The sequence below is a fragment of the Prionailurus viverrinus genome, unplaced genomic scaffold, assembly GCF_022837055.1.
Source record: "Prionailurus viverrinus isolate Anna unplaced genomic scaffold, UM_Priviv_1.0 scaffold_42, whole genome shotgun sequence".
Taxonomy (NCBI): domain Eukaryota; kingdom Metazoa; phylum Chordata; class Mammalia; order Carnivora; family Felidae; genus Prionailurus; species Prionailurus viverrinus.
This window is the reverse complement of record NW_025927609.1, coordinates 3,759,162-3,899,204: the sequence shown is the minus strand read 5'-3', so window position 1 is coordinate 3,899,204 and position 140,043 is coordinate 3,759,162. Positions and strand designations below refer to the sequence as shown.

General features: G+C 54.5%; 3 protein-coding genes across 8 annotated transcripts in view; 2 read left to right on the top strand and 1 right to left on the bottom strand.

Annotated features, from left to right (window-relative positions):
- The window catches only part of UMODL1 (uromodulin like 1), a 62,872-nt gene extending 59,780 nt beyond the window's left edge, over nucleotides 1-3,092 (top strand). Inside the window, exon 21 of the mRNA XM_047847090.1 lies at nucleotides 1,919-3,092. The gene's annotated coding sequence lies outside the window, so the exon portion shown is untranslated. The remainder of the gene's footprint in view (nucleotides 1-1,918) is intronic.
- A 37,222-nt stretch (nucleotides 3,093-40,314) lies between these two features.
- On the top strand, nucleotides 40,315-116,473 carry ABCG1 (ATP binding cassette subfamily G member 1). Of its 6 annotated transcripts, none has more exons than XM_047846876.1 (15): nucleotides 40,315-40,362; nucleotides 58,813-59,056; nucleotides 91,154-91,271; nucleotides 93,193-93,325; nucleotides 95,177-95,227; nucleotides 99,582-99,727; nucleotides 100,011-100,134; nucleotides 101,429-101,543; nucleotides 103,371-103,555; nucleotides 103,702-103,803; nucleotides 104,654-104,822; nucleotides 105,634-105,734; nucleotides 105,848-106,006; nucleotides 107,084-107,202; nucleotides 108,841-116,473. In XM_047846876.1, the coding sequence occupies exons 1-15, from the start codon at nucleotides 40,360-40,362 to the stop codon at nucleotides 109,067-109,069; spliced, it is 1,998 nt and encodes a 665-aa protein (XP_047702832.1). In that variant the 5' UTR covers nucleotides 40,315-40,359; the 3' UTR covers nucleotides 109,070-116,473. The 6 variants fall into 6 exon arrangements, with proteins under 6 accessions (XP_047702832.1, XP_047702831.1, XP_047702830.1 ...); XM_047846875.1 differs by lacking the exon at nucleotides 40,315-40,362 and adding an exon at nucleotides 52,061-52,208 and having other exon boundaries at nucleotides 103,371-103,519; XM_047846874.1 differs by lacking the exon at nucleotides 40,315-40,362 and adding an exon at nucleotides 52,061-52,208.
- An 11,081-nt stretch (nucleotides 116,474-127,554) lies between these two features.
- Nucleotides 127,555-130,584, bottom strand: TFF3 (trefoil factor 3). The gene is made up of 3 exons (XM_047847097.1): nucleotides 130,485-130,584; nucleotides 128,759-128,905; nucleotides 127,555-127,598 (listed from the first exon to the last, which is right to left on the bottom strand). Exons 1-3 carry the CDS (start codon nucleotides 130,564-130,566, stop codon nucleotides 127,585-127,587), a joined length of 243 nt encoding a protein of 80 aa, XP_047703053.1. The 5' UTR covers nucleotides 130,567-130,584; the 3' UTR covers nucleotides 127,555-127,584.
- Between the last annotated feature and the right edge of the window lie 9,459 nt (nucleotides 130,585-140,043).

Sequence of the window (140,043 nt, the reverse complement as noted above, 5' to 3'; positions counted from 1 at the left end):
AGACAGCTTCCCCCCAGACTCAGTGGGGTTTTCTGTCCACACACTCCCCAGACTTGAGCTGCGTTCTCCCCACGCCCTTAGCAACCCCATAGCTCATTGGGGTTTCTTTCTCTCCCCTCTCAAGCAGGCTCTTGGGGAAGGACCCTGTTTCTTACCGATATTGGCAAATACCCAGGAGTGCTGAGCGTGTGGGTGCATGAGAACCCTTCCTAAACACTGTAAACAAGTTAACTCCCTCAGGTTCCCGACAACCACGTGAGGCTGTGTTATTACCACTTTTACTGCTGGGGACCTGGGGCAGGCAGGTGAAGGAATGTCCTGGGAACGTAACTAGGAAGGGTCAGAGCTGGGATTCGGGTCTGGGGTCCATTCTTTTAGCCGCGGAGCTCCAGTAACTTAGACTAGCGTGCACGTGACTGGCAGGTGTTTAGAATGAAGCCCCTTGGCTTTTCCTTTCGTTGGAGACCCGGAGACATTGTATTTTAGCAATTATCTGAGAAATCCACAATTCTCTCCCTGGGGCTCCATGGTGCCCAGCAGTGGAGGGAGCAGTGTTGTGGTCTGAAGGAAGAACCCTCCTGGGGCCCTGAAGCCCCTGGGGACGTAGGTGCTGCCCCCACTGGTCAGGGTTCTCTGCCACCCCGAGGGCCCCAGCATGTGGGTGACTGGCAGTGGTTCAGGTTCAACGACACTCGATTATAACTAAGACTCCTTAGCACGGCACCTTCTAGTCTCTCTCTGGTTTGGGGCCCACGCAGTTTGAGTCATGGAGACCCTTCTGCTTACTGACCCATTGTGTCCTGTCCCCCATCAGGGGACACTGTTGTGTGGACATGCCCCTGTCTCCTCAGGCTCTTCCCCAGCCAAGGCCGCCTTCCCCACATTCAGCTCTTTATTCTCTTGAGATAAGACTTTGAACCAACCCAGCAAAGTGTGGTTGATAGGAGCTCCATCCTTGAAATGAGGAAATGGGGCCCAGAGAGCTCAAGTGAACCCTCTGAGTCACACAGCGGAGGCCAGATTAGCACACGTCCCCCACGGGGCGACGTTCCTTTCCGCGTGACTTCGTCTTCGTTAGGGGAGCTCCAGGAGCTGGTTTTGCAGGGATCACGCCTCTGCTTTGCCGCGGCCCCTTTGCTCCAGGACCTGATAGCATATGTGCACATTATCTAAGTTCTAGGAGCCACTGCAGTTCAGATGGGCAGAGTAAGACCGGGGCCAGCACACGAGGCCAGTCACCTCCCCGGATAGAGTTCCAAGGGAATTTCAGTGAATCTTACTGAATACTTAGCACGTGAATCCCAACAAGGATGCCAACGTTTGTCCTGCTCAGTTTCTGAGGACATCTGGTATGTGGGGGCAAGGTGACTCTGGATGTCCTCCCCACCTAAAATGAAAAAACACCGGAGGGAAAATTGGCCTCTCATCCTTTCTTGTTCTCCCGTGGCTTCTGTTTCCCAAGTGAAGGACATCTCTAACTGGGTCTCGAGTTCCTGCAAAAATGTGCTCTTTGAAAAACATCAAACAAACCGTCCCCACCAGGCTGGCACTCGGCGCGGCCCTCGGCACCGGGAGCCCCGAGTCTCAGTGTGTCCTCCGCAGACAGGACAATGGCACAAAGGCCCCGAGGGTGTGGTCGTCCGGCTCAGGTGTCCGGGCCAGGCGCACCTATGTGCTGACATTCACCGGAGCCCCATTCACCGGAGACCAGTCCAGCCGCCGTGGTCCCCGTTCCTCTGTGCCTTCTGGGAGCCGCTGCCCTTTTATTCGGGCACAATCTCTCACCATCCAGTGAGCATAGAAGTCCTGTCCTCGGGGTGATGGTCACCCTACACTACCCAGGCTCGGGGGGTATTCCTGCATGAACCTCTCCTTTCCGGCGTGCGCACTGACCCTGGTCACCTCCTTCTCCATGCAGGTGGCTGTGAATCAACCTCGGTTCTTAATCCATGAAGCATCGACGGAAACCTGCTCTGTCCCACATCCAGAGCTTGGATGAGTCCCGGGGGTGGTGAAAACACAGCCTCTGACTGACCCAGGAGACCCATCGTCTGTGTAGGTCCCAGATAAGCAATGCCCACCAGGCGGATATAAGAGCTTTTGGAGTAGGAAGTGGGGTGAGGGGTATGCCCCAGGCATGGGGATCTCCAAACAAGCTTGGATCCAGCCTTGCCATCACCCAGATCACCTCCACAGCCCCCAGAGCCCCCAGACTCTTTACCCTCCTAACTGGCTCAAGTGGTCCTTTCTGGTTTTGCTCACCACTGACATCTGTCACCTGCCACCCATCCCCCCATCCACTCAGTCACGTAGCTACCCATCCATTCAGCCATCCATTCATCCAATGCTCTGTCATATATATATTTCACATTTTCAAAGATATTTGACGGTGCACTTGGAGTTCTTTTAACAATAGGTCAGTCATAAATGCACTGCTAATGTTATTTTTAGTGGACATATATGCTCTTTAGCGTCTGCCTTTCCAGGACATTGTTTTTATTTACACAACAGAGACTCAAAAGACACTCCACTAATATGAAAATCTTTATAAGTAGAAATAACATTATATACATACACATACTCACTATTTTATATTTTTTCCAAGTATTTTCACAGCCATTTAAAAATACAATTTTACCCCAGGAGAGGTACTGTTTATCCATTGCACAATGGGAAAGCAGAGAAGAAATGGGTGAGTCACTTTCATATGGCCACAAAATGAATTAATAAGGAACTGGGTGTAGAATCTAAATTTTTACCTTAGAATGTTCTCCATTACACCATACTGATGGATCATGCTTTTTTACTTTATGTGAAACAAATTGGATTGTATTCGGTAGCTAATACCTGAAAGCGTCGCGTTTTTCCTCGATGAACTTAGAATTACAAGGTGGTCATGGTCTTTAATTCATGAGATTACTTTTGTTGAATGTAACTAATTGGAGATTAATTTTGCTGAGTGTAACTAACAGCGATTCGTATCTGGAGAATGCGAGTGTTTTGATTTAGTGGATAGTCTCAAGGGTCAGTAAAGCATTACAATATGTGGCTAACATTACAACATGTGGCTAAACTGATTTTGCACAAGTAGAATAAATCGCATGTGACATTGAACTGTGACCGTGCCGTTTGCTCTGTTCGGTTCAGTCGCCTCCCGGGCTTACCCGGAATCACTGAGTCCACGGTGCTGTGCTGGGCACTCTGGGGACACCGGGAACGTGTCTGCACCCATTTGTTGTGATATGGACTCGGTACCTGTCACTCGCCTGCCTTGAAAAGAGGCAATAAACGTTTCAGTCAACCCAGGTTTCAAGACCCGTGACTGGGTGGCTCACAAGCCTCCCACATGACTATGTTCACTTTACAGCGAAGGAAATGGAGACATCACGTGACCCTCCCGCAGTCAGCTAGGAAGTGGGGTCCTGGCGTTAGACCCAAGCCTGTCTGGTTGAAAGGTCGCCGCTCCTGCTCTGCTCCTGCCGCGGGCTGCGGTGGGACCTAAGCGTGACCGCGAACGTTCTCCCCTTGTCCATCTGATTGTTGCAACAAGCCTACGAGTTACGAGTCCCCGGTCCTGTTTTACGGACAAGCAAACTGAGGCTAAAATTTTAAACCACCGCTCCAGGCAGCTCACAGTGGAAACCCAGATCTTCTCCCTCCTAGTTCAGGCTCTTTCTGCTGCCCCGGAGAAGACTTAGTTGGTTCACTGGTGAGGCATGGGAGCCTTCGAGGACCTGAGAACTGAGTCCCTCCGAGCCGTGGAGAGAGCACCCAGGAGCTCGGCAAGGTGGGGGGCTTCGATTGGCTCAGGCTCTGGGTCCCTAGCAGTTCTCACATCGAGACACCACCTGCAGCCCCGCGTCCTTCCCAGCCCGGGATCCAGGCTGTGATGCCCTCTCTGCGCTCAAGGGTCAGGCGAGGTGAGAACCACCTGTATTTCCTGTGCACCCTCTACCCGGCCTGCACTGCCTCATACCGGCCACTAGATGGCGCTGCAGACCAGGGCGGGAGGTCCCTTTGTGTCTCCTGCAACCAGAGCCCTAGTTCACGTTCTGTTCTTGCTGGATTTGAGCCTTTTGCCTGCAAAGGGGAATCTGAAATCGTTCTGCAGGGCTTCGGGGTCCTAGGACACGATTCTGCTGGGGTGGGGCCGGGGGGGGGTCCCGGAAACAGCTCGGGAAACGGCGCCGGTCTTTCAGGATGGACGCGGCCGCCTGGAGAACGGTTATTTCCATGCGCTGGCCCTGCGCCTGTGTGGCCCCGGCCCGAGGGGACCCTGCTTTCCACCAGGACCGGCTGAGGGAGGGGACGCCTCCTCTCCTCTCTCTCTCTCTGTGTCTGGGAGGGAAAAGACAGCCACACCAGGAAACAGTCTGTGCAATGGAGCCCCCAGGGAATGAGCCAGTGGACCAGGCTTCCCTGGAGACTCCCGGGTGGGGACCGGTGGGGACCACAGTGGCCGCTTCCCGCAGGTTCCCGGGGCTCCAGCAAAGCCGGAGAAATGGCCGAATGGGGGAGGAAAGCCTTTGTGCCACAGGGTAGAAGTGCTTCCGGCCTGAACGTAGCCTGGACATCTTTCCAAGTCTAAGTGCTGGGGAGGTTATGGCCAGGCAGGGCTGGGGGCCTGTGGAGCGTGGAGGAGAACCGGGGTGCCCCAGGCTGGCCCCACAACTCAGGATGCCGGGTGTCTGCTGGGTGGGGGAGGGTCATTCCCAACTCCAGGGGCTGCAGATTCTTACTCTGTGAGACCCCGGACACCAGAGTGATTCTGATGGAAAGAAATAGATTAGGGACTTAGCGGGGAGCTCTTCAATGCAAGGACTACCTAGAGTTTGCACCCCACAAGGTAGCGTGTAATCGTGGGAGTCAGGGTGCTGCTGAGGTTACCGGCGCTGGCTCTCCCGCATGGGGCATGCCATCTAGCGTTGGTCGGGGAGTTTTGGGCTCCGAGTAGGGAAACATCAACTCCAACAGGCTTCCACGATAAAGACGATTCCTGGCCTCTTGCAAATGGCAAGTCCAAGGCAGGGTGGGCTTCAGGTGAGGCTTGCTCCCGCAGCTCTCAAGGACCCAGGTTTGGTTCATCTTTTTTGCGTTCCTTTCCTGGTTTCAGCTTCAGCCAACAGGTCCCTCTTAGTCCCCGGGTAGCTGTGAGGGGTGATCAGGATCAGGTGCTCCTTCATTCACGTATGGCCAAAGGATGACAGTGTCTCCCCTATTGACGAAAGGAGCTGGGATTACGTCCGGGTTGAAACATCCTGGGTCCTGTCCCCACCCTGAGCCAGTCACTCTGGCTAGGAGGGTGTCCCATTCTGCCTGCTGAGACCCGGGCACAGGCCACTTCCATCAAGGGGGTGGCCTCCCGCTGGTCAGTTTCAGCCAGCCAGAGACTCCCAGTGCACACGGGAGAGACACGGGGCCCACGTCGTGATTCTCACCACCAGGGCCTGGCCCCCAGGGCATCAGTCACCCCGATGGCTGAGGGTGGACACACGTGGCGTGACACACACATGGACACACGCTACCTTGGGAGGCCCGTGTCAGCACCCGAAACCGTAGGAAGAGAACAGAGACCCCGAGACATTAGGGACCTGCCCCTGTTCGAGCAGTCGGTGCAGGAGCTGGGCCAGATTTCCCAGAGTGTGGACTGCAGAGCATGAGTCCCACGGGTGTCACCAGGTGCTCCGAAGTTGGGAGGAGGGGCTTATGTTCCAGCACATGTGAGAACGCCTGGCTACGACTCCGGTGGTTTGTGACAGGGCCTCTTAGCTTGCTCGAGTACGTGCTGGCCCCGCAGGCATCCCAGGCCTGGCCACGCCGTGCCCTTGACCTTCACACTCCTTCTCGAACCCCCCAGGGGAGCAGCGGAGAATATTAAAGACACGACACGGGGTGGGGGAGCACTGTGCCTGGCCCCCGAGGTGGGCTTGGGTAAACACTAGCCCCATGCCCGCCCTTGCTCCAGAACTTTCCTCCTTAAGGTGGACCTGGGCTCACCATCTGCCATGACCAAAGGGGCTGGGACCATGGGGCAGAACCTTGAAACAACAATGCCCTCAGTCTCCCTTCGCGGGCTGTGTCAGAGGCCCCGAGACTTTGCCTTCCCGGGACCCCTCGTCACCTGGCTGCAGAGGAGGGCGGCCACGGAGCCCTGGTGGCTGGGGGGAGGGGGCACCTCAGCGCTCACACGGTGCAGGAAGCTGTGTCGCCGTCGTGGCCTGTATGGCCTCTGACCCCCGTGGGCTGGCCGGCCCGCCCTCCGTCTGGGGAAGATCGGCTCACCCCGATGCCCATGAGCACGGGGGTCTTAGAGCCGTCAGCCCTTTGCTCGAGGCAGTCCTCCCTCACACTCCTCCCCCACTTGACCAAGGAGGGCCACGCCGATGTCCTCTGGTGGGTCCCCTACCTGCAGCCCGAGCTTCAGCTGACATAATCCGGCCCCTTCAGGGCCCTGGATGCTCGGGACAGGAAGGCACATCCCCCGCACCCCTTCTCCCCCCCGGGCCAGCTGGTGTGATTCCTCACCCTCTCGGGGCAGACGGGCCCTGCACCCGGCAGGAGCCTTCTCACCAGCCTGTCCGTTCACAGAGGCTGCTGGCCACTTATATTCCCTCCTCGGGGAAGTGTCCCCCCTCCCACGTCCTGGGGCGACCCAGCTCTCGGGGGCCACAGAGAGCTCCCCACCCCCCACCTCACCCCCAGACGGAGACGATGCCAGGGGCTGCAGAGACCTCTCCTCCGGAAGCCTCCCTTACCTGCAGTCAGGTGGGCTCCCCAGGGGGAGGGGCAGGAACGATGTGGGGGTCGGCGGGAGGAGGTGCCTCGGGATCAAGTGTACTGTCCCCGGGCGTGCCCGCCGTCCCGCTGCGGCTTCCTGGCCCTCGGCTCCCAGGACTTCCTGGCTGCGCCCACCGGGTGCTGACCAGGGCCCATCAGGGGGCTACTCTGCACAGGGAAAGGGGGGTCGGGGAGACGGAGACCCAGTCTGGCATGCCCCTCCCCCATCCCGGCTTTGCTGGGGGAAGGCTGACAGGCAAATCCCTCTCTCCCATAAAGGGCAGGCGTCATCTGAATCCTGTTCCAATGGAGCCACGGGTCAGGGACATTTTGGGGGGAAGGAGGATGTGCCAGGGGTCCCCCAAGGCCATCTTCATGTTCGGTGACCTTTCCAAGGACTCACAGGACACCCGGGCTTCGTTTGTTGTAACACAAGGGTGCAGATGACAGTCGGCAAAGGAGGAGACGCCCAGGGAGGAGGCCCAGAGAGACCGGAGCAGGAGGCTCACCCGAAACCCAGAGCTGGCCTCCGGGGATGGGTGGGGGCTTGGCCCAGGGCCGCCTGCCCCGGAGCGGGGAAGCTTCCCTCGGTCGTTCTGGCCGCCTCGTATTTTACTCATCCCTCAAGTGTTTATAAATCCTCTCTTTAGAGTAGAAGAAGTTGCCATCAGCTCAGCAAAATAAACATGTTGGTAACCATGGTGATTTGGATATTTCCGTACTAGGCAGAAACGACCTCGGTTTTTTTTTTTTTTAATTTTTTTTTTTTCAACGTTTATTTATTTTTGGGACAGAGACAGACAGAGCATGAACGGGGGAGGGGCAGAGAGAGAGGGAGACACAGAATCGGAAACAGGCTCCAGGCTCCGAGCCATCAGCCCAGAGCCCGACGCGGGGCTCGAACTCACGGACCGCGAGATCGTGACCTGAGCCGAAGTCGGACGCTTAACCGACTGCGCCACCCAGGCGCCCCACGACCTCGGTTTAATACGTTTATCCAAGAGTTTGGTTCAAGGCAGAATTGATGCGACTGAAAAACTTTAGCCTCGGGGGACCAGTATTTCTTTTCTCTTTCTCTCTTCTTCCTTCCTTTCTTCCTTCCTTCCTATCTTCCTTCCTTCCTTCCTTTTTTCTTTCTTTCTTTTTCTTTTTCTTTCTTCCTTCCTTTCTTCCTCTTTCTTTCTTTCGTCCTCTTTCTTTCTTCCTTCCCTTTTTCTTTCTTTCTTTCTTTCTTTCTTCCCTTTTTCTTTCTTCCTTTCCTCCTTCCTTCCTTCCTTTCTTCCTTCCTTTCTCTTTCTTCTTTCTTTCTTTCTTTCTTTCTTCTCCAGTTAGCTATCATACACTGTAGTCTTGGCCTCAGGAGTAGAACCCAGTGATCCATCACGTACATAGAACACCCAGTGCCCGTCCCAACAGGTGCCCTCCTAATGCCCATCCCCCATTTAGCCCATCCCCCACCCACCTCCCCTCCAGCAGCCCTCAGTTTATTCTCTGTATTTAAGAGTGTCTTACAGTTTGCCTCCCTCTCTGTTTTTATCTTATTTTTCCTTCCCTTCCCCTATGGTCATATGTTAAGTTTCTCAAACCCCACCTATGAGTGAAATCATATATTTGTCTTTCTCTGACTCATTTCGCTTAGCATACTACACTCTAGTTCCATCCACATTGTTGCAAACGTCAAGTTTCATTCTTTTTCGTCGCTGCGTGGCTCACCTTTGTATATAAACCACATCTTCCCTACCCTTTCACCAGTTAATGCACATTTGGGCTCTTTCCATAATTTGGCTATTGAGGAAGGCACTGCTATAGACTTTGGGGTGCAGTTCATAGCACTGCGGGGACCAGCATTTCTCACCTTCCTGTATGTGTCCACCCTCATTTCACAGCCTTCGGAGCCCCAACAAGCTGTAGCTGCCGGTGCCCCGGCCCGGCCCCCGAGGCCACCCCCGGCGCCCCAGGCCTGCAGGCTCTTCCACTGTGGCTGATGTCCTGCGCATGGCACTCTGGGCCCCCTTCCCCAGGGCCCGGCCCCGCCGGGTGTGGGGTTTCTTTCTCACGAAGCTGGTGCCCAGAAGCCCAAGTATTGCAAAGGTCACAGGCTAACTCCAGTCTTATCCCTGTGGATTTTGTGACTGAAGGAAAGAGAGAGGAGCGGGAGAGAGAGAGAGAGAGGAACAACAGAACCCCAAGGAACTAAAAGTAAGATAAAACGTAGTCAGCTTGCCGAACTTTCAGCGGAAAATTATCCCCAAGTCACCGACCGCACACATCTCGAGTTTGGAGCTGCGTCTACAAGCATCTGTGAAAGTGAGGAATAGACCCCGCCCGTGTCGCATCGTCGTGGGTTCGGGGAAGGCCTCCGAGGAGCAATTCCAAGCACGGAGCCATGTCTGTATTAAGATGCAAGGTTGAGTCCTTGGCCCTGTAACGGGACATGGGTGAGGAGTGCGGAGACGCCTTGGGAGTGAACCTCCCATCCCCCCCCATCCCCCCCACCCCCCTCCGCCCGTTCGGATAGAGAGCCCTCACCGCCCCCTCCCCACAGAGGAGGGGTTCTGCCAGTGGCTGCTCCAAGGGATCCGGTCCCTGTGCGGGCACACTGTTGGAAGCATTAGGAGTGTTTTGTGACAACCACGTTAGAATATTTAAAAAATTCACAAAACACCGTACGGCTCCCTTCCTGTGGCTTTTCTCTCCTCGTCCAGCAGAGTCCAGAAGGTTCTGTGGTCTCAAATGCACGGATAAGGGAGGGCGAGGCTGGGTGCCCGGAGGCTGGACACACCGGGGCTGAGCCTGACAGGGCCAGCCTGTTGGGTGCTCCTAGGGGTCAGTGACCCTCGCGGGTCACCAGGGGCTGGGATCAGGGCAGGCGTGAGGGAGGAGGGCCTGGAGAAAAGTCCCAGACGCTGGTGCACCCTTCCACTGTGAAGTGTGGTCACAGGCTCCGTGGGGACTGTGACCTTGGACCTCAGTGCCCAGCAGGGAGCTTGGCTTTCCTGGAGGCCCCTGGCAGGTGGGCAGCGGGCAGAAGACTTTGCTGGGTCTGGGGTCTGGGTCTGGAGTCCCGGGGAGGCACACAGGTTGCACCTGAGTCAGGGCCCCACAGGGCCAGCTTTCTGGCCTGGGAAATGGCCGGAATGTGCCGGGATGCCATCGGAGCGCCCTGAGCACGAGTGACGGGAGAAGGGTTTTCCCCAGGCTTCCGGCATCAGCATCCAGGGGGTGGGGGAGGGGTCTGCCTCGCGGGTTCCCAGGCCCCCCCTGCAGAGGTTCTGATTCAATAAACCAGGGGTAGCCTCATCTTTCGCGCATGTTTCTTCAAGCTTCAGCCTACCCGCCCCGCTTAACCGATGGCCCCGCTGCTCCCTGCCCATCTGACCCAGAACCCTCGAGCCCCTGGACTTTCTCCCTGGGCAGCCCACGAGCACGCAGGACCCCCAGAGAAATGGCAGTTTTGGGTCTCCCCCGCTGCCTGTGACCACCTGCTCCATGGCTGACCGTCTGTATCGTCTGCAGGACTGAAGAAATGAGCGACCTCAAGCGGCCCTGTGATTCTGGACACTGCGGACACTTCATGGGGCCCCGTGAGCGCACCTCAAACCCCGTCCTCAGGGTCATACAGCCCAGCACGCGGGCGGCACTGCCGGGTCCTCGGCCGCCAGGGTCTGACTTCCCGGGAAGCACACACTAGAGCTTTGCCCTCTGTGGACCTGCCCCTGCCCCCGGCCCCGGCCCCCAGCCCCTCACACCGGGGTCTTGAGCTTTTCTGCTCGCCCCAGGGGCCCCATCTGGGGTGCTGATAGGGGGACGGGGAGAGGCAGCAGCTGGCACCACCAGGCCAGCGCGGTGGGAGGATGGCGGGGGGCCTGGCACCCCAAAGGCACCCCGCCCCCCTCCTTGTGCCCTTGCTCTGCTCCCCGGGCAATGAGTCAACTGGCCTTGGAGGCCAAAACCCTTGAGGCTGGAAGGGCTCGGGGACCCTCGGGTGCGGGATGAGACGGCGAAAGACAAAGTCTGCGGGGACCTGGGGTGTCGGGGAGCCTCTACAGCAGGTGTCCCCTCCTCTCAGCAGGTGCTTGGGTAAACCTGCGGTCTGCGTCCAGGTCCCAGCCCCGCCTCCCCGCACCTGCTCTCAGGTGAGACGCAGCTGGAGCAGCTGGGCAGCTGGAAACCTGACCCTTGGGCTCCGGAGGTGGGGGTGGGGGTGGGGCGATGGGGGGAGGGGGAGGGCCCTCCTCCCCCCGGCCCAGCTGTGCCCGAGAAAAGAGGCATTTTCTGCTCTGCTGATCCGTCTGAAGGACACAACGCCCAAAGATGGCTTTCTCCCAAGTCATTAAAGGACAAAGGCAAACAAAAACACCAGTGGCCTTGCTGGCCCGGGGCCACGCCGCGGTCAGGAATTAGGCATTTTCTGCAGCTGCAACTATTGGGAAACAATGCACAGCGGTCGTTGTCCCCGGGACGTGGGCTAGTTCCCAACCACCGCTGTTTCTGGGGGAAAGAGCACCCAGTCTTCCCAGGGAAGCTGGTTTCGTCAGGACTCAACCCTCCCCGCGCCCTGTTTTCGCAGCGGTTCAAGGGGACCCGCGCAGAGCGTCACATTCATAATCCTGATTAATCCTCATAAAGGCCTGATGTCATCAATCCCGCTGCCCTCCTGCCTCTTTTAGTGAGGCTCGGTGACCCCCACGGTTGCTCCCCGGAGTCGGGGGCCGGGGGAGAGAAACATGGCAGGTGTAACAGGCTTCCACAAGCTTGGTGGCTTAAACCCCCGTGAATTTATTACCTTGCACTTCTGGAGGCTAGAAGCCTGGCACAAGTCTCGCTGGGCTGATTCCGGGTGTGGGCAGGGCAGGCTCTTCTGGGAGGCTCGTGGGGGAGGTGGCCAGCTTCCAGAGGCCACCCGGTTTCCTGGCTCGGAGCCTGCCCTCTACCTCCACGGCAGGTCGTCGGGGCCAGGCTCTGGGCTCACATCGCTCTGAGCTGCCCCTTGCCTCCTCTGCCACACTGAAGGATCCTGGGGACTCCTTTGGACCTTTGGGTAACCCAGAATAATCTCCCTATTTTTTTAAACAAATTTTTAAAAATGTTCATTTAGGGGCGCCTGGGTGGCGCAGTCGGTTAAGCGTCCGACTTCAGCCAGGTCGCGATCTCGCGGTCCGTGAGTTCGAGCCCCGCGTCGGGCTCTGGGCTGATGGCTCAGAGCCTGGAGCCTGTTTCCGGTTCTGTGTCTCCCTCTCTCTCTCCCCCTCCCCCGTCATGCTCTGTCTCTCTCTGTCCCAAAAATAAATAAAAAATGTTGAAAAAAAATTAAAAAAAATAAAAAATAAAAAAAAATAAAAATGTTCATTTATTTTTGAGAGAGAGAGAGACAGAGGGAGCACTAACGGGGGAGGGGCAGAGAGAGAGGGAGACACAGAATCCGAAGCAGGCTCCAGGCTCTGAGCCATCAGCACAGAGCCTGACGCGGGGCTCAAACTCACGAACCGTGAGATCATGACCTGAAGGGAAGTCAGACGCTCAAGCAACTGAGCAACCCAGGCGCCCCTGGAATAATCTCCCTATTTTAAGGCCGGCTGATTAACATCTTCAGTTCTGTCTGTTACCTTAATCCCTTTTGCCCAGTAAGAAATAGCTTCACAGGGTCTGGGGTTGGGACCCAGGAGCTGCACATTCATATCTGTGTTCTCCATGCAGCCTTTTACACATCACTCGGACTGGCCATTCCTACCTCTGAGGTCCGTCTGTCCCTATAGGGTGTGCTGGTGCCCAGCATGAGCTGGTATTAATAAGCCACATAAATGCACAGTTAAATAAATTATGTATTAGGGGCACCTGGGGGCTCAGTCGGTTGAGCATGACCTCCGACTTCGGCTCAGGTCGTGATCTCACGGTTCGTGGGTTCGAGCCCCGTGTCAGGCTCTGTGCTGACAGCTCGGGGTCTGGAGCCCGCTTCGGAGTCTGTGTCTCCCTTTCTCTCTGCCCCTCCCCCGCTCGTGCTCTGTCTCATAAATAAACATTTAAAAAAATGAATTATGTATTAAGACACAGATAACGAATGCTCAAAATTCATCACTTTCCATTATTTTATTACGTGTTACCGTCGCCTGCGTTCTGTGGTTATTTGTGTCTACTGGCCCAGAATGGTGGAAATGCTGGCTCTTTGCCGACCGCACATCTCGCCCCGGCCCTGCGTTCCGTGCTATCGTGGTGATGGCTTGTGATTGTCCACAACTGGGCAGTGAGCGCCGTGGACACGAAGAAACACTGTGCATGACAGTGCGGGCAGCACTGACATTTTTTGCTGATTATTTAGACTTGAGAAACGTGATGGAGAACGTATTAATGCAGATGAACTGAATGTGCCTTGTCTGTAACGGCTGCATCGTGAAAAGCACAAAAAGTCGTCCAATCGAAATCGAACCGAAACCAATACCAGAGTTAGGCACCGTCATCGAGAGCGTTCTGCGTAAAGCCATTGGCTCTGTGGAATTTGCAACAAAAAGTGCTATTTTGTTATTATTGGCAAACGGCACGCTGAGCTCCCTTTATGCCAATGGAATGGAGAGGAAACGGACGTACGCGGCTGTGGGCTGTGGGCTCACCCTCTTCACCGCTCAGTCTTTCCAGACGCTTCTCTGCTCGTACACATGCTGTTTGCTCAGTGTGGCGTAACCCACCCCACCCCACCCGTCCAACGTCCGGCTGACCCTGCTGTTCCCATGGGCACAGCCCGGGAGCCGTCTTGCCCAGGAGACTGCCTTGGCCCTGGGGGGGTTCAGTGGCCCTTCTGTGCTCTCATCACCCGCAAGTCCCCTATCTCAGCTCACACCACACCCCACAGAATCAGACTCACTTCTCCGTTTTTATCCCCGGGCCTGGCTGTGCACAGAGTCTGACAAGCCCTACGTGGCAGGTGCTCAACGAAACCCACCCCAGGACTGTTCCTGACTCGGGGAGGCCTCCTGGTCTCTCCCGGGACAGAAGGAAACAGGAGAGGGAGGACCCAGACTGATGCAGACGTAATTCTGAAGGCAGAGGAGGGGGCTTCTGGGCACATGGTGGGGTGGGGGGGTGTCTGGAGGGAGGACCCCAGCCACCCCTTCGAACGCCTGCCACCCCTGACAAATTGTGGATTATGCGGATCCACGGGGACAGGAGCCCAGGACTCCGGGCAGATTAGCCGCCTCCCCAGGGAGGGGATCCTGGGAACCGAGATCCTCCCCAGGTGCGCTAGGAAGATAAACAAAGGGAAGTGAGGCAGTTAGTAGGGATGGAGCTCCCAGGGGAGCCCCTGGCACAGTCGGCCCAGATGTGGGGGCCATCCACATGGCCCCCTTCCTCCACCCGCGTCCGGGCTCAGTGGCAAATGGTGGGAGGCCCTCACAGGAGGCGATGCGAGCCTCACGGACGGCTCGCTGCTTCCCACGGCTAGGACGACGGGGCGGGGGTGCAGGGGAGACCAGACGGGACCCAGGAGGGACGCCAGGTCAGGTGGTTGTAACGGTGGCCGCGACGGTGGGACCCTGCCTTGCCAGACGCCGGGCCAGGCCCGTCCACTACGAACAAGGCGGCATCACCCCGTTTTGCGGACGGGAGATGGAGGTTTGCACCTGGTGAACGTCAGGGCCAGGACAGCTTCTTAGACCCGAGCCCCGAGACCACACAAAACGCCTGCCAGCTGTGGCCTTAAAATACTTGGTGCCAGGGCACCTGGGCGGCTCAGTCGGTTAAACATCCGACCTGGGCTCAGGTCATGACCTTGAAGTTCATGGGTTTGAGCCCCCCCCCCCCCCCCCCCCCCCGCCCCGCAGGATCTCTGCTGTCAGCACAGAGCCCGCTTTGGATCCTCGGCCCCCCTCTCTCTGCTCCTCCCGCACCCTCTCTTTTCTCTAAAACAAATAAACATTAAAAAACTCTTAAAAAAAAATACCCGGTGCCGTCTGCAAATTCCTCACCCGGCCTGAGGTTGCCGAACCCCCCCAGGGGCACCTGTCCAGCCCTCTGGCCTCACCCGCTAGGGGCTCCTCGCCTGCTCTGGCCCAACCCCAGCTGGAGGCACCTATCCCGGTGCCTCCTCTCCTTGGACTTGGAGTTTGGAGAGAGCGGACGCCACCGGGAACCCCCCGGGGAAAACTTGGCCTGGGCAGGTAGGAAGGAGAGGCAAGGAGACGCGGCCTGGCCACAGAAGGACGGGGCAGCTGGGGGCAGGGCGGCGGAGCTCGTGGCCTCGGCACCAGCCGTCTCCCACGGCTGCGGGGTCTGCCTGGACTCTTTCTACGTCTCCCGGGCGTGGCCAGGTTACTGTGGCCCACAAGGAGCTACGTTCTCCTCCAGGCCGCAGAATGTCCGGACGATACGGGAGGGCCGGGAAGCGTTCCTGGGGCGGCTCCAGCTGGGAACGTGGCCAGAGTCTTCAATGACTTTGTGGCGAGAGAACTGCTCCCGATCAGGCAGGTGGTGGGGGGTGGGCTTCACGGTGCTGACGAGGCACGGGCAAAGGTCCCCTGGGTTGCTCGTTTGTCTTACCCCAGCTGCTCACACCCCCACAGGGGCACACGCACACTCACACACGGGACACGCGAGGGCGCACAGAGCGCCCCCAGTGGCCACGGGAGGGATGTGCTGCCCCGAGTTGCTCCCGTCTGCACACTTTCAAGCATAACGTCTTCCAACGTTCCTAATCCCTGTTGCCACCATAGCCTCCCTCCAACAGTCTCCCGAGGAAGGCTTCGTTCTTCCCCGTTCACGTTCTGCAGGGGGCCCGGGCGAGGAAGGGTGGGGTGAGGAGGGAGGGAGGTGAGGGGGTGAGGGCTGGGGCTGCGGCAGGACGGCAAGTGGCCTGAGCCTGGACAGCAAATGCGGGTGGGCCAGGAGTGAGCGGGCGAGCCCAGGTGAGAAAGTTCCATTGACCAGGCTTGTGTCCAAGCCCCACCCTCGGCCAAGGGGGAGGAGCCCCACGGCTGACGGTCCCCTAAGCCTGCCCACGGTGGCCAGCGGTCAAGGGCCGCCTCCGAAGTCAGGGATCTGGGACTAATCTGACTCCCCAGCCCTTGGTTTAGTGTTGCACAGAATTGGTAGGTGGAATCGGAGGCCACATGTTGCAACGAGATTCAAATGACAACCTCGGGGTAAAGAGCCTGTGGACACAGGTGTGTTTGAGGATGTCCCACGCTGGGGCCCGTCCGATGTCGTGTAGACAAGCTCACGGTGCTGAAAACGTGTGACTCTGAGAGCGGAAAGAACTTCAGCTCCCTGGGATTGTACTTAAAGTCAAACTGACATTCGGTCCGTGTCTTACTGTCGTAAAACCGAGTCACTACCAGCAAAGCAGCTTCCCTGTGAGATTCTACTTACATTATGATGGTTTATTTTATATGACTCTGGGCCTGGAGACTGCGATGCCCGTTGTGCTTATCTGTGCTGAGAAATTCTGTATCGTCACATTTTGTTCGTTATGGGAAATTGGATTTGCTCATCGACCTCATTGTATTTAACCCACGGACTACTTTGTTTTAATAACCCCAGCAGCGAAATAAAAGAATGGCCTTGGATTTTCTCTGAGTAAGGACAGCATCTGGTTTCGCCCTCATGTGGAAAATGATGCAGTGAAAATGTAAATGGCGCTTAGAGCGCATACACCAGTAAAATGCCCTGCAAGTCTTCCCGTCTAAAGAACAACGGTGGTCTACGGGTGCCTGTTGGCTCAGTTGGTTGACTGTCTTGACTCCTTTTTTAAAAATTTTATTTATTTTGAGGCGGGGGGGGGGACAAGAGACAGGGGGAGAGAGAGAATCCCAAGCAGGCTCCATGAGGTCCGCACAGAGCCTGACGTGGGGCTCGATCCCACAAACTGTGAGATCATGATCTGAGCCAAGATAAAGAGTTGGACGCTTAACTGACTGAGCCACCCAGGCATCCCTGAGCATCTGACTCTTGATTTTGGCTCAGGTCATGATCTCATGGTCTTGAGATCATACATACAGGGTTGTTGTTGTTTTTTTCTTTTCAAAAATTTTTCAAAGTTTATTTACTTATTTATTTTGAAAGAGAGAGACAGAGAGGGAGATGGGCAGAGAGAGAGAGAGACACAGAGAGAGAATCCCAAGCAGGCTCCACGCTGTCGGTGCAGAGCCTGATGCAGGGCCTGAACTCATGAACCATGAAATCATGACCTGAGCCCAAATCAGGAGTTGGACCCTTAACCATCTGAGCCACCAGGCACCCCATACATACAGGCCTTGAAGGCGAGCATAAGAAAAGGTTTGGGGTGGGGTCCTCCATATATCAAGGCACAAGAAATGTCCTCAGACTCTCTGGATCCCTGCAGGCATAGCCCACACACCTAGCATCTGACGATTAAACTTTTGCCACGTGTACATGTTCTAGAACGACTGGATCAGTAGAGCCAAGCAAGCCTACAAAGAGAACAGATGTTAACTGCAAGCAATTCTATTTGCTAAACTATTTGCGCGATTTGATTCATATCTGATTCTTTCCAGCAGGTGGCAAATTCGGAGGACAGAAGTGACCTTTTATGCTTTTATCTTAGGGCGGTCGTCCCTCAAATATTTCTTCAATTAACAGTTCAGATCCTCACAGTAATCCTTGCCCTTAAGTAGCTTAGCATAATAAATGAGCAAATGAGCCTGCTTAGGATTCTCTGTCACCTCCCCCCCACCACCTCCAGGGCCCGCACTTTCTCTCTCTCTCAAAAACAAAAACAAAAGCCAGTGGTCTAAGTCAGCACTCCCCTCTCCCTCGAGGAAGAAGAAGGAGGACAGTGGCATCAAGTCTCTGTGATGGGGCGAGGCCACCCACGAGACCTCCGCCAGAAGACGGGCGGGAGGGATAGGAGAGCAGTGGCGTAGGAGGGACAGAGAGAGGACCCCGGCCAAGGGAGGGTCTCTCGAATGGACGGGACAGGCGAGGCTGGTGCGCGGGCACCGGGAGCTCCCCAAGTCCGCGTTGGTTCTGGGAAGCAGAGCACGTGGGGCGGGAGGAGGAATTACCCGGAAGCGTTGTGTGGACGCGGCACCTTATCACAAAAAGAGAAAGTGGAATCTACAGAAATCCGAGGGAACTATGGTCAAGGGCACGTCAGGTCATGTACGTCAACGGGATGAACTTAACAACGAAAAGCCCCATTCTCTGCCCTATCTAGGAGGCACTCCTCGTCCCGGAGACAGAGAAAGGCTGAAAATCCGAAGGAGGAGCGAAGGCACAGGTGGTTGATGTTGGCCGAGGCGGAGATGAGGTGCAGACGCGTGGAGGAGCAGGGCCAAGATGGGCTCCTTAGAATAAAGAATGCAGTTCGTAACAACTCAGCCCAGCTGTGGATGCTTACATACCAAATATGCTCCAGCACGGACGGTGCAAAAACTAGAGAGGGGGTGATGTGTACACAGGGTCACGGTACTAACAGGAGGCTTTTACATATGTTTTTTAAACATTTATTTATTTATTTTTGAGAGAGAGAGAGAGACAGAGTGTGAGCTGGGGAGGGGAAGAGAGAGGGGGAGACACAGAATCCAAAGCAGGCTCCAGGCTCCGAGCTGTCAGCACAGAGACCGATGCGGGACTCGAACCCACAAACCGCGAGATGGTGACCTGAGCTGAAGCTGGATGCTTAACCAACTGAGCCACCCAGGCACCCCAGGTGCTGGTCTTTCTACCAAAGAATAGGACTCCGCTGTTAGGTGAATGCCACGGTTTGTTATTCTCCTGATGACAGTCTCCCAAGCTGATTCCAGTGTTTGGTTGGTGTGGATTAAGCCGCTGTTTCTGGTACAATCTTCTGATGCTTTTTACTTCCCTTGGGTAAGCACCGACGAGTGGAAGGCTGGCCCAGGGGGCGGGTGTATGTTCAGTTTTATAAGGCCCTGCCAGGCATTTCTCCAAAATGGTTGCACCGCTGTCCCGTGCCCACCCACCCCCCCCCCCCCCCGCCTCCTGCCGCCAACCAGTGGATGAGACTTGAGCTGGACCACGTCTTTCCCAACATTTGGTGCTGCCATTCTTTTTAATTTTAGCCACGCTGGTGGGTGTGGAATAATATCTTGTGACTTATTTAGGTTTTCCTGATTACTAATGATGTTGAACATTTTTGGGGGTGCTGTTTAGACATTTATCTGTCCTCCTTTGTCAAGTAAAATAATAGATGAATGTCTACCAGGTAAGTATTTGTGTATCAACATTTATTTGCTCACAGATGAACATTATAAGACTAAAGATTCTATTTTTTTATGTTTATTTATCTTTTGAGAGAGAGAGAGAGAGAGCATGAGTGGGGGAGGAGCAGAGAGAGAGAGGGAAACAGAGACTCTGAAGCAGGCTCCAGGCTCCGACCTGCCAGCACAGAGCCGGATGTGGGGCTTGAGCTCATGTGAGATCATGACCTGAGCAGAAGTCAGGCGCTTAACCCACTGAGCCACCCAGCTGTCCCTAAAGATTCTATTTTCTGACGCTGGGACAGTCAGTTAAAGGTGTCATTCATTCATTTTCCAAAAAAGTGTGGCTGTGTCCCCGTCCCCTTCATTGCCTGCCGAAGCTTCATAATCAGCTGGTCAATTTCTACAAAAAGAGGCTGCCGGGATTTGGGGGACGAATTTATACAGGGTCAAAATTACTTCTTCCTAAAATGTTTAGTAGAATTCTCCAGTGAAGCCACCTGGGTTTAGAGTTTTCTTTGAGGAATGTTCTTAAGTACAAATTCAATGGCTTTAGTAGATACAGGGATAGTCAGGTTGTTATTTGTTCTTGAGTGAGTTTTGGGATCATTTGCATGTTTTAAGATACTTGTTGATTTCAAGTAACTTGTCAAATGTATTGGCGTAAGTTGCTTGTAATATTCCCTGGTTATTTAAAAATTTTTATAGTATCCATAGTCATGTCCTCTTTGTAATCTCTAGTATTGATGTAGGCCTTGACTTTTTTTAATTTCTGATTTTTCTGGCTAGAGGTTTATCAGGCACGTTGATCTCTTCAAAGAACTTAGTTTCACTTTCACTGAATTTTCTGTTCTTTTTCTATGTTCCATTTCACTGATTTCCACCTATTATTTCCTTCCTTCTTAATCTGGACTTGATTCACTGCCGTCTTTTTCGTTTCTGAACTTGCGAAATGAGATCATTGCTTTGAGGGCTTTATTCTTTTCTTACCTGAGTATCGCAAGCTATAAATACCCTTTTAAGCACTATTGTATGGCACCTCACCAATTTTCATATGTTGTGATTTCATTTTCATTCAGTTCGCAATATTTTCTCATTTCTTTCGTGATTTCTTCCTTGGCTTATGGGTTATCTAAAAGTGTGTTATTTAATTTCCAAATATCCGGGAGATTTCCCACCTACTTTGCTGTCAACTGATTTCTAGTTTAATTCTTTTATGCTCCAAGAACAGACATTACATAATTTGAGCCAGTTGACATTTATTACGACTTGGTTTGTGGCCTGGCACCTGGTCTCCCTTGGCCAATGTCCCCGTGCCGTTGGCAAGAGTGGGTCCTGCAGTTGTTGGTGGAGGGTCCACAACTGTAAATCAGGCCCGCTGGCTGATGCTGTGTTCCTGAGCAAAGGTGATACTGTTACTAATTTTGTCTGCTTGTCCCGCCAATTACTGAGAGAGGAACACGGAAATCTCCAACCAAAGTTGTTGATTTGTCTGTTCCTCCTTTTAGGTCTGTTAGCTTTTCCTTTAGGCGCTTTTGAAGCTCTGTAATCAGGCGTGTACACATTTAGGACTGTCCTATATCTTCTCCCATTCCTGTCCCTTTCATCAACCTGTGTCACTATATTTAGAACAGGTTCCTTGCAGAAAACATACATTGATGTTCTGCTCTTTGGTCCCCCTTGATCATCTCTGCCCTTTAATTGGAGTGTTTAGCCCATCTGTGTTTGAGATGATTTGGGGTATAGTCGGGTTTATACTGTTACATTGTTCCTTTTTCCATTTTTTCATCCCACGTTTTAATCAGCTGGGCATCGGGTATTTTTACTGTCGTGGTGATTATAACATACAGAACACGCATCTGAAACTGAGTACTTTTTAAATTTTTTTTTTCAACGTTTATTTATTTTTGGGACAGAGAGAGACAGAGCATGAATGGGGGAGGGGCAGAGAGAGAGGGAGACACAGAATCAGAAACAGGCTCCAGGCTCCGAGCCATCAGCCCAGAGCCTGACGCGGGGCTCGAACTCACGGACCGCGAGATCGTGACCTGGCTGAAGTCGGATGCTTAACCGACTACGCCACCCAGGCGCCCCTGAAACTGAGTACATTTTAGCGCTTGGTGTCGTCTCCGCAGTGGACATCACCACTTTGAACACGTACTAGCTGTTGTGCATTGCTTTGTCCCTCAGCCGCTCCTTTGTTTTTCGTGTGATGCTCTGTTGCATCTCTAAGGTGCCACTGTCCACCGTCAGTAACACCCAGCACTGGGCCACTTCACCTGAAGAGCTTGAGACCTCGCAACTGAAAGTGGGGACTTCCGTTTGCCCATTCCTTCCTCTGGGGGATTGTTTTCACACATTCCACTTTTGCACACCGTAGGAATCCCATAATACGTGCTGATTGCTTTTTAAAGCGGGTCTTTTAAACCACAGTGTGATGGGGCGGGGGGGGGGGGCAGAATTTCAAATAACAACATCATTAACATGAGACGCCGAAAAGACACAGCAAGCGATTGCTTCTTCCTCTTGCGTGCAGAGCGGACTGTCTGTACTGCGGTTGCAGCATTTTCGAGCTGTTGTTATTTATTTGTCTTTCCCCCACATTAGACAATAAAGTCCTTGAGAGCCAAAACAGAGTCTATTCATCTTACAGGCTTAGCCTAGTGCCTGGGGCTTCCAACAAACGTTGGACGACTCACTGATTTCCTCACTGGCTTACTCAGCGAAGGATGCCCAGACGGCTGCAATAGAAATACTAGACACAGGTGGAATCCCTCCAGCAGGCAAGAGACATATACACCAGCTCCTAATCACTTTTATATATATTTTGGCCACCTTTGTCCCCGCTGTCACCGTCAGCCTCCCGGCCACAACCTGGCAGGCGAGAAGAGGAACACAGGGACCTCAAAGAGATAAGAGCTGAAAAGGTCACCGATCAGGACTCAGGGTGGAATCCGACGTTGGCCACCTTCCAGGAGCTGCCAGGCGTGGCCCCGTTGGGTACGTCATTGTGTCTGAGGCCTCAGATGTGCTCATGTTGTGAACAAATGTGACCCTGGGTGGGGTCTGGGAATGGAGTGGGCCACCGGATCGTGCTCTGGCTGGCCTGGAAAGGGGCCCAGGCATCCAATGCAAAGGGTTCTCTGCAGCTGCACGAGGGCATTGACCGCTTAATAATGCAGATGGCATTAATCACCTGAGGTGTGGACATTTCGTGCCTACGGCTTCGAAGTTATATACTGACTCTTTGCTAGAATGGTTGAGTGGCTCAGGAAGAGTTAAAGCCAACTCACAATGGGCAACAGTGAGTCCTGAAAATGTGGATGTGGAAATATTTCTCTTCCAGCATTTTGAATTCGGAACAATCAGAGCATTATGGATTTTACTCCGCTTTGCTGATCTTTCTCTCATTTCCTAATCCTTGAAATGTTGAGAGGATTATAAAAATGCTCACAATGTGCTTTAAAGAAAATTCTACGTTAATAAATAGCAAACCAAAAATACTATTTCCCCCTTCCAGCTAGTTTTAACCTGCTGTTATAGGGGAAAACTTATTTCAAAGAGGGATCGTTAATATATACATAATTTTTTTAAAAAGAAAAACTAAAGAATTTTCTTTCAAATGTAAAATTCAGCTTTAAGTTCAACAATCTTCTTGTTTCATATTTTATTTACTTAGCAGTACATACTGAGCATTTATTGATGGGGTGAGGAAGGTACCGTGTGCCCACTCCTCAGAGGGGCTGTTCCCCACAAATGACCTCCGATTCTCTCCAGACTTATTTTTGTCTCTCTGATGCATTTGTGGATTAGCCATTGGGCTCCCTGTTCACTGCATCTCAGAACTGGAAAGGCCTTAAGGATAATGGACTGAGGTGGATTTTACACCTTTTTTTAAAAATTTTTTTTAATGGTTTTTTTTTGTTAATTTATTTTTGAGACAGAGAGAGAGACAGAGCATGAACGGGGGAGGGTCAGAGAGAGGGAGACACAGAATCCGAAACAGGCTCCAGGCTCTGAGCTGTCAGCACAGAGCCCCACGCGGGGCTCGAACCCACGGACCGTGAGATCATGACCTGAGCCTAAATCAGTCTCTTAACCGACTGAGCCACCCAGGCGCGCCCCCCCCCCTTTTTTTTTTGCCAAGGAGCCCCACTGCCCAGTGATTCAGATAGAGCTGGGACTGACTGCCTGGCTGCGGGAGGGGTGGGGGGTGGCAGACTGGCCGCTCTGCCCCCTCCCCACCAGCCCTCCCACCCCACCTGAGGCTTGGGCCGTGGACAGTTGGAAACCACTGTCCTAGTTCAGTCTGTCCACTTACACACAGGGAAGTTGCCATCCAGGGAGGCTCGGTGACTTGTCCAAGGCCCCACAACCCCTTGTCAGAACCGTCCTGGATTATGGGGTCTAGTGACTCCTGGGCGGGTGTCGCCAGGTTCTCAGAGCTTTGTCCCTCTGTGGTGGCCAGGGGAGTGGGTGAGGAGATGAGGGGCTGCTCTGGGAGGTGGCTGGCACCTCCGGGCGCCCAATGGCTGCAGCAGGGGTGCCTGGCTGAGTCAGTGGCTGGACCTCTGGCATCCAGGTGGCCTTGGAAGCAGGAGCCTCTCTGAGCCTGAAGGCTAGTCCAGGATCTCACGAAAAGCCCATTTTGGGTCGATTTGGGCCCTGGCGGGTGTAGAGGGCTGCTTATGTGTGGTTGGCAGGGTTATGGGGACCTCTAACCTAGACACTGGATGGAGAGGTCAGTGAATCCCCAAGGGGAATCGAGGTAGGGCTTTTTCCTCAGGAAGCATTCTGTGTGGCCCATGGGGGAGCTCCAGAAGAACTTTCCAGAATGTCATCTAAGGCCCCAAGGGCTCCACACACACTCCCAGTGGCACCACAAAAGACTGTGCCCATATCTGCTTTGCATTTAAAATGGCCTTCTACGGCTGGAGCTCAGAATTTTCTGGAACCAGCCAGCCTGGTTCAACTATTCAAAAACTGCTCCAAGAAAGTGAGCCAGATGTTTCAGAAGTTCCACTAACTTTCTAAAATGATAAGGTGCCCTTCGGTAAATTACTACTCTCTAGTACATAAAGACATCCTAGCAACTAGGAAAATTGATTTCATCTCATAACACCCTCTGAAAGGTGTGTGTGTGTGTGTGTGTGTGTGTGTGTGTGTGAGAGAGAGAGAGAAGGAGGGGAGAGGGAGGGGAGGGAGAGGAAGGGAGGGAAAGAGGTGAAGGAGGAGGGAGGGAGCGGGAGGGAAGGAGTGAGAGAGAGGGAAGGGGAGGGAAGGGGAGGGAGAGGGAGTTTGGGGAAAATACTATATAAACACAAAGGTTTATCAGTACTGCTAAAATGTAGATCATTTCTCAGTGGCCTCAACTAACAGGCAGTTCTATTTCTATTCTGGGCAATTATTAGCTGTAATTTCCTTAAAATGCCACTTTAAAAACCATCATCATAAAAGGCTGGATTAGCCAGGAGTCTTTCTGAGCTGCAACCACCCCAAACCAGCCTGATCAGGGCAGGGCGCTTACTGGTTCAGACGGGTGAGGGGGGGTCCAGGCGCACAACACGGGCCCCTGACGGCACTCGGATAAGACACCTCTCCGGGATGCTCTGCAGCCCTGGCTGGCGGAGCCTTGGCTCGGTATCAGTGCACCCGGACCGCGTTCCCACCAGCTCCAGGAGCAGAGGCCAGGAAGGACTCTGATTGGTCCAGCCCAAGTCACATGAGCACGTCCAAACCAATCCCTGAGGCTGGGAAGTAGGGGGCTCTGATTGGTCAGAGCGAGATCACATGGTCGACAAGATGTCCGTCCTTTCTGGGTCAAGTGGAAACGCAGGGGTTGGTCCGCTGTAGAAAGACAGGAAGGGTCCTGGCCACACAAACCCCACCAGAGTTGGACCCTGTTTTTCAGACCCCAGTTTGTCCCTTAAATTAGCTTTAATCTTGATAGGCCCACAGACAACACCTGTTCTACCCCCAGAGTGTTCCTGGAGCGAGGCTGGGTGTCAGTACATACGTGTGCAACCACACATCGTGGTTCATTTTAAAACTTTGCTGCCTGCTGTGCCTGTTGCTAGGGCTTTAATTGTAGCTGGCTTCCTGGGTTCGTTTTCTCACATAGAGCCCGTTGGTTCTGGCAACGCATTTCCACCTCGACTTCAAGAACTCAGAGATTTAGCAACATCCCTAAGCTGAGAGCTTTTAGCACAGGAACGTCTTTGCAATTTGTGCTTTTCCACCTGCTGTCCTTGGCCGCTTGAATTCCCAGGTGCACAGACCTTCAACCTGCCAGGAAGGCCTCCCCTGGGGAAGGAGGATATTCCTGCTCTCTCTGGCAATGTTCTTAAAAATGTCGGTATGTTTTCCTGATGGCCTTGATGGCCTTTCTAGCGTTTGCTTGCACACCTTCACCCTGGGCCGTCCGCATGCTGCGTGGACCTTGTGATCAGCTCACGTCCCCTCACAGCTTCCGGGCTCCGCGTGCCTTCTCTTAGCTGCCATGTAGATATTTTGATCTGTTGGATTACCGTGACAAATGACCTCGAATTGCAGGCTTGAAGTTGGCTTTATAAAGCAGTGAAGAAATGCTGTAGATCCTCAAGGCGAGGGCCCCCGTCCTTGGCCAATTGGCAATAGGCCTCAAGGACTTCTTCCCTGCACCTGATGGGCCTGTAACTAATCCTGGTAAATTTAATTCCAATACACGCCTGACACATCTCTACCTCTTTCTAGAAGCCATCCAGCTGCCCCCTTTCACGGGAAATACGTTTCTCTTTGGGCTTCTACAAATCACTGATGCTTAATCAAATGCTGGTTAAAGATTTGTTATGTTTTGGATGCATGTGGGCGTGGGTGTGTGGGTGGGTGGGTGTGTTCATATGTGCATTCAGGCACTCACAGAATTTAATTTGTGAGCTTGAGTTGGGGACCGAGTGTCCCACAGCTCCGGACTCCTCCCAGGGTCTACCTTGTGTGATGATTCACATCATAGCAGATGTTCAGTAAATGAACTATTTCAATGTCTACAAAGCGTCTTCTTCTGTGTCCTCCCCAGCTTTACACACCTGCCCTAACAGATCATTACTCCTCATCCCCCACCCATCAGGCTGCTCCTTACACACCCTCGGCCCCCAGAGCCACACAGTTGCGGTGGGGAGGGGTGGGGGGTGGTGGAACTGCTTTCGCACATCTTTCTGGAACCCCAAAGTGGCCCCTCCTTTAAGGTTCAACATCTGAAAGCACAAAATCCAGTGCCGAGGTATCAGCGCATCTCCTGGAAGTTCTCAGTTTACTGGCGTCTCCCCCTCCCCGTCCCCGGGTGCTCTGCTCCCCCAGAGGTGAGAAAGATCACCGGGTAGCTGGGAAGGCACGCCCGGGTCTCCCTAAGAATTCACAGTGAAACAGGAGAAATGCCAGATGATGTCCTTCGTCTGTAAAATCAGAAGTTCAGCGTGACAACCCACGTGTCCCTTGCAGCTGAAAAGCCTGACTTGGGAGCACAGTAGAAGTGTGCAGGGCTGGGGAGGAACGATTCCTAAAAGCGGTCCTTGCCACGCTGCCACTCACCCCAAGTCCAATTCAACTTCTTAGAAACATGGAAGTCCTCCGGCAAAATACCCTGGGTTTCCTTGTACAAAACAGGCCATTTTTCAGCGGTTAAAATGTTCCTGGAAACATTTTCACATGATTGCACTGGATGCTTCGGTGTTAGCTTTAAAGCTAAAAATACACCCACTGGTTTTTTTTTCCCCCTCTACTTGAATTTTGACATCCTTTATATCGACACATTCAAAGAGCTGACATTTGACGGTTAGATCTTTTATTGGGATTAAATACTTTGGAAGTTTTTCTTTCTTTTTTTTTTTTTTTGTAATCATGAGACGATCATTTGAGTGAGAAAAAAATCTTGATTTGTTAAAATGTTCAAACGCCCTTAAGAGATGAATCACCACCGTACATGATGGTTCTCCTCATTTGAGAGGCGAATGCCCGGTGGACAGAGCCGGGTGCCACCACGCACTGGCCACGTAGCCAGGACTGCGTGCCTCCTTTCCTTCAGCTTTGAAACGAATCAGGTTGTAAAGAACACGAAATTTCGAATTCACCAAATGCCGCCCCGTTGCCCTCCAAGGTAGTTGGACCGTTTTTTGCGCCCCACGGAAGGTCTGAGAAGTCTTGCCTCTCCACGTGCTTGGGGACACTTGTCATTGACAGACTTCAGGTATCCGCCAGTCTGAGGAGCATGAGGTGGGGTGTCATAGTTTCATTCCACCTCCACGCTCACCAACCAATGTGAGCATCTTATTGGATGCTTGGGTTTCTTCCATGAATTTCCTGTTCACCTACTCTGCCCATGTTATGTTCTGTAAAATTTTTTTTAATGTTTATTTTTTTTTAAATTTTTTTTTCAACATTTATTTATTTTTGGGACAGAGAGAGACAGAGCATGAACAGGGGAGGGGCAGAGAGAGAGGGAGACACAGAATCGGAAACAGGCTCCAGGCTCTAAGCCATCAGCCCAGAGCCTGATGCGGGGCTCGAACCCACGGACCGCGAGATCGTGACCTGGCTGAAGTCGGCCGCTTAACCGACTGCACCACCCAGGCGCCCCTCTTTATTTTTGAGAGAGACGGAGACAGAGTGCGAGCAGGGAAGGAGCAGAGAGAGAGAGAGAGAGACACAGGATCCAAAGCAGGTTCCAGGCTCCGAGCTGCCAGCACAGAGCCTGACGCGGGGCTCAAACCCACAAACTGCGAGATCATGACCTGAGCCCAAGTCGGATGCTTAACTGACTGAGCCACCCAGGCGCCCCCTACTCTGCCCATTTTAAATGATAGAGGTTTTTTTTTTTTTTTTCTGTTAATTTGTAGGATTTCTTTATATAGTCTAGGTAGTAAGTCCTTGGGGTGAGTTGCACATACACATCTTCTCTGGCCAATTTCCTTATCAAATTTATACCAGCATCTCACAACAAATTGTATAGCCCTCTCTCTCTTTCTCTCTTTGAAACAATTTGTGTAAGAGGTAAGATGAAAATGATCTATTTCATGAAGATTTGATAAAGTGCACCTGAAAATCAGTCTGGGACGCCTAGGGGAGGCGGGAGAATTTGGCTATTGAGTTCTTTGATGCAAGGGTTAAGGGTTTATTTCAGCTTTTCTCTTCTTGATTCAATCTTGGTGATTTTTACCTTTCTAAAGATGATGCACTTCATTGCTGTTTTCAGATTCCTTGGATAAAGTTATTCATAGTATCTCTTAAATGTATCCCTTTAGTTTTTTGCTGTAATTAAATCCCACTTTTCATTCTTATTAGTCATAATTTCTCTCTCCCTCTCCCCCTCCCCCCTCCCGCCCCCTCTCTTCTAGAGCTTTCAGGCTAGGGGGTTTGCCTGTTTCCTGAGTTTTTACAGAGAACTCACTTTTAAGTTTGTTGATTTTTGTTGTTGCTTCTGGGGATGATATTTAGCTGTGACCAAATCACGTGTTCTCGCCAGCCCTCCATTCCGGGGGAGCCGAGGCCTCCTAATTTCTACCATAATTTCCTGACTCCAGAGTCACTTAGCAAAGTGTTTGCATTTTCTAAGCATGCTTTTGAAGCGTTTGTGTTGTTGATTTGTAATTTAATTGCAATGCAGATAGGGCAACTGAGGCCCAGAGGACTCCACAGTTTGTCCAGGGCGCACGGCAGAGAGGCGGCCAGGTCCCAGGCCTGCTGGTTTGAGTCCAGGCCTCTCCACCAGGACTTGCCCACCTCCAGAATGTTCTTATTTCCACGAAACTATCAAAACATCTTTCTTAATGGTCTCGGCACACTGAGAATGTGCGGAGAAGGTCTTTCCACGCCTCAAATTAATCCTGAAGACATAAGGAACAGAGAGTAGGACAGACTTCTCAGGACACAAGCAGCCCCTATGAGGACACGCCCCTCGCCCCCCTCTGGGGCACCACAGCCTGGGTGGCGACACTTGCACACCTCACTCTGGTTCCTCCTCTCCACCCCATGTGGACGACCTTCATACCGCTCAAACCCGACTCCTCCCTCTGAAGATTAAAAACAGGTTTTTAAAGCAGGGTCGAGGGTACAAAGTGGTTTGTTGCACCGTTCTCTCTGCTGTTATGCTCAGGAGTTTTTCTATTAAAAAGTAGAGGGAGAGAGAAGGGGAAGTAACAGGAAAATATTAGCAAAAGAATACATATCGGTATCAGACAAAATGACATTTAAAGCAAAGCGTGAGCAGGAAATCAAGAGTGCCAGCGTCCACGCTAAAGCTCCACTCACAGGACACGGCAACCCTGATGGGCTGCAGCTCGAGGGCCCCCGTCCGAAGAGCCCATCTTCACTTTTTAAAAAAATGTTTATTTTATTTTTGGGAGAGAGAGAGAGAGAGAGAGAGAGAGCATGTGAGCAGGAGAAGGGCAGAGAGAGAGGTGGGGACAGAGGATCCCAAGCGGGCTCCATGTTGATAGGATGACAGGACAGGAGCCTGACACGGGGCTTGAACTCGCAAGCAGTGAGATCATGGCCTGAGCTGAAGTCGGATGCTCAACCAACGGAGCCACCCAAGCGCCCCACCCCCCCGCCCATCCTCACTCCTGCCGGCTTCCCCTGGGGGTGTCCGTCCCAGGCCTCTCCACCCTGCCCTGTCTTCCAGAGTTCCAGAAACACCTTCATACACTGAGATGCAGATATCTCACCCTATGAGAGAACACAGGGACTTCTCAGGCACACGCAGGACATCTACAGAATGGGGCGCAAGCCCGGTCTCAAAAAAAGTTCACGTTTGGTTTCGTTAACATCACATTCTTTGTCCACACTTGGGTGAGTAATTAACCATGAAGGTAATTTGGGGGGAGGAGACATATGAAGGGGAATTAATATATCCACCCCTAACTCCTGGGCCAAAAAAAGAAACTATGTTGAAGTTAGAAAATATTTTATTCTTTTTTTAAGTGTTTATCTATTTTTGAGAGAGACGAGAGACGGAGCATGAGCAGGGGAGGGGCAGACAGACAGGGAGACGCAGAATCCGAAGCAGGTTGCGGGCTCTGAGCTGTCAGCACAGAGCCCGACACGGGACCTGAACTCACGAACCATGAGCTCATGACCTGAGCCGAAGTCAGACGCTCAACAGACTGAGCCGCCCATGCACTGGTAGAAAATATTTTAAACAGCCATGTTAAACCTACATCTTAATTCTTAGGGATATAGAAACAATGTTCCTCAAAGAGATGTTCAAAACCCTGAAAGCTTCTACTCGAAAAAAGGAGAGGCTAAAATAATAATGAACTAGATTCCCAAATGTAAGAAGTCCGAAAAAGATTGAGCAAATAAAGCCCAAAGAAAACGGAAGGAGGTAATACGTGCCAAACAGACCTTAATAAATTAGAGAACAAATTGCACCGGATGTCTCGTACGCAGCTCAGGTCCATGGGCTTCTGCCTGGTGATGGCCGTGGCCTCGGCAAACAAGTGCCTGTAGGTTCTGCTCCCCTCCTGCCGATGGCTCTCACCTCAAGCTTCCCCGGGCCCAGCCCCACGTCTCCCAGGCCCTGCCCCCACTTCTCTGATGCCTTGGAAGGAGGTTGTCAGCCGGACCCTACTCGCTGCTTAGCCCTGGAGGTGATGCACCAGCAGGAGGCAGGAACCCCAAACCTTCATTCCCTGGACAGAGAAGTCTAGAACGTTCTACACCCTTCCCAACAGGTCCCAGCTGGGTCAAGCCCCAGTCGCTCACAACAGTGGCCAGCAACAAGCAGAAAGTGCATTCTTTCAAGGGCACGTGGCAGTATGTTAATTAATCATAGGGAAGAGCGCTTTTTTTTTTAAGTTTCAACAAATTTTCAAAACTGCCATTATCCAGAGCACATTCTCATAAAGTGGGGATAATATAGGGCGACCAACTCATCCTGCTTTCAGCACCGAAAGTCCCACGTCCCAGGGACCCCTCTTACTGCCGTCCCCAGTGCTGGGAAAACCAGGACACGTGGTCCCCAGAAATAATACCTCCCCCTCTAGGGTGTCCTAAGGAGTAAAGGATACAAAGTATGTAAACAGCCGAGCGAGGTGCCAGGCATGTGGAAGGTGCTTGATAAAAGGTACTTACTATTTTCATAATGATGGAAACAGTTACAGACGTCTACTTGGGAGAAAGTGTGACATATTAAAATTTGGTGCGCAAAACAGATTCGGGATTATAAACAAGCCAGTTTAAGTGGCTGATCAGAAGCCCATATTTATACTTAATTCTGCAGCCCAGTGATGGCCGAAGGGAAGGCAGGGTGCCAGGGCACGCCCTCCTGTCCAGGCAGGGCCAGCACCCCAAGGTCTGTCACGTGCCAGCGGCGGCTCACTGGGGAAGCAACGGGAATAAATGTCCTGGTGAGTCCAGGAGGGCCACCTGCCCAGCCATCTGCAGTCTGAGGCGGCAGACTATAGAGGGTGCAGGGGCCTGACCGGTGTCCCCTTGTCCTCTCCGGGCAGAGAAGGCCCGTGGGAGCGTTAGCAATGATAAGGCCAAAAAGAGCCACCAGGGCATTTCCCATGATGAAATGTCACAGCTGAGGCTTTGACAGCCAGGAAGCCGTGGAGGAGCAGGGCAGCCAGCTGTTACAGAGATGGTTCTGGAACGTAAGCAAATCTGCAGCCAGGGGCTTTTGCCTCCACCAAAGAAGGGAAGTCAAATACAGACCATCAAGAGGGGCCTAGGCTGGGAATTTATTCATTTAAAATATATCATCATAGGGGCGCCTGGGTGGCGCAGTCGGCTAAGCGTCCGACTTCAGCCAGGTCACAATCTCGCGGTGCGGGAGTTCGAGCCCCGCGTCGGGCTCTGGGCTGATGGCTCAGAGCCTGGAGCCTGTTTCCGATTCTGTGTCTCCCTCTCTCTCTGCCCCTCCCCCGTTCACGCTCTGTCTCTCTCTGTCCCAAAAATAAATAAACGTTGAAAAATAAAATAAAATATATCATCATATATCCATCATCCATCCATCTATCCTTCTGTCCGTCCATCCATCCATCCACTCATCCATCCACCACCCATCCATCCATCTTTCATGCGATCACTCAGAAGAACATCCTAAATGTGGTTGCTTCATGTGAGTTGAGCTCACTATGTTAATCACAAGACATCTTTTTGATTTAAAAAGCATGAAAGGTTTGCAGCGGATTTCAGGGGAGACCTGACGTCTTCAGGGCGGGGGGAATAAGCCAGCTCGTTCCACCTGAAGCTGCAGGGCGGGCATGAGCTCTGCTGGACAACTGGGCTGCAGGTCCCATGAATGCCTTTGGGTCCACAGTCCCCTGTCTTGGTTCTGAGCTGGGCTATGCGAAGCGAACTCCTCCAGTGGGGTGTCAGCAGTGTTGAGGTTTCTGCTATGAAGAAACACCCTCCCTCACTCAGGATTCACGGTGTGCTTCCCATGAGACCTGGAGCATCTGGTTGTACCTCGGGAGCTGCTCGGGAAAAGTACCCACTGAGACACACAGTTTGAGGGGGTCGGTGCAGAGGAAAAACATTTTTACATGACAATAATAGAATGTTAGCATTTTGGAGAAAAAGCGTCTTCAAATTATGTTGTAAGTCGATCAACAAAATACTATTTTACTGCCCCCAATACATGCATGTATAATTATGATGACTCATAAAGTATGGTAAGATAAAATTACAGTAAAAATTCAGGTTCAGGACGCAGTGGGCACACGTATATTACGTAGCTGTGCTTTTCTGGACACTATGGTAAGAAATGTGAACCTTTCCGTGGTAGTGATTTCAGCTGTCCAGGCAACATTCAATTTTAGGTATAGCAAAGCCTTTCCCCCAGCACGTGATCACGTTCTTTTTCCCCACACTGTACAGACATCATCTGGCATACAACATTTTCAGATTCATGTGCCCAACTGTAGAAGCCTTGATAAGTAACGCTTCTATGATCGACCTCCGAAAATTATCCGAGTGTCTTGTGTATAAAAGCACACCTTTCCTTGGGGAATTCTAAAAATATGGTGGGTACTGACTTTCCCCGTGAGGGCATAGCCAGGATTGGCAAACACGCGGGGACTGTCCCTGCCCCTTCCCTCGGCAGACATCACTAATCGATCAGGGCTCCGGGTTCTGCTGAGCCCAGACTCAGCTTGACGGGGATTGCGGCAATGACAGCCATAGTGATGAACCCAACTTAGCCTTCGAGATGAACCCTCCCTGCCCTCCTCTGGGTTAGATCCTTTGTCCTGACCGGGACCTCTGGTTGTGTGCATCTCATCTGCCCTAGCTTGTGACAGAGATCACAAACCAGCACGGGACTCAAGGCTCCACTTCCAGAAACTACTGATAATTTTATGCATGAAACGCTGCCTCAGCCTGGGACTCCGCTCTTTCCCTCAATTCCTGGCTTTGCTTCTGTGGCCATGGCATTGCCACCTCTGGGCCATGGTGGTCCACGCACCAGCCCCCATCTGGACGCAGGTGGGAGCCCCAGGGCCCACGTCACTGAAGATTGGTCTCTTGCAGGAGGGAGGACGGAGCCCATACCCCGCGTCCGGGAGGTCGAAGACTGAATTGGGGATATTTTCCAACAAACGTAGGGTGGTAGAACTTTCTATACCGAGTTCCACAATGTGGTCGGGTGGAGAATTGCAGTAATGCAGTTTATCTACAAGTGAAACAAGAATGGGCTTTCATGCCTGGCCTGGGAACCTAACCCCTGTTTCTATGGGAAAGTGCTTTCTAAATTCTAAACAATAAGCCAGGGAGACCGCTGGCCCGCCCAGCGCGGGGACTGCCAGCGCTCCGGATCCTGCGTGTCCCCCAGTGGAATGGGGCCAGGCGAGGTGGAGGGGCAAGGCTGCTAGTCCTTGGGGTGCGGGGCCAGTGAGGGGCCAAGCGAAGTGGGAAAAGTCTATTCCGTACAATGCTCCACCGACATTTTGTGAAGGCATTCTAGAGTCAAAGCCTTTTTTTTTTAAATTTTTAGTGGTTTTTAACTCATTTTTGAGAGACAGAGAAAGAAAGAGAGACAAAGAGACAGAACAGAAGCAGGGGAGGGCAGAGAGAGAGGGGGACACAGAATCCAAAGCAGGCTCCAGGCTCTGAGCTGTCAGCCCAGAGCCCGATGCAGAGCTCGAACTCACAAACTGTGAGATCATGACCCGAAAGGAAGTCGGACACCCAACTGAAGAGTCAAAATTTTAAGTTGGGATTTCTAGGATTCAGAAAGCAAAGCCTTCGGAAGCTAACGTCCTGACAACAGGGGCGCATGTTCGGTGTTCGGTGGGCGTGGCCTCAAGGGTAGGCTTTCAAGACGGGGAGGCCAGAACGGAGCCTCACTCTGTCCCCACATCACTGCCACTGCTCTGATGGAAGTTTCTTAGATGCTCAGCCGTCAAGGTTGGTTCTCACGGGTTCTAGACATCACAGGACGGTTTGGGGGCCCTGTCCACAAGCTGTTCCACGCTCCACACCAGCTTGTACCACCCACCCCCTCGGCTTAGCCCGGACCCCACTGTCATTGCCCGGAGACCTGACCACGACAGACACCCGTCCCCGTGAACGCTGACCGTGGGGAGAGCTGCAGTACATCAGACCACAGCCATTCACCCTGTCTTCAAAGTCCTCTGACCCTGAGGAAGCACCTGCTGGGTTTGCTTTTGTCTCTCCTCTTGGCTCTAGGGCCACACGAACAGCCTTTCCCATGGCCACTGGGACTGTCCCCACTGTGAGAGCAGGTTTGAGGTTTTTTGCCAGCATCCTAGTGACTTATATCAAATTGTATATGTATGTTTTTCAATCCCAACCGCGTGAGCTATTCTTATGCGCTTTTCCAGTGTCCTTGTTCTGAAAAAATTCAACAGAGAGAGGTGGCTGTGAGAATCTGCTGCTGTCGGGGCGCCTGGGGGGCTCGGTGGGTTGGGTGGCCAACTTTGGCCCAGGTCATGATCCTGCACTTCGTGGGCTCAAGCCCGTCGGGCTCTGTGCTGATGGCTCGGAGCCTGGAGCCTGCTTCCGATTCCGTGTCTCCCTCTCTTTCCGCCCCTCCCCTGCTTGCACTCTGTCTGTCAAAAATAAATAAACATTAAAAATTTGTTTAAAGAATCTGCTGCCGTTAATTGGGAGCATCCTAGGATCCCTCTTCCTTTGTTGGGGACAAAAGGGTCCGCCCCCAGCTTCCTACTTTTTTGTTTGTTTTGTTTTGAGGCCTGTTCTTATCAAGCCCATTTAACCTTGGGCATATCAAGAAAACATTCCAGGACATTTTTTGGAAAATAAATAAAGCAGTTGACTTGAGTGCACCTTTTACTTCTCATCTCTTACCCTGCAGTTCATCAGGGAAACCCCACCCTCATCTCTGTGTCCTCGAGAGCCTCAGTCTGTATGCCACAGTCTTGCCCCATAGTGACCTCAGACCGCAGGACCCTGTGTGACAGGCACAGAGGGCCCGGGCAGCTGGACAGACTGAGGCCAGCAGGTCAAGTTAGGAAACAGGTTCAGCCATTTCCTGCTGGGGTGCAACGCTCCCAGCGATGTGGGTAGAGTGGCGGCCAAGGGTTGTAAAAGAGGTGGGGACACCTGGGTCCTGGTCTGCCTCCAGTGGCCCAGCAGTGGCTCCAAAGCATGGTCCTGGACCTCTTTCCCGGCTCCCCCACTGCGGCTGATTCACGGTCTGGGGTGAAGGGAGGTAGTGAAATTTTTAAAGAGCCCCTCTCCCAGAAGATTCTACAGAGAAACCTCATTTTGGGCCATCTTACTCAAACAGTGGTTTGTAAATGGGTGAATCGGCAATCCTCAATACAGATGGGCAAATTCAAGGAGGGAGAATGGTGAAAATGATTTTTTTTTAATTTATTTTGAGAGACACAGATAGCTCGATGGGGGGAAGGGCAGAGACAGACAGAGACAGACAGAATCCCAAGCAGTCTCTGTGCTGCCAGCTATGGAGCCCGACGTGGGGCTTGATCTCACAAACAGCAAGACCATGACCTGAGCCGAAATCAAAAGTCAGTCGCTTAACTGACTGAGCCATCCAGGTGCCCGAAAATTAATTTTTATCTAGAGACTTGGTGTTGCCCAAGACAATTGAGTGTGGTTTGTGGGAGGGACAGACGCCTCCTGATGTCCAGTGACCACACAGTTTGGGTTATTGCATCGGTGTTATTACTGAGGGTGGATAGCAACGCCCGTCTCCTGACCGGTTCCTGGAAATGTATACCAGCACCCTAAGAAAGCACCCCCCCGAAACAGCCACACGCTGTAGGTGAGAAGTAACACAGCACCAGGAGCCGTATGAGTCAGGAGACAGGCTTCATTTCACCTCCTCTGTGGAAATGGCTCACATGTTTAAAGGTCACACTTCAGAGAATGACTCAGAAAAAGCATTAGCAGCCCCTGACATCAAAATAGCTATGATAAATATGTGAAGCATAGAGTAAAAGGTAGGGAAAATCAATGCAAAGAGGGGGCATTTCGCAGGAGAATTGGAGTCTACGAAAATCACCAAGTGGACATGCTAGATGAACAAATAAATATTTTAAACAAGGGTATTTCAGGTGGCTTTCACAGCAGACTGAATACGGCGGAACACAAGAAAATAAATTTGAAGAGAGATCGGTAGAAAATATCCAAAATGAATCACAGAGAGGAAAAAAATCATAAACCCAGAACAAATTGTAAGAAGGACATGACCGATAGCAAACAGGTGTAGAGGAGACAGAGAGGGAGAGGGATGGAGAGAGAAAAGCAGTATTTGGAGAAAAAATAGCCAAATATATTCCAAATCTTATGGAAGGTAGTAACCCATAGGTTCAAGAAACTCAATCCAACCAGGATGAATAATTTTAAAAAATTATTAAAACTTAGGGGCGCCTGGTTAAGTGTCTGATTTCTGCTCGGGTCATGAGCTCACGGCTCACAGGTCCGAGCCCCACGTTGGGCTCTGTGCTGACAGCTCAAAGCCTGGAACCTACTTCGGATTCTGTGTCTCCCTCTCTCTCTCTCTCTCTCTCTCTCTCTCTCTCTGTCCCCACCCCCTGCTTGCTCTCTCTCTCAAAAATATATAAAACGTTAAAAAAAATTTTGACATGGATCCTAAACTTAGCTGTGAAAACAAAACAATGGTGCTTCTGGAAGAAAGCACAGGAAAATATTTTCATATTCTTGTCGTAGGCAGAGATTTCATAAAGAAGGCACGCCTACAGATAGAACCCCCACCCATAACCATCAAGGAAAATAGTGAGAACTTGGATTTTATGAAAACGAGGAACACAAGAAACTGAATGGCGAGCCTCAGGCTGGGAGAACACACTTCCAACCTACCGATGGGACGGAGAACACGTATCCAGAATACATCAAGAAACCCTACCCAACAAGGGCGTCTGGCAGGCTCCATTGGTAGAGCGTTCGACTCTGGATCTCAGGGTTGTGAGTTCGAGCCCCACGTTGGGTGTAGAGATTACTTAAAAATTTAAAAGTCTTGATAAAAAAAAAAAAAAAAAAGAGGGGCGCCTGGGTGGCGCAGTCGGTTAAGCGTCCGACTTCAGCCAGGTCACGATCTCGCGGTCCGTGAGTTCGAGCCCCGCGTCGGGCTCTGGGCTGATGGCTCGGAGCCTGGAGCCTGTTTCCGATTCTGTGTCTCCCTCTCTCTCTGCCCCTCCCCCATTCATGCTCTGTCTCTCTCTGTCCCAAAAATAAATAAACATTGAAAAAAAAAAAAAAAAAGAAATCCTATAGACCAAGACTAAAGACAAAACAATGCCATTTTTAAATGAGGGGAAATGGAACTGACGATCACTAGTCAGTACAGGAAGGAAATTAAAACCTTGGTGATACAATCACCACACACCTGTCAGGGTGGCCACGTTTTCTAAAAAACCAAAAATGCCCAGTGACGGTACGGGTGTGAAGCAGCAGGGAGTATGAATCGGTAGAAACGTAGAAAGCTGATCGGTAGGATTTACTAAAGTTAAACCTTCTTACTTCATAGCCCAGGGATTTCGCTGCCAGACTTTTCCTCAAGGGAAATGAATGTCCGTGTCCCCCAAGAGGACGTGCAAGAAGGCCGATATGACAGCAGCTTCACTCTAATGGCTGAAAACCGGACACAGGCCACCTGCCCGCCTGTGACAGAAAGGAAAGCAAACTATAAAGGAAGGAGCTGGGGGTGCGCACACATCCACGTGTGAATGGGTTTCAAACACCCCCTGTCGAGTGGAAGAATCCAGACATGAAGAAGTACGTTCGATAAGCCAAGTATATGAAGGTGCAGAACAAACAAAACTCATCGATGCTGATCAAAGCCAGAGTAGTACTTGTGTTCAGAGGCGGGGCTTGACTGGGATCGGGCACACAATACAGGTCACACGGTGAAAATGTTCTAGATGGAAATGTTCTATATCGCGATCTGGGCGGTGAGTATCCAAGTGTAGAGACATGTGAAATTCACCCATCCTGACACTGACATTTTTGTGCTCTACTTTCAAAAGTGAAAAGAAATCCTTCTTACGGGGGAAAAATGTTGCGATCTCTGGAGCCAGCCTTGCCTGCTTAGGCTCTGAGATCGGGTACCGGGAGAGTGGGAGCTCAGGCAAGTTACATAACCTCTCTGTGCCTTACTTCCCCGCTGTGGATAGTAATAGTGTCTGGCCCATGCAGTTGTGATGAGGATTAAGTGAATTAGCAGCTGTAAAGTTCAAAGCACTATTCTCAAACCCACCATGGCCTCTAAGGCTATCAGTTTTTGCTATTAGGTGATGGCTGCTCTCCCCGAAAGCCCTGAGCTCTCAGACGCTTCACTAGCTCACTTTGTCCCCACTTTGCAGCGACGATCATTGACCAGAGTTATCATGATATGACGTTATGTAAGTTATTCTAGACCTTCCACTAGGAGATGCTCCCTTTATCCTTGACTATTACCCTCAAGGCCCTGATGAACTGCAGTCTTTGCTGTTAATTGTTTTAAACGTGCGTCATTAAAAAAATAAATTTCACAGTGCTCCGAAATGTGAAATCTATCATCTGACCAAAAGCGGGAAGCTACCCGTAGACGAGCACTCGGCCAGTCTGTGGGCAGACAGGTGCTATTTTGTGACAGTAACCCCAGAGGGAGCAGACCGACCCTTAGTAACCTCTCATGCTTCCTGTTTGCTGCAGGAACCATTGCACTGGTAATATTATTACGCATGTGATTGCATTATGCCCATTTTAAAACAATTCGTTTTGTATGGACACAGAACAGAAACTGAAATCATGGCTTCTGGTTTGGGGGTTTTCACATGTCTGCAGTGATGAAAATTGAAATCCTGGCCTGCATAAGGCAGATGTTACTTCCCTTTCTTAATGGCAAAATAAATACATTGCGTGCAGAGGGGTCTGTTTTGCAGCAGAAGGGCTCCCTGGAAGTGTTTACATCTAAGCTTGTGGGTAAGTCGCTGACAAGGTGCTTTTTAGTAAAAAAAAAAAATTTCTTTAATATAAATGTATACAGTAAATGTAGCCAGTTGTACATCAAAGAAAAGATGTCGTGTGTGTTAGTACGGGCACCGACAAAAATTTATAATATAAGCTGTGACGTGAAGTGTCTGTGACTGAGATCAGTCAGCCGGCAAATACTGGAGAGCCATGTAGGAGGCAGGCATCGGCTGGATGTTGGGGCTCAGTGAGAATGGGCCAGCGCCTCTCTGTCCTCCGAGCCCACAGACCAGTGAGGGAAACACAACCAGTCTGTAAATGTGGATGAGTTGCCTGCCAAGGAAAAGTAAGATGCCTTAATTTTTTTCCGGTTTTATTAAGAATGAATCGACAGGTAATAGGGTACTAGTCCGAAGTGTGCCATATAACCATTTGATAATGTTTGTATCTCAAAAGAATCACCACGATAAGCGTAGCTGACACCCATCACCTCGCATAGTTACGAGTTTTTTCCTGTGAGGAGAACTTTTAAGATTTATTCTCTTAGTGGGGCGCCTGGGTGGTTCCGTCCGTTAAGCGTCCGACTTCGGCTCAGGTCATGATCTCCCGGTTCGTGGGTTCGAGCCCCGCGTCGGGCTCTGTGCCGACAGCTCGGAGCCTGGAGCCTGCTTGGGAGTCTGTGTCTCCCTCTCTCTCTGCACCACCCCTGCTTGTGCTGTGTCTCTCTGTCTTTCAAAAATGAATAAACATTAAAAAAAATTTCAGATTTATTCTCTTAGCGGTTCTCAAAGACACAATACGGTAATGTTCACCGTGCCCTACGTACGTTACATCCTCCAGGACTTCCTTATCTTATAACTAGAAGTTTTCACCTTTGACTACCATACTGACGCCTTAACATTTGATATTGAAATGTCACTCTGAGCCAGGAGTTGCTTTGTACATTTATGCACCCATTTTTCCCACACAGAACTGTTCATCACAGGAAGAAGAGAAGAGTAAGCCATTTGGGAGGATGGTGAGTAATGACAACAGTGGGGGAGGGTGGGAGAAGGTCATGGTCTGAGGACCTGGAAGACAATATTAGAGGCACACGAGCTACCCACTCTTCCCTCTTCTCAGCTCCCAGGCACTGTAACTACCCCACCTTATCCAACTGCCACGGTGGTGCTCTTGATATTCCCATTTTGCTGATGAAGACTGAGGCTTTGAGACGTTAAGACCGGCTCAGCACCACAGATGGCTAATGATGGGGCTGGCATCCTACCCATCACTGTCCCTGCAGGTGCCTGGGTGCCTGTGCACGCACACACACAATTTCTAGGAAGGAGGAAGAACATTGTCCCATCCCTCCTCACCTTCTCACCTTCACAGTTGACAAAGAACGGTCATAAATGCTTCGTTGCCCGGCAGCCCACCGTGTGGTCCTGAGTGACCCAGTGCTCTCTGGTTCCGTGTCCTCTCCCTATTCATCCCTAAAACTCTACCACCTACCTCCTCACTCCCCATGCTCCATGCGACGTCTATTTTCTGCCATAGGGTGGTCTAAGGCCACCTCATCTGGAGTGGCCTCACTCAGGACTGTCCTGTGACTTAAAAAAAAAAAATTAGTCTTTGAATTTTGAGTTAATTGCAGGCTCCCATGGAGTTGTAAGAAAGGACAAAGAGAGACCCTATGTGCCCTTTACCTGGCTCCCTCCATGGTAACGTCTTGCAAAATTGCAGTACAACATCACATCCCGGATACTGACACTGATAGAGTCCAGATACAGAATGCCATCCACACAAGGGTCCCTCATCGCCCCCCCTTCTATAGCTCCATTCTCTTTCTTTCCACTCAATCCCCTCCCTAACTCTTGACAACCACAAACCTGTTCCCCATTTGTGTAATTTTGCCATTTCAAGAATGTCACATAAATGGAATTATACAATGTATAACCTCTTAGGACTGGCTTTTTCCAGGAGAATTCTCTAGAGATCCATCCAGGTTGTTGGGTATTGAATAGTTCTTTGGTTTTTATTGCTGAGTAGCGATCCATATTATAGACGGGCGACAGTTTAACTATTTACCTATTGACAGACATCTGGGTTGTTTGTAGGTTTTGGCTATCACAGATAGAACTGTGTAAACATTTCTTGCTAATTTTTGTGGGAATGTAAGTTTTCATTCTCTGGGACAAATGTCCAGGAGTGCAATTGCTAGAAGTTGAGGCGATGGCCTTCTATTTCTATTTCTCTGAGTGTTTTTTTTTTAAACCATGAATAGGTGTTCAACTTTGTCAAGGGCTTTTTCCACATCAACTGGCACGATTGTATGATTTTTCTTCTTTAGTCTGTTCATATGGTGTACTATAATATGGTGTTCATATATTGAACCAGAGTTGCATGCTTGGGATAAACCCCACTTGGACATAGTGTATCATTTTAAATGTATATTGTTGAATTGTTCGCTAATATTTTGTTAATGGTTTTTGCATCTATATTTATGAGGGATTTTGGTCTGTAGTTTTTCTTTTTTTAATACTTTGTCTGATACGAGGGTAATACTAGTTAAATAAAATGAATTGGGAAGAGTTCCCTCCTTTTCTATTTCTGGAGGAGATTGTATAGAATTGGTGTGAATTCTTCAAACATTTGGTAGAACTCTCCAAGGAAGCTGTCTGGGCCTGGAGAGTTCCTTCTCTCTTTCTCTCTTCCTTCCTTCCTTGCTTACCTCCTTCTTTCCTCTTTTTGAGTTTTAAAATGATGAGTTCAATTTCCTAAATAGTTATAGGGCTATTCAAATAACCTATGTCTTTTTTGAGGAATTCACTCATTTCATCTAAATTGTCAAATTTATTGTGCAGAGTTGTCTGTATTGTTGCCTTACGGTCTTCCAGATGTCTGTAGGATCTGTATTGATGTCCCCTGCCTTGTCTTTAATATTGGTAATTTGTGTCTTCTGTGTTTCTTCTTTGTCAGTCTTGCTGGAGGTTTTTCAGTTTTACTGATCATTTCTAAATGATCGTGTTTCATTGATTTTCTTTATTCTTCCATTTTTAATTTCATTGATTTCTGCTCATATCTTTATGATTCCCTATACTTTGGTTTATTTTTCTCTTCTTTTTCTACATTCTTGAGGTAAGAGTTTACATTATGGATTTGAGATCTTTCTTCATTTTTAATGAGGAAATTTTAACTTTAAAATATGCTGTTAGCACTATACATTTCCACTCCACACCGATGTAGTCCTCACATGTGTACTTTGATACAGGTACTTTCATTTTTATTCAGTTAACTGTATTTCATTTGCCCTTAGGATCCCCTCTTAGACTCACGGATTATTTAGAAGTGAACTGTTTCAATTCCAAGTGTTGGAGATTTTCCTATTATCTTTTTATTATTGATTTCTAGTTTGATTCCATTTGGGTCAAAGAACACACTCTGCATAATTTCAGTTCTTTTGAATGTGTTGAGGTTTGTTTTAGAAGGATAAGATCTATGTTGGTACATGTTCCATGAACATTTGAGAAGAATGTGCATTCTCCCATTGTTGGCTGGAGCGTTCTATAAATACTGATTGGATCCTGTTGCTCAGTGGTGCTATTGAGTTCTGTATCCTTGCTGATTTTTCTGTCTAGTTGTTCTAGTGGTTGTTGAGAGAGGCGATTAAGTCTCCGGCTGTAATTGTGAATTTATCTATTTCTTCTTTCAGTTCTATCAGATTTTGCTTCACATACCTTGTAGTTCTGTTGTTTGGGTAATTTACAGTTAAAAAAAATTTTGAATGTTTATTTTGAGAGAGACAGAGACAGAGAGCCAGCAGGGAAGGGGCAGAGATAGAGACAGACACAGAATCTGAAGCAGGCTCAAACTCACAAACCGTGAGATCATGACTTGAGCTAAAGTCGGAGGCTTAAATGACTGAGCCACCCAGGTGCCCCTGTAAGTATTGACATGTAATGTAAGTATTGACATGTTGGGCTTAAGTATGTATTTTATTTTTTATTTTCCATGTTCTATGTTTTTCATTTTCCTGTTTTCTTTTTTCTGCCTTCCTAGGAGTCACTTGAACATATTTTTTTTTTAATTGCTTTCTGACTTCTCTGTTTTGAAAGCATCTCTTTGTATTACTTTTTTAGTGGTTTCTCTAGGTATTACATTACATGACATCAGTCTTTTAGTGTCATGGTTTTATAAGTTGGAGTTATCATGTAGAGATCTTGCCTCCCCTTATACCTCCTCACCCTCCTTTGTTTATAATGTAATTGTCTTAAATATTTACTTTACACACATGTAGAAGCACATCAAACAATACTACAACTTTTGCTTTAACCATCAGATACAATTTGAAAAACTCAAGAGTGGAAGGAAAAGTTTATTTTGTTTACTCATATTTTTACTTAAAGTGTTCTTTCTCTTTTTGGATGTACAAAACTTCCTTCTTTTACCATTTTCTTTATGTTTTGGAGAATTTCCTTCAGCCGTTTTTTTAGGGTATGTGTACTTGTAACACATTTTCTTAAATTTGTCTTGATTTCCCTTTCATTCCTGGATTTTTTTTCTGGATATAAGAGTCTGGGTTGATAGTTCTTTTCTTTCCACGAGTGAAAAATGTTGTGCCAATTCTTTCCAACCACTGTTGTTTTCAATAAGAAATCTGCTGTAATTTGAATTGCTTTTTCTTTCCAGGTAAGATGTCATGTCTCCCTCACTGTCTTCAGTATCAGAAGTTTGACTATGGCATGTCTTATTGTAGATTTATTTGGATTTATCCTATTTGGAATTACTTAACTTCTTGAATCTTTTGAATCTGGAGGTTTCTGTCTTTTGCCAAATCTGGAAGTTTTTAGCCATTATTTCTTTGAGTATTTCCAACCTCCAAACACCCTTCTGAGACTATAGGTATTCTGTTAGATCTTCTGTTAGGGTCCCATAGAGCCCTCAGCCTCTGCTCACGTATAGTCCATTTTCTCCCTGTTGTCCAGACTGGATAATTCCTGTCATTCTATTGTCCAGTTCGTTGATTCTTTCCTTTCTCTCTCCATTCTGCTGTTGGGCCCATCTGCTGAGTTTTGCATTTTAGGTATCGTATTTTTCAGTTCTAAAATTTCCATTTCATTTTCTTTATATCTTCTATTTCTTTGCTGAGACTTTCTGTCTTCATTTGCTTCAAGTGTTGTCACAATTGTTCACTGAAGCATTTTGATGAAGGTTGCTTTTAAATTTTGTCAGGTAACCATGGTATTTTTTGTCATCTTGATGTTAGCATCCAGTGACTGCTTTTTTTAATTTGAATTGTGATTTTCTTGGTTCTTGGATAATGAGATTTTTGATGGAAACCTAAATATTTTTGATATTATGTAATGAAACTTTAGATCTTATTTAAGCTTTCTGTTTAAGTTGGCTTCCTCTGATATCACGACGTTAGGAGAAGTGGGAGGGCACTGCCTCGTTACCGCCAGATGAGGGTAGAAGTCCAGGTTTCCTGCTCAGTCTCTGTTGACCTCCAAGGGAGGAGCTCCTCATTACTGCTGGGAAGGATTGGAGTTTGGATCCCCTCTTGGCTTCCACCCATACCTCCCCGGCTGGGAGAGATAGGGGACCTCATTATGCTCCCCACCTGATCTCCACTGGCACCATGGTTTGGGGAGAGTGTAGAGTTCTTGTTGACACTGGGCGGTGGTGAAGGTCCTGACTCTACTGGATCTCCTCTGCCACCGTCCCAGTGAGGAAAGGGGAGGCTCCTCATTACTGCCTGGTGCGGACGGATTCCAGCCTCCGTTTATGGTCTTCTCTGCCACCATGTTGACCAAGGATGGGGACAGGTTCTGGTGCTCCATTATGGCCTGAGGAGGGCGGAAATTAGGCTCACCACTCATCTTTATTGGTGTAGGCGGGATGGGGCCACATTTTATCATGTGGTATTTGACTGGAGTAGAGCAGTAATTGCCGAAAAAATGTCTATATTTCTAGGGTGCCCCTTTTCTGTTCTTTTGGCTGTTTGGGGTGGGGGGCTTTTTTTTTTTTTTTTTGCTTGTTTGTGCCCATTAGCATTTCCAGGTTGTTGGTTTCTTCAAATGAGTGTTTGGGATTTATGAGTCACAAAGAAAACCCGGGGACCTTAGCCAGTGTGGTTCCTTGGGTCCCCTAAGGTGTGCATTGGTGGTATAGTGCTGAGCATAGCTGCCTTCCTTGGGGGGATCCAATGTCCAGAGATTTTAGCCGTGCTTCGGTGGGGGGAATAGAGAAAAGCACATCTGCCCCATCCCCACCCCCACTAGCGTGCCTGTGACTTTTAACACATTGAACGCGCACTTCTTCAGATCTCTCTCCCTGTTTGAAAGAGGTGTGGTGCTCAAGTGCGAACAGTACTCAGCAAGAGTCCGGAGACCCGGGGTTTCCAAACCTCACGGAACCTGCATCACTGTGTTTCCAAGGCAGGATCATTTACTGAGATAATTTCGGAAGCTAATTTCCTTGCTTTAGCTATTTTTCCCTCCCTTCCCTTAAAAAGTAGCCAAATCTTTTTAATTAAATTGTTTCTCTCTTGCCTTGGGGACTTGTGAGTTGCAGGGGCCTGCCCAGAAGTTTCCAGCCATGCAGAAAATAATCTCCCCAACCAAATTTTTGCTTCCAAAAGCCCAGGTTCAAGTAGGTGATTGCCCAAGTCTTCCTGGGGAGTGGGAGGGGGGGGTGAGTGGAAGAGAGAGGGAGGCGGCTCAGGAAAAACATCCCCTGGCTGGGGAGGGGACAGGTGGGGTTTGCGGATCACAGGAGAGCTCAGGTGTCTCGGGGAGGCAAGAGGACTTCAGGGCAAAGAGCACACTGGACTCCACCTGTGGTCTTTGGAGCAAGGAGAGTAGGTCTGTACTGGAGCTGGCACAGTATGGAGGCCTTGCCTTCCAGGGACCAGGGGCAGATTATTTGACCGCTGAGAAAAACAAAATGTGGTCTGCCCTGTACTTGGGGCTGGAGTGTCAGTTCCTAGTGTGTTCCAGTGAGGGCATCTGCCTTCTTACCTTGAGGGGATGTACTGAGTGTCACATGGGACAATGCCTGTTAGAGCACCTTCCAAAACATTAGAGGTTGTTCAACATAACTCATGATTTTTATCAAGCACCTACTCTGGCTAGATGCCAGCATGATTTTGGAGGCAAAGAAACATTCCAGAAGCATTGGGATTTATGACCTCCTGGGGGAGATAAGGCACGTGCCTGGGTGAACAGAGGCTAAGGCAATAAAGGGTTATGAGGTTGACCTATAAACTCGTTGTGAGATCTCCTCCATAGACTGGCTTAGGGGCCCTGACTTTTAGCAGACTGTGTGTCCTAATCAGGATTTTCAGGCTTCAAATGACTGAAACCTAATTCGTACTAGTTCAAGGTCAGAGGGAAAGTGCTGGGTCTCTTAATGAGGATGACCAACATTTATTTATAAGACACACACTATGAGTCAGACGTGATTATCAAAAATTTGACTCATTTAATCCTCCCAAATGATCCTATGAGGTGGACACAGCTGTCACTCTCTTCACAGCTGCGGTCAGGGAGGTGCCGAGAGGCACGGACCTGTTCAAGGTGCCCAGCGGGTCCTGCCGTGCAGGCAGGGAAGATGGCCGCCATGTGGGGAGGTCGACTCTCTTCTCAGGGCCCTGGCGAGTCCCCGGGACAACTCTGATGGCTCCATGGGGCTCGCAAATCCTCTCCAGAAAAAATGCAGTGGCCCGAGGGATGGAACGTTCTGACTGGTTCTCGGGGGGGGGGGGGGGGGGGGGTGGCGTTCTAGGATTGATCGAGGGAGGGCAGGTCCACAGAGGAAAAGTGGGGTGCACTCCACGGGTTACTGGTTATTTCCCAACTGGAAAGCTCAAAGGGCTCAGGGGAAGGTTTTATTTATGTGTGGGAGGAGGCCTCCAGGAGTTTTCCTGTGTCTGTCTCTGAGACTTCTGCCCTGATCTTCAGCTTTGGAGGTCATCTCATCGCCAGATGTTATTTTCTCTTTCTTCATTTGTGGAGATTGTTTTCCTAGAACTTTCCTGCCACTCTCTATTCTGTGCTAATGGAGGAAAACAGGAATAATCTGCAACACTTACTACTTCCTAATTTAGTTTGTGAATATTTACTTGCATTTTTCTTTTCCTACAAGCATCCCTCATTGACCTCATCGTTCCATCTTCTGGCGGCCCCCCTCTCCCTCCCTCCACCCTGCGTGCACCTGCAGTCCCTCTTCTGCCCCCCCCCCCACCAGCAGGGTGAGGAGAGAGAGGCCCCCTTGGGGACTGGGCCAGGGGTGCAATGCAGGACTGGAGACGGAACGTGGCAAGAGGCGGGAGGGCCAGCAAAACAGGAACCCAGCAAACCATGGAGATGAAAACAATGTTTCTTTAGAATGAAGCAGCTTATAGAGTTTGCTACGCAGGTCCAGCCTAGGCTGCCCTCCCTGACACACCGCATATGTCTTCTGCTATTTCCCATCTCTGCCCACAAGGGCTGGGACATGGTTTTCCTCTGCACCTGCTCCAACCTCTTAATATTCTTTCTAACTCCCCTCCCCACCCCTCCCGCCTTCTCTCTCTTTCTCATTCTATCTCACTCCCTCAGCTTTGTACTTTCCCTCTTTCTCTCTCTTCCTATTTTAAAGTGGAGGCATTGGCTGTCATGCAAACAGAGACAGAAAGGGCCCAATGGCCCTAATTCTCTGCTAACATGACAGAGAAAGGATCAGAAAAGCCAACAAGGCATGGGCCACGACCCCAGGTAGGTCTCTAGCACCTGCTGCGAGGTCGTAGGTCTGGGATACAACACGGGTGGGATTCACCCCGCTGGCCCAGCCCAGGGGTCCCCACCACGTCCCCCCCCCCCACCATGAGCCAGGAGTCCAGGAGGAGTGACAAGCCCCTTTCCTGCTGGCTATATTTGCTTTTCCTTGTCTGAAAACGTTCACCTTCAGAGTCAGAGCTCTGGGTTGTAGCAAGAAAAGCTAGCAAACACCTCTCTCCACCGTCCCCTCCTAAACCCAGTTTCCTTGAGGCTTCGGGGAAAGAAGTCCCATTAGCCGGCACGTTGTCACTGTGCAGAGACACGTGTAGTGGAAGGGGCGCTGGAGACTGGGCAGGGACACCCGTGAGGTTTTGTGTTTTCCTCCATGAAATGGTGGTGTGTGAAATGAGAGAGAGGTTCTTATGCTGGAAGATGGGCAGGACAGGCACTTTTGCACCCCGGAGGGGATGCTGTAAACCACACAGCAAGTGCTGCGCAGCTTAGGTAAAGAAAGATCCCTGAAGTATGGTGAGTTCACGGGAGAAGTTACAAACATACCCAATCTGGATAAGAACTTCAGCTTTCCACCGTGACTACCGCCTGACCACACTATAGGGCAGGGTTTTCTCTGTTTTGTACCCCGTGTTCCGATGCGGAGAGCAGGCAATCTCTGCGTGTCTGCTAAGGCGGGGCAAGGGGTGGGGCTAAAGTCATAGGTTCTGGAAAACGAAGTTGAGGTTGGTGTAGCTCTGTTGTTGAGCAGAAGAAAAGCAGCCGATAGAGTCCGCTTAGATCAGTTCAGAGCCAGCCACCCTGTAAGCAAAGAAGGTTCAAGGTCAAAATTGCTGGAAACCAAATCGCCAAAATATGAAAAAGACCGTATTAATAGAGAATATGTTCATTAGATGTCTTCCTCGGCAGCTGGGAGTGGGGAGGCTGGGAAGCCATGGGATGTCCCCAAAGATTGCTCTGGAGGCATCTTGTGTTGGGGACCTGCAGGGGTGGGGCAGTCCAAGAGGCTAAGCCAGCCTCACCCCTTGCGGCCGGCTTCCTGCAGACGTTCACCTGTGTCAGTCCGCAGTCCCGTTACGAGCCCGTCTGGATGTCTGACCTACCCATCCCTCCCTTCACTGGACACCAAGGGCAGAACACTTGCACCCAAGACCAAGTCCTCAGGGTGCCCCCACCCCCCCATCTCCCAGCCTTAGTGGCTGGCCATCTTGCAGAGATAAATCGGACAGCCTTTAAAATGGAATTTGGGGGATAACAGGCCAACCAGGCAACTGTGAGTACGTAATTATAAAGAAAGTGAATTCAGTCCCTGGTGATTGAGTCCACTGGCCTGCATGTCCCCAGGATATCAGGGAGCTGGTTCTGCCCCAGGGAAGCTTGTCCTTATTGGTGGTCTGAGTGGAGCCTGGGAACACTGGCTTCCCAGTGAGAGGAGGGAGTACTTTGAATAGGCAGTCAGTGGTTTACCCCAAGCTTCATGAGGGACACTGGGTAAATGGAACCCACACAGGGGAAGGTAAGCGGGAAGAAGGGGCATGGTCCAAGAAGCAACGATGGGGGGCCCAGGGACTTTCCGTCTCTAGGCAAAGGCCTGGAGAGAAATACAGGGCCTTGATCGAACAACTTAGGGTCTACCGTGGGGAGGAGGGCTGGCTCTGTGACCGTGGATCACGGATCACCCAGGGTGACTGGGAGTCCAGTTGGGCACATGTTGGCAATGACATTGCTGGCAATGACAGCTACCTAGTGTCGCAAGGGCCTCATGCTGGGTGAGTGCCTCTCCACGGGAGGTTCTCAAGCTCGGCCCGGCCCGCCTGTCAGTGGTGTCTTAGCAGAAATTCCTACTGGGTTTGGGCTCTGGACTGGCCAGTCTTGTGACAAGCTTCTCTTGTGTTTGCCTGCGTGGCGCACACACGTCCGCTCAGAGTGCTCCAAAATGGCCTCGGTGAAGCGCCCGTGTCCTAACCTTTCTGCACGGTTCCCCTGCTCTCCTCTGTGGCCTGTTTGACTGGGCTAATCGATGTTTGGCGCGTGCAAGCCTGAAGCTGCTGGGTGGGCTGGGCAGAGACAGCGTTGCTGGGGAGGGGGGGGAGGTCAGCAGAGGGACGGTGGAGGCATGGAAAGAGCTAGAGATCAAGAACCTAGGACAACGCATTACCTTTAACATAGCCCAGTTGGGGTTGAGTTTCTGTTACTTACAACCTAGAGTCCTGAGACAGACATCACAGATCTGACTTAGTCTGCTGTTTGCATATTCCCTGCTTTGGCACCAGAGGATTGGGCTTGGATTGCTTGCCAGGGGCCATGTGTGGTGGGAAGTGCTTGACATGCCCTAGTTCCCGTGTGGCTGAGAGTCTAATTACCCAGTGTGCAGATGTAGAAGTGAGGACCCTTTCAGCACCTGCAATGGGAAAGCCGGCAGCTCGAGTCACGCCAACAAGGCCCCGCTTTCCCGCTGTCCTCCCTCTCTGGCTTCATACTCAGCTCCTACATGCTGTCCCATCTGCCCCAGAGCAGGTGCTGGGCTGCAGGGCTGGTCAGCCACCCTGGGCCCCAGAAGCCAAGCCCCTTTGTCTCTGCCTTTTGGCCTCATCTCTCCCCAGGAGGTTTGTGGATTTGAATCCTCTTTCCAGAACACTTGGGAGTTTTTTGGCTTCCTCGTTCACTACGTTTAAGGCACCACACAGCCTGCTGGGCCCGCCGTGCACAGTGGCCCCTGAAAATACCGTGGTCAGGATTCCTTCGTCTTGGCCAAAGGTAGAATCGAGGTCATGCGTCCACCTTCAAGCGACACTATTCGGACAAAAGCAGGGCCGCACTCCCCTTGAACTCGTATATTGTAGCGCCCTTTCCTCCTTTGATCTGAGAGGAGAATTTGGCCATGGTCGTCAGACCCCTGGGTGTGAAGTCCACCTGCCTGGCAGGAGAAGCCCTGACTTCTTTCTAGGTGAGGAGAAAGATGGGGACTTGGCTCCTTTGAGGTGTCGGGGGACGGGTGAGCCAGGTGTGCTGGGGTGAGAAAAAATGCGTTCCTACCTGCGGACCCAACATGCAAACCGCTGAACAAAAGCATTAGCCTCGGAGACTGGGAGTAAGAATGTCTTGTCACCATGGTTACCAGGAAATGGACCCACTTATATATAATAAGGGCTTTAGCAGACGCCAGGCCATCTGATATTCCAGTCTGGGGCCAAATGAGAGGGTGCCTGGAGTTCCATTCCGTACGCAGTTACCTGAACACAGCTGTGGGCCGTACTGAGCCAGGCGCCGGCAACAAGCCGTGTCTTTTTTTTATTGGGGTGCGGCCGATGGGCGGGGGCGAGGACAGAGGCCTGGGCACCTTCACCCGGCGTCCCCTTGTTAACCAAAGAGTAGTTCTGCATCTGGCCACAACAGTGCACCAGGAATGAGAATTTGCATCGTCTCAGTGTGTGGAGGAGGAGGGGGGTGTCACCCCAGATACGGAGCTGTAGTGCGGAGGGCAGTGGACCGGCCATCTCTTCTTCTCCAGTCCTCACGCTCCTACCTGGCAGAAAGGTGCTCAACAGTGAAAACGGAAAAGAAAAGACGCCCTGTCCCTCTACCCTCCTTCCTGACCCCCCCTCGGGCCCCATCCACATAGCCGCGCAGGCTCGGAGGCGGCGGTCCTGGAGGGAGACCCCGGCTGTCAGTTGGACGCCCGGGGCCGCCGGCCCAGCCCCCGCGAGTTTCCGGACCCCGGGGGCTCCGGGGCTGGGGAGGGACCGCGATGCCGGCCAGGCGGGGGCGCGGGGCGCCGGGGAGAGCGGGGGACTTCAGCCGGCGGGCCCGCCGCCCTCCGCAGGAGCAAAACAAGAGCACGCGCACCTGCCGGCCCCGCCCCGCCCCGCGCGCCGGCCAATCGCGGGGCGTGGGCGGGGCGAGGGCGGGGCCGGCGCGGCGGGCGGGGCCGGAGCCCCAGCGGCAGCAGAAGCCCGAGCCGGCGCGGGGCGCAGCGGCCCAGCCTGGAGCGAGCGCAGCCTCGTGCCCGCCGCCCGTGCCCGCCGCCGCTGCCGCCGCCGCCGCCGCCCGTGCCCGCCGCCCCCGGGGCATGGCCTGTCTGATGGCCGCTTTCTCGGTCGGCACCGCCATGGTGAGTGAGGGCATCCTTCGCCTCCGGGGCTTGCTTCTGTTTTCCAGGAGAGCGAGAAACGCACAAAGCCCCGCACCCTCACCCTGACACCCGCCCCTGAGTCCCCGGGGAGAAGCCCGGTTCCCATTGCCCCCAGCCCCGGCCACCTGACGCCTCGGGATGCTCCCCGCACCGGCAGGGGACGCGGGGCAGGCGGAGGGGCCAGGAGTGTGCGGGAGGCGGCCGGGCAGCCCCACCAGTGCACAGATGGCCTCGTCTGGGTCCCCTCTGGCTAGGGGCGTGGGGCCTGGGTTCCTGAGCGCACTGAGCTGGGTGGCAGCCTGGGCCCGAGGGAAGGGGGGGGGGGTCCCTCCCTCCCTGCCGGCGCGCGCGCGGCCCGGACGCGGGGAGCCCGCACTTCCCACGCCACCCTCCGGAGTGCCTGGCACGGTCTGGGGGAACAAAAGAGGAGGCTGCTCCCTGAGAGCCAAAGCCTGCGCTGCCCCCCGCGCTCCGCAGTTACAGCCTCTCCCGGACGTGCTCGGGAGGGGGTGGCGGATTCCGGGGAGGCAGCCCAGGGGCGAGCCGGATACCTTCAGGCCACCTTCTCTGCACCCTGGAGAGAGCCCAGGGTGGGGACAGGGACGCGGATCTCCCGTTCCCGAGGGTGCCAGCTCCGTAGGGGGACCACCGGGTGCCGGCAGATTCAGCGCTGGACCCAGTGACAGCAAGTGCTGTTCCCATTGGTGGCCCAAAGTCTGCTTTTGCTCCTTTATACGAGCTCCAGAAACTCACATTAGGAAAAAAAAACAACAACAAAGTAGCCATCGACCCGTCCATCCTAGGGCCTTTCATCTTTAGGCCTAGCGCACCGACCTTGCAGTTAGGTACTTACAGACTAGATTTCAGGTCACCTAAAGTACAAATAGAAAGTATTCCGTTTTCCAGCCCACCTCGCCCTCCCTCTCCATCCCTCTCTCTATCCTCTGTCTGTGGATTTACTATCCTGCTAATTACTCCCCATAGGCTGTAAGCCCACGGTGCACAGCACGCACCCCCACCCCTCGCCTTATTTCATTTTTAGCATCCTGTGTTTGAAGTCAGCAGGGCTCAGCAGGATCTGACCGACAGTTACCTCTTGCCTTGAGCCCGAGGAAAAAAAAAAAAAAACAAAAACGTAGCTGACGGTCTGCGCATGCTCTCTGCTCTCACAACCGCATCCTATGCTCCAAACAGGTTACTGTGGAACACATACCGAGCGGCGCCAGCTCATTATATAATGATTTTGTGTAAACCGATAGAATGGGGCCGCAGACATGTTTAGGAGGTTGGTGGAGCAGAGGCTGGCAGGAGGGGGACGCACTGACCAGGTCCCCTCTCTGGGCGTGCCCTGCCTTCATTACTTGGCTTCTCACCCGGAAGGGGATATGGAACCACAAAAAAGGCAGCCCCTCTCACATTTGCTTTCATGTGATTGAATGTTTGGGGAACACTTGGCAATTCTTCCTTTCACATTTGCCCATCTCTTTGGGTTGCCTAGATTATGTGGATAATGGAAAATTAAGGCGATCCTTATTGTTAGTCGTAGGTAAAGAATGTTTCAGATCTTTGAGATGCCGGGTAACTCCTGAAGTCCTTTCAAAGCTGCAAAAGTGGTTTATACGTGTGGAAAAACCATGAATCCAAACGTTTTAAGGTATTGATGTTTTTATGTCAGGATTTTCTAATGTTATGTTATAGTTTGATGCAGACCCAGAATTCCACAGTGTTCTGAACTCAGATGGACACACTAGCGGCTGGGCTCATTTTTTCAGGAAACATTGTTTGGTTTGAAAAGCATTTCCCCCCCCCCCCCCCAAAATCGTGTAATTTTTTTTTAATTACAAAAATTCTACCCAAATCATAAACAAAGAGCACTTGAGGGAGCCCCAGGATCCTGAGCTCTTTCATTGCCCCCTGCTCTGGGGTCCCACCTGGGACTGAGTACACCGGCTGTGACCCTGGAGAAGCTGGTTTAGAGGATGAGCAGAGCACCCAGCCCTGAGCTGGGCTGGGAGGGGTGGGCACGAGGTCCCAACGGGATGGTGGTATTTGGAGCCGTATGAAGTGGCTTTTGGTGATGGTGAGGTCAGCAGCCTGAGTGACCACGCGAGTGGCACTTGCCTTTTGCTTGGTTAAGGGTGTGACATTTGGATCAGTCTCCCCAGGGCAATGGCCTTGAGGATTCTTGGCCAGCGTTGTCCTCTGATGTGGCCGGCGTCCCTGGGAGGGATCTGCCCTCCAGTGAAGGGCCCACCGGTTCCAGGTGGGGACCGAGCCCAGCAGCTACCCGCGGAAGAGAGAACCAAGAGAGAAGCGCGTGCCAATGCCTGGCGCTTGCGCCTTCCTCTCCTTTTCCTCCCTTCCCCGTGAGCTGCGGGAAGAAGTTTCTAGCTCTCACTGTGTGTTCCCGGGTAAACAGAGTGAACCAGCCTCACAGTGGGCTGGGGGCGGTTGCTGACTGTCAGAGACCCTCCCCAGCTGAACACACATCTCTGTATGCTTGCCTGCCAATTGGTATGAGCGCCCAAGAAAATACTCTCATGAACGGCAGGCAGTAACAATCCAGACGGGGTCTCCTCGGCATTCAACACCACGGATGGACGTGTTATTATTTATCACGTATTACGTAGCACACACCGCGTGTAGATGGGGAGGTCAGAGGCAATGTGTGGAGAAGACAGGGAAACATACAATGAAAGGGAACAAATGTGCAGGGAAGATGTATTTGTTTCATTTTTAATGAGCTCAGGAGGCTGAGGACAAGTTAGCTGTAACCTACATTGCCGGCCGCTCTCATCTGAGGATGTGTTTCCAGAGAGCTGGTCTATTTCCGAGTGACAGCCACTGCCTCTCATCATACAAGATTCCATGATTTTAGTAATTGGGCGAGGTCGTTGGACACCCGCGGAAGAAAGGTGGGTAACGGTCGGTTTTTGGCGGGGGCGGGATGGTATGGTTTCCTCCGTTCCTTGTGGATTTTCCTACAACCGGCAGGGGCTGGGATGACCCCGGGTCACCTACAACTTGCCTCGAGACAGCTGAGCAACCTTCGAGCCCCGTTAAGGACACTGGCCAGGGGAACGGGGCACAGAGAGGAAACACAGGGGGCTGGACCCTGACTTGGCCACTCATGCACTGTGGGGTGTCGGGGGCAGAAGGCGGTCTCTGTGCCTTAGATCCCAACTCCAGGCGAGTGGGAGATGGTAATACCCCCTTCGGGTGGAGACAGGAAGAGGCCTACTCCTGGCAGTCTGGAGTTTACAGGCACTTGTAATTGCTGAATCAATAGTCACCATTGTTTGTAACCACTTACCTAGTAGGCGGGAGGCATTATTATTTAATACTTTAAATAATGAGTACTTGACGTGCTCTCTCTCTCTCTCTCTCTCCCTCTCTCCCAGATCAGTTTAGTTACCCAGCTTTGTCTTACCGGGCTTGTCCCCTTGTCTCCATCCCCACGGCCACTTGCTGGTTAAGGCCACTGTCACCCTCCCATCTGCACGTTGAGGCAGGAGATGGTTTTAATTACAGTTCTGGTCTGTTACCCCCCTTTTAAATCCCTTGGTGCCCCCCCCCCCAAGGACTTGTAGATAAAGTACAAAACCCTTAACAGGGTTTGCAGACCCTGTGTCTCTAGTTTCATTTTACCCTCCCTCCCTCCTCCCCACCACCTGGAAGGGGGCCCAGCCTCTGAATTTCTCTCAGATCCTCCCCCCCCCCACCTTGTTCCACTCCCTCCTGCCACTGAGCCTCTGCACCTGCTGTGGGGAACATCAAGCACCCTCCCCCCACCTCACCCGGAGGATCTCAGTTTAGATTTGATTCCCTCAGAAGAAATTGGTGCTGAGTGCCCCCCCACCGCACCCCGGGGTCTGCTGCTGCTTTGGAGGTCCCTCTGGGTCTCTGCACAGGGCTCATTATAGCTCTTGCCTCCTGGCATTGTGATTGCCCGCATTCTTGCCTGGGGCCCAACCTTGAAGGGAGCCTGTGCTGAGGCCACAGGCCTTGTCTGCCTGGCTGACTGCTGACCCCCGCAGCTCTGCTTGGTGCTCTCATTCCTGAAGGAGCCAGCGAGAGAGTGAGTGAGAGAATAGGTAGCCTTGGAGTCTAGAGGGGAAGTCAGACCCTCATCATAACATGGGTTCGGTGTCCGCGGCAGCCGGCGGGTGAGTGGAGTGATGGCCGTCACCCCTGCGTTCCCGTGGGTTTTATCAAAAAACGAAAGACACCACCCATCCCTGGAACCTCCTCGAGGGTGACGCCTGTGGTGGGTGCCGGGGAGAGGAGGGCGGTATGGATGGGCCGTGACAGCTGGAATGCCGGGGTGCTGGTCCTGGGGGCCACCGCTGGAGAGGGGCTGCTGGATGCCCCCTGCTGCCAGCTGAACCCAGTGAGAGGGGACCCCCCAGGGTGTGGGTTTGGTAGCAGACATTTAGCCTTTCCACTGAGGCGGCAGGTGGGGGGTGGAGAATGGGCTTTGGGGACCGGCCCTGGAGCTCACGGCCATCCCCACGGCTCTCTCCTCTATCCTCCAAAGCCAGAATTTGCAGAGTCAAAGCCGGCCGTCAAGCTGGAGCATGTGCGCCCCAAAGGGCAGGATGGATGGGCAAGGGGATAGCATGTGGTGCCCGCGGTAGGTGCCAGAGTGGCCTCGCACATGCTTTCCCAGGGGCCAAAGCCAAGAGCGAGCTGAGCAAGGGTGGGCTCCCGTTATTCCTTCAAGAGGCCCCGGCACAGAAGGCACTGGGCAAACCCAGGCCCGCAGGTGGTCCGGCAGCTTCCTCTTGGGAGCGGGACGGCCACATCCCCACGCCAAGGCTCTCAGGAGTCCATTGTCAAGCCTTCCCGGACTCTGCGTCGGGAACGTATGAACCGGCTTATGTTTGCATTTGAAGCATTTCACATGCTGGGTGCCAGCAGCCAACCAAGCTTAATTTTCTCAGTTTTACTTTGCACTTTAATTTTTATCCACGGAATGTTATAGTCAGTGAGCTAAGTTTTGATCTCAGTGAGTTAAGCTCTTCAGAGGTAGGAGATGCCTGGGAGGGGGGTGTGCGTGTGTGTCTTTCACTCAAATGGCAAAACAACACTTGCAAACGTCACAGGAACCAGAAATCTCGTGCGCACCTCTCCCCTTGCCCCACGTGTGCTTCAGATATTCAAAACCTTCAAGCCTTCCAGGACTTCTGAGCCTTTAAATCCCATGATGGAAATTATGCCAGCTCTTCAATGATGCAGTCACGTACCCTAAAGCGGGTCCTGTAGGTGTGGGGAGAGCTGGTCTGGCCGCTAGAATTGCTAGGGTTTGTAGGCATGTTTATCGACGGTCCACTTTCTGGTTTTGTTTTGGGGTTTTGATTGGAAACAATAATGATCAAGAAGCTATCACCTCTAGAGGAACACCTAGCAAACCTAACGGAAACAGAACAGTGTGGTGCTGTTCTGCTTTAGAACAAATGACAACGTGGCAGTGTGTCCACAGTCCTGTGGCCTGAATTATCAAGGATGGTTCTCGATGGGCTCTCCCAATCAGGCCGACTGTCTTCAACGGTATGGAGGAGAGTTGCCAAAGGCCCACGCTTTCGGCGCTGTGGAACGTTCTCCTTGGGGTCGAGAGACGGCCAGGAAAGGCAGAGCATAATATCTGTCCACCCCAGGGTTCTTCTGCGTTTTGGGGGGTGGCTGCAGCACATTTATCTGTTCGGGGTTGCCAAGCCATTAGATGAGGATATTCCTTCCTTCGCACAAACACTTTTGAATCTTGGCACATCTGTACCGGTGCAATTGGCTCCCCGTGGAAGCTTTAAAAGCCAAGGTAGCTAACAAAAGATCGGGTCCCCTGGCGTTGCGGTGCAAGGAACCCCTGTTGTTTTGGTGATTCGACCCTAGGAGCCATCGTGCCCCTGCCCTGATCCTAGGGCTCAGGGCAAGCTCCTCAGAGTGGCTGTGTCTCCGTTGCCTCGTCTGTATAATAGAGACAGAGAAAAAAAAGAAATCGACCTTTCCAACTTCCCAGTGCTACTAGGAAGATGCAGTGAGAGGGAGAGTTGGAAGTGATTTGCAAAATTTACAAGGAAGACACAAATGCTGACTCCCACAAACCCCAGCACTTGATGTAAAGCCACTGCTCTTGAGAAATGTTTATGAGCCTACACAGGAAGGCACTAAAAGAGCTCATTTTAAATAAAATGCTTTCAATTACACATTTCTTAGGAACCCCAAGCGTTTTTATTGGTTTTTTAACCGGTGTACTTAATGTAAACAGATCATTTTTTTTAGGGTGGCCCGTGTTTGATTCTTTGGGACAAGCAATTCGTTTCTGTTACAGTTTTGGGAGATTTTGACTCCAAAGTAAGACTTTGGCAGGTTAGTTTCGTGTTCTCTCTTAGCGTTTTTTTTTTTTTTTAAACGGAAGAGGTAGTCATGGCTGGAGATGACAGATCCCTCCAGGTAAGCACCTTGACGTAGTTTCAGAAGCGTTGCCATGAATACTCAGTGACCCCGAGCCTCAAGGCCAGTCCCCTACGCTCTTCCCTCTATGGAGATCGTGACGTCTCTTGGTGCTTCTTCCCCGGTTTTCTAGAACGCCAGCAGCTACTCTGCAGCGATGACGGAGCCCAAGTCCGTGTGCGTCTCGGTGGACGAGGTGGTCTTGGGCAACATGGAGGCCACCGAGACGGACCTGCTGAACGGACATCTGAAGAAGGTGGACAACAACCTCACGGAGGCTCAGCGCTTTTCGTCCCTGCCCCGCAGGGCGGCCGTGAACATCGAGTTCAAGGACCTCTCCTACTCCGTCCCCGAAGGACCCTGGTGGAGGAAGAAAGGTAGGGAGGACTGTTGTGTGCCTCGGGCCGGGAGGAGCCTGTGGAGGAGGTGACAGGTGTCTGGGGCCATCTGGGTCTGGAAGCCAGAAGGCGGGGAGTCTTACCCCCCAGGTCACTGCCACGGCCAATTTCTTCATGCCCAGCTTTTTCTGACCTCTACTACAAACAGCTCGGATTAGAGACCTCCGGACTTAGGGTGGCTCTTACAGCCTGATATGATTACAAAGGCTTTCATGTCCATGTGTGCTGGTTCCTCATCACAGGCTGCTGTTCCCGTTAGCCCCCCGAGAGGGGACTGTTTCATAACGTTTCAGAGCAGAGAGGAAGGCAGGTGCTCCGTCCCAAGTTTGAGGGGCTACGAAGTAGCCGTGACCTAGAGTGGCCCCCCGGGAAACCAGTCATCTACATTAAGAGTGGTGCCGGTGGGCTATAAATAAACTGTTATCAAATGAGCCACAGAAATAAAAATAGAAGGGAGAGAAAAGACGGGAGGCTCAGGTATTTGCCGCGGCTTGTCGCACGTTAACGAGAATTGACGACCCACGGTATTTCCAGCTTCCTTAGCAACCTGGATGTCCCTGTGCTAGCTCTAGATTTTCAAAGTGTGTAGAGTTAATGCCTCCCTGGGCTGGCGTTTCCTTTTCCAGCCTGACCTATTTCTTCCCACGGAACTTACTCCGCATGTCCGTGCCCCCGTCCTGCACCCCTCTTTCAGGTGGGTGGGGGGCTGGTTGGGAGAGGGCACGTCAGACCTCACCAGGGAACATCTACTGAGTCACTCGGAACGGTGTGTGGAACAATGACGGTGACTCAGGTACCGCTGGAATATCGTACGCTAGGATTCTCCGCTCAAATCCAGAGTCAACCCTTCTTCCTTTTTGAGGAAGACCCACCAGGACTTTTTTAGTTTTCGTTTTCCTGTCTTTTCCCGCCGTCACCTCTGTTTTGTTCTCCTCCTCCCTTGAGGCCGAGTCGCTGAGATTGTTGGCCTGGGCACTCTGGGCTTCCTTGTGACCACGGTGTTGGACCCTCGGCTGACTGGCCGCTGGGACCGGCAAGCCGCGTTGGTTGCTGGATGACTTCTGTCTGTTTGTACAACTAAGAACAGACCCTGAGCCTTATCGATGGCCGAATGTACATTGCCGATACGTCCATTATCCGAGTTTGCCAGCCAGGGTCATAGAGGAAGAAATTCTGTGAAGGCTCCCGGGTGGGTCCATTCGTGTGAGCCGACTGGAATGTCAGTACAGGGTTACAGCCTTCTCCCAACTCTCACGGTGAACAAAAGACCTTAGGGAAAAACTCGCCTTGTTCTGTTGGCTTGATTTGTCTATACAGACACATTGCGGCAAACCCGTGAGAGGCAGAGATGGGATGCTGTACACCCGTTAGGTGTGGCCGGACGTCCCGGTGCGTGGACGGGTACCCTGTAAGCAGAAGGTGGGCTTGCGGTGCAGACATGGGAACACTTGCAGAACCCTGGCAGAACCCAGGAAGTGCTCTGCATTTGCAAGTATCGTTTCCTATTTAGGTAAGGGGCTTGTTAACCCTGTATTCTCTCAGTGTTAGGACCGGTCCCCATAATTGTCAAAGCTAGCCAAAGGTGACGGGCATCTTAACGAGTGAGGGAGGGGCCGCCGCCGTCCATTCCCGGTGGCCTCCTTGGAAACTCCACCCAGGCGGCCTCCAGACAGACACTTGCCCTACAGTAACCTGTGTGGGCTCGGGAGGGGAGGAGTAGGAAGTGAGCCCCACGGGACCTGCCGGTGAGTCAGAGATGGCGAGGGCCGGAGGGATGGGCGGGCACGATCGGTCTGGTGTGTCCCAGTTGCTGGTTTCTGAACCGGCGGGGCCTGATCTCGCTGCCTGGCTTCCTTCCCTGCTCCCCTCAGCGGCACCTGTTTCCGCCTTGCTCCCCCTGCCCTTCCCCCACTCGGTGCCCCATGGTTTCCTTTGTTCTCGGTGCCCTGCGATTCGGAATTTCGATGGCTTTCCACTCCCCGTAAATTCAGCGGGGGAAATACTTCTCACAGAATAGAAAGGAAGCTGAGTGGTCAGGGGGCTTGTCCGTGCACCTGAGCTAGTCAGCTGGGGTGGTTTCTAACTCTGTAGCCGGGCTGCAGGGCCTCGGGGGTGCCAGGGTCCCCGTAGCCACAGGGAAGCAGCGTTCCTCCTGGAGGCTTGGTGCCCACAGGGCCTCACTTCTGGCTGCTTGGCGGCTTGGCTGCCCCGTTCGGCTGCAAGCCGCGGCCAGGGAAACCTAGAACTTCCCGAATGAGGGAAGTTAGCTGCCCACGTGGCTCGAGCTCACTACCTCATCGCCAGCTGGCTCTTGAGTGGGGTCCAAGTTCCAGTGGGGTCAGAACTTGGGGACCGTAGCGCCCCAGCTAAGAGCCTCCACCCAGGATGAAGAGTAAAAGTAGGCATTGAATCTGGAGGCAGGCATCGGGGCTGTCCCCCGACGTTGGCGGCTGGGGGGGGGGGTGTCCTTAAGTTGGTACGTGTGTGTCTGCTCGTTCTTTTCCTGCCTGGTTCGCCGCGTCCTCTTCGGGGAGCCTGCTCCTTCTCGGGGTCCGTCTCCTTCGCCCTCAACGTGGGACCCTGCCTTTCCCGATTTTGTTCCTCTGATTGCTGCTGATTGCCTCGGCCCCCAGCAATGATTAGGCTAAGCTGAGAAGTCAAAGCCAGCCACCCTGCACCCCCCTTTTCTCATCGTGGCCATTCTATATTTGGCGACACTCTTGTAGAATTCATGTCGTTTGTGAGGCCCCTTGGCTGTGCGGCCGACCTTCGGGCCAGGGGCTCTTTCCCTTGCTTCTCTCACCATATCCGTTTTCGGTTTTTTAAAATTCGGCTTTACGTGTTGCACTCCCTATAGCGATCACACAGGGCCTGGATGCCCTGGCGTCTCCGGACGTTGAGTTCCTGGAGGGCCCAGTGACTGCACCAGGTCACAGCCAAGGATGGACCCGCGGTCCGACTCCTGCTCCAGATTTCTTTCCATCGCAGAGACACTGGACCGCTCTGTAGATTCCACGGTTTCTCCCAGAACCAGGCGCTGGGACACAGCTCGACACAGAAGCTGTAGCAAAGCTTGGTGTCGCGATGAGAATAATATACACTCCTACGTGATCGTTTCCAAGAAGGAGAGCTTCGTAATCCTTAGCAGGAAGGTGTCCGGTGAATCAGTAGCACTATTTGTAAGATGTCAGGCACTGGTTCTTTAAGATCCTTGAGCGTGACAATTGCCAACCCCTGAATACGGCATTTAACAAAACATCTCGCATTTTCAATTGTAGTAACGTTTTCACCATATGATTAATGATGTCTTTGGAGGAAAAACGAGATCATGTAATAGATTCCTAGTAGAGAACACAATTGTAAAAGGAAGTGTTCTCAGGAGAACACAGCTCACCCCAAGGATAATCGCACTGGCTTCTGATACAGTAATTACTCTTCCCCAAGGAGTTCGCTCCCGTAGCACAAGTCGATGGGACAAATGATCTGGAACGGTGTGGACGTCCGCCCCGTCACACAAGCCATCGTGTCGGGGATGCGTCGGAACAACCCGGTCCGGTGGTTCTCATTTGCCGTCAGCGTGACTTACTTTGAAAGCAGCTTTGGTTCCTGTAAAGGAGGTGCTGCGTTGGGAATATTTAGGAGCCCTGATGAAGAACAGAATCCACATCATGAAATTCTTAGGTGCACGTGCTACTGCCACAGGTGGTGACGAGGACGTTTTACCCCGAAATAGCACCTCCTGGCTTGGGGAGCACTTACTGGGATGTGACCGATCGTAAGGAATGGATACTCAGGGTACCAGAGGGGCGCTGCTCGCCTGGGGGACCAGTGCCATCTCCATGTGTAGAATTCATGTCGTTTGTGAGGCCCCTTGGCTGTGCGGCCAATTCTGCCCTTTCTCCCCGTGGGATCCCTGAGGCTCAGAGACAGGGCCCGGGTCACGGGAGCACAGAAGACAGCCCTTGAAAGCGGGTCTGTACAATCTGAGGCCAAGATACAACAAGGAACCTGGCAAGCTCCTGGCCCTGAGGTGGCACACCACAGGGCCACTCTGGCAGGGATGTGCCTCACCCCACTTTATGAAACCGTTCCGCATCGCCTTGACCGTTAACGCCGACGTATTTCCCTTTTAGTTGGCCTGCTGCGTTGTCCGTCCCCTTTGCCATCCGTGAGGACCCATAAAAGACCTCCTGGGCCTTTGGAGAGGCTCCAGCTGACCTGTCCCGTCACCAGGGGAGGCTGATGTGCATGGCATGCTGTCACCCAAACAAGTGACATGATTCTTAGAAATTAAATACACCTCCCATGATTACCTTGTGATGAAGTTCAGGCGGAGAATGAAAGTAATCGTATCTGGGGCTTTAGAGAGCCTGGCAATTGTCTCAGCGTGGTGAGTCTCAGACGGAAGGGCAGAGAATTGCCTCCTCTGGAACCTTCCCTCCTTGCCCAACAGCGGGATGGAGTTCAACATTCTGGGCGGGCCCACCTCAGATTATCAGTCCTGGTTTGCTTCTAAGCTTTAAACATGCGTTTCTCAAATGAAAGTTTGTTTTCTCTTACTTTCCAAAGCTATTTCGCGGGGCCTGCAACGACAGGCCGGCGAGTATGAGTGGAATGTGCCACTAATAAACCCTTTTCAGGAATTCCGTTAAGGGAAGACTGGATTCCAACCACGCGCTGGCCGGCTTCGGCCCACAGGAGCAGGGGTGGGGAGGAGTGCCGTGGGGATCCCACAGCAGCCATGGGTCTTCCCAGGGGTGAGCAGCTCACGTTCAAGGGGGTTTGTACTCCCCAGCATGAATGAATGGCTTTCGAGCTTCTTGGGAACCATCGCACTAAGGTGGATTTTCTCTGGGGTACAGAAGAAAATTGTCTTTAATACTCTGCCTTTGTCTCTGGCTGAGGCTGTAGCTAGTCTGTAGGGCAGTGTGGTGAACCTACACCTTGCTCACAAGGGCTCTTTCCTTGAGGCTGGGGTGTTTACAAAGGAAGCCCAGTGGCCCTATGTAGTTGCCGTGGTGAGTCCAGACACTGGAGAGCTCCTCCCTTCCCCTCCCGGGGCCAGTTCTTAGGTCCTCAGTACTGGGTGGCTCCCCGGGGCAGGCAGGCAGGCCACCCACTCAGGCCCCGTAGCGGTGAGGTCTTCTGGAATAGTTTTGATCTTCTGTTCTCTAGGCTTTGAAAGAGGCTTTGAAAGACGTGTTGAGAATGGGGCCGGCTCTCACACAGAATCACGACAGATACAGTGCCTGTGTTCAAAACCGGAAAGGCCTGCTAGTTTACAAGAACTTTTGACACCCAGGGGGTCAGGGTGCTCCCCTTTCTCCAGCCGGCACATCCTGTGCCCTCGAGCACCCTGCGTGGAAGCCGGGGCCTGGAATCGGGTGCCGGGATGGAGAAGGTGGCACCATCCGGCTCGATGGCCTCTGCAGACACGACTCAGGTGGCCCGGCCATCATGGGCCTTAAGGCTTCCTTTTCTCCTCCGCCTCGATGTCTGGCCACCCTGTCACCTTCCCATCTGCAGCCTCTTTACCCGGGCATGCTACCCTTTTGTCACTTTCCCAGAGAGTCTGCTTCGTTCTTGAATCATCTGGTCTCTTCGATGAGACTTTGCAGGGCTGTGCTCTGCTTGGTGGAGCGTTGGTGTCACTGTTTCACCTTCTGAGGACGTTCCGGCCACACTTGTTTTCACCTGCTGCTCTCCTTTAACACCCCAAACATGTTTGTATCTTGAGAACATCACATTCTTGAACTAAAGTCCTCTGTTAGGAACCAGAACCTAATCTTCCAGGGCAAAGCTATAACCCAAGGTGATATTTTGCTGAACCTGAAACCATTTCTGTTGTTTCTGAACTGGCAGGAAAAAAAAATGTTTAGTAACCATACACCTGCTCTTTTTGAGTTCAGTTCTGGAATCAACAGATCTGCTCATTTAAGGAACAAAGGTAACCGCGTGGTCAGATTACATCTGACCTGTTCCATCCAGGGGTTTGTAGAAAAGTCGTGCATTCTCTCTGTCAGCCCCGTGCTGCCCAGCTTCCAAAACCTTTGTAGGAAAGCTTACCTTCAAGTGAACTATATCTAATACTGACTGTCTTGCTCATGGGAAAAGGCACCAAGAGGGGTTTTCGGAGTCAGGGTGGAGGCCGACGTGCCTGCTGGGAGCCAGTCTGACCCCAGCCATCAGCTTCGTTCCTCACTCTTGGGCTGTTCTGTCGGCCACCTAGTGCTCTGTGGGGGTAAATGGCATCCGATGTCAAGATTAACACATGCCAGAGCCACTTCGAGACTCTTATTATTTCCAGCTCAGGCCTGTATTTAGAGTCCCAATCTTGGAGCCCCGGGGGGACCTCCGAGCTCCCTCAGGCCGACCTCTTACCGGTGGAGGAAGCTTCCTTGCAGCATCCCCACCAACGGGCAGCCAGCCTTTCTCTGGAAACTTCCAGCAACCAGGCACTGGCACCTCCCCGGGCAGCCAGGTCCTTGCTGGCACAATCTAATTCTTAGAAAAGGCCTCTGTCTGTTGAGCTGAAATCTGCATTCGAGTTCATGTGTTGATCCAAGTTCTGCTTTTTGGAACTCTGCAGAACACATATAACCTTGGTCTTGAAACGAGCTCCCCAATGAGGAACAGAAAAACCTAACCAAGTCCCAAACAGCAACCAAGTGCATCAAGGCCAAGGACGACCTGAGGAGGAAGAGACAGAAGCACGTAGCCCCAGAGTCTTGCTTTGGGTGAGGGCATCTCAGTGACATCCCTGGGGGGGGGGGGGGGGCAGGGCAGTGAGCAGGAGCCTCTGCCCAGAATATTCTTGCTCTCTCGGTTTGCAAAGTGACAAGTGGAGCTTAACAGAAGAGGAGCATGTGAGGCCCCCTTTCGGTTTCTTTTACCGTCATAAGGCAAGCAGTGTGCTCGTCCAAAAAGTCCCTCACCTTCATATATCTCCATGGCCTATCTTGAAACCGAATCTTTTTGGCAGGAGTTTTATGGGCTTTCTCATTGTTATGGCTGCCCTCCCGCTTTTTTTTCTGGAAGGGTTTATTTTTTATTACGAAATAACTGTCCACTAAGCAAAAGCGGTTGGCTTTTTAGCACACTGCATCCTTAGGCACTTGGGGGAAGAGTCGTGGGGGCCTATCTGTCTGGACATCCTACCCAGGAGCAGTGGAGGTTTCCAGGAAGGTACATCTTAGATTCAGGCTTAAACCTCAAGTCTTGACTACAGTCTCTCAGCAAGCTCCACGGAGAACTCCCCTCCTTTAAATGAACCGCGTTATCTTTGCCTGTGACATACACAACCCCGGGCCCTGGGGGCAGCTGAGGTGCCACAAAAGGCCTCCCCACTTCCCTGGGGAGGGGGGTTCCCAGATTTCCTTCCTGGCTCAGGAGGGGCACTTCCCTCTGTCCTGTGTAGGATCGCTGTCCACCTGCCTGCCCTCACCCTCCAGGATGGGGGTATCGGGCCACCCGCCGTCCTCCCGGACGGCCCTTCCGAGGGCCGCGAGACCGGCCTGTTCCCAAAGAACGAATTCCTTTTGGCCAATTTTCACCTGCACGTTCTCGGGGGGGAAAAATGAGGTTCTGGCCATCGGCCTAGCGGAGGCTCTCCAGCAGGCTTTCAATACGGAGCAAAGCCCCATCTCTTTCCCGGTGCGGGGGCGGCGCTGGCCCTGCGGGCCTGCTGCCCAGGGTGGGGTGGGGGGTGGGGGTGACGTGTGCGCTGTCCCCGCCAGGCGGCCCGATGCACCTGCTCCCACGTGCAGATCTAGCCGCGGGTCTGGCGGAGGCTGCCTGGAAGACTTTCGTGTTCTCAGGGACCCTAAATTCTGAATGGCTGCGAGAGAAGAACGGGGCCGACTCCCCAGCGCGCGCAGGTGCGGGCGGGGCAGGTGCGCGCCCCCGCGCGTGCGCAGTGGCCGCCGTCCGCCGCCGCCGCCGCGCCCGCGCCGGGGTTACTCTCGGTCAACGCTCGCTGGTAACCTCGGCAGCGCGGCGCGATTGGCTGCGCGCGGGGCGCTGTTGCCAAGCGGGAGCGGAGGCGCTGAGCGCGGGCGGGATGCTGGGGCCCTGGGGCGGCCGGGTGTCCCCACCTCCCCGGCCCGGAGCTCTCTGATCCTCGGACCCCGGCCCGGCTGACCCCGTGTTCCGCCCGCACCGACAGACCCCGGCGCCCAGACCTCTCTCTCTCTCTCTCTCTCTCTCTCTCTCTCTCTCGTGTCGGGGAGCCTAACTTTCCTCCGGAGACGCCCCTAAAACGGACCTGATGCATGGAGAGACTCTTTACTCCCTGCTTATTATTTTGATGTCCGTTTAAGCATAACTGGGCGCTTCACCGGAGTGGGAACAGCGCACAGATATTTACAAAGGCAGCAGCAGGAACACGGCAGGTGTCCTGTGCAATGTCTGTGTCCTTGTAGCTTTCATCCTGGGCAGGCTCCACGACTTTTCCAGACTTCTATTTGAAGTGGAAGGTGGCGCCATTAGGTCGGGTGGCGCACGTTCCCTTTGAGGCCACCGACTTCTCAGTCCTGAAAGGTTCTTGTTTTGTTTTGTTTTGTTTTGTTTTGTTTTGTTTTGTTTTGTTTTAGGTTCACCTGTGGGTGAGGTGCTATGAGGCCGGCCTCTGGGGGTGGGGCCGAGCCGGTTGGGAGGAAAGCACCCAGCCCCCGCTGTGGCCCCCTCCCGGCGGTCAGGTCAGCCTTCACACATGACCCGGGGCGGGTTTTGGAATCCTGGAATTCCCCTTAGGAATCTGAAGCGGGGGATCCAGTAAGGCGGCTGGCATCCAGAGAGCCAGGCTGCTGCTTCCCTGTCTGTTGAGTCACTTCCACCCTGGGCGTGTCCCCGAGGCCAGGAGAAATAATGGCTTGAACTTGACCGGTGTGTTTTCTGGAGCACCTAGTGCACGTTTTTGGCGAACCCACAAACGAGGCGATAAACATAGTTTCTGTGGTTGGGCTCCGTTCCAACACTGCGAGGGCCTGGGAATGCTGTGATGGGATTGGGTTCCTGGGGACCGGGGCCCTCCCTGTCCAGACACACGCTGGTCTGGTTCCTTTGGGCTTAATTTCCGTGTGTCAGGAAACCTTTAAACACTGTCATTCCTATGCTCTCCTCAACCTTTCGGTTTCCTGACCCGATGTCTAATGATTTTTCTCGTACTCTTGGGTTTTACTGGGCTGCTTATCGGGTTCTGTGATTGTAGCCTTGACATTTTTGTAAACCTGCGTAGAGACCTTCTTAGTCCTCTGAGACTCGCTGAGCTGAAGGTAGCATCTAGGAAGTCGGAGACGGCGGGGGGCAAATTTCATTGCCAGAAATTCCCTCTTCCGTTTTCTTGAGGTTTTGCTGGTGAGGAGGGTCCCAAACCTTTGCAAAAAGAAGGAAGAGCACATTTAAGACAACTGCGACGCTCCATCGTTATAAACAATAACAATGCATATTGGCAGCATAAGGATATACTATGTCCAAAATTCTAGTTGACGAGTGGGGAGCCCTTACGGCGGTTTTCAGAGGCCCCCATCATAGGAAAGGAAGCTTGCGGGTTTCCTGTTCCTGAGGCCTGCATATCAGCTTGTCCAGAAAGTGGTTACGTCTTAAATGGGGTGAGCCTTCTAACCACGTGCACCTCGTCCTCCTTCCTTTCGGTCGTTCATGAATGTGTCACGTGCTCTGAGCCAAAGCTCAGACATCCCCTGCCTCTCGTTTTGATAAGGCTCAGGGAGGAGAGGGATCACGGTCATCTCGTCCCTTTCCGTCTTCGTAGGAGCGTTCTGTACCTCTTGACTTTGGAACTGGCCGTGTCTCTCAAGGGCTCTCCTCGGCCCCTTCCTGCGTGCCTCCAGCCTGTCTTCCCTGAAGCTGCTCTGCAGGCAGGGTGGGCCGGCAGAACTGCCTGGTGAGAAAGACGTCTGCTGGCAGTATGTGTGTGTTCTTCTCCCTCGCCGTGCCCTCGTCCAGGAACCCCGGCCGGGGAGGTGTTCCTCCTCCCGTCCTCCCCTCTGTGGCTTGTGCCTCCATACCCTTGTGCCCCGTGGTCGTGGCGCTCAGCACACGATTTTGTGTCTTTTTTTTCCCCGCTTCCAAACAGGAACTATGTCAGTGACCCCTTATGGCGGCAGTCCAGCCCAGGGCCTGACTCAGCCCGGCCCGCAACGCCAGTCCAATGAATGGAGTCACAGAAGCCTAAGTCACAGCAGACAAGCGCGGCCTCAGCCTGGAAGAGGTGTCGGGGACATGGGACGCTTTGATCTTCCCATGCTGTATGGAGCCCATGAGCCCCCTCTGACTGATCACCCAGGAAGAGGCTGCCTGCTGTCTCCTTGGGTCATTGCAGCCCCGGGCCTCACCTCCAGCAACCTGGAGGGGCAGGCAGGCGGGTGGGAGATGGGCGGTGGCTAAGTCTGGCGTCTGGGGCAGACACCCTGCTCTTGGATCCTGGCTCCACCCGCCCCCCCCCCCCCCCCCCCCGAGCCATGTGGCTCTGGGTCTCAGTTCCCGCATCTGCAGAATGGGGTGAGGAGGGTCCCACCCTCAGTGGGTGCGAGCAGGGAGGGGCGGAGGTCTACCCACACACAGCAGGGCACAGTGCGTGTCGGTACGGTAGGTCAGACTTTGCTGAAGTCCTGGTTTTTGTGGTCTTGGCTTCCCTGGGGATTTTACTCGTGAATAAGAACAACGATACGAGTGTGTTTGTCTTCCCAGCATCCGCAGGGGAAGGTCTCCTTACCCCCTCCTCTTGTGGCTCGGAGCAGTGAAGTCCTCTGCCCGAGCTGCACAGAGTGCCCTCCCTCACCTGGGACCCTCGACCTCGTGTCCCGATGCCCTGGGCTCTCTGCCCTGTCCGAGGAAGACCGTTGACAAGCATCCCAGAGTTGTGCTCTGGGAAATTTCTGTACTTCTCTAAAGTGGCTTCCTGCTCCTGGTGGCTGTCAGGACTGACCCCCACTATGTCAGGGATGTGAATAAATACCGTATTTAAGGCTTGTGCACGTCCGTGGATGAACTAGACAGAGGTTCCATTATTTCTGGGAGGTCCCGCAGGCACGTTCAGCTTGCCGGCTGATGAGTCTACTGACACGGAAGTGTCTACACTTGGAGTGACTGGATGGAAATTTCCACCGCAGGAACAAGGCGCCCAGCAACATTACCCTTTAGCAGTTGGCTCGGGAGCGAGGTTCATTGGGTTATCTTAGGCGGGTGTGAGATGTTACTGGGCGCTGTGCGTGTTCCTCTTGTTGGCTAGAGTTTCATGGCTGGAAATGAAGGACATCGTGCCCAGTGCTGGAACGTGGCGGGGTCGGCTGCCTCTCGGGCACGCGCAGTGATGGGCCGCGGTCTCAGCGTGGTGGCAGATCGCCGGCGTGTGAATCTTCTTGGATTTGCAGATGCAAAGTGTGAAGTCCTGCCAGGTTGTAGTTTTGTAAAAAACGCATATTCCGGGGCGCCTGGGTGGCTCAGTCGGTTAAGCGTCCGACTTCGGCTCAGGTCACGATCTCGCGGTCCGTGAGTTCGAGCCCCGCGTCGGGCTCTGTGCTGACAGCTCAGAGCCTGGAGCCTGTTTCGGATTCTGTGTCTCCCTCTCTCTCTGACCCTTCCCCGTTCATGCTCTGTCTCTCTCTGTCTCAAAAATAAATAAACGTTAAAAAAAAAAATTAGAAAAAAAACGCATATTCCTTCCTTCGAGTCATAAGTTAACATGTAACGAGGCGGAGGAAGGTAAGGCGAACTGAACTATATACACGGGGCTTAGCCAGAACCTCTTTCTCCTTCTCTCTTTTAATAAAAGGACTGCGGGTCCAGCACCTCCTGGCAACGTATGCTTTGTGGCGGAGGGTTTGGCTTGGGAATGTGGGCTCCAGAATAAGGGAGTCTGCGTTCGTTCGAAGCCTGGTTCTGCCACCTACCGCCTGGGCAACTGGGCGAGTCCCCTCGCCTCTCTGTGAACGGCCATCATCGTCCTCACCGTCATCATTTCCCTCTTACTGGATCCAGTAACCTCATATATATGAAGCACCGTGCCCAACACGTAGTGCGGAATAGACAGTAGCTACAATCCCCGTGAACGGTTCTGTATGCGACATAATAAGATAGTCATAATAGCCTTGAATCGAGGGTGGATCAAAGCCCTTCGGTTATCATTCTGAGAGTGAGTTGGGGGCAAAATCTTAGGCTTTACAAATAAGAGTGGGTTCACGGTGACGGTAAATGACGCATCACCACCTGTGAGCTCACATGGCCCTCACCTTGGCCCCACGGAGACAGCCAGGGTCGTGAGACAGCCAGGGTCACAGGCTGTAGTCTTGGAGGCTCAAGCCCTGGGCGTCCACCTTGGAGGCTCCGCCCGTGGGTGGAATAAGAGAGAGGTAGGGTGACCTGTCTTGCTGTGTCCCCAACACCGTGTCCGGCACCCTGTTCACGTCACCCATGAGGAGATTGTGGCTGGAGAAGTGTAAGCCACAGGTTCAGAGTTCCTGCAGGGGCCACTCAGACGCCCGATCACGGCCAGCCCGGCTGACCCCACTCTCCTCCTCTTTGCCCTTGATCGTGTGAAGCAGGTCCAGCACCCACACTCGCCCATGGCCCTGTTGAGTCAGCTCCCTACACGAAAATGTTCACTTCCTTCACGCTTGTGCCCTGCAGCCCTGTTTTCGGGGGAGGCAGTGTCCTCAGGGAGTAAGTCTGAGGAGCTCGGAGCACAGCCGAGTGGTGGAGGCTACAGCCGGGAGTCCTGACCGGGCCCAGACGGCCCCCTGCCCGTCCCCGGGGACGATGTGGCACTGTGACACTGCACTCGCTGCCCCGCCTGACCCGGGGCGGACCTGGGCAGGGATGGGTGAATCCAGACGCTCTGTCACCTTGTCCGCTCAGGGCAGACTCGCCAGAGGAGAAGAGGGGCCTGGGAGGGCCGGGGAGGGCCTCTCCGGCCATCCGGTGTCCTCACACACACTGCGACAGCTCTGCCCGCCTTCTAGAGAGGCTCAGGACGCCGGGCCACCAGCTTTCGTGCATAGCAGTGCAAAGTGGACGTGCCTCGTTCTTGACACGTCAGGGAGCCCGCCGTCACCCAAGAAGGGGGGGACGCGTCGGGCCCGTGTTTCTTCTGTTGGGGGTTTGAGAATCCACGGTAGCCATGCAGTGTTTTCTTAAGAAATCCCGTGGTATTAGGAATGCCCCGTGCCGAGATGCATTTCTAAGACCCGAGGGGCCAGTGCTACGGTAGACTCCTTAGTGCGTTTTCTTTAATAAAAAAAATTTTTTTTTTAACATTTATTCATTTTTGAGAGACAGATTGAGACAGAGTGTGAGCGGGGAAGGGGCAGAAAGAGAGGGAGACACAGAATCCGAGGCAGGCTGCAGGCTCTGAGCTCACAGACCGCGCGATCGTGACCTGAGCCGGAGTCGGTCGCACAGCCGACTGAGCCACCCGGGCGCCCCATCCTCAGTGCGTTTTCTTCCAAGCAAAATGACCGAAGTGTGTGCTGTTCTTTCTACTTTATTTTGACTTTCTGAGCTTCCGTTAGGGGACGCTGGCTTTTTTAAAGCTGCGCAGCAAGAGGGAGGGTACTGTGGCGGGCCAGAGCCTGGGTTCTGCTATCAGACCCAGGCAGGGTGTAACGATGCGGGTAATGGGGTGTATTGGCTGCAGGGAGAACACTGGCGTTTCGGGGCCTCTTCATTTCCTCTTGCTGTTTTCTTTCTTCTTCTTCTTTTTTTTTTTTTTTTGCTATTAAAAAATTTTATTGTTACTGTATTTTTTTTTAACCAAGAATACGCCCAGCTGGGGTTTCTCTAGCTCTTTTGTTATTCACGCCTCCCACACAGCCCCCTTCAGAGCGGATGCAGGGGCACCAGGCTCTGTGTTGTTCTGTTTGTTCCTTGGCTTCTCCAGAAGCTGAAGTGACGAGAGGCAGTCAGAGGAGCAGGGACCCCACACCCGAGTGAGTGCCAGAGTGGCAGCGAAGCCTGCGAAACGCAGGTGGCCGGTGCCATCCAGAGGGTGGGATTCAGCATCGGGGGGGCAGGCGAGAATCGGCACGTCCCTTAGGTGTGGGTGATGCTGCCTCTGCTGGCCCAGGGACCTCACTCTGAGAACCGCTGAGTTCAAACAAAGAGGAGCTGGTGGCCGTTTGACAGCCACACTGACCCTGTGGGAGCTGGCCCAGGAAAGGGCCCCGCCCACACCTGCACTGGAGGCGGGACCCAGGGGGCGTCAGGGTCTCAGCAGCCCCGGAGCTCACGGTCAGCTTCCCCGGGGGACCTGGGAATGTGGGACCGGGGTGCAGGTGCCGCTCCGCGTGCAGCACAGGGCCGGGCCCAGGCTTCTGAGCCCCACCGTGGACTTGGGGAGCCTGTCTGTCCCCTCCCCTCCCCTGAGGACTAAAATCTCACTGTCCTCCCCGGGGCATCTCTGGGGAATAGCAGGCTTCTGGATGCTGGGTAACAGGGCGGGAATGCCTGGATTCAGCGATTTTTAGTGTTCGTATTCAAGAGAACACACATTGCATTTTTGTCTCTGTCTCACCCAGGGCACGGTATTTTAGATACCCTGTGTGCGTGTGTGCACGCGTGTGTGTGTGTGCGCCGTCTGGTTTGAGACCTCACCCGTGCGGGATAAAGAAGTTAAGGCTTCCTCCTGCTTGTTTGTAAAGCTTGTTCAAGCCCCCAAAGAAAGCTGTTCTGATCTCTGACACGGCTGGACTCTTGTCCACTGGCCAGTTCCTCTGTGAAATCTGGGAAGAGGGTCGTGTGAAGGGACGGGGGTCCGTTTTGGGAACCCCGGGCACTGGCCAGACAGAGGAGGTGGGGGGGAGCGCAGGGGAGCTCACTTCCAACCTTCCAACCTGGTCGCCCTCTTTCTTTGTCTGTAAACCTGCCTCGTCTTTGACTAACGGAAAAATTCCTCCCTTCTGGCTAAAACGTCACTGTTCAAAATCAAAAAAACGTCACTGTTCAAAATCATTTGCGGAGGCTGGAGCCTGAGGTCGGCCCGGGTGGGAGGGCACGGCCAGAGTAGACAGGGGGGCCCACGGGTGTTCAGAATGGGCCCTTGGGACCCCGGGCTTCTCCGTTCCCCTCCCGGAGCAGGGTTCCAACACGAACCTCCCTGAGCCGTCTGTCGGTGTTTCGTAATACTCGCTCACAGCAGAATAAGGTCACATTTCCAAAGTCCTCTGCACCAGCTCCAGGGACTCGAGAAGAAACACCGTGGTCGGCACGGCCACCGCTTTGCCCGTAGGCGGGCACATGTAAAAGCCCCCCAAATCTTGTTCTCTGAGGCCCCACGTTCCCTGCCGTCTGCTGTCTTGCTTTGCAATCCCCACTCCCTTCTTGGCAAAGAACCTGAGCATCTTCCTCGTCTCGCAGAGGGTAGATTATTCTGAATCGCAGGACGGTAATTGACGAATTCTAAAAATTTATCCTGGGAGCACAGAGGCGGTCCTGATGGTGGGAGCGTGAGTGGGGCGACTCCAAGGCTTCTCGCCTCTGTGCTGAAGGGCAGGGGCTGTTGACGTGACACCCTTTGCCCCACCACCTAATAGTTGACTCTGCCACTGAAGTGTCTCCGTTGGAAAAAACTTGCTGAGGACTGGCAGTGGCCTTTACCACGGGGGAAGCACCTTCACATGCGGAATGACCGAGGCAGAGAAATCCCCAAGCTTGCTGGCAGAACTGGAGGTTCACAGAGGGTTGTTGACTTGGCAGGAGTCATGCGGGGGGGACATGTAGAAACCGGAAGCGTGAACTCTCTCGTTTTCGACCTGCCGGCTGAGGGTGACTTCCAAGCAGGAAGACCCTGTGCCTGGCAGGGTCCTGGGTCCCCCAGTCACCGGCCCGGCTCTACCTCCCAGATGCCTGCTGCACTTCAGACCCACCCTACGAGCTCTGCGCGCTGAGCCTGTATCCCCTGGGCTGCCTCTGGACCTCTGGAGCCTCCTCCAGTAAATTCTGGATGCCCCGTGCTTTGTGCCAGAGTGCGTAGGGGGAAGCAGACGTCGGCATCTGAAGACTTCTGGGACTTCGTAGATGGAGGAACCAAAGAAAACGGGATTTACGTGAAAACTCGAGCCTTTCCATTGGGTTGTGGATAAGCTTGATCTATAAAGAAGCTGTTGGATTGGGGTTGTGGCGTCATAAAAATTAGAAGGGAACTGGAAAATTACATTCTTCTCCAGCTGACTTGAGGCCTTCGGTGCAGATAAGGGGATTATTAAGGGGGGGGAAGCAGGACTTCACCCCAATTTGCTTCAGCATACAGCAAGCGCTCTCGTGGAGAGTGGGGTCCGTTTGCCTGCAAGCTGGGGCTTGCCTCGCGTCCTGCACCCCCACACAGACGAGGGGCCAAGCAGGGCACAAGGAGAGGTCAGGGCAGATGGCAGAGCAGAAACAAAGACTGTGGGGGAGGCGTGGAGAGGCCCACGAGGGTGGCAGAAAAAAGAGAACAACTCAGGGCTGGGATGCGGCCAGGCCAGGTGGGCGAACCTGCAGGGGAAACCAGGCAATTCAGGCACTTCCCCGTCTGTTCCTGGCCTCCGCCCGTTATGGCACACCTCCACAGCCAAGCGAGTGTCTCGGGGGGACCCTGATGGCCAAGCACCAGTGGGGGGCCATGCCTGCCTCTCTTCTCCCTGGGGAACATCCTGGAATTGGGTCAGGAACAGTGGCCCGGGCAGGAGACCCCAGAGAACCCAGGGCGGATCGGGGAGGAGCAGGCTGGTGAGAGGGGGGGACAATGACACAGACACATGTCCAGTGTCCAGTCCAGTGACTGGACGCAGACAGTGATCCCGACCCCCGGGGCGGCTCCCTGCATCTACAGGTGTCAGCCTCGAGCTGTACGACCTTGGCCATCCATGCACGTCAAAGGAGTCAATGTGGGGGTTTTGACGGAGGCTGGGTATGGAAGGCAGTTTCTTACGAGGAAGAAGAGTCCTCAGTGGATGCAAAGAGGCTTGAAAAGGGATTTATTGCTCTTGAGGCCTTCTTCGCTCGCGATGCTGGCAAAACATTAAAACTGTTCCAGTAAATTACCTGGCAATGAATGTTTTCATCAAGTGGCCTCAGTTCAGTGCAAGAAGCGTAAACAGAGCTGCCGTGGCTGAGGGAAGGTGGTCAGCCACAGCCGAAAGCCCCTGATGTGCAGGAATGAGCAGTCTCATGAGCTTTCTTCCGTTTCTTTTTCATAATCTTGCCTTACAGGGAGTCAGAGAGGTGATTTCAAGATGCAGCCGCATAAGCAGGTATCAGTGCTTGTGTATGTGATGTATTCACGTATGATTACTTTTGTATGTGAGTGTTGTGTTTTACATTTTTTTTAAGTTTATTTATTCTCGAGAGATAGAGACAGAGCACAAGCAGGGGAGGGGGAGAGAGAGAGAGAGGGAGACGCAGAATCCGAAGCAGGCTCCAGGCTCCGAGCTGTCAGCACAGAGCCCGACGCGGGGCTCGAACCCATGGACCGCAAGATCGTGACCTGAGCCGAAGTGGGACGCTTAACCGACTGAGCCACCCAGGCGCCCCTATGTGAGTATTTATTTTTAAGTAAGGAAAAGAACTTAAAGATTCACAGAATCCAGTTTTCTAGAAAAATAAGGCCTGGGTTGACAGAGTTGGGTTTAAGATAAATCAGCTTTTGAGATCAAACACTGTCCCCGCCACATCTAAATTTGTATCTCATGTGCATATCTTTATTTCCTTCTGCGTGAGAAGGTGATAGATTAAAAGCCACATGTAACCAGCTTAGGATAAGTGGGGCGGGGGGTGGGGGGGAAGGAAAAGCCTAGGATCACAAGGTTGTAAACTTGACCATGATTTTTCAACTACACCAGGGAAGCCCTTTTCTGCTTCAAATTAGACAGGAACATCTAACGTAAGAAACGGGAGGTGTAGGGGCGCCCGGTGGCTCAGTCGGTTAAGCGTCTGACTTAGGCTCACGTCATGATCTCACGGTCCGTGGGTTCGAGCCCCGCGTCGGGCTCTGTGCCGACCGCTCGGAGCCTGGAGCCTGCTTCCGATTCTGTGTCTCCCTCTCTCTCTGCTCCTCCTCTGCTCACACTCTGTCTCTTCCTCTCTTAAAAATAAATAAACATAAAAAAAAAATGTGAGGTGTTATATACTCTTGAGAAATAATTTCTAGTCAGCCCTTCTTGGGGGGGTTGCTTCTTTCTCCATGTGAGTAATTTTCAGGTTAGAAAATATTTGAGTTTTTTCCCCATGTTCTTAACAAGTTCATAAAGCATCTGTTCATCATTCAACAAATTTGTTATTAGTTATCTGTTATAAGCAAAGTGCTTTGGCTAAGTCTCGGGGAGGAAGAAAGTGGATAAAGTATGGCCCTTGAGGGGAGGGGAATTTACACAGGGGAGGGGGTCACTGGAAGCGGGAGTGATACGTGGCAGGGTTCTAGAAACCAGGAGCCGAGAGGGGTGGGCACCATCCCCTTGGGAGGAAGCAGGGGCAGGGGACAGAATGTGTAATGGGAGGCCCACTGCCCAGGAAGGAAGGGGGCCAGAGCCCGGCCGAGGGCCCGGCATGGTGTCCAGATCTGGGGGGGTGTGGGGGGGAGGGGGGAGTAGAGAGATCAGTGGTGTGCGGGCACCAGGGTCTCCAGGGCCACCACCTGACCAGTCTGTGTGCCATGAGGGAGACAGGCTGCGGCCCACAGAGAGCGTGGGGACCCCAGGAGGGCACGGGGTACAGCAGGCACTGTGTTTCCTCACCCGGGTGGTGGGCACGTGAGTATTCATTTCTTTTCCTTCCGTCTGTGTCGGAGAGGGAGTTAGCATCACAGATACACTCGGGACCAGGCCAGGTGGTTTAAGTGCTGACTTCTCAGCCGCTGGCCCCCGGGACCCCGGGAAGGTTATTTTAGCTCTCCATCCCTCAATGTTCTCACCCGTAAAGTGGGTGTATTAAAAGTACGTCCCACGCAGGGTCGGGTGGGAATCCGCTGAGTTAGTCCGGGTGGGAGCGTGGGATGGTGTCCGGGGCCAGGGAGCCCGGAAGCCGGGGCGGCTGCGGTCACCAGCGCCCTGTGACTGAAGCGGTCTGCGATCAAGAAAGGAAAAAGCAGAAGGGATGGGTGGATGGAGGGCTCCCGCTGAGGGAGGGCCGGCGTGTGCCCGTCCGTGACGTGGGGTTCTGACCTGCAAGCCCGGGGATTGGGGCTCCCGGGGGACGGCGGGAAGGGAAGACACAGGAGGAGAGCGCCCTAGAAGGAGGTGGCCGAGCGGCCTTCCCCCTGGGTGAATCCTGCCACCCTGCTGACCAGGGACCTGGGGGACTGTGGCACGTCTGGTCACATTTTAAAGGCCTTTAAACGGGCAGACGCCAGATTCAAGCTCAGCTGGCTCCCCCGGCCCCCCTGGGCACCTCATTGGTCTCTGCTCTGTGGGTGCCTGTGGGGTGTCCTGCTCACAGGCGAGGACTCCAGAGACAGGAGGCTGCGTGCAGTGGCGCTCAGACATTCAGGAGCCACACTCGGCTTGCTCCTTGGAAGTGGGCGCTGAGGACACGCACCGGGCCGTCCAGAGAACGAGTCAGTCCATCCAGGGGCAGGGCCTCCTCTCCGGCCGGCTCGCCAGTCCTCCCTGTGGCCGCGCGTGGTCCCCGGAGTTTCGTTTGTGGGTTGCACGTGCCCTTAGCGCACGGCTGTGTCAGCCTCTCCTGCGTGGTGCCGTGAACCCGGCCGTCTCTGGGTCCTGTGCTCCCCGAACGGCAGGTAACACTTAAGCCTGCATCTCTTGCGATATGGCTTCTCATCACGCCTTGTTGGTTGGAGACTTGGTCAGGAGCCAGGCCGAGGATTGGACGGGCGCTGGGTGTGAGGCCTTCCCCGGTACCCAGGAGGACCAGGCTCCCAGAAAGGACCCGTCTTCCCCCTGCGAGGGACGTGAGGGCAGAGCTGACAACAGAGCGACCACAGCGCGGTGACAATGATCGAACTTGTGCCGTGACGTCCCACACTGCCCCAGGCACCGCGTCGGCCCCGTGAGGGACTGGGTGGCCCTCCCCCGGCAGGTAGTGAGCCTGGAGGAAGGCAGGAGTGGCTTCTGACCGGCCTGCCTCCGCACCTACTGCCTTGACTCTCAAGGCGGCGAATGAGTTGGCAAATGGAATGAATAGATGAAAATGGCCCAATTGCTTGGAGGAAGAAGCCTGTCTAGTTTGGAGGGGGTTGTGTTCACTGAGGCCCAGCCCAGCACCAGAGGCCCCCCCCAGTGCTCGCCTCCTTTCACCTTCCAAGCAGGTAGATGTGGTTATCCCCACTTTAGAGATGAGAAAACAGAGGGGTAGATTTGGGATTTGAGCCATCACCAGTCACCCCGTAAAGGTCACTCTCTCCCAGGGGCCACATCCCTGGCCAGACCATGATGGAGCCAGCACAGGGGGTGCGTTCTGTGGGGTGAAAAACACCAGCCAAGGCATGTTTGGGAGACCCCAGCAGACTGGCCTGGTGTGCGGGGAAAGTTGAGTTTCATCACTGGGTGGTGGGAGATGGGCCTGGTAGGGCCCAGTTGTGGCAGAAGGCCTGGAACCCCGGGCCTGGCCACACAGAGGTGGTCCTGGAGGGGGAGATAGTGGGGCCCCATCCAGAGGGACACCCGAGAGGCTTAGGATGCCACGGGGAATCCCCACTGGTCCAGAGGGTACCGAGGTTTTACTCAGGGAGCCGGAGTGACCCTCTAGGATGGGTGTCAGGCCTGCGTCTGTGTGTGGGGTCCTCTCCACGGCTGTGTAACCCAGAACAACAGGGAAAGTTCATGAAGCTGGTGGGGTCAGCGGCATCCTTGGCTTAGCCACCTCGGTCATGCCATGGGGTCTTTGGAAATGCCAAATGTGGAAATACAGTGTCCTCCAATCTGCGTCTTCTGAAGCTGTCCCCAGAACGTTTCTCGGATGTGGCCACGCACGGTGACGCGTGGCTGAGCTATCTCCAGCTCTGCCCGGGTGCTTGCAGGAGACCGAGCTGTGGCTGCCATTTCCTGTTGGGGAAATGCCATCAACGTTTCCCAATGAGGGAGGGGAGTAGAGCCCAGCGGTCGCCAGCCATGGCGTGCTTCTGGAAGCCGCCCAGAGCCCTCTGTATGTACAATTGCACATGTGCTGATTTGGGCTTAGTTTTTCCTTTTCCCCTTCAGACTTTGAACTTGGGATGGGGAAGCAGTCATTGGACAGATCACAGCGGTAACCACGACTTTCCTTAAATAGCCCTGCTGAGCACAGACGGGTCCAGTAGGTCCGGGACGCCTCAGAGCCCGACGAGCACGGAGCTCGGGCGACTGTGACGTGTTATGGCAGCCAGCCTGGCTGATGGGGAAATGCAGCGACACTTCTAGGTTGTCCCGTTTGAGAGCCTCCACCGTGCCTTTTTGGAGAGCGTGTGGCCTCTGGTCCGAGTCGTACTGTGATGTTTCTTCAACGGAAGACGCCGGTGAATGTCCTCCAGTTCTGAAACGTGTCCCGCGATAAACTGTCATTCACAGAAGAGCTGCTTGTGAGGCCGGGGGCAACCTCCTGGTGCAGCGACTGCAGGGTGGAGGGGACGGTCCCTTTTCCAGCTCGGTGAGTGCGGCTGACGCTGGTGCTCCTTGGGGCAGGCAGTAACAGCAAGAATCTTTGCACCAGGGGCTGCCACCCGAGCGCTCCGGTCTCCCAACGTCCCCGTAGGCCTGCGTGCAGCGTCGGCACTCGGGGAGGGACATGGCAGGAGCTTCAGGGCGCTGGGATCTGGATCCCAGCCTTGGGGCCGCTGGCCCCGGGGAGTGCATCCGCCCTGCCCGGAATCGAGGGCTGGTCACCACCCCGGTGGGAGACAGACACCGGGGTCTGAGTGGGGCACGTCGGCAGAGAACGTGGGTGGCGCAGACATGTGGAGACCCGGTCAAGCACGGCATCTCCAAGGGCGGGTGCCCGGAGCAGGTCACAGGACCAGACTGGGGATGAGCTGGTGCTCGCGGATGGGAGGACAGCCCCAGCCACCGTGGAAGGTGGGGGACTAAATCCCGGCCACACCAGGCGCAGTTCAGCAAGGCACCGGATGATGCCCGTTGCATGGTTTTCTTGCCCAAAGCCCTTCCTTGGAGGGAGAAAGGCCCTCATGTGACCCTCCAGGGTGTCAGTAGCCCACCGACCCCTAGGCCAAAAGCCCTGCGCAGAGAGGAGCTGGACGGAAACCCTTGGTGCCGCGACTGGCTTCCCAGGGAGACGGAAACCACATTTATGCAGCTCTGCCCAGTGACCCCAGATGCACCTGCTGGGGCAGGAGGTGAGAGGGGGCGTGTGCGCCTCCCTGGGGTGCTTTCTGGACACTGAGCACCGTCTCCTGTGATGTTCATTGATGTGATCGTTCCCCGGTGCGGTTTAAAATCCTGAGGCCGAAGCCGGCGGAAAGAATGGGGGAGCTGCTTGGGCCTAGAGCCGGGCCGAGGTGGGGCGGCAGACGGACAGACGGACAGGGGAAATGGGCGGTGAGGGAGACCATCAACCAGGGACAGTAAAGCAGAGAGGCTCTAGGGAAGGAAGGGTGGAAAGGCATCCTGAACCGTGGCCGGGTGACTATTTGGGGTCCATTAAAGTCACGCCCAGAGGAAAGCCCTTGGAAAGTTCAGCGCTTTGTCTGTTATCCAGCTGCTGGTGGGGGGAGAGGGGGCTGTAAGACCAGTGGTAGACGGTCACGGTCGGACCGGTTAAGTTAGCCGTGCTGAAGCCGACTGGACTTGCTGCCCCAACACTCGCTGGGCCGGCAGAGAGCGGGGACGTGCCGTTTGCACGGTTTGGGGACACATGGTAAGCCCTCACCTACCCCATGATCGGGCCCGTGTTCACGTCACGAGCCCGTCTTCCCTGCTGTCGCTGTCATGTCAGAAGCCCCCTTCACTGTTTCGGAAGGTGCGTAAACAAGGAGAAAGAGGGTTGGTTCGTAGGCGTGGCTTTGCCACTTAATAAGGAAAACCGAGGCGTGAATGTGAAGGCCCTTGGGTGTTGCAGGGAAGAAGCAGGTGGGCTAAGAACGAAATCTTGGAGGGGGAGGGGGAAGGGGCTGGAGAGAGACACTTTGAACAAGAGATCCTTTTAGCTCTGGGGCCAAGAGTAGTGGGAAGAAGAGGAGAGGGAGAGGGAGAGAGGAGGGAGGGGGAAGAAGGGGGAGGAGGGGACAGGGAGGGAGGGGGAGGAGGGAGCGAGAGGGAGGGAAGGGAGGAGGGGGAGGGGCATGGGCGGGAGGGAGGTGTGCAGCTGGGCTTATGTTACAAAGTCGGTCTCCACAGAGAATTCCGCCGTGGGCGTGGAGACCAGGTACTGCGTGTTCTGCTCAGGTGAGGATGATGGGATGCCGGGCGGGTGGTTTGGCACCCTCGCGGCCCTGCTGGCATCGTTTGAAGAATCAGGATTTTTTTCTTCATTGTTCTAGCCGGGTTTAGAAGTGTGTGAAAGAGACCAGTTCTGCTTTTAGAAGTACAAAAATAATGTGGTGATAAAAACCTGCTTCATGCCTGACAGGCAGATGTAAATGACTTGCATCCAATTTTGAGTGGCTGTGCTGGGGCAGGGCTGTTCCACTGCCAGTGTTCTCACGAACTGGCTGGCGGTGTGGTGTGTGTGGAGTGGGGTGTCGGTGTGCCTGTGTGTGTACGTGGTGGGGTGCGGGTGTGCATGTGTGTGTGGTGGGGTGTGCATGTACATGTGTGCGTGTGTGTACCAGGGTGTGGGCATGCGGTGGGGTGTGAGTGTGCCTGTGTGTCCCTGGTGTGTGGGCATGTTCGTGGGTGCACGGCGGCCTCGTGCAGGTAAGGATCACAGAGAGGGCACCTGAAGTGGACACGCAGTCAGAATTTCATTTGTGAGCTTCCTGCCCACCGCGCGGGGCGGGGACTTTATGGAAATCGGAGCCACCCTCGGAGACTCTGCTCCTCGTTCTTGTTGGTTTGTGTTGCTCTTCCCCTTTAATCACGGCTCGGGCTCCCTCTGGTTTCAGGAGGCGGGGGGGGGGGGGCCTGCTTTCGCCTAAAGTTCTTCGTGTTCCCCGATTCCCGCTCTTTGGTGTCCCAGAAACAACACTTCTCAGTCGTCCTTCTGACATGATGGCTTTATGCCCTGACTGATTCTACGGTGGATCGGAGAGAAGGAATTCTGATGGGGTTTTTGAGACCTTTTGCTATTTGGCAAGCCCTCGGCTTTGTCCTCCGGCCCGTGTGCCGATGCCCCCAAGGGGGGCTGGCTGGGACCCGGTCACCGGGCGCTGCCTCCCCATCTCCAGAGCAGCACTGGGAAAGGGGTGGCCCCGACTTGGATCCAGGGGTGGACACTTTCTCCCCGTGTGCCCTGGGCAAGTCCCTCAGCCTCTGTAAGCCTCGGTCCCCTCCTCTGACATTCATTCTGCCCCCCGCCCCCAGGGCTGCTGGGCTCACTGAGGCTGATTCAATGGCATATGCAGAGGGCTTTGCTTCAAAACAGCCCTTGATGGCAATGCAGGAAAGATGCTGCCGGTGTCATTGGCAGGACCCTGTCTGTCTTGCCACCGGGACCAGTGGGGTTTTCAGCTGCTGTGCCCGAGGCCACGGGGGACGGTGGGCACTGTCGGCTGGGCTCCAGGAGCCGTGGCTGGGATAGAGAGGTTCATGTACCGGGTCCTGCCATCCTCCCGGCTCGACTGTACCCAGGCCCGCTCACGCCTTCATGCCCCACGGCTGTCTCAGCGGGTCAGCATCTCAGAGAACCCCGATGGGATATTAACCGGGACGCCATTTCCCATCACCCAGGTCACACAGGTCACCCGGGGCCAGCAACCACGATGTTGGGGGCTCAGAGCCACTCTGATGCTGATGCCAAGATCCAAGCCCTCACGGGAATGCGTTTAAGTTAGGGGCAAGGGAGAATGTCCCGTAATTTAGGATTCGATCGAACTGGCCTTGACATGCCCCTGGTCCAGAGATGCCTCCCTGCACGGTGGGAGGCACTGTGCTTCTTGAGAATAAAGCTGTGTAAGGAGGGAGCACGTGCATATGGGCTCCATGGGCTGCATGCTGTCTGGATACAGATGGGCAGCTTTGGCGTGCACAGAGATTGTATACTTTGGTGTGCCATGAGCGATCAGAGCCCCGGGCCCACGCTGGAGCCCCCGAAGCCAGCCCCCCACCCCAGAACACAGAAGCCTTCTCTGTACCCCACCTGTTCCCCTCTCCCATCTTTCCACTGATTTGCGCTTTCGAGAACGATCCGGGGTGTCTCGGTACTGACCGGATCACGCAATCTTCAGATCGCCGTCGCGTTGGCGTTGATCTTCGTCAGTTGGGTAGGAACGTCTGACTGTGTCTCTCCCTCATGGCGGAGAAGACAAAGCATCAGTGAAATACAGTTCTGGGTAATGGGCTGGGGGGTGTCACGCTGTGTGTGGTCTGAGGGACTGGCTGGCGTGAGTCTTGCCTGGCAGAGCTGGAAAATGACTCGCTCTAGGATTCTGGGCGTTAGCTGTGGGAAATTTTACCGCTGAAAAGATCTGTAGTTAAACCCCATACATTTAAAAATAGTCGACGGTCTGTGTCTATTACCTGGCTCTTCCTAAGCCGCTTGGGGCTCCTTTCTTTTTTGTCGTCATTACTCAGAGCTGACGAACGTGCGAAAATCAAGCACGTGCTCGGACTGAGGGAAGGTTCTGTGTCAGGCCCTGCACGATGACGAACCCGGACCTGGCCTCAGTCGCAGACGCTCGCCGTGAGCTTGGCACGTGCAGAGGGGACTCCCAGTCTCAGGACCCCTTGGCCCTGTCAGTGGGATCCGCACGTAACCCCCCAGCTACCATTTGGTTATCTAGGGAAAGAAAGCCACATGCAACTCCCGGAGGAATCTAGAGGATTCTAGTGCCAGAACGGGTTTTATCCTGGGGAAACCGAGGCCAGGACGGGTAGGCCGTCTGTCCATGGCCACTCCCTAGTCGTGAGCATAGCTGGAGGGGCCCTCGGCTGCCTCCCACCACCTTACTCTTCCCTCTCCTTGTTTTTCTGTTCACATTTAATTGCAAAGTTTAATCTGCTTCCTTTAACCTCATTATGAAAAGTCTACACTGGGGACCTGGTCTAACCAGGCTCTGTGCCGTGTGGATGACCCGAGAAAGTCAGAATGACACCGGATAGAAGAAACACTCGTTCTGGAAGATTTGCCAGATGGTACCACTCATCTCTTCTAGAACAGCCCGGGGCTTCCTTCCCGGAGGGAAGACCGTCCGTCGAGCTGCTCCTCGTGAGGCTTGCTGGCCTGTCCGCCATGTCCACAGAGGAGGGGGGACGTGGTCCTCGGGGGGACATGGCCTCACAGGCAGCACCTGGGCATCGGGTGAGCAGGGCGGGGAGGGGTTTACGGGCGTCCTGGTGCCGAGGTAACAAATCGCTACAGACCTGGCGGCTTCAGACAACACACATGGATTGTCTTCAAGTTTGGGACGTTAGGGGTCCAAAATCAGGGCTGTGTTCCTTCTGGAGACTTCCAGGAAGAATCGTTTCCTTGCCTTTCCCAGCATCCAGCGGCTGTACTCCTGGTCTTGTGGCCCCTTCCCCATCTTCAGAGCCAACAGGGGGGCATCACCCGATTTGTCTCTTTCCTCAGCCTCTGCGTCCTTGGTCGTGTCTCCAGTCCTGCCTCCGACCCGCCTGTCTCCCGCTTTCCCTTAGAAAGACGCTTGTGATTATTTTGAGCCTGCCCGGATAATCCAGGGTAATATCTCCATCTCAAGATCCTTAATTTAATCCCATCTGCAGGGTAACACAGATTCTCAGGATTAGGACGTGGACTTGTTTGGAGGCTAGTATTCGGTCCACTCCAGGGGTAGAGCACATATCCCCCCATCCCTGCCTCTTTCCCTCCTTCCCTCCCTCCCTTCCCTGTCCCCCCCACAACTCCACCCCGAACCCCCAACACTCAAGGCCTGAAAACCACCCTGGGAGTTGCAGCTGGGGATTGCTTCGAACCAACGTGTTTCTAGTATACTTGGGTAAGCTTTGGAGACGGGGACTAGAACATTCTATCAGAGAATGGGCCCTGAGGTCACCTTTTCTCGGGCTCCCGTGGAAGTGGGGTGCTGATAGCAGCTTCCCTGAGGGCCCATGAGGAGGTGGCTCCCATGGGTGGCTCTGGAGACTGCGGTCCTAGGGGGCTCCCCCCGCCCCGTCCAGGGGCAGTGTGGCTTCCTGGGTTAGGATGTCACCATGGGGAGTCTGGGTGTGATGGGGGAGCAGCGGGCACCCTGACAGGCCGTCTCATTCATGCTGCTGAGTTGGGTCTGGGCTAGCGTCCCCCTTGCTCCGGGGTGTAGGGTGAAGTTCGTTTCCTCTCAGAGCTGCCTCAGTTTCCCCATTCTCCCCTAGAGCAGGCGCACGCCAGCCCTACCTGGCCTTCCCACCTGCCTGAGAGAAGCGACCTGGTGGGAGCCCAGCCGCCTCTGGTGTCGGGCCAGTCCCTGCTCCAGAGTTCTAGAACAAGGTCACAAACCACCAAATCCGCCTGCCTCCTCGGTTTGTAAGTCAGGTTTATTGGAACGTGGCCACACCCATTTGCTTCTGCAGCAAAGCAGGGGAGTCCGTGGTTTATTCTGTGGGCACAGCCACCTGGGCCGGGTCTTGAGTGAGCGAGCAGACCCAGGAGGGCGGCCCCTCTGTGGCCTCTGCACAGCTGCCCGCGTGGGGACTGTTCCTGCACCGTTATTTTTATGGCGTGAGTGCCCCACCCCCGGCGGGGTCAGCGCCCTGGACCATCAGGATGGCATTCGGCCCTCGGATGAGCACGGAAAGAGCCCCCTCTCTGGGGGCACCCGCTTCTCTGTCCGCTGCCCGGCGCGGTGAGACAGTGCGCCCTCGTTTGCCGCGGCTCAGAAACAAAACCTAGCGACACACTGACCCTGGAAACCTCTCTAGAAACAGCCGCCTGTTCTAAAGCCACAACTCGGTCAATGAGGCCTGAGCCAGCGAATCACTGGCTGGAGCCTGTGGGACACGCTGCTTGTTATTTTCTGCAGGTCACCAGGATCAGGGCCTAACAGGACCCCGAGGGCTCCAACAGTGGGCCCCGATTTGCGGGCGCTGCTCTGAAACACGTCTGCTGAACCCCTTTGTCCCTGCGCCGCCGGGCTGGGTGGCTGGAGCCACTTTAGTATCAGGGAGCGTCTGTTCGGTCAGAGGACGCCTGTCTTCCCACATGCACCGAGGGGTCCCTAACATACACAGGGCTTGAGTGAGTCCTCCCTAAACCACAGAAGACCCTCCTTCACCCCGGCAGGAAGTGTTTGTTTTTATCTTGAGGGCGTTTTGCGGAATGAAGATCTGGAAGGGGAGGGGAGGATTCGACCCCCTCCGAGCTCTTTGGGTGCACACAGGGCGTTTTCGGCCCGAGCCCCCAGGGACCTCTCAGCTCCGCCTGCCCCCGGGTGGCAACCTGGGCCTCCGGGGAGGGAGGGGATCCTGTCTTTGGGGGATGAAAGTCACGTCATTTCTTCCCTTTCTCTGTGAAGTGCTTCACATAGTAGCAGACGGAACGCACGTGCCTGGGTTGAGCTGACACTGATTCGGGGGGGGGGGGGGGTCAGGCCATGCTGGGGGGCGGGAGCGACGCCCAAACCCTGCGACGGCATTGCTGGCAGCACATCAGGCCCCCGGCTGCAAGAGCCCCTGCTGGAGATTCGCACAGCGCTTGGAATGCTGGCCTTCTCTGCTGACGCGCTGTGGGACCTTGGGCAGGTCACACGCCCTCTCTGGGCCCTGGCTTCTGGTCTGCAGCTTATGGGGAGGAACCCAGTACTCAGCTTGCTGTGGGGCACAGAGGGGAAGCTGTGAGCGAAGCGGGTGCCGCGATCACCCCGAGTGAGCGCGCCCAGAGCTGGCACTCGCCCGAGGGCCGGGCTGTCCCCCGTCCTTCCCCTCCAAGGGCACGTTTCTACAAAATGAGACATCTGTGTGCCCCCCCAGGCTGAAGCTTTGCCGCTGTGTGTCCCCAGCACCTTGTGGGGGTCGACAGACGCCATTGCCCCCTGAAGCACTGTTCGCCAATGTGGGTCCCCGCGACAGAGTGGAGCTAACCTCCTCTGAGGTGGAAGGGCCGGTGTCTGAGCAGAGTTCTCGTCCCTGGGCTGGAGGGACCTGGGGCACTGTCCTCTCTGTCTTTGTGTCTTTCTCTCCACTCCTCTGTCGTGTGGGTTTTGATCTGGCTTCTTGCCCGGCTGTTTTAGGGATGGGCTGTCCGCACGCGGCAGGGGGGCCCTGCCCCTCTGTGGTTTCCGCACTTGGTGATCCCCGGAAAAATCACTGCCTCACCAGAAGCAGCAGGGAGAGCACGCGTATCGAGTGTCCACAGCACACGAAGGAGGTGGCTCCCCCATCGTGCCAAGAGCTGGGCTGGGCCGAGCTCAAGCTCGGGACGTAGGGCGGGGGTTTGGGACGCCTCACGTATTCTCGCATTCCGTATTTCCGCAAGGGGTCAAGTGCAAGGCTCTGCAGCCAAGGACGAGTTTGCTGCACAGATAGAGTGAGCACGTGTGGGACACTCACAAACACGATTCTAATGGGTGCGCCCGGTCCTTGGGCACCACACTGGGGGCCCCACGTCCGAGTGTGAACTCGGACCCTTGCGGGTCCAGACAGACTGGTGATTTTTTGGTTCCCTGTCACTTTTATGATTCTTCACTCCCGAATGTGTGTTCTCTGTTTCTAAAGAAAAGCAGGTTTCTGATCTTAAAGAAGCACAGCCCCACGCTGGGTCTGGTACCTTCTCCACCACCGGACCCGTGCAGGCCCCGCTCGGGAGGACCCCCTCGGCCAGCCCGCCACATGCACCTGGCCTCGCTGGCTGCCCTGGGAGCCAGTGCTCCTCCCCGAGGCATGAGTCGTCAGCCTCACCAGCCTCGCTCCACCTGGCCCTGGCCCACGAAGCCAGTACGGGGTTCGTGGGCACATGTACAGTCCCAGTCGGTGGCTCTAAATGACAAGACCACAGGCCACACCCCTACGGGCCCACCTTCTCTTGAAAGGGCCAGATGAGTCCACCACTCCCATGGGTTTGGTGCACATCCCGGTGTGCCAGCCGTGGGCATCACAGCCTGTGTGAGTTGTGCTATTATCTGGTGCCCAGTGTGTACCCCAGTACCAAGGGGCAGCCCCAGGTGCTGTCAGAGGAGCCCCCATGGGCTCTGCCCAGAGGGAAAGGGCCTCTCGGAACCCCGGGGCACAAGGCCGCCCCCAGGCCGTCAGACGGCCCTTGGCCCGCACATGGCCGGGTGGCCATCTCAGTGAGTCACCTACATCCTCGGGAGGTTACTGGTTCACAGGACAGACTCAAGGGAGGGTTTGCTCGGGAGTAACCCCGATCCCCACCTGAACTGCCCACCGGGAGGCCAGGAAGGAGCAGACGCTTTTCTGGAATCAGTGCGCCCTCAGTGATGTCATTCGGGTCCCTGTGGCCCAGGCCCCGGGGCACCTGATGAGGTCCCACCGCACGGGGAGCTTGACCTTGCAGAGGAGAAGCCTCTGCTGACCCCCAGCTTTTCCATGTGTCCGTCCGCCACGGGGCAGATGCAGACGCCGTCCTTGGGGTCCCAGCCCCTGCCTGCAGCTGGTCTCCCTCTGCTCCTTCTGCTAAGTCCCCCACATCCCAGCGGTAGGAATGTGAGCTGCTCTGCCCTTCCTACCCGGCGCGATCTCCCCAGGGGACTCTGCCGCTCTCCGTAATGAGGCAGATCGCGGGGCCACAGGCTTCTTGCCTTTTGCTTCTGCTTCTCTCTGCCTGATTAAACGAGTCCTCGGGGACTCCCTGTCCAAATCGAGGTGGCACATGGTGACAGGTGCGGGGTTGAGGGGCCCCATCTGTGGAAGACGAGTAGACAGCTGGGCGAGAACCCCCCCAGGCCCGTGCAGGTTTGGGGGTACGGGGAGCAGACAGCCAGCGACTGGGGAGAAAGTCGAAAGGAGGGGCTCCCTGCCTGGAGGGCTTCACCGGCCCCTGGAAGTGTTGGCCGTGGGGGGTGAAACGCTTCGTTTGCGTGACTGTGGTCCTGGAGGGGTCCCTTCTGAGCACGTTTCTCAGGAACTGAGGAAATGGGTCCGAATCAGGAGTCTTTACCTGTGGGTCCAGCTGCCCCTGTTTTCCTGCCGCACGTTGAACCGTCTACTCGAAGGCGGACGAACGTGGCTGTCTCTGTGACGTGTGGTCCTTCTCTTCCAAGGCTCTCGGATGGAGACTTGGCAGAGCTTCCAAAGCAATTTGATGTGGCTGCAAAACGACAAGCCCTTAATTATTAATTAATTAATACTATTTTAATTATTTAATTAGAAGGCGATGGTTTATGAAGAAGTCTTGCGTGAACAGTTCGTGTGTGTACAAACTGTAAATAAATGAAATAACCGTTTCATTAATAAACACACTTGCGGGGCGCCTGGGGGGGCTCCGTCGGCTGAGCGTCCGACCTCGGCTCAGGTCATGATCTCGCGGTCCGTGAGTTCGAGCCCCGCGTCGGGCTCTGTGCTTGACGGCTCAGAGCCTGGAGCCTGCTTCGGATTCTGTGTCTCCCTGTCTCTGACCCTCCCCCATTCACGCTCTGTCTTTCTCTGTCTCAAAAATAAATAAACGTTAAAAAAAATTAAAAAAAAAATAAGTAAATAAACATACTTGCTCCCCATCGTGGGGGCGGAAGTGACATGGCTGGCGGTGTGGCCCTGGGTTGAGATCTGTTCACACTGGCTGTGGGGGTCCTGAAGGAGACACCAGACCCCCTGGTCTTACTCCAAAATGAGGTGGTGGATTCCCTGTAGGCCAGATAATTAATGCACATGCAAGTGCTTTATAAACACTAGAGCAGCGCACGTGTGCGGGTCGCTGCTAACATAATGCCGGGGGTGTGCAACTGAGGAAGACGGGGGCACACGGGCAGTGGGCTTTCGCCCTCAGAACTCAGCATTTAGGCCACGCGTGTAAGATCTTGCTTTCTGGCCACGGTTACATCGTCGGGTGTCCTCGTGGGTTTGCCTGTATTGCCTGGCAGAAAAGCCCACGATCCCTGCGATCGGCAGCCGGGAAACGGGTGTGATGTGCTTTCTGCAGGATACAAGACCCTTCTGAAAGGCATCTCCGGGAAGTTCAACAGCGGGGAGCTGGTGGCCATCATGGGTCCCTCTGGGGCCGGGAAGTCCACACTCATGAACATTCTGGCTGGATACAGGTGAGCACGCCTCTGCGGAGAAACAGGTCCTCACCCCGTGGTTGGCCTGTGGGTGGCAGTCGGGAGAGAGAAGCCCCTTCTGTTCGACCTGTCACTTCTTAAGGTTCTGTACAGACTGTGACCTGTGGGGTTTAGCAGCGAGAGGCCTTGGGATCCGGGAAGGAAGCCCTGCAGGGACGGCAGTGACTTTGAAAAGTGTCAGAGGGCAGCACCTGCTCAATGTCACGTGACGGTGGAGGGTGGACGGCCCACGTGCAGGGGAAGGAGGCCACGGGACGGAGCAGCCGGGTGGGCTCCCTCGTGGGCTCAGCCGCGGCCAGGCGCAGGATAGGAAGAAGGAGGAAGGTCAAGGCTGGGGAGGGGACGGCAGGAGAACTCTAAGACTAGTGTGAGTCAGGGTCTAATATAAGATGAGCAGGAGGACCGTCAGGCTGGGTCCCCGAGCTCACGCACTCCTGCCAGTGCCTGTGTTAGCCCCGGACGTCCTGCCCCGTGTCATTCCTGGGGGCGTCACCGGGAAGCCCGATCCTCATGGGTGTTAAAACTGTGCTCCTCAAGTCGCCTGTCTTCAGCTCTCGGGCTTGGGTTTGCTAACTGTAGCAAAAAACACTGTTGAGGGGCGCCTGGGTGGCGCAGTCGGTTAAGCGTCCGACTTCAGCCAGGTCACGATCTCGCGGTCCGTGAGTTCGAGCCCCGCGTCAGGCTCTGGGCTGATGGCTCGGAGCCTGGAGCCTGTTTCCGATTCTGTGTCTCCCTCTCTCTCTGCCCCTCCCCCATTCATGCTCTGTCTCTCTCTGTCCCAAAAATAAATAAACGTTGAAAAAAAAAAATTTTAATAAAAAAACACTGTTGATACTCAGGAGAATTTCATCTTCTGGAAACAAAAAGACACTATCACCTCTTTCCTTGGGACCTCTGCATTACTCCTTAATGCCAGAAATTAGGATTTTTAAAAACCTGACAAATGTTGAAGTCAACGTCCAGCATCAGGGGGTGCATGGGTGGGGGGGGCAGCCACTGTCAGCACATCCCACACCCACAGTTGCTGCTTGGCCTAGGGGTGCTCAGGCAGCCTGGGGCTGTGGACCACTGCCTGTAGGTGGCTATTCCCTGGTGGGGGTGGGGGGGTGGGGATCCCATCCCATTTCCTGGAGGACAGAGCCCAAGGTCATAGTAACGGCCAGGATGAGGCTGGAAACCAGACTCCATAATTTCACTGGTCTCCACTATCCCTCGGTGTTTCTGTGCCCCGAGACATCCAGGAGGCACTTCCTTAAGGGCCTGTCCCGGCCTCCCCCACCTCCCTGGGCCAGTGCAGATGCACCGTGGGTCTGGGAGGGGGAGGCTGTGCCCTTCAGGTCTCCGGGGTGCACACGCCATGTCCCGACCTGTCGCTGGGCCAGGGGACAACTTCCCCTGTGGAGAAGGAGCATCCGCTTGGCCGAATGGATGCAGGGCCCAGACCCCCTCCTCTGAGCCACCTGCACACAGGGAGCCTGCTCGGTCTCCGCCCTCAGGAGCTGGTTCCTATAAAGCCGCCACACCCCAGCTGCAGAGTCTTGGCCTTCGGGGTAGCCTTGGCCACTCACAACATCGCTCAGAAGCCAATCTCACAAACCCCAGCACAGTGGGGGGGGGGGGCACGTCCCACCTGGTGGCCGTGCGTGGGAGCACCCACGCGCATCTTTGTTCGTAAGCGCTGGTTACTTATGGATTCGGTTCACCTCCCCGTTCATCCCGAGCGTGGTCTCCGTGCAGCTCCTTCCTGCGAGTCCTGGTACTGTTCTGGGTCCCCATCCCCTCCTGCCTGCCCCTTGGTGTCCCTGCGGTAAACGGTCCGTCGGGAAGATGCTGGGAGGGGCCTCCTCCCTCCCCAGGGCCCTGGAGGAGGAGCTGACGGTGTCCGCTCTCGGCTCTGCAGGGAGACTGGCATGAAGGGGGTCGTCCTCATCAACGGCCTGCCCCGGGATCTGCGCTGCTTCCGGAAGGTGTCCTGTTACATCATGCAGGACGACATGCTGTTGCCACACCTCACTGTGCAGGAAGCCATGATGGTGAGCCGCCCACCGGCCTGAGCCTGCACAGGCCACCCCCCTTCCCCCTCCCCCCATTAGAGCAGTGCCCGGCGTGGGGCTGGGGGCTCTGTGGGCCACCTCCCTCCAGCGCAGCTCTCACACCAGGCATGCTGTTTGGACAGCTTCATCGAAATCAAACTCCCAAGACCCTGACTTCTCATAGACTCTGGATGGCAAATTCATGGCCAAGTTTGTGAGGTTACTGATACACCATCAGACACACCCCTCTCATCCCTAAGGGCCATCAGCTGCCCTTAGTTGTTTGTGGCTTTGGGCCCAAGTTCCCTGATCTGGTGCCTGGGTTAGGGCCTTGAGGGTCTTGTCCTCGGCCCCCCGCTGGTTGTGCATGGGGCTGCTAGCTTTTCCGCCTTGGCCTCACCCACTGCGAAAGATAGTGTGTGGCCCCCAGGTCCCTCCTGGCACCGTGGGGAATGTTCTGGGGTGCTCTGCCTGGGGCCTGGTCAGTAAACAGGCGTTTACCTTCACTCTCCTGCCCAGAGAGGTCTTGCCCTGTGCTCCTGACCCGGACAGGGCAAAGCTTCCTCTCTGTGGGCTTGGAGAGGGCTGCCTGCCAACTTCTCTGAAGGGCAGCTCCAAGGGCTTCTCAGATCAGCAAAGGGGAGCAGGTAAGATGTCAGATACGCCACCTGTCCCCGACCTGCTCGGTGGGTTGTCTTCATTCACATGCCTGGTGCTGAATGTTCTGGAAGGAGAGACATCTCCACCAGGCTGGGCCTTGCCGGCAGGCACACATGCTCAGTGCCTCTAATGGCTTATTCTGCCTCCAAATGGCCATTCTCCTGGGGCACAGGGAACTTAGGAGGGGTTACGAAAAGAACAGTCGATTTAGAAAATTCAAACTTAGTTTTTCGCCTTTCTCCTGGGAGACCAGAGTTTAGCTTCTTGGCAAGTTACTGAGCTAAACACTTGGTCACTTGACTGAGAAGCTTCATTTCGATTTCCAGCTCGATCACTGCTTTCTTTTGCAGACAAGATTGGTGACTCTCACCAAGCTGTCACCAGGCTGTGCTGTGAAATCCATTTTCAGCATGAAATTAAATAAGATTTTGATTTTGAGAGTTGTATGATGCCTTGAAAACCACCTCTCTCTTGGGGAAACCATGCCTTTGGCTTCAGAAGGTCCTGTCACAGGGGTGGGGGTGACACCAGTCCCAGGCATGTGTCGCGACAGCTGTGCCTTTCCACGTGCTGCTTTTGATCCTTACCACCACCAGGCAGACCACCAGGTGACACTCGGTGTTACCCAGCAGGCAGCCGGCCCTGTGAGCCACCCAGGCCTGGATGGGAGGTGTGCCCCTGTCTCCCAGGGCGGCCCACGGAACCCGGCAGGGCAGAACCAGGGCTGACACTGGATGCCGATTGCTACCCAAGGTTTTACCCAGCAGCATTGTGCACAGCCAACCGGATCTCAAACAAAACAATGCCAGCGGGGGTCCTAATATTTAGCACTTTCCAATTTCTGCGGTGTAAGCACTCCCACTGTGGACAGCGTTAAGCTGTCCAGTGGTTTAACGGGTGGCCTGGTCTTTAAGCCCCTGATGCCTGGGGTTTCCTTGACTGTCAGCTGCCCCTACCCACCTTCTCTTGTGGGCACATCAGAGAAGCCGTCTGAGATGACAGGAAGCAATCCAGACGCGTGCTGCTCTCTGGGACCCCGCCTTTGTTAAGCCAAGGGGGGTAGGAAACCGAGAGCTCCAGGGGCTTTCCTCTATTATCTGGCAGCGTGGCCGCCCAGGCTCCAGCCCACAGCAGACCAGTGAGTTAGCTTGCCCTGCTGACCGCGGTCTGTTCTGATTCCCCACCCTGCAGGTGTCTGCACATCTGAAGCTCCAGGAGAAGGACGAAGGCAGGAGGGAGATGGTAAGTGTAGGATTGGGCCACGGGTGGTCCAGAAAGTGCGTGAAATCCCTTTGGTGGAGGCGTGGGGAGGGAATTTGTGGCCTTGCTTTTGTTTGCTGGTTCGTCACCTAGCCTTCTGCATGGGGGGACAGTGACATCTCCGTGTGCGCCCCAGGCTCAGCAGCCGGGACCCAGGAGTGGCCGCCTTGCCACAAGACTTACAGCTCTTAGCGTAGCCACCAAATGGCAAGGGCGCGGCAGGAAAGCTTAGGTGGTCAGAGGACACCAGCCTCAACACTAGACCAAGCGTTCTGCCCCTTTTTAGTGTTTAATGTGCTTTGTACTCCATTGTTGTTGTTTTTTATAAAACACTAACAATGAAGATGGTTAGTCACTCGCTTAAAAATAACCAGCCTCCACCCACACGCACTCACAAGAAGATATTTGGTTCTTAATGTGTTATTAAGCAGCCTTAAAAAAATCAAATAAGTAAGTTTCCAGGATGCTGGAGGCCTTCTAAACCTTTTCATCCCCCTCCTCGCCGCTTCCCTAAAGCCCAGGGCACAGGGAAGGTGCCGGGTCAGCACCCCATCGGGAGTGGGCAAGCCACACTCGGCGGCGGGTGTGACGGATTTATGTTTACACATCGTCTGGGGGAGACTCAACTTCCCTCCTCCGCTCCCCGGCCAGCCTGGTGCTAGTGGGATTTCAATGGAAGAGTAAAACTGGGCGAAATCCCACTCTCACAACACTCTCTTGTCTTCTGACACCATCAGAAGATGACAGTCCGGAGGCAGAAACAGTAGGCTGCAGGTTCAGCACCAGCGGTGCTGGTCAGCGCCTTACGTTTGCCGTAATCTGCAGTGATGAGAGGCAGGGCCCAGTTAAGGAACATTAATAGCAAGTCTATTTCCCACGTCTGTTCCCTCTCCCATGGCACATACTAGTTCATGTTCCACGAGTGTGCCATGAAAACAATGCTGGGCATCGCTGGGGCTCCTTCTCTCCCCTGTGCCCCCCACCCCGACTCTGGCCTGGCCGGCGCCCTTCAGATCCCTCAGGGTCAGCCCCGGGAGTCCGAGGTCAGCCACGTGGTGGATGCAGGTGGGAGCAGAGCCAAGACCCCTGCTGCTGTCAGGATGCCCCCTGTGGCGTTCTTTTATTCTGAAGCCCAAAGGAATGAAATAGATTGCTGGAACCCGGGACAGAGATGGGGCAAATGTGGGGACCCCCTTAGGAAGGTGGGAGGGGTGGGCTGGGTCGTTGGTGCCGAACGTGGAAGGCCCCCAGGAGTGAACAACCACCTCGGGCCCGCCGGGGAAAGCCGTGGAGGGAAGGCCCCTCGGAGCGAGGGAGGGCCAGGTTATAGTTCCGCTCAGGACTACACAGTACGGTGGTGAGTGGACAGGGGAGGTGGAGGGTCTTGCTGACACGGAGAGGGCCCTGCCGTGAGGCAGAGCTAGGTCCACAGGGGGACCCCTTCAGCTCTGGCCTCCTAGGACCCGCAGGATAACGTTGGGTCACTTCCTCCAGCGCTCTGGACCGTTGTCTGTAATGAGGGCTAGAGACCACGGCCGCCCCTGCCCTCCGGGCAGTGTGAAGTGACTTATCTCGTGGATCCACAGAGCAGACTCGGGGTGATCTTCCTGCAGCATGACTCTCCTGGACAGTCCTCTCCGTGGGGAAAGGGAATAGGAACGTAGCTTTCGCTGGAGGGCTGGGAGGGCAATGCGTGCTTCTCGGCTGACATTCTGTATCACACACAGGCCCTCTTGCCTCCTGAGCCAGGTCTTCAGAAACCGGCTTCCAGCCCCCATCGGGAAGCTGGTCGGGGTCTTTGGGGAGGGCTGTGGAACCCACTCTTCCTGCTCTAGCAGAAGGGACGGGGCGAGAAGGCCTTCTTGGTGGGGCGAGCAGGTGTCTCCCAGGCGGGCCACGCCCGTGCACATGTCCTCCATACGCCTGACCTAAGACACGAGCAGACCAGAGCCTCATGCTGTTCTCAGCTGGGTTACAAGAGCAAAGACAGCAAGTCAGTGAGGGTCTCGTCTGCCAGCCGCGTGGCTGATCGTCCCGAGGGAGCAAGAGGCTTGCCCCGTCTTCAGATTCGTCTGCTGCTGGACCGAGCGAGGCCGTGAGCATGCACGCCTAGCGGTGGTCTTGGGTCCCGCACACATTTCTTACCGGAAGCCCCCGTTCTGGTTTTCAGCCAGGTGTGGGTCCCGCCTCCCCCGAGAATGCATCTGCCCGGATTGGGTGGTTATTTCCAGGATGAAACAGTGGCGAGTGTCTGCTGTGACTCACTTCCCCCCAGCCTGAGTTACAGTTGTTTGTATCTTGTGGAAACACAATAGAATGGAATGTTCTATTTTTTTAAAAAAAAATTTAGCCTTTATTTTTGAGAGAGAGAAAGAGAGAGAGAGAGAGAGAGAGAGCACAAGCAGGGGAGGGGCAGAGAGAGGGAGACACAGAATCCGAAGCAGGCTCCGGGCTCCAAGCTGTCAGCACAGAGCCTGACACGGGGCTCAAACTCACAAACCGTGAGATCATGGCCTGAGCCGAAGTCAGATGCTTAATCGACTGAGCCACCCAGGTGCCCTTAGGATAGAATGTTCTACTAGGTAATGGAATGTGTTGTCCACAGCCTTCCTTGGTTCCCAGAAAAGCAGCCTCAGCCCTCGAGGGTCCCCAGCAAGGGGCTTTCTCAGGAGCAAGGTCTCCCAGGGCTGGGACATTGTTCTTTCTGACTAGTTTTAGAACAAAACCAACCAGCAGAGCATGACTCTTGAGAGAACGCCGGAGAAATGGGCTGGACAGGCAGGAGAAGGACAGACACCGATATTTGCCTCCACCTCCTGCGTCCTGTCTGTGGGGGTCGAGGGTACGTGGAACGGGACCATGCCCAACCACAAGGAGTGATCCCCAAGAGGACAGATCGTGGACAGGACAGGGCATGCTCCGTGCTGCGGGGGGACCCCAAAGACGAACCTGAAACAACCAGAATGACCCTTCATTCTGCAAGTTCAGTCTGTGTCCCAGAAGACCAAATGAGTTTGGTGGCTCTGGGAAAGCCAACAGGTGCTGTCTGCAGGGGAAGAAAGTGGGCCAGGGCACACACACCCCCCACAGCCCCCCTTCGATGGCCCTTCCCGGGAAACCTCGCTGACCTTCTTTCTAGGTTGGGATCCCTCAAATGCAGTGTGTCCTAGAAGGGCCGTGGGTTGGGTTTATGGGTCAGCAAGGGAAGAGTCTGGTGGGATTCAGACCCAGGTCCGTCTGACCTGACTGCCTCCCGGGCTGGGGGGCAGTGGTGCCCCAGCTCTTATCATCACCCAGGCTTGCATTCTGTACTGACCGTGCACCAGGAATTCAAGAGCTGGAGTGAAATTTTTCTTCCCTGGGAGTTCTTTCTCCTTTGGGATGACCTCATCTCCCCAGAGAAGCCACTGGACTGGGGTCCGCCTGCCTCTACCGCGAGGGGCCAGGATGGTGGCCGTGGTGGGACCTCCAGGGGGGCTGGCCCTGGGCGGCGAGCCTGGTGTGGACGCGGGACAGCGGCGGTGGACCCCCACCTTCCCAGGGGCTGCCTCCGGGAAGACACTACACTGAAGCCTGCTGACTTTCTGTTCCCTGAGCCCATGCTGGGTCAGTCGTCTGGAGTGGACAGGAAGGCATCGTCCCAGTGGACTGTTTGTATCCCGGTGCCTATCCTGCTTCCCGGGGGCCAGCCTCGGCAGGGCCACCGTGGAGGGTGGTGACGGCTTTAAGCGGTTTCCTGGCCTTGCTGGCACGTCGGACACCTGGTTCTTCTATTGACAAGTGCCAGGGGGCAGCTTTCCTTCTTCCGGAGAGACCCGGCCTGCGTGGAGCACGTCTGCAGGAACCGCGTGCGCTAAAAATGGTGGCATTGGTCGCTGCTGTTGATTAAATGCTTCCTGTGTGCCAAGCCCTGAGCTGGGTGTTTTGATTCCTTATCCCATTTAACTGCCACGTTGGCCCCTCCCCTCTGTGCTGGTCAGAAACCTGATCATCCTCTGTGCGTCTGCCAGTCTACCTGTTCCACAAACGGTGATTGGGCACCTTCCCTGACCTGGGCCCTGAGCGAGGCTTAAAGAGGCCCACAAGGTCACCTCTGCAGGAGGCATAGCGGAGACTCCGCCCCAGGCGGGCCTGGCTCCAGCCTCCTGGGCCCAAATCAGGACCTCAGACTTGGAAACTTGCCTGTCCACTCGGCAACGGCCCCGCTCTGCAGTCCCATCCGTGTGTATCCACGAGTGGGATGCGGGAGGCAGCAGGTGTTTCCACATGGGCCCTGTAGGTGGTGAAGTGTGGTGGGCAGTCCCTGACGGACACTCTGGCCCTGTTGCTCCCTCAGGTCAAGGAGATCCTGACGGCTCTGGGCTTGCTCTCTTGCGCCAACACGAGAACCGGAAGCCTCTCGGGCGGCCAACGGAAGCGCCTGGCCATCGCACTGGAGCTGGTGAACAACCCTCCCGTCATGTTCTTCGATGAGCCCACCAGGTAATCAGGAGCAGTGAGGGAGGAGCCCCGTCCTCCCCATCAGCAGTGTCCATGGGGGGCCCCACAGTAGCCTCAGAAGTGGGGAGGCATGTGCTCTGCCTGCCCATCTTTTTCTCCTATCCCGGGGTCCCCGAGGGGAGGCCTGACTTCCCTCCCTCTCTCCATCTGCTTCTAGAAGACATGACAGGCTCAGGCGTGCAGCACAGGCCTCCCCAGTGTGAGCGGAATACAGGGTATGGCTGGGGGGTCCCACAGGCATCTGACGGTGCCCCTTGCCTTGCAGCGGCCTGGACAGCGCCTCCTGCTTCCAGGTGGTCTCCCTGATGAAAGGACTGGCCCAAGGAGGGAGGTCCATCATCTGCACTGTCCATCAGCCCAGCGCTAAGCTCTTCGAGCTCTTTGACCAGGTGCGCAGACCACTTGATGGTAGCCCGAGTGAAGCCAAGTCCCAGGGACTCTGCTTCTTGTCGGTTCCCGGAGGCGTCTTCATTTCTGAATGGCCTCAAGTGTTATTTTTCACAAGACTTTGGAGTCATCGGCAGCTAAGGTGGCAAGGCAGGAGGGGGTCGAGAGAGCTGGCCAGCGTTCTCTCTCTGGGGCTGGTATCTGGCCAAGGGGTCTTGGGCAAGTCACTGACATTGTGGAAGCTTCATCCTCCACCCCCACCCCTGTAACAATGGGGAACATCTGCTTTACAGAATTAAATGGCAGGTTATCACGTGTGTATGACATCATCTCTTTTATAAATCTTAGGTTTTAGTATTATAATAAGCAAAAAAAAAAAAAAAAAAAAAAGGCCCAGGGATGAAATGTGTATACCTTCAAAAATCTTTCCTAGCAGGCAGTTAGTGCGAAGGGGCAGGAAGCGATATGGTAAAGTAATGCCTGTCCATATAATACCTTCCCTGACTTAAAGTTTCCTTGGAACTTTAACAGTTTGGGGGAGGTAATGTATAGCTGTCCTGAAAGTGAGAAAAATTGATCGATGGATGGGAGGATAGATGGATGAAAGGTTGAATGGGTGGTGATGGATGGGTGGGTGGGTAGAAAGGTGGATGGAAGGATGGATGGATGGATGGATGGTTGAATGGGTGGTGGATGCATGGATAGATCAATGGATGGATGGATGGGTGGGTGGGTGGGTGGGTAAATGGGTAGGTGGATGGATGGGTGGGTGGTTAGATGGAGGGCTGGAGGGGTGGGTGGGTGAGTGGGTATAAGGATGGGTGGGTGGATGGGTGGATAGAAGGATGGATGGGTGGATGGTTGAATGGGTGGTGGATGGAGGGGTGGGTGGGTAGATGGATGGGTAGAAAGGTGGATGGAAGGATGGATGGATGGGTGGTGGATGCATGGATAGATCAATGGATGGATGGGTGGATGGTTGAATGGGTGGTGGATGGAGGGGTGGGTGGGTGGATGGGTAGAAAGGTGGATGGAAGGATGGATGGATGGGTGGTGGATGCATGGATAGATCAATGGATGGATGGGTGGGTGGGTGGGTAAACGGGTAGGTGGATGGATGGGTGGGTGGTTAGATGGAGGGCTGGAGGGGTGGGTGGGTGAGTGGGTATGAGGATGTGTGAGTGGGTGGGTGGAGGTTGCATGGGTGGTGGGTGGAGGGGTGGACGGATTGACAGCTCTTGTTGCTGTACAAAGGAAGACGAGGTCGGTGTTCCCCTTTCCTTACTTTTTTTCCAGCTTTATGTCCTTAGTCAAGGACAATGTGTGTACCGGGGAAAAGTCTCCAATCTTGTGCCATACTTGAGGGAGTTAGGTCTGAATTGCCCAACCTATCACAACCCTGCTGACTTTGGTAAGTAGAGGCCTGGCCAGCTGGAGGGGAAAGAAAAGGGCTCTTCTCCACTCTCAGTGGGTTTCTGCTTTTACCTGAAGCCCCCAAGTCTGGAATTCCTTCACCATTCCAAACACGGGTCAAGTGCCATGCTGCGGTGGAGCTTTTAAGAGCAGATAAGAGGTTGTCTTTCCTCCAGATAAGATACCTGGGAACTAGAACAAGGGAGCCGTTAGGAGCAGAAGTTCCTAATGCTATGCTGTGTTAGGCTTCTGCTTTTAAAGAAGTTATTTCTGGACAGAAATAACCTTTAAAAATAAAAAGTGACCCTTTTGCGTCGGTTAACCGAATTGTTAAAATGCTGATTTAAATTTTGACCAAACATAGCAAAAAAGGCGATGCTCGGTGTGCAGAGACTATGTTGATGGTCCGAGCTCCTCCTCCTGAGCTGGTGGTCCTGGGATTGGTGGCCTTGGTGCTTGGAGGCCTGTTGAACCATTTCACGGGCCTTGAGACGCAGGGGCCCACACCTCCGTGCTGGCAGTGCTCCCAGGCATTCTCCTCTCTGCCCAGGCCCTCCAGGGCACTGACCATTGCCAGCCATCACTTTCCCCCCACCGGGTCCCCGTATCCAGCACCGTCCTCCACATCATGCTTCCCTGCATAGCTCTCAGCAAACCCAACAGCCTCTCCAGGCCGTGTCTCCAAAACCAAATGTCCTCCACCTTGCTTTGCAAGCTGGAGTCCCTGGCATCCCTCTTGCCTTCTCTTTCTCTCCAGCTTCATGTTTACTAGACCCCCAAGTGCTGGAGATCCCCGACTCCGTGCTGTTCCCCCACCTCAACCCCGGTGCCAGGGTCCAATCTTTGCCAGCACCTCCTGCCTTCCGTGCCTGCTGAGCCACATACTGAGTGGTCTAAAACCTCGTGGTTCTGGGGGCCAGAAAGAAGTCAAGGTGTGGGCAGGGCCGTGCTGCCTCTGAAAGTCCTGGGGGAGGCTCCTTCCCGCCTCTTCCAGCTCCTGGTGGCTCCAGCGTTCCTGGGCTTGTGGCTGTGTCCCTCCAGTCTCCAGGCAACATGTCCTGGTTTATGACAGGACCTAGGAGGGCTTGACCACCCTGGTTTAGGGGTTTAGGCTTGGGGAAAGCAGACAGCTGGTTTTGCAGAGGACAGAATCAAAAAATCAAGGCCGGGGACTTTGGGCCTCAGCAAGGATGTTAGGGAGAGGTGGGGCCGTGGGAAGGAGGCACCAAGACCTCAGGTCAGGAGCGAGAAGGGGCAGCAGTAGTGTGGGGTGTGGAACCAGGGGCCAAGGAGAGGCCAGTGGGAGCCAGAGACAGGGTCTGACATCCTGGGGATGGAGAGGTGGGGTTGATGGTCCCACGCCGCCTGGTGCCTCCGGGGCCCTTCTCCATGGTGCTGAAGAATCACTCCCGCCTCGGCCCATAGGGACACACAAGCCCACTTCTGCTCACCTTCTGGCTCCAACCCTGCGGCCTGAATGCCTGAAACAGGCATTCAATTAACATCAGTGGGTGGATAAGTCAACAGATGGTGAGCTAATGACCTCCCAGGCTCCCTGGCATCACCACCTGAATTTGCATCTCTAGGATCCGACATGATGAATGGCCTTTCTGGGTGGGGGGGGGGGGGAGGGGAGTTTAGGGCTGAAAACACACTGGCCGTGAAGTGATTTCATCGTGTCACACAGCGTCCATATAATGGGTTGAAAATATCCCCGCAAGGCTAATGGCTGTGTTGTCGCAAAACGAGCACCTCCTGGCTCCATGGGAGGGACCTGGGGGCACCTCTCCGGGGCCCGGGGCTGACCCGCCTGTGTCTCCTGCAGTCATGGAGGTAGCGTCCGGTGAATACGGTGACCAGAACAGCCGCCTGGTGAGAGCCGTCCGGGAGGGCATGTGTGATTCTGACCACAGGAGAGAGCCTGGGGGGGATGCCGAGGTGAACCCTTTTCTTTGGCACCGGCCCTCTGAAGAGGTAAAGCAGGCAAAACGATTAAAGGGGTTGAGAAAGGTAATGCAAACCCCCGCCCCCCCCCCCCCCCCCGTGGGACGGCTGCATGCTGTACCTTGCACGCTGCTGCATGGGGGCTCCGAGCCGGGGGGAGGCGCGTCCCGGGCGGGCGGCTCACCCCTCCCCCTTCCCGCGTGTGTCCCCAGGACTCCACCTCCATGGAAGGCTGTCACAGCTTCTCGGCCAGCTGCCTCACCCAGTTCTGCATTCTCTTCAAAAGGACCTTCCTCAGTATCATGAGGGATTCGGTGAGGGTGTTTGCAGATATTCTCCCGCGTCTCGTGCGTGTCGGGTCACTTTCTGCTTTATTCATCCCGATGGGGCTCTCGGATTGCTTTCCCTGTATCTGCATCAGTCAGCTTTCCCTCCACGATGCTGCTGTGACAAACAGCCCCCAGATGCCAGTGGCTACAATAGGAAACATGTATGTCTCACTGGTGTCGTGCGTTGGTGGCTGTGGCTTGTGGCCCTGCCTCACGTGTCTCATCCTGGGACCCGGAGCGGACACACGGCTCCTTTTCTGGGACATGGCAAAGGGCAAGCGTGAGAGAGAAATCCAGGCGGCCTGTAAAACTTCCCGCTGGGGGCGGCAGACCGTCTCCCGTGTGCACGTCCCACCGGCCAGGCCCAAGTGGGAGTGCTCCTCCCTCGAGGAGTCCCTGGGGGCCCAGGTGCTGGCAGATGTACAGAGCCCGTCAGGCGGGAGGTGGTGAGTGACCGGGAGCTGTGATCATGTCCACCTGTCCCAGTGGACAACCTGACGGGCTACCTGCCGAGGATGGCCGAGTGCCCAGTGGGGCTCCGGGACCTACTTGGAAAGTTGGAGGGCTGGGGGCCGCCCGGGCCAGTGTGCTCCAAGGAGCGGCCTCGGATGTATCCATTCTAGCAATTGCTTCTGTTTTCACAGCAGTTAAATGCTGTGTGTGTGTGTGTGTGTGTGTGTGTGTGTGTGTGTGAGAGAGAGAGAGAGAGAGTTGGTTTAGGGTTCAGGCTTGTTTTTCTGGAGGAGAAATCCGCAGCCAATGCCTCCAGAGGCCTTGGCCTTGTTGTCGTTGCCTGACCCCCGCGAACACCAGTGAGAGCCGTGTCTGCCCCCAGGTCCTGACGCACCTGCGGATCACGTCTCACATCGGCATCGGCCTCCTCATCGGCCTGCTCTACCTGGGGATCGGGAACGAAGCCAAGAAGGTCCTGAGTAACTCCGGCTTCCTCTTCTTCTCCATGCTGTTCCTCATGTTCGCGGCCCTCATGCCCACCGTTCTCACATGTGAGTGCCTGACCCTAGACCCACCCACCAGTGGGGCGCTGAGACCGGGGCGTGGCCCATAGATGACTTTTCTGACGCGTTCTATCTTGGTTCTTCGAAGTGCCATTTTCTTGGTTGACAGGTACTATCATATTTTCCCTGAGACGAGAAAATACATACCATGTTTAAGCCAAAGGAATTAATCACTAATGACATATCTGTAAGCATGGAGGAAGGCTGATGGGGGGGATTCTGAAAGGTGTTCTGATCAGGAATCCCTCAAATTTTATTGGGGTAGCATGACCTTGTTCACTTATTAAGGGAGCCTGCTGTGGCCAAGTTTGCGAGCGGGTAAAGCTATTCTGGATGGATTTCTGTGTAGTTCCAGATTGTTTGTGAGTGCACTGCCCTTGCTCACTTCGGGCTGACCGTGAACTCTGGCGTAAAAACCGCCCCCCGGCCCGAGTGCTGCCGCCCTAAATGGCCCTGAATCCTCAGGACCAGCTTGGGGGCTCTTGCCCACGGAAGGACTCACATTGGTCAGTGGTGAGGTTAGCCGTAACTACTTGAGCGCATCACTGAAATAACGCTCAGTCTCCGAGGAGACGTCCTCCGCTCTTTGATTTTCCACTCGGTGCCTCTTCGGGTTATAAAACCAGTTGGCAGTTTTTCCAGGCTGGTGATTCACTTCACATGTTTTCGCTCCGTCTCTGAGCGCTGCACGCACACAGGCCCAGGCCGCGGCCTCCAGCTCAGCATGGGGTCACCTGGGTGCATCTCCAGCTGGCCGGGGACGTCCGCCCGACCACTTTTCCATCCTTCTGTCTCCTAGTCCCCCTGGAGATGGGAGTGTTCCTTCGGGAACACCTGAACTACTGGTACAGCCTGAAAGCCTACTACCTGGCCAAGACCATGGCCGATGTCCCCTTCCAGGTGTGTGAATGAAGGGGCGTGGTTGGAAGGGGGGCGGCAATTCTCCGTCACTGCCGGCAGGGGGCGGGGGAGGCAGCCGCCCGCAGGGGGCGTGACGGACCCTGCGCTTCCAGATCATGTTCCCGGTGGCCTACTGCAGCATCGTGTACTGGATGACGTCACAGCCGTCCGACGCCGTGAGGTTCGTCCTGTTTGCCGCGCTGGGCACCATGACCTCTCTGGTGGCGCAGTCCCTGGGTCTGCTGATTGGAGCTGCCTCGACGTCCCTGCAGGTACCGGCGGAGGAAACACCACCTGAGGGGCCTCCCTTCCCCCACCTGGGCCGGTGCGGCCGGGGCTGCTGCCCTGGCGGGGGCTCGGTGCCACCCCTCCTCCCCAAACCCCCCTCTCGCTTCTGCCCTGACCGCCTGGATCGGCTTCACCTGGTCGCTCCCTGGGGAAGGACTCACACTGCTGTGGCCAGGGTCAGGGTTGGTACGCTGCCACCAGCAGGTGCCCTCGGGTGGCACACGATAGCTCATGGAGCCCCCCCACGCCCTCCCGCTAGCTGGGATGCCGTCCCTATTTCACAGATGTGGAGACTGAGGCCCAAGAGGCAACACGGTCTGGTCAGGCTCACGCAGCTGGCTCCGAGTCCTACGGTTTGCAGCCTCTGGGGAATCCACTCCACTACCCCGTGGACCCCCCCCCCCCCAGCTGCAGTCTGTGCCTCCACCCTGCCCCTCCACGTGCTCTCTGGGGCTTCACATGCCCTTCACGTGTCCGGCACCGCCCTGCCCCCCAAGCCGCCAGCCCCACCTGCCACTGGGTGCGAAGGACCCCCTGTTGCCATCTGCAGAGCCCAGTGCCCGGGACCGCTTAGCCCCTAGGGTGGCCCCCCGCTCCACGGACGGGAATAACGATGGTACCCCCGGGATGGCCGTGCAAAGTGCTTGGGCCCACCGGCCACAGTGGGTGCCCAGGGGATAGCGCTCACGGCCCTTCCTCCCTCGGACGCGGTGGCAGCACCTGGCTGTCCGACCCTCCAGGTGCTGTTCCTGCTGCCTCACCGCCAGTCACTGCGGTCCCCGCTGCAGCCCTGCAGAAGGCTCTGTCTCTTTGCCTCCCGTCCCCTCTGCTGGGGCCCGCTGATCCCCAAGCCCGACATCCCAGCCACTCCCTGCTGCTGGAGGACGGGGGCTCCTTCCTGCCATCTTGGCCTCGTGGGCCCCAGCCTGACACCCTGGCCCGGCCCCGGCTGCTGCTGACCCTGCAGACACGTGGGGGATGGCCTCCTGGGGACACTTGAGGAAATCGGGCGGGACCTCCCCCCTGCCGCCTCTGAGCGCGTGCTCTCTGCGTCCCGCCAGGTGGCAACCTTTGTGGGCCCTGTGACGGCCATCCCCGTCCTCCTCTTCTCGGGGTTCTTCGTCAGCTTCGACACGATCCCAGCTTACCTGCAGTGGATGTCGTACATCTCCTACGTCAGGTAGCGTGTGTGACATCTCTCATCACTCGGAGCGCTGTGCGCACAGAGGGAGGGGACAAAAGCCACTTCTCAGCCGTCAGCTACAGGCCAGCGTGATGCTTGCATCACAGATCCAAGGCCGTTGGTGCCTTTCATTTTTTTTTCCTGAGTCTTATGTGTTCCCATCGTCACCAACACACATGCACACACACACACACACACACACACACACACACACTCACACGCACACACACATAAGGATGAAATAAATACTAGCAGTTTGTGCCTTGGAGGAGCCACTGTGGACCCCCAAATTCCGCCTGTTTTGGAGAGCTGCCGTGGGGAGAGTGTTTTCATCTTAGGAACGTCGTTCCTCTCGGGAACGAACAGCACCCGTCACTCTGACCCCGTGTAAATCCAGGAGAAACCAAGTCATGTTTTAAACATCCTACTGTTTTCGACCAAGAGCGTCCTGGCCCCTCGGCACTGTGGCGCCCGGACCTCGTCCTCTCTGCTGGGGGCTTCCTGGCACGTTGGCCTCACGGGACAGCGCCCGCCTTCAGAGCTCACCTCCCCCAGCTGTAGCGACTCCGGGTGACGCCTGAGATCCGAAGCTGGGAAGAAGCTTTCCTTTTCTAGAATGTCAGTTCAGACCCAGATGTATTGTTCAGGAAAACAAAATCAAAACAAAACACTCGTACAGAGTTTCAGCGATCGGTGTGCGTTCCAACACCAAGAAATCAGAAACCCAGGTCTTTCTTCCTAAAAATTGGTGTTTTTGTTCTGGTGCTCTAGAGCTGGGACAGAACGAGAGCTGGCACAGAAGGGTTTTTATTTAAATGTCCTACGGTCCTTTGGAGCACCTGGGTGGCTCAGTTGGTTGAGCGTCTGACTTCCGATCAGGTCATGATCTCACGGTCTATGAGTTCGAGCCCCACATCGGGCTCTGTGCTGACAGCTCGGAGCCTGGAGCCTGCTTTGGATTCTGCGTCTCCCTCTCTCTCTGTCCCTCCCCCACTCATGCTCTGTCTCTCTCTGCCTCTCAAAAATAAGGAAAACTAGTAAAAAAAGATGTTCTACGTTCCTTTGAAGGTGATCAGGTCCTAACTATTTAAAAAAAAGTATGTAATATCAGAGGTGATCAGAGAGCTTTTTAAAAAATTTTTATTTCTTTATTTTGAGAGAGAGAGAGAGCATGAGCAGGGGAGGGGTGGAGAGAGAGAATCCCAACCAGGCTCTGCACTGTCAGTGCAGAGCCCGACGCGGGGCTCGATCCCACGAACCGTGAGATCATGTGACCTGAGCCAAACCAAGAGTCAGACGCTTAACCGACTGAGCCCCCCAGGCGCCCTGATCAAAGAGTTTTCAATTCATTTCCCCACTGAACGAATCCCTACTGTGCATCCAGTTTGGTTTTTCGGGAGGAGGCTCTGGAGGAGACAAAAAGTGGACAGACCTCAGCCAAGCTGCTGGATGCGTTTGTCTTGGGACGACGTTGCAGGGCGGGGAGCTATCTCCGTGATGACAGGTCTGGGGAAGGGAGGGCGGCCACGCTGTGGGTCAGGGCTGGCTGGGGGCCCACCCGGATCCCCCCCGCGTGGGGTTGCAGGGTCCCCTGGCCGCGGGCAGAGTGTTCACGCTCTGTGCCTTCCTCCGCAGGTACGGGTTCGAAGGGGTCATCCTGTCCATCTACGGCCTGGACCGGGAGGACCTGCACTGTGGCATCGACGAGACGTGCCACTTCCAGAAGTCAGAGGCCATCCTGCGGGAGCTGGACGTGGAGGACGCCAAGCTCTACCTGGACTTCATCGTCCTGGGGGTTTTCTTCATCTCCCTGCGCCTCATTGCCTACTTCGTCCTGAGATACAAGATCCGGGCCGAGAGGTAAAACACCGGAGTGCCGGCAGAGGGCGGAGTAGACAGTGCGGCCCAGGGTGGCTTGTAGGATCGCGGCGGCAGGGCCGTGCCCGCGGACACAGGGACCCCCGCCGCCCAGCCCTGGCAGCGCCCTCGGGCCGCGGGCGTCAGGCCGCCCCGTCCGCGCAGCCCAGCCGGGCCTTCGCTCCGTCCCCCTTTCTGGCTCCGCCGGGGAAGCGGGTGTAGAGGTGTGTCCTCGAGCAGCATTTCACAACGCGGCGGCGGGGCGGCCGGGGAGGAAGGCCAGCGCCCGCGGCCCCGCTCATGACTGTCGCTGTCACCCCCCCACGGTCTGCCTCCTTCTCCACGGAGAAGTCACCTTCCAAGCCAAAAGCCGATAACTCTCATCCATTTGAAGAAACTGTATCTTTTTAGTACTCGTCGAAGAACACGATTCAGGGTAAATGACACACTTTGCTTCGAGAGGCGAGGGGTTGAACTTCACCGCGGGGCTGGTCTCGTTTTTCGGGCTGAAGCTGTAAAAGATGGAGACACGGTCCCCGGCGGAGAGAAGGTTCTGGAGCTGCACGTGCTCAGCGTGCCGGAATTTTAAGAAGTCGTGAGGAAAGCTGGAGGGTGAGGTTGGCCGACACCCCCCAAGCCTTCTGTTTCCCCCCGTGCTTCTTATCTTAAGCAAAACATATTGTTTATTTCTTCCTAACTCTCTGAACACCTTAATTTTGCCTACAACATGTCCAGAAAATTGGCTTTGTTGATGTTTTACCCATGTGTCTCTCTCCCCACGTATCACATCACCTACCTCCACGGAGCTGGGAGTGCTGGGCTTGCGGAAAATCCGGGGGGGCACACGGAGGGCCGTGAGGGGACCCCACTGTGGCTGGGGGGTGGCGGTGGGGAGGGTGCCCAGACCCCAGAGCATCCAAGGCCCTTGCAAGAAAGCGGCGAACACCGTGTGGCCGAGACGCTTGTGGTTTGGCCAAGCGGTGGACAGGGTTGTGGGCAATGCCACCTGCCAAGCCCCGTTTCGGTGGCATCTCCTCCTTCTCAGCCCTGGCTGGGCTGGTGGCGATGTCGCGGATCAGAAGCTCCTTCTTCCCCGTGAAGGAGGTTGAGGGTGCATCTAGGGGAGGGGTAAACGGCCTCTGGCTTGCTACCAGGTGCCTGGGCGCTTACCAGCCGTCAGAGGCAGTGTGACCACAGGGTGGAGGTCGGAAGAGGCCAGAGAAGGGAATGGAGTGTTGCCCCCTCGGAATCTCCTTGCCCTGGGGCCGAGGTCTCCTAGCGACTCTGGCTCCTTCCCGCCCTGAGCCTGGATCTCCTGGTCTGTGAACGGTAGCGCTGGGCGGTCTTCAAGGCCGCTTTCAGCCCTGAGAGGTTCTGCGCCTCCTCAGCCGTGTTCCCAAAGCTTCTATTTCCTACTTGAAGAGAATGGAGAGCGTTCAGATTTTGCCGGCGCGTGGATTTGACTCGCAGATGCTTGGTGATCCCTTTGCTCCACGTGGTGATCCCTTTGCTCCCTCTTTGATCCGTTTTAGTAAACACAGTGGAGACGTGTTACAACGTAGCTTTGAGTTTCATGGTTCTGTGCAAATGGGGCATCACCGGCCAGATGAAGCGATTTAACCAGGATCGCTTTTTAGGCGCCATAAAAAGTCTTCGTTTAATTTCAAGACAGATTTGCCTGCAAGATGTCACAGGTAGGAAGTCCCACATGGGAACAGAGAAATAGAGAGGGGGTGGGGGTTCCCACATGGGAACTGGTGAAACAGAGAGGGGGTGGGGCCTGGGGGATGGCTTTGGTCACGCCACAGTGACATCAGGCGCGCTGGGTATTTAAAGACCTCTTTCCCTCCAGGTGAGCCCTCTGGAGGCGGGTCTGTGACCTTGCTAAGGACGGGCTGGCCGGGAGCTGCAATGCAGGACCCAGCCCTCCCCCTACCAGGCACCATTTGTGACCCGAGCCCACCGTGCGGTGTCTCAGCCATTTCAGAAGGAAACAGATTCCTTGAGACCGAAAATCTAGTTTCCAAGTGTCCCTGCGTCCTCAGAAGGCAATATTTCCCTAGGAGTGCATCCTCCCTGCATTCTCCATTTTCCACTCTTGAGAAATTACATTTGTCCCTTAATAGATGTAGGCGGGTAGGGGGCAGATGTGGCAGATGTGAGGCTGTCCGCTGTCGAGGAAAATGCATGTGCAAAGCAACAGGGCGCTAACTGGCGCGTGTCACGAATACTGTCGTGGCCAGGCAGGGGATTTGCTCAGAAAGACCTTGGGGCGCCTTGAGAGAGGCAGTCAGTCCCGGGATGCCGTCCCTCCCCCGTTGGCGGCAGGTGCCCCCCGCTGGCGCCTTCACACAGACCCTGGGCGACAGTGATGCAAACGGTGTTCCTTGCGTCCCCAGGTAGCTGGGTACAACGGCTCACTCGGATGACCTAAGCTAACGTCCAGACAACCTGTTGACTTGTTTTTGAACTCGTTGCGGTTAAGAGGGGGGTGTCCACCTGCTGGGACTGAATCCAGGCCAGCTGCCCAGATTTAATTCTCGTCGCGAGTTCTGAATGCAATGCCTCCTCTCGTCTCTGTGGTTCTTCATTTAGAGGGAAGAGTGAAATCTTGTGTGAGAGAGGTGAAGCCCCCCCCGGTATTAGGAGAGGCAAAAGCGCGAGTCCAAAGGGTCTCGCTTCTAAGTTCGGCTTGTCAGGCGGGAAGGGGGAGCAGCGGGGTCCGACAGCTGCGGAGCCTGGGGTCTGGTGCCGGCCGCACCTTGGGAGCCTTCCACGGGTGCCACCGTAGGATTGTGCCCCTTTTTGCTCCTGGTCTCGCTGAGGACCAGCCGGAGGGGGCAGTTCTTCCAAGGGTCCCGCATGGGTGCCATGGGGAGCTCTCCCCAGGGAGGGAAGAAACCCTGTACATGGAAGATGCTGGAGTCTGGTGATGTCACCTTGGGCAAGGGGCCTTCGGGACCAGGAGAAACCTCATCCCAGAGACCCACAAAAAGGCCACGTTCCCAGGGAGCATGACCGGGAGGTCAGGGACAGGTGGAGTCACCTTCTGTGGTTTGGCTGAGAGGACGGAAAGCCCGGGCCGCCGTGTACTGAGCGTGTTTTCCCTGCTGGTTGTCCCAGACACTGAGCCAGGAGCCGAGGGGGCCCTCTGTTCATCCCCTCACTCGGCAAACACGGTCACTGGTGCTCCCCACATGCTTGGTGCTAGTGTCTCAGGCCCTGGGAGCCCAGGGGGAGGGAACCCAGAGATGGCTTGGCCTCCAGGGCGGCAGGTGATGGGATGGGGGGTGTATTCATTCTGCAGATGCAGAAGGCCGGGCGGGGGAGGACGGGCGAGGTCTCAGTCCGACACCAGGGAAGAGCGCACTGGGAATTTGAGTGGGGGTCTGACCCCAGGTCTTTTTTTTTTTTTTCGCTTCGCCCTGTTGCCTCCTATTTGTGATGTACAAATACACATGAAAATACTTCCTAAAGCATAAAGTGCAATACTAGAATACTAGCTTAGTGGCTGTTCATTATGGACTTGGCTGCTACCAAACAGAAAGCCGAGACAGGAGGGTGGCCCATGCCCCTACCCTCCCCCCACACCATCGTCCGGCATGGGGTTGTCCCTCCGGCCTTGGAGGCTGAGCTGACTCCTGTCTCGTGGAGAGGTGCCTTCCTCTGCTCCGGCCTGGTCTTAGCTTCCTAAAGCGGCGTACCTGAATATTAGCTGGGGCTAGAGAGGGCTGGTGTGTGTGTGTGTGTGTGTGTGTGCACGCACACGTGCTCCGTCTCCAAATTCTCCGTCATCCTTTATTCCCAGAAGGTGGGAGAAAATTCCACTTCATGCCTGCCGTGCAGATGGCCAAGAGCGTAGTCAAAATCCGCTGAGGCTCCCACATCCAATGCCGTGTAAATGTGACCAAGGGTCAAACACAACACCCAAGATGGGGAAGTGCAGAGTGTGTGAATATAAAGTTAGATAACTTTTAAGAAATCAAGACTGCTAATAAAATATTTTACATAAAACGTTTCACTTGTGTTCAGTGTTAAATGCTTCCGGTTCAGAATGATTTGCTTAAATCTTACTAGGTGAAATGGGCTCTTAGGTTGCATTTTGAATACATTTGTTGTGCGTCTAGTAAGATTCTCGCTTTGTTACTTGGCGTTCTGGTCTAACACCCCCGCTTGTAAATTCACCTTCCTCTCCGGACACCATGTTGTGTCTTAAAACTTTGTGCTTTTGCTCTGTTCTCCCAGACCCCCACCCACTTCCTCCTGCCCTGTCAATGTCGGCCACAACCTCAAACAGGGCCGAGCCCCCCAGTGCGCTGTGGCCCGTGTGCCCCTTCCTCTCCAATCCCCTCCGTCTTGGAGTGAGCTCCGGGGACACAGGCACTGGTGGCCATTCTTCAGAGGAACATCCCCCTCTCCTTGCTCTCATGTTCCCGGACACCCACTTCTCTGGCCTGGCCTCTGTGGAGGCGGCTGTGATGGGGAAAGCATGTTCTCCCTAGGTTTGGCTCCCCAGGCGGACGTGAGCGGGACCCAGAAGGAGGCCGGTGCGGTGCACTGCTTTAGCTCCCCCGGAGCAAGGACTTAAGGGTAGTGGTGCTTAAGGCCTGGCCTTCAAACGGGTCTTCGCTCCCACCTCTGGTAAACAAGCAGAGAGCCGGGCTGAGCAAAGCGGCAGAAAGATTGGCCCCTGCAAATCCTAAGTGACAGGGACAGAAGAAGGTGGCCTGCAAGATCGGAGGGCACCCCACGTGTGGGACCGGCTCGAAGTGGCTCCGTGTGCTCACCTGCTCCCTCTGCTTCCCCTTCCGCACCCGCCTGCCTCCGCAGACCCTCCAGTCCCGCCTCGGCCCTTCTGGGTCACTGTCCTTGGACTCCTCTGGGATCATCGCCCTCTGCAAAGACCGGGGGCCTCCCTGGGGCCAGAGGCCGGCAGGGCAGGGAAGACGCCTCACGGCGGGCTCAGCTCAGCCCGTCTGTGAAATCCAAGCGTCCGGGGCAGGAAGGCAGAGCGAAGGTGACGCCCGTGCCCGCCCTCCCAGGCGGTGTGGCTGGGTTTTCCGAGAACCACCGCACATTGTTCCCGTTTCTTTCTCATCTTGGCGCAGACAGAAGGGTTTCGCCCGAGCCCGATTTCGTACGTTACCTCTGAACATGTCAACTTGAAGTCGTTCCTCCAACAGATGCTTGTGTGGCCGAGTCGAGGGCGCACGGAGGCCGGCCGAGGGAACCCGCCGTGCGTTTATGTCAACCCGGTTTGTATACATGAGCGTAGGTCGGGCTCAGCCCCTGACGCCTCCCCGTTCTCAGAAATAGTCCCCCTGGCGTCGCGAAGGAGAAAACGACCAGGCACATTAGGTACCGTGTTGCGGCCCGGGCAAGGGACTGTCCCTGGTGGGGGCGCAGCTTGGGGGCTTTCCCGCAGCACAAAGACCATCGTGAAGCAGAAGAGGAGGAAGCGAGAGCATGAAATGTCCTTGTTTGATCGCAGGGGCGGGGTGGGGGGAGTCTGCTGCTGTGTCCGGGCCGGCTTTCTGAGGCTGCAGGACGGAGGAGGCAGAGCCCTGGGGGTCCTTCACGGCCGGAGGGCTGGGCTCGCCCGATCCGCTCCTCCTTCCCGGGAGACCCCCCCACGGTCTCGACCGAGGACATGACCCCGGGCGCGCGTGCCTTTCTCGCCGAGCTTGCAATCCCCGGCTTCCAGAGGGTCCTCCCTCAGCCCCTAAGCAGGAGCACCAAATCTTGGGAGCGGCACGAGCCCCAAGCCACATAAAGAAGCAGCAGCAAAACTCGACGTTGCTACACGGAGCTGAGGTTTTCCTCCGTGGGGCAGCTCCTCCCTGTCCTGGAGCATCTGCGTGAACGGAAGAGAGAATCCCGTTCGTCGCCTTTGGCCTACACTTTGCACATGAACTTAAACGTGGCCCTGGTGTTGTGTACAGTTAAACGGCATTTCACCTCTGCACACGGGAGGCGTTCGCCATGCGCAGCAGGGCCGGGCGGGCCGGGGTGGGGGATGCTGGGGCCAGGCCGGTGGGCGACAGAGCGCCCCGGTGATGTTCCACTGCGGGCCCGCTGGGCCCAGTTCTCAAGCCCCCCCCCCCCAGACCAGTCTCCCCGGGGAAGGAAAGCCCTTGCCAGCAGCTCACAGGTGGACGGTGTTCCTCTGCCCCACCTGCCCTGAGGGCTGGCCCAGCAACAGATCCCAGCACAGCCTGGGGGCCCACAGGGAGCGGGGGGAAACCGCCGGCCCATTTCTGCCGCACAGGTCACCAAAACGGCCTCCCCTCCTGGGCCGCCCCGAATGTGCCCTCTCCCGCTGGACGGAATGATTAGGCCGAGGGGGAGGTAAAAGTCATGGGGGACACAGGGTGAAGGTTGGGAGCCCCTTCATGGGGTTCCTGGACATCTCAGGGTGCAACCCAGTCCGAACGGTCCCACGGGTCTTGGTTTTCCTGGAAGTATTTCAATGGTCGTGGTAGCTATTTTGTTCTTTGTTCTTATTTGTTTCACCTTGTGTACTTGTTTTTGACAATTCTGTCCTCGTGTACCCCAGGGGTCTCTTTCCCATGACATTTCCATGACGCCCGAGCGTCGCCGTCAACCTCTCGTTTTTAAGTTCTCGGCCACTCGAAAACGGTAGAAAGAGTCCTCTCGTCCGAGTTGCTGATAAAATGGGCCACCGAAGCCGCACAGTGGGTTTTCCGTTTCTATCATCTTAGGGTCACTGTAGAAGGGGCTGGAAGAGTAGTTTCTCGGCAGAACGCGTGTGTTTAAAACAAAGTTACTGTCTGTAACCAGCCCTTTGAGCCTTGTTTGCATTTTCCTTTGCAGACATAGCGGGTGTGTGAGCAGGTTGCCAGTCTTTGCCTTTCATCTGATGAGTCGCTACCGAGTGTTATCCCTTTGTTGTCCCAAAGCAAGAGTCAATGCAAGCAACATTTTCAATCAGCGTGCAAACACGTGCATATATCCGTATACCTAATCTGTGATTGTATAATCCTTGGTTTTTAAAACACCGTATGGATGACTTTGCAACGATCTTGCCATTGATATTTAGGGAATACCGTCGCCTGCGCTCTGTGAGAGGTTTGCACCGTTGTAGATAAACACCACACGTGTACGTACATACGTATATACAAATATATATATTTAAAAATAACGCCGGCTCTCTCGGGTACCTGTTTCAGGGGCTGTCCACTCCGTTGGAACAGAGACCCAAGCAGACCCTAGGATGTGAGCTTTCTAACTGTACCTTACAGGCTTCGGTCCTGTTGTGTACATTTCTGTAGAGTTACCTCCTTAGAAGATTTGTACGTGCATTTTTTGCAGACCTGAACTTTGTTTTCTGAAACTAGATGCCACTTATGAAAATGTGACATAAATCAAATAAAGCATTGTTATTTTCAGATTTCCCCTTCTCTCTCCTTCTTGCTTTCCACAATGCCAGTGCTCACACCTGCCGGGCGAATGGGGCCCGGGGTCTGGCAGAAACTCGCTCTTGATGGAGCCATTGGCTCAGTTGGTGTTGTCATGGATGGGAAGAGGAACACGAGTGGTAGTGGTGTGGTGGGCAGCCCCCACTGGTTCTGCGGGAGGACGGGTCAAGTGCCTTTTCGTGGACTGTCTCATTTAAACGCCCTCCTCAGGCGGGGCCGGAGAGCCACAGATGAGGAAGCAAGTTCTTAGAGATTTCACAGCTGGCCCAAGACGAGTGATGGAGGGCAAATTCAGATGGTGACAGTCTCGCAGGGAGCCAGGTCTTTTGACCCCCGCATCGTCCCCCCACCTGGGAAGAAGACACTGTGGGGTTGAAGGCTAAGGAGGAGAATCTGTTTTGTCACAGGAAGTGGCTGCGGGAACCCATCCCCCATGACCAGAGGAAGCTTCTCCCAGGTACTTTGCCGAAGGGCACGATGATGGGCGAGTGTCCCCAGGAGTCAGCTCTGGTGGCTTTATGTTCTAAGGGCCCCTGTATAGGTAGGTCAGCACTGGGGTTCAGGCTGGGCCTGGGCACAGGTGGCACTTTGGGATCATCACCTGGGTGTGGCCATGATGGGGAGGACCAGATTACTTCTGCAGGTGTGGAGGAAGGTGTGGACGCAGGGACACAGAGAGAGAGAAGCCACCGCCCGATGACCCAGCATTCATCACCCCCTTCTTCCTGCCCGGGTTTCTCTGCCCCCAAATCTTGTGAGATGCTCCCAAACCCCTCTGCTCCTTCTCCCATCAAAATCCCCATTCCTTCCACACTTTTTCCAAAATTATCTTCATTTGCATCTTTAAATTACAAAAATTCTACATGCTTGTTTTAACAAATAATGCAAAAGCGAATGATCTTGCCCCGAACCCGTCCCAGGCACCCCCCTCGAGGTACCCGGAGTGGACAAGCAGACGGCAGTCTGTTCCCCCAGAGGGGCGGACACAGCACCCCCACCCCACGCCCCCGCTCGCCTCCCCTCCCACCGGGTCGCAGACGGCGCTCCAGACCGGAGGGCACAGCCCTCCCTATTCTCACTTCAGCAGCTGCGTGGCGCATCACCGCGGGAACGTTCCAGAATCCCTGCAGCCATTTCCCTTCGGAGAGACGCTGTGGTTGTCTCCACAATAACAAACAGGCTTTAATAAATCTGAAAATCTGGACAGCATTCTTCTACTGATATCCTTGCAACCCACAATTTAAATCACAGAAGGCTTTCTGGAAGCGCAAGTGGAAGGAAGGACAGGTGCACAGAGAAGACGGGGACCCGCGGACCCCACCTGTGCCCCCCTCGCTCTCACGGTGGCTTTGGGGCAGTCCCACGTGGCTGACATCTCGTCTCCAGCCCTCTGGCCTTCCCTTACGTGCGAACGTGGTGACACTTGGGAGCTGCAGGTGTGCGGGGGACAGGAGACCCCCAACAAAGCCGCCAGGCCCGGGGATGTTGTTGGGAAAGAGGGTCCCACCCCACCCAAGAGTGCTAATCCTTGCTGACAACATCGCCATGGCCTTGGCGGTGAAAGTAAGGGCCTCGTGTCGGCAACCCCCTTCTGTAGAAAGACAATGATGTAAGCAGTAGAGATAAAGCCCTGTGACAGGTGCTCTTCCTGATGGACAAACCCTCTTCCCCCAGCTGCCTTCTTTCCTCTGTCCTGCTATGCGCGAGCAGCCGGCCGGCCCTGTGGGTCTGTGCTCTGTGCTCCCGCTCTTAGGAGATGCTAATCCGGCCACACCCAGGAGTGACCTTGGAACTTGATTCGTTTCTCCCAATTTCCTCATCCGGGTGTCACAGTTGAGAGCAGGTGGCAGGAGGAGAAGGGATCTCTGCACATCCCAGGACAGAAAATTCCGCTGGGTTGGTGAGAAGTGGGGGAGGGGTGGCTGGACCAGAGCAATGACGGAACAGACGTGGGTGCCAAGGGCTCCCTCTAGTGGACGCCGGGGCTGTGCGCCGTGGGCCACGGAGCAGCCCAGCCCTCCTGGCAAGGTTTGTAGGTCGGAGCAGAGGGGACCAGCTGTACCCCACAAAACCAAACAGAGAAAGGCTGCAGCGTCCAGGCCAACAGGGGCAAGGGCAGCTGTCTGGTGAGAAGCAGCTAATAATCCTTGCACCCTGAGCTGCAGAAGGTGGAGAGAGCCCTCGGCCCGGGGTCACCTGGAAGGGGACGAGGCCCCCTCAGAGGCCATCTGGTAAGGCCAGTGGCGCGGAGGACAGGATGCACCGGCCCCCACCGTGGCCCTTGGTAAACTCTTGGAAGTAAACTCAGTTCTTGGAGCAGAAAGTCTGACGCTGTCCAAAGTCAGTAAATCCACAGAGAGAGATTAGAAGCACAATCGTGTTTATCATATATAACGTATATGGAAAGAGAGAGAGAGAGCGAGCTCATTCCGTGTGAAATTTGCCCTGTTAACGTGTACGGTTCACTGCTTTCCAGGATCTCACAGACTCGTGCAGCCGTGGCCAGTCGCCAGTTTCCCAACTCCTTCGTCGCCTGCGGAAGAAACCCACCAGCAGCCCGTCACCGGCAGCCTCGAACGTGCCTCCTGTCTCTGGATGCGCCTGTTCTGTGCACGTCACACAGATGCAGTCACGCTCTTGCCGTCCTGGCGTCCGGCTTCTTTCAATTAGCATAAAGCTCGTTTCGTCTTCAAAAGTAGCCTCTCACACACGAGAAAGACTGACAGCGGCTCAGGAAGGTTTGAGACCCCCGCCTCCCCGCACGGCGCTAAGGCCGACCACGGTGTGCCGGTTTTCCAGGTTTTTCCCAGCCTGCGTCTTGCGGCCACAGCTGTCAAACACGCTCTGATGTCGCCATGGCCGCTGTCCCCAGTTTGCCGACGGGGTCTTTGAAGCTCAACGGATGTCTCTTTCCAGGGCACGACCGCACCTCTTCAGCCCTAAAGGCCGGCGGTCCGAGGGGAGGATTTCCAGCCCAGGTTCCGGAAGGGCCTCAGAGAAAACGCACAGCGAAAAGGGAGCCTCTGTGACAATTCCTGGGCCACACGCCGTCCAGAAGTCCGTCCGAGAAAATCCGGCAGAGGTGGACGAACTCCCCCAGCCGATGCCCCTTACGATGCAACACGGCGCCGGTGCCAGGCCCTTCTTGCCCCCAGAAAGGATTCTTGTAAGGGGCACTTTGGCTCGCTAGGACACCTCGTCTGAACTTGGCCATGGTCTGAGGCCCTGCCCACCCCCTTTCGTGCCTTCCCTGTCTGCGTTCAGAGGTGCCAGACCCGCAGCAGTTCTGAGACTCCCGGCGACGCCTGACCCCCTCCCTCTCGGGGTTTCCCCGCGGAGTCTGTCCCCAGTCTGACCCTCGTGTCTAAGTGTGAAACAAAAACCTTCCTCTGCGTGCCATTGAACGTTTGAAGATCCATAGAAGAGAGTGTGAATTCCAGTGAAAAGCCAACATATCCCGGGACGATCCAGAGCGATGCAGCCTACGCAGAAAGAACCGTTACCAAATAAATGTTGAAGCCGCACTGGTTCAAAAAAATTTTTGTGGGGCGTCTGGGTGGCTCAGTCGGTTAAGCGTCCGACTTCGGCTCAGGTCACGATCTCGCGGTATGTGAGTTCGAGCCCCGCGTCGGGCTCTGTGCTGACTGCTCGGAGCCTGGAGCCTGTTTCAGATTCTGTGTCTCCCTCTCTCTCTGACCCTCCCCCGTTCATGCTCTGCCTCTCTCTGTCTCAAAAATAAATAAATGTTAAAAAAAAAAAAACTTAAAAAAAAAACTTAAAAAAATTTTTTTGTTTAAGTTTATTCATTTATTTTTGAGACAGAGACAGAGACAGAGAGGGCAAGCGGGGGAGGGGCAGAGAGAGGGAGAGAGAATCCCAAGCAGACTCCACGCTGTCAGCACGGAGCCCAGCGCAGGGCTCGAACCCACAAACTGTGAGATCGCAATAGGAGTCAGATGCTTACCCGACTGAGCCACCCGGGCGTCCCTTAAAGCCACAGTTTTAGTGCCCAGCTGTACTTAAACTCAAGAGGTGGGGAAAGCAGGTACACATCACCGGAGATAATAATCAGGTTTAATGGCCACGGTGGGTGTGAATTTCGGAGGAGCTCTGACCAGCAGGTAGGAGGCTTATGGGGCACCATGTGGGGGTCCCGGTGTCAGCTGAGCGCCCAGGGAGCCTGATGAGGCTGTGGGGGTGATCGGGTCCGTGTAGCCCCCACAAGAACAGTCAGCACGTCCCAGCTTTGAACCTCAGCAAGGCTGGGTCCTCGGGTAAATTTCTCTCAACTTCCGCATCAGTAAAGTAAGAATAAATATATGATTTCTCACTGCAGTTTGGGGAAAAGGGAAAAAGAGTTTCCGGCCCACACTGTAGCACTTTCTAGCCCCCAATTTTAAAACTGGTTAACGCTCTCTGGGCGCTCTATCAACACCGGCTGTCCCCAGCCAAGAATGTTGTTGTTTAAAAGTCCCCAGGAAGATTCTGCACCCCTTGGACACCTCCGCGGACCCCGTAGGACTCAGGGGCAGAACTGGGCTTGGGGGGAGAGGACCTTTGGCTCCTGGCAAGCAAGTAATTAGAGGAAATCGCTCCCATTTGGTTTGTCTGGATTTGGGTGTTTCATTTTTAAACCTAGCAGATTACCGCGGGGCCTCTACACAAGGTTGAAACACAGGAACTATTTAATTTCTTCAGCCACTGTCAGGAGACAGACACTGCTGTGGCTGGGAACAGACCAGAACGGCCTATGCACGGCAGGTGCTGTAATCCAACCACGCTCTTCTAGAAGGCCTCCTGCCGTAGGGATGTCCTCACAGCCCGGCCTTGCTGGCTGCAAACTCCCGACCAAATTACTAACTGGCTCCGTGTCTGTTTCCTCCTCTGCCAAGGAGGTGGAGACGCCCCCCGCCTCATGGCTGGTTCGGGAGCATTCAGTGGGTTTGCAGGTCTCGTGTGCTCAGTCGCCATCTGACACACGCCAGGTGCTTGGTCCGGCCTAGTTTCCACGTCCACAACCTCTCTGGGCATCGGCCGCGGTGGGGCGGCGCCTGGAGACGGTCAGACCCGGGGCAAAGGGGAAAGACACCCCAGCCGACAGAGGCCACCCTGCCCTGTGCACACACGGAGCACTTCGGGGAGCCAGGCCCCTGTCCGGACGCCGCCTCCTGCCCGGGCTGGCCTCCCCACGGCTCCTGGGAACGTGGGAGGCAGCTGCAGACTTGGGGCAGCAGCAGAAGATGTGTAGCGAACACATAACTCACCTTCACCCCAAAACTCCTTGTGCAAAACAGCGACCTGATTTTTCTCTGTTGCCCCCACCCAGGAACTTGCGGGTAAACTGGGTCCGGGTTCTCCAGCCCAGTGAGCTGGGGGGCTTGCGGGGTCCTGGCTTCCACCAGGGGGCGGGGTCCTTGTCGGTCTGTCCTGGGGGCACTGCTCAGTGAGTCCCAGGTGGCTGGGGTGGGTGGCTTCGGCAAACGTCCCCCAGATGTCTGCTCCTCTTGTCCCTCCAGCTTGCCCTGGGCTGGGCTAGCGTGCACCTGGGTGGGGTCCCAGGACATTGGGATGCCCTCAAAGACCCTTCGGCAGCCTGCAGGTCGGGGGGCTGCCTCCAGCTCTCTCTGGCAGGACGCAAAGTAGCCATCCGGCCATTGCTACTGCTGGAGCCATCTGCCTCTTCCCCCCTTTCCTCCACGGACTACCCCACCCAGTGCCTTGGCCGTGAACTGAGAAGGAGCCCCTCTCCTCTACTCAAAGAGCTTGGAGATGCTGGGGGAGTGTCTGCGGACCCTGGAACCAGACTCTGGGCTCCGGTCCCTCTCTCTGCTGTGTGACCTTGGGCTCTCGGCCTAACGTCTCTGTGCGTCCACTTGCTCACTTATAATCTGTACCTCGCAGGGCTGCCGTGGGGCTAAATGAAGTGGAATATGTGAACCGTAGCGGGGGCAGCGATGAGCCTTAAAGAAGGCTGGGCCGCTGTTTCATCATCCGTGGGGGGAGAGGGGCAGGGTGCCAAGTGCTTCCCTGAGACCGTCCTCCCCTCCAATCTGTTCTCTCCCCCAGCACAGAGGAGATCTCCAGGGGTGGGAGGTGGAGGCGTGGGCCACACCTGGGTTAGGCTCAAGCACAGGAGGAGAAGGAGGAACTTTGAAATTTTGGCAAAGATAAAGCTTCCCCTTAATTGGTGGAGACTGGAGGTGGGTTTGTACACAGGGCCGTGAGGGGGTGTCAGTCATTCCTGCAGGAGTCCTGGGCCTCAAGGGCACACACTTTGACATGCAGGTCAGGTCAGCCAAGATCTCCTGGAGTTGGAACTGAACCCCTTGATCCTTTAGTGGGGACAGAGGAAGGGACCAGGGGGTGAGCGAGAAACAGACCATGGGGTTTAGGGTTTTCACCAGGCTCCATCACAGCCCTGGAGGGGCACAGACCCCCCCACCCCTTCCCAGATGCCTGCTCCTGGGCCCCAGCAATGCGCTTTGGGCGGGGCTGGGCTCAGCAGTATGGGCTGGGGGTTCACGACCCCAGGTTTTACCCACTCGGCCTCCATAGCTGCGGGGATACTGGGGAGAAATGGATTGTTTTGGAAAGAGGGAGCACGGCCCCTGAATGGGAAGTAAAGGTGCAGGGTACCGGGCAGGTGGGAGCCAAGGTCATGTTATCCACGCTTCTGTGGGCCTGGTGACCCTCCCTCATCTGAACTGGGGACGAGGGGGAGGGGGCTTTAGGGAGGTTGTCCTGGGGAACCAGAGAACACATTTGTCAGCCTTTGGGGTTTTTTAAGTTCAAAAGCCATGACCCAGGTTTCAGATTGAAAATACGGGAACGAAGAGAGGCGGGGGAGGCAGGGGTCTCCTGGGGCTGTCTTGCTGGGGACCCCGGCAAGAAGCGGCAAGAGGCCTCCCTGGGAGGTGGGGAGTCTCATCCCAGCACAGCCCCCTTCTTTACAGCAAGGATTTCATAAGACCCCTTTTGATCTCCTGAACTGAAGTTATACCTAATAATTTTATACTTAATAACTTAATAACCTGCCTACACACAGAGTTTAAAAGAAATAAACATGCAGCCTGCCCTAGAAAAAATGAGAAGTAAAGGGAAAGTAATGATGGGGCGATAATGCTACATGTTTGTGTAGCTGTGCCTGCCGGAGCTGGAGGAGGAGACAGAGGTGAGGGCGGGGGCTCGCCCCTGCACCAACCCCCCCCCCCGCCTTGTTACGAGTGATGCAAGGCATCGAGGCACCGGGGATGCAGGCAGCCCCAGGGTGGACAAGTCACAAGGCACGTGGGGCACTGTCCCTGGTGATGGCGTGTCGGGAATGACCCACTCGGCCAAAGCTCCGAACTACGCAGAAGGCTTCCCTTGCATTCCTGGGAAATCTGGTATATCCAAACTTGACAACAATTTTGCTTTTAGGATTTTATTTTATTTCATTTATTGACTTAAAAAAATACTTTTAAGTTACTTTATTTTGAGAGACAGAGAGAGCAGAGGAGGGGCAGGGGGAGAGGGAGGGAGAGAATCTCAGGCAGGCTCTGTGCTCTCAGCGCAGAGCCTGACGTGGGGCTCGAACTCATAGACCGTGAGATCATGACCCGGGCTGAAACTAAGAGTTGGATGCTTAACGGACTGAGCCACCCAGGCACCCCTATTCATTTCATTTATTATTATTATTATTATTTTCATTTTGAGAGAGACAGAGTGAGTGGGGGAGGGGCAGAGAGAGAGGGAGCGAGAGAATCCCAAGCAGGCTCCACACTGTCAGCGCGGAACCCGATATGGGGCTTGAACCTCTAAACCGTGAGGTCATGATCTGAGCAGAGATCAAGAGTCAGACGCTTGACCGGCTGAGCCCCTGACGCACCCCTGTGTTAGGATTTTAACCTACTTCTAGTCTCCAACCATTACAAACAGGTCTGTGGCTGCCTGAGCGTCCAACAGGACACTGGCCGTCCACAGTACCCCCCAGCACACTGCAGACCCCCCATATCTGGCTTTGTGCCCACTCGATGCCAGCAGCCCCTCCCCCCATTCATATGGCACTAAGAGACATGCCCACAGATCTCCAAACATCCCCTATGGCCGTGAAGGCCCCACTGAGGACCACAGGTTGAGACCATGTGTCCCTACGCCCCCGTCACCCCACCAAACCTTCAGCCTGTGTCTTGACGACGTCCTCCTGCCAAAAACCACAGGAACACAGCACATTATGGGGCATCTCGGTAAGAAGGTGTTAGGAAGGATTAACTATAGGACTTAGGCGTGTGTTATGCAGTTTTGAGGGTGTTCAAAGAAATGGGGTTTTGCTCAAGAGGTGCTGGCAGGAGGTAGGTGTAGCGGAGAGATTGGGGATCTTAATACATCTTTTCTAGAAGGGGAGAAAGGTAGGGTGGCAGCCACGATGGGTAGGAAGCCGCAGTACTCGTGGTGACCTGAAGAGGGAGCCGGTGGGCCCTGGGGGCTCCGACCAGGTGGATGGATTGAGCGCGGCTGGGGGTTTCTCCCTCCAAGGCGGTCGGCGGTCTGGCCGGTTCTTGGTGCTCTGTGAACTTGTGCATGAGAATATCATGGCCTCCATGGGCTCAGAATGGGAGAGGCACAAAATTGGAAGGTTGCCCTAAAACTCAGCAATCAAGATAAATGATATTTTTAGTGGAGTCTTTTTTTTTTTTTTTAAAGTGGCCTGGCAGGGTCCCCAGATGTCTGTGGCCTTTTTGGCCCAGAGGCTTTGTGGGGACAGGTGAGCTACAGGTTTTGCTTGTTCACTTCGTTTTTGACACAGGCTGGAGAGAGGAAGAATCTTGAACCTTGGGTCAGCGTCCAAATCTCTGACCTGGAGACCCCGCCCACCCAACAACCCACTTTGCTCTCGCTGTTGGGTGTCCGCCTGACACTGATGGAGGTGACCAGCTTCTCTGCCTGGCTGGCCGGGGCTGGGGCCGAGGCTGAGCCCACCCTCAAGCCTGATCTAATGGCCTGGCCTCTGAAGTTTCCGGAAGCCTCTCAGATGTCTCCATCATCTGCATCCATTCTTTGAACTATTCATGAAGCTGTTGGCTTTGGGGGGGTGGGTAGCATTCACACTGCCCGGGACCCCCAGGGAGCATGGAGCAGACAGTCCAAAGCCTGTCTTGCGTGAGGAACCCCCTGCGCCCACTGTGGGAACAACAGAGGGAAGGTTCAGGAAAGACCTGTGAGCCCCAGGATGAAACACTCAAGTCCCCCTCCTCCAGATGGTTCTCCTAAGCAGCGAGGTCTCTGGAAGGAGGCCCCTGTGCTGGGTGTGAAGGTTGTTTCCGTGTGTGAGTCTGGCCTGGGGTCTCTCCGAGTTCCCCGGGAAGACCCTGTCAAGACTGGGGGTCTTCCAAGACAACAGGACAGAAGACGCTGCCTGGGGGGTGGGGGTAGTGGGCAGGACCGGGGTGTCCAGGGCTCAGAAGGAGAAGCAGTAGCTCTGATTTGGCCAGCGAGTGACGACTCTGTGGGTGGTGACAGCACTGTCTCTGAAGGGTGATGGCCGCTGGGCCGCAGTGCATCCAGGAAGGGCAGGGTACCGAAGTCTGGGGGTCCTCGTGCCTCCATGGTGGGGGGGGGGCTGTCCCTTGTCACTGGCCAGGACGTGGCCCTCCCCTCACCCAGCAGGCTGTGTGGCACAGCCCGGTCACCAGGACCATGGCCGACGGTCATCGCCATGGCCTGAGGCCAAGGCCCAGGGGCCGGGGTGACCCCTGAACCCCTCCAGCTAAGATCCGGCCTGGCCTCAAAGGCCAGGCTCGGTCTGTGAGGAGAAAGGGACACAAAGGCAGAACCAGGGGCGTGTCCGGGCGAGAACAGCTCTGAGTAGCAGCGTCCCCAGGAGAGGAAGCTGCACTTTGCACGTGCTGCTTGGTCGGAGATGCTTCTGGAAAGGTTCCCTCCCTCGGCCTGGCAGGAGTAGCTGCTGGGCTTTACGAGGAACACACAGAGCTTTGGTTTCAGAGGCCTGGGCATCCTGACATGGTCCCCTCTCAGCAGAAGCCACTGGCTGGGTCTTTTTAAGTCTTTCTCCTAATGTTTCCTTATCTGTGAGACAAGGGCAACCGTATGTCCCTTCCAGGGATAGAGTCAGCTCTGGGGTCCTGGCCCCAACGGCCCAGAAACAAAGCTTGTCGTTTTGATGGAAACCGGGGTCTCTTCTCCAGTGGGAGGGTGGCTCGGACCAGGCGGCCCATCTCCCCGAGCTGCGCGCTTGGCTTCCACCTTGGAAACCCGCCTCGCGGGGGGGATGGGGGGGACAGTCCGCGGGGAGCCACCCGTCCCAGGAGGAGAGGGGGCGGGTGGGGTGCTCTGCGTCTAGGCGTCATTAGGACCCCGTGAGGACTTGAGACGGGATAGTCATGGTGAGACTCGCTCCCTTACAGAGCTGCAGCCATTGTCAGAAGAAAACGGAAAAAGAAAGCCGCCCGAGGTGTCACAGGTGTTAAACTTGACCTGCAAATAAGTACAGAAAAGTGCCAGTTTGGAAGATGGCTTTATTGGCTTGCTCTCTTCCCCAAGAAAGACACTAATGATCTTTGTTTGTTTGTTTGTTTTGAAACTTACATTTGCAATGTCTTTTCTGAAAGGTGGTGGCCCCTGAGAAGGCCGCTCGGGCTCCCTGTCGTGTCAGGGCTTGGCCTGGGGCCTGTGACATCCTCACGCAAGGGGCGGGGCGTCTCCTTAGGGGCTGCCTTTCGGGGCCTGGGGAGGCCCGGGGCGGAGATGCCATCACACCCTCCTGCCACCCCCCCCCACCGCACCCCTCCCCCACCCCCCGCCTTCCGGGAGAGGCTGAGAAAGGAAATGCACTTGGCAGAAATAAAACTCAACAGCACGGGAGGAGTCTCGGGAATGAGGCGCAGCCCTCATGCTGAGCACAGGATCTTTATTCGTCAAGCCATCAGGCCCCAGGCATCAGCTTTCAGCGGAAGGGCTTGCCAGGAGCAGGGTGGGAGAAAAGCAGGGAGGAGAGGACGTGGCCGGCCCCGCAGAGGACGCAGGCAGGGTCCCCCGGAGCACGGAAGGTCACATTCCAGGGTGTCCGGGGCTGGTGGGCGTCGCTTCAAAATGTGCATTCTGGAAACAAAGCGCAGACGTGCATCACCACCACCAACCTTGGCTCCACCCACCAGGTGCCCCGCTTCTCAAGGTCAAGACAGCCTCCAAGGTCAGCGCCTTGGGCTGCATTCTCCCCCAGTCCCTGGAGAAGTGTTGAGGGTCCGGCCTCGTGGAGAATAGCACGTGTCCCCCCAGAACAAGGGGTTCAGGCAGATGATGAATGAGACGGCATTATCTCAAGGCCCCCACCAGCGCCCAAAGGAAAGGGTGTAGCCCCCCCACCGCCCCCACTGAGGGGCCCCAAAGTAGGGCAACAGCCAGCAGAGAGGCAACGGGCAGCTCCCTCCTGGTCCCAGAGCTGTATCTGGGTCTCTGCCCCGATTTGCCGGGAAGGGGCAGGAAGCCCCAGGGCCGTGGGCAGGGCTGCATCATTGCTCAGGAGGCTGGCTTGCGGCCCCACGCCCCGCTTGGGGGGGGGGGGGGGACACAGGGCGAGTGCTGGCTCCGGGAAGGTGGAGCCCGTGCCCTTCTCAGAAGATGAGCTGGCACTTGGACTTCCAGGGGGTTCACAGCAGACCTCACGCCCAAGATTCGAGGTGGGACCGGGGAGCCGGGCTACGAACCACCCACGTGCACAGACACCTGGCTCGCGGCCGACGTGGGGTTCCCCAGGGCGGCCGTCCCGCACCCCGCTGCACACCGAGGGAGGGAGGGGTGCATCGCGGTGGGGGCAGGGCGGGGAAGGTCGCGGGGCGTGGACAGGCGCCAGGGCTCCGTGCCCGGTGCTGCCACCATCTGCCGTCTGCCGGGAGCGCGTCACAGATGATGCTTTGTTTGCAGAGCGAGGCCTCGAATGTCGGCCCAACTTCCCAAACCCGTGTGTTTTCCACTTCTCTCCAGGATGGTTTTTAAACTAGTTCCCTGGACACAGTGACTTGACTTTGAGCACCTTTTTGAAACGACTGCTTTCATAGTTTGCACAAACCGCCGAGCAAAGGGACGGCAGGGGACGGCCCCTGGCAGCTGACCTCCCTGTGCACGACGCCTCTGGCTGAGGCCCCCTCCCCGATGGACAGTCACGGTGCTGGCCGTCCCGTCCGGGTGCGCGCGGCTTCCTGGGGATCTGGAGGCTTCCCAGGGGGGCCCGGGAGGGACACAGGGTTCGCGGGGCCTCTCACCTGTGTCCTGCAGAGGCTTGAAGCACCAAGGCACCTCGGGGATGCTGGAGTCAAAGCAGCAGCCCCTGTTGACACACTGCTCGGGGCTGATCTCGGGGTAGCCACAGTCCACCCTGTTCTTGGCCGGCACAGCACACAGGTTCTCCGCTGTCCCAAACAAAGCCCGGTCAGCGGCTGGAGCCCTTGCCGGCCCGGGGTGTTGGCTGCTGCCTTCATTTGGCAAGTTTGCAACCCCCCCAGCCTCTGGGTTCGAAGCACGTGACCCCACCCGCACCCCAACATCGGCTCGAGGAGCACCCTCCTCCCACGCACACTTCTGTATGCTCTGTGGGGACTCTGGCCTCTGCCAGGGCGCCCCCCTCCCTCGTGTGCCCCTGGAGCCTTGTTGGGAAGTCCATGGGCCTCGGGTCCCTCCAGCTGGCAGGAAACCGTGGGAACCTGGGGGCTCCTGAACCCCGAAACAAATTCCCCTTCACTGTGTTATCAACACAAACTGCCCCCTTAAAAAAAATGAATAGTGCAAGAGAAGATGCATGTTCAGTACAGAAAACCACAGCGCATGCTATTTTCCATTTCTTTCCTGCGTCCCCCTGTCCCCCAGGCACTTGGCTGGTCACGACGTCCTCCTGGGACATGCTTCTGTCCTCAATACTCGTTGAAGCAAGCCTATAGTGTCTAAAGTTCTGCAAAATCTGGGACGCCTGGGTGGCTCGGTTGGTTAAGCGTCCGACTTCAGCTCAGGTGACAATCTCGTAGTTCACAAGTTCGAGCCCCGTGTTGGGCTCTGTGCCGACAGCTCAGAGCCTGGAGCTGCTACGGATTCTGTGCCTCCCTCGCTCTCTGCCCCTCCCCCCACTTGTACACTCTCTCTCCTTCAAAAATACATAAACATTGAAAAAAAATTCAAGTTCCGTAAAGTCGGCCTCATTGCCTAATGGGATTTTCCTTAGGAAAACAGAACCACGTGAAGTGTCTAAAGTCCCACTCTATCGTGCCAGGCGGTAATGCCTCAACCCGCTGGTTTCCCCAGCCAGATTTGCTCACACTGGGATCCCAGAGGCACTGTGGCATGAAGGGCACCTCCTGGGCTGTAGGGGTCGCAAAGCTGTCCTGGTGACTCTGACAGGCGCCACGTTTGGGAACCACTGCCTTTGGCCCCTGATAATAGCCACACCCTAATTTCTTCAAAGCTGGGTGGGTGGGACAGCCGCCCTCCCCCCACCTGCAGGGACAACGCCACGGCCAAGTGAAAACCGGGTGCTGAAAATGCTCTTCAGGGATCCGTGTTCCTCAGTCTTTCCTTTCTGCCTTGCAAGTGCGCCAGAACGGTGCGTGAAGACCTACACCGTCGCTCAGAAACCTGCAGCCAAGAAGGCGGTGGGGTGGCCGGCCGGCCAGGCAGACCTGGGTTCTAATCCCGGTTTCAACACTGGCGGGGAGGGGGTGCCTGCAGCCAGTTACTAACTTTCTGAGCCTCAGCTACCTTGTCTGTAAACAGCAAGACCCAGTTTGTAGGGCTATTGGGAAGGAACATGCGTGTCTGGTAAATGGCAATTATAAATCAATGTGGGGGCTTGATCACTTTCCTCTAGCCCCCAGAAAGCCCCCACACACACACACCCCGAGCCTGGACCTAGCGTCCCTTCTCCTCCTCCTATGTCCCCCCCCCCCCCCCGCCGCCTCCTGGCCCCTCCTTCCTACAGAGCGAAGTCAGAACGGTACTCACACAGGCCCACATACTCGTCAGCCAAGCTGGAGGACCCCAAGGCCAGGACCAATGCCAGCAGCCAGAGCACTCTGGCCTCCATGGTCACAGGCGGGCTCTGGGGACCCGACCGCTCAGAGGATGTGCCGCTTCGGCCGAGCAGACTCATTTATACCCCTGTGTTTGTACAAGGGCTCTGCCTTCTGTTTGTTTGGGGACGGCCCTTCCCTCTGGCTCCGGCTACACCTGCTTCTGCCTGCACGGGACTGTGAAGTCCCCCAGCGGCCCGTCTTCCTGCGGGGGAGAGAGCAAGTCCACCCCACCGCTGTGGCAGCAAGCAAGCCGGGAGGTCAGGCTCCAGGCTCCGGGTTACAGTCCTCTACCGGGACCCGGGATTAGCCGGGCCTGGAGGCCAGGATGAAGGCTCGGCACCTCCGTGGCCACAGCGCCCAGGCCACTTAATCCGAGACCCTCAGGTGCTTGAAAAGTCAGCGAGTCAGCACTGTGCGCACGGGTGTCATCTCTCCTTCGAAACTCTTGAAATTTCCACCCTTTCTTTTTGTATTGTTCCCGGTAAGACTTATTTCTACCATTAACTACACTTTAATAAATGTGTTAAATAAACGAATTCGCTATCGTGATAACATTTAATGTAATCAACTGTAATCTTTTGATAAAAACAGAATGCGCGCAGTAAGTTTGAAAAATCAGACCATGCAGGGGCGCCTGGTGGCTCAGTTGATTAAGCGTCAGACTCTTTGAGCTCAGGTCGCGATCTCACGGTTCGTAAGGTCGAGCCCGGTGGCGGGTTCTGTGCTGATAGCACAGAGCCTGCTCGGGATTCTCTCCCTCCCCCCTTCTCTGTGCCCCTCCCCTGCTCTCTCTCTGTCTCTAAAGAAATAAACTAAAAATAAATAAATAAAAATCACACGATACAAAAAAGCCCTCTCCTGTCTAGAGGCATCGGTTTAACACTTTCTTAGGTATTTTTCCAGAAATGCTCTCTCTAGATCTAAGCACATTTTTAAGCCAAATGAGAACTTACTGGATACCTTTGCTCAGCTTGCTTTTTTTTTTTTTAAATAAAGGAGATTATTTTATAATAGCCTATCAAAACAAGGTGGGGAAAAAATATACCCATTTTCCGGAGGAATGAACTATGGCTCACAGTGTAAGGTGCCTGTCAGGGGTTACTCTCGTAGACCTGCGATTCCGGGAGTTGTCTTGGACCCGGAGCAGGTGCACCTGGCTGGTCGCCTCAGCCCCCGAGGTAGAGGGGTGGGGTCGGAGGGAGACCTGGGCCACCCCGGAGTTTGTTCACAGAGCTGTTCTCCACCCGGTGACTGACGGGGCCTGACCGTGCACACGCTGGCACAGGCCTGGGGTCCACCTTGTGCAGCCAGCCCATGAGAAACGGACCCGAGGCGAGGCTCACCGTCTGGTTTCCCGTTCCTTCCAAGACAAGGGCAGGCTGAAGACAGAGCAAGGTCTGTGTTGTTTTCAGAGCTTGCTTTGTTCCCAGAAGGCGAGCGTGCACCCAAACTAACAGATGGCATGGTCTTTGTTATTAAATATCATCATATGGGGCGCCCGCCCAGGTGGCTCAGTCGGTTAAGCACCCGACTTCGGCTCAGGCCATGATCTCACAGTTCATGGGTTCAAACCCAGTGTTGGGCTCTGTGCTGACCACTCGGAGCCTGGAGCCTGCTTGGGATTCCGTCTCCCTTTCTCTCTGCCCCTCCCCTGCTTGCACTCTGTCTCTCTCTTTCTCTCTCTCAAAATAACAAATAAATATTTACATTAATGGTCATCATAGAGAAAATCCCTGGGAGCCTTTTCTGGCCAGACCGCTGCCTTCCTGCCCCCACAGTACCCCCAGGCCCGGCGTCACCGTGGAGCTGAGCCAGGTTCCAGGAAGATGCAAACACCCCAGAAACGGGCTTAGAGGGAACACCTATTTGAACTGTCAGAGCGCCTTGGCCTCCACCCGACTGCACTGAGAATCACCGGGGGAGCTGGAGCCATGTGGGAGCTGGTCCCCTGCCTCCCCCCAGCTCGGGAAGACCCCTCAGATTGCAGCCAGTGCCCAGAACCACCACCACCACCAAAAAACAGCTGGTGTTTTGCTTTCAGTCTAACTCAGTTCATGTGGACAGAGCCTGGGGCTTGGGATGAGTGACAAATCCCTGTCCTTGAAGAGTCCTCCGTGGGGAGACCGGGCCATGTGGTAGTTATGATGGGAGGGTGAGACATTTGGTCTTGAGTCACTTTACCACTTGTGCCTCGGTTTCCCAGCCTGTCCCGTAGCACCTCATCCACAGGGCTGCACACTTAGGTAATGCAGAGCTAAGCCAGGCACCTGGGGACACACGGCGATCAGCAGGTGTGGCACGGCAGGTGCAGAGGCCGGGGGTCTGGGCTCGTGGACCCCAGATGTGATACAAAGGCAGCTGTGGTCTGGCCGGGGTGGGGGGGTGGGGCGTGCAGCAGGAGCACAGCTGGGTGAGAGGACAGTGAGCTTGAACTGGCACAGGGGCACTGGAGCGTCGGGTAAATGTTTGTGGGGAGGGAATTCCTGTGTGTTCCTTTCCTCGGTGCTAGGGAACCCTTGACCCAGGGGCAGAGGATGGGATCCAAAGAGCCTGCCCTGCCTTCCAGAGCTCGAGGGCTCGCTGCCTTACCCCAGCATCCCCGTTCGGGGCAGGGGGAGAGAGGTGGTTCAACTTCTAGGAGTGAACGAAAACCAGGGCCAGAGCTGGTCGCCAGCCACACCCTGACAGGTGGCTGCCGCGGGCGTCCCTGAACCCAGGGTGAGCACATCCTGGCACCTGCTGGGATCTCTCTCCTTCCTCCTGCTCTGAAGCCTTATCTCTGCCTGCACTGTCCTGGGATCCCTCCCCTACCTGCCCTGGGCCCTGTGCTCTGGTGTCTTGGACGGGTCTCCTGGACGGGTCCAGAAGCAAGCTGTCTGGCGCTGAGCGCTGGGGCTGCAACCTTCCCACCTGCGGAGTGCATGGCCACTGGCATGTATATGTCACGGGCGTGGACTGACCGTGGATCAAGGGCAAGGTGCGTGGCCTGCTAACGTTGGAGCCTCTGGACCCCGGGCAGCACCCCTGGCCCCAGAGCCCACAGCCCACAGTCCACGGGGGAGAGTCAGCCTTGACACGTGCATTGTGATACACTGCGGAAGCTTCTCCCTGGGAGAGCGATCTGAACTGGGTTTTGAGAGTGAATAGGAGCTCCCAGATGGGTGAGGGTCACAGGGCGCTCCAGACAGGCACTGCTAACCCACACAAACACAGAGTCAACGTGGCCTCCCAGGCTTACATGCTCCGGGCTACCTCTCAGCTCACTAGCACCGTCCCTCCTGGTTCCTCCAGCCAGCAGAGAGCCAGACGGAGGGGTGGACCCGCAGTCCTGTTAATCGGGGTGCTTGGGTTCGCCCCTGGGATCACACACCTCCCTGGGGAGAGTCCTATCCACCGGCTGTCATACCGTTCCACAGCTGCCTTGGGTGTGGGCACCTCCCTCTGTGTCCTGCACAGAGTTTCCTCCTGCTTCCTGGAGAGAGACTTCCAGACCCTTCCTGGAGGCTCCCGTCTTTGGCGTGGTTTACTCGGAGGACAAATCGGGGGAGTGGAGCTGTGCAGATGAGTCTCCCCACAACTCTGGAGGGGGAGGGGGAGAGGACAGAGGGTCCTGGTGAGTCAGAACAGAAGCCAGGAGCCCTAGGATGCCCCTCAAAGACCTAGGGTCTCCTGCTCCCAACACTGGGTCACTGTCTGTCCTGCTACATGCAGGCGCATGGGACAAACCCGGGGTGTTTTGGAGAAACCAATGTTTAGCCCAAAGTCTACAGCTGGCGGTTTCAGCCACAGCACCCCTCACCCCGGAGCGCCTCTGGGTTTGAGCTATTGCATCAACCCCAGGTGCTGTTACGACAAGGAAGCTTCCCAGCCATGAGTTAGCCGATGACCAGGACACCCAAAGGAACAGAGATAAGTCAGGAATAAACAGAACTAAGAGCCGGGAGGCAGATGTGCCTGGGGCGCCAGGCCCCTCCTTGACAGCCCCTCCTTTCAGACCCGGATGGGCCTTTCTTGAGCCGCTGGATGGGCTCCAACAGGAAGCCAAGGCTCTGGCAGCGCACGGACACCGGGACGCGGATGTGCCCCCGGCTGGCACCTGGTGCAAGCCAGCCCTCAGCGCTGCTCTGAGCCGCGTCCCAGGAGGACAGCCGGGGAAGGGAGGAAGATGGTCCCCTGCCAGCCGAGCCGGACAAGCCCCTGTGCTCTCGGGCTTCAGATTTGCCTGTGAATCAAATCATTGTCACTAAGTGACTTCCAAGAGTGCCAGGATGGATAGCATCCTCCCCAGATTCATACCCTTCCTGGAAGCTCAGAGCGTGGCCGTATTTGGAATTGGGTTATTGCGAGTGTAATTATTTAAGTTGAGATGAGGTCAGACGGGAGCAGGGTGACCCTTCATCCACTATGACTGGTGTCCCTGTAAGAAGAGAAACACAGACACGCCGGGAGACAGCAGGGGACCACGGAGGCGGGGGCTGAGGTGATGCAGCTAAGAACGAGAATGCCAAGGGCAGCGTGCAGCCACCAGGGCTGGAGGAGGCAGGAAGGACCCTCCCCCAGTGCCTCGGGAGGGAGCACGGCTGGTACCGCCTGGATTGCAGACTTCCCGCCGTGGCCAGAACCACCTAGTGTGATGGCCTCTGCTATGGCAGCCCCAGGGCTCGGCGCATCTGGCTCTGAGATCTACCTTCACTGGAAATTTTCTCCCAAAGGGGAGGGAAGAACACAGTTCAAAGACCCGGGCCCGGGTCCCTCCCCCTACCCACCCTGGCTGGGCTTCCGGGGACCTCCGCCTGGCACTTGGCGCCCCTGCACCTGAGACCCTGTCCGACCATAGGCCTGTGCCTCCACAGTGTCCCGGGCCTGCCTCCGCCCTCCCTGTGCACATTCCATTGCTGGTCTCTGTGAATCACCGGCCCTTCGTAATCAATCACTGATGTTTGCAGAATCCTTTCCTGCGCTCCGCACCTCACCCAAATAATCCCCATGGAGGCTTTGTTCTAACTTCCTCGTCTCAGGGGAGGCTAAGACAACACCAGCGGGAGGGCGGCTGCAAGAGCCCCACATCCTGGTCAAAGCCGGGCCAGCCTCCACCCGCCTCGAGGCCAGGGGAGACCCTTTAGGGCGGTGACCGTGTCATGACTTGTCCAAACTGGGACGCTTCGCAGAGCATGCAGGGCACTAGTAATGATTATGCCGGGAGAAGACTTGTGAACAGGGATCGGTCGTCCTAAGCCAATGGGGTGAGGGCCACCTGCCGAGAGGGCCACCCACCAGCCCCCGCACTGGGTGGTGGCCATTTTCGAGTCCGTGGACTTTGATGGAGCACAGGAACAGGCACTCGGCAAAGCTCGGAAACCACACGAGCCATGTGATCAAACATGAGTGTGTCAGGCTCCGCCGTGTTCTGACATACGTGCTGTGTGCCGATGGGCAACTTGCGTGTGGAGACGAGGGTGCGTGTCCGGCCCTTAGTGTGCTCAGGCTGCCGTAACAGAAGCCCGTGGACGGGGTAGCTTATTAACAGTGCTGATTTCTCATGGCTCTGGAGCCTGGAGGTCCAGGGTCATGGCACCAGCACGATCGCCTTCTGCTGGGGCTGTCTTCTTGGTTCACAGATGGTGCTTTCTTGATCACAGATGTTTCCGCCTCACACGGTGGAAGAACAGAGGGCAAAAGGGGTTAGAAATAAACAAAGCCTCTGGGACAGTATCACAAGGTCTAACAGAAATAAAAAAGAAAAAAAAAACAGACGAGAAAAAAAATGAACAGCCCTGGGTTTCTGAAAAGGTTAAAAAAACAATACATTTCTTTAAGTTTATTTATTTATTTTTGAGAGAGCCAGAGACAGAGAGAAAGAGAGAGAGAGAATCCCAAAACCCAAGCAGGTTCCACGCTGACAGCATGGAGCCTGACACGGGGCTCGAACCCACGAACTGCAAGATCGTGACCTGAGCCAAAGTCGGAAGCTTAACCGACTGAGCCACCCAGACGCCCCTCGATGTGTTTCTAATTGGACGGATCAAGAAAAAAATGACAGAGAACACAAATTACTAATATCGGAAATGAAAATGGGCTATCACTATAGTCCTACAGACATTAAAAGGAAAATCAGGTTATGTTCAGAATAATATTCATATTAATTAATATCTACACCAACAAATTTGATGACTCAGATAAAACGGACAAATTCCTTGAAAAACACAATTTATCAAGTGGACACAAGAATAAGTAAAAAATCTAAATAGCCTTATTTCTCTGGAAAATTTTGAAGTTCCTATCAAAAAACCTTTCTGCGAAGTAAATTTCAGGTTCAGGTAGTTTCACTGTTTGATTCTATCAGCAAGCTCCCTTCTTAGACAAACTTAGAAAAAAGATGAGGAAGGGCCATTTCCCAACTCATTTTATGGGACAACATATACCTAATACCAAACCCTGACAGACCATCATGAACATAGATCAGGAATATTAACAAAATATTAGCAAGCTGAACCAGAAACATACAAAAACAGTAACACACCACGGATGAGAAGGGTTTATCTAATGAAAACAAAGCAGGGTTAACATCAAATAATCAATGCAATTCACCACATTAGTTAAAGAAAGTGAAAATTAAAAATGTGATCATTTCAATGAGTGCTTTAAAAGCATTTGATTAGGGGTGCCTGGGTGGCGCAGTCGGTTAAGCGTCCGACTTCCAGCCAGGTCACGATCTCGCGGTCCGTGAGTTCGAGCCCCGCGTCAGGCTCTGGGCTGATGGCTCAGAGCCTGGAGCCTGCTTCCGATTCTGTGTCTCCCTCTCTCTCTCTGCCCCGCCCCCGTTCAGGCTCTGTCTCTCTCTGTCCCAAAAATAAATAAACGTTGAAAAAAAATTTTTAAAAATAATAAAAAAATAAAAGCATTTGATTAAGTTCGTACTCACACATGATGAAGACTTTTAGACAACGAGGAGTAGAGAGGAACATTTTACAGCTGATAAAGAGCATCTTCCAAAAAACATCACAGTGTCATGCTTCGTGGAGAAAAAAGAACATTCTCCCGTAAGATTGGGACCGAGGCAAGGATTCTTACCTTCATTTCAATTTAACATTGCCATGGTGGTTCTGATAGATGTAGTAAGGCAAGAGGAAAAAAGGCATAAAGATCACAAAAGAGGAAATAAAATTGCCTTTATTCACGGATGATCGTTTTACTTCCAATTGTTTGTTGCTAACATGTAAAATCACAATTCTTGTTTTTTTAATGTTTATTTATTTTTGAGAGAGAGGGTGCAAGTAGGGGAGGGGCAGAGAGAGAGGGGGACAGAGGATGCGAAGCAGGCTCCTTGCTGACAGCAGAGAGCCCGATGCAGGGCTCGAATTCATGAACCTTGACATCACGACCTAAGCTGAAGTCAGACGCTTAAATGACTGAGGCACCCAGGTGCCCCCACCATTCATTTTTTTAAGTTTATTTTGAAAGAGAGAGAGAGAGAGAGAGAGAGAGCGAGCATGCACACATGTGCACACGCACGAGTGGGGCAGGGGCAGAGAGAGAGGGAGGGAGAGAATCCCAAGCAGGCTCCATGCTGTCAGCATGAAGCCGGACAAACGGCTCCTTCCCACAAACTGGGCAGTCACAACCTGAGCAGAGATCAAGAATCAAACACTTAACCGACTGAGCCACGCAGGAGCCCCAAACACAATCCATTTTTTATATTAACTTTGTATCCTTTAAAGATTTCTTGGGATTTTCTAAAATAGTGCACATTGTGAAGGTACAGTTGTTAGGTTTGATTGGATTAAAATGAAGGCTATCTATTCAGGAAGACATGACAGATGAATAAAAAAGCCAAGCCACGAACTAGGAAAAGATATTTGAAACCAATGTACTTGACAAAGGATCACTATCAAGGATACATAAAGAACTTCTACAAACCAACGAGAGCAAGACAAACATGGTTTTGAAAATAGACACATAAGTAAAGGATGGAGAGAGGCCCAGTGTCACTCATAGTTGGGAATTACACATTAACACACCATTTCACTCACATGGTTTGTACCCATATCATGAAATACTGACAAAGGTATAGAGAAATAGGAACTCTTCCTCAAAGTCGCTGAGTGTAATTAGCACATCTACTTTGACCACCGTTTTGACAACTCCTAGTAAATGGAACAAGTGTGTATTGTTTTGATAAGAAGAAACCGGGAATAATAATAATCTAATCGCTCAGTCGGTTGAGCACCCAATTTGGCTCAGGTCATGATCTCATGGACTTGAGATTGAGCCCCACATCAGGTGCCACATCTGGCTCTACAATGGGTGTGGAGTCTGCTTAAGATGTTCCCTCCCTCCCTCCCTCTCTCTCTCTCTCTTTCCCTCTGCCCCTTCCCCACTCTTACACACGTACCTGTGTGTTCTCTCTCTCTCAAAAAATAATATACCTAATTGCTTATCAATAGGGGAATGCATCCCACATTAAAATGGATGAGTCAAACCGATTTTTATCAATAGGGATAAATTTCAGAAGTTAAGTATAAACTGTAAGATGAAAAGCCTGCATATTATAATACCACTTCTGATGATTTAAACAACAATAACAAACATTACACACTGTTCACGGATATGCATGTGAATAATATACAGTGACTTCAGAATGGTGGTTAGCTCGGGGAAGGGAGAGAAAAGAATGGGTAAAAGGGGCATTTTTATTGTTTTATTTCTTTTTGTAAAACGAGAGCTATCAAGGTGAATAGAAAAAAGTCCAACATGGATAAATCTGGGTAGTGTGCATTTGGATGACTACTGCATTATATACAGTTTGAGGAAAATCAAAATTTATTTTAGAAAAAAAAATAATTTTAATGAAAACATCATGAGCTTCCAAACAATTTAAGCAATTTTTTAAATGTTTGTTTATTTTTCAGAGAGAGAGAGCGTGAACATGGAGGGGCAGAGAGAGAGGGAGACACAGAATCTGAAGCAGGCTCCAGGCTCTGAGCTGTCGGCACAGAGCCCGACGCGGGGCTCATACCCCTGAACTGCGAGATCATGACCTGAGCCAAAGTCGGACGCTCAACTGACTGAGCCACCCAGGCACCCCTAAGCAAATTTTTTTTAATATCTGATTTTGAAGGATACAAAATTTAAGATTTCAACTTGCAACCAACATTCTACTTTTTTTCTTCCAAGTTTTTATTTAAACTCAAGTTAGTTAACGTGTAGTGTTGTATTGGTTTCATGAGTAGAAGTTAGTGATTCATCACTTACACATGACACCCAGTGCTCATCACAACACATGCCCTCCTTAATGCCCATCCCCCATCTAGCCCCTCCCCCACCCACCTCTCTCCATCAACCCTCAGTTTGCTCTCTATCGTTAAGAGTCTCTTGTGGTTTGCCTCCCTCTCTGTTTTTATATTATTTTATTTTTCCTTCCCTTCCCCCTATGTCCATCTGTTTTCTTTCTTAAATCCCACATATGACTGAAATCATATGGTATTTGT

What these genes read in the sequence shown, in the direction of transcription:
- ABCG1 (XM_047846874.1), top strand. Translation starts at nt 52,167, where the DNA reads ATGGCCTGTCTGATGGCCGCTTTCTCGGTCGGCACCGCCATG. An exon ending in AACATTCTGGCTGGATACAG is followed by an intron (nt 91,272 to 93,192) that starts GTGAGCACGCCT and finishes TCGGCTCTGCAG; the next exon opens with GGAGACTGGCATGAAGGGGG. An exon ending in TCAGTATCATGAGGGATTCG is followed by an intron (nt 103,804 to 104,653) that starts GTGAGGGTGTTT and finishes GTCTGCCCCCAG; the next exon opens with GTCCTGACGCACCTGCGGAT.
- TFF3 (XM_047847097.1), bottom strand. Translation starts at nt 130,566, where the DNA reads ATGGAGGCCAGAGTGCTCTGGCTGCTGGCATTGGTCCTGGCCTTGGGG. An exon ending in TGACGAGTATGTGGGCCTGT is followed by an intron (nt 128,906 to 130,484) that starts GTGAGTACCGTT and finishes TGTTTGGGACAG; the next exon opens with CGGAGAACCTGTGTGCTGTG.